General features: G+C 50.2%; 1 protein-coding gene across 2 annotated transcripts; it reads left to right on the top strand.

Moving 5' to 3' along the window:
- The first annotated feature begins 17,100 nt into the window (after positions 1 to 17,100).
- Positions 17,101 to 65,222, top strand: MALT1 (MALT1 paracaspase). Of its 2 annotated transcripts, XM_075532682.1 has the most exons (17): positions 17,101 to 17,531; positions 23,116 to 23,282; positions 33,389 to 33,510; positions 36,164 to 36,323; positions 38,867 to 39,045; positions 39,389 to 39,485; positions 40,403 to 40,435; positions 44,128 to 44,154; positions 46,433 to 46,465; positions 49,941 to 50,144; positions 52,225 to 52,402; positions 53,574 to 53,648; positions 54,629 to 54,756; positions 56,157 to 56,306; positions 58,645 to 58,802; positions 59,405 to 59,530; positions 61,829 to 65,220. In XM_075532682.1, the coding sequence occupies exons 1-17, from the start codon at positions 17,305 to 17,307 to the stop codon at positions 62,270 to 62,272; spliced, it is 2,508 nt and encodes an 835-aa protein (XP_075388797.1). In that variant the 5' UTR covers positions 17,101 to 17,304; the 3' UTR covers positions 62,273 to 65,220. The 2 variants fall into 2 exon arrangements, with proteins under 2 accessions (XP_075388797.1, XP_075388798.1); XM_075532683.1 differs by lacking the exon at positions 46,433 to 46,465 and having other exon boundaries at positions 61,829 to 65,222.
- Positions 65,223 to 131,699: the final 66,477 nt, after the last annotated feature.

Here is a 131,699-nt window from a genome sequence, read left to right as displayed (position 1 = left end):
GAGACCCCAAGAGACCCACAGAGGACTCTGCCACGGGTCCTATGCCTTCAGGTGGCCAGAGATGGTTCTTGTTGGCACAGTAGATTTTTACATGGGCCTCTCATTCATCAAATGTGTCCAAATCCAAGAAAGAAGATAGACATTCCAGAGCTGCCCTTCTGCCACTTCTGTACCTCCCCACAAACATAGAAAGAAACCTCTTTCCAGAATCCCGGCGGCTGCTGGGAGGAGCGGCTCCGAGGGGTGACTCTGCGGAGGACGTAACTGTCCATGCCCACGCTTGTTCCCCACACAGCACAGCGGATGCACCATGACCCTTGGTATGTGCTGGCCACCCCCCTAGTGATGGCAATGAAGCAGTTCGCATTTGTCGTCACCGTATAGAAGGAAAGGTGAGAACCGAGAGGCTCTGAGGTGATGACCGTTGAGGGGGGGGCGGGCGAGGAGGGGAAAGACACAGCGTGGAACACATCAGAAATCACCCACAGCGAGTCTTTGGCGGTGGGCATGAGTGGGTTCTCCTGAGCGCTGGGGGCCTCTTCCCAGGAAGGGGTCCCTTTCCAGGCAGGAGGGGAGGGCAGGCTGGGGATGCGGAGAGGACGGTGTGAGGATAAAGACCCCGCGGAGCCTTCACCCACAGGAGGGGCAGATAAATGCCAACGTGAGCCGGGGTCCCCATACAGCACCTGCATCAGCGCAGCAGGGCTATGAAACAGTTGCCTGGGGTTCTTGTGTGGAACCGTGGGCTCTCCTGTGGACGTGGGCTGAAAGATCAATTCCTCCCCTTCTTTTCCTAGGAAAATAAGTCCAAGGAACAGACATGTCTTTGTTTTCCTTGGAGAGATGTTGTTGTTGTTTGGGGTTTTGTGGGGATTTTCGTTCATTTATTTTCCATAACGCATCTACCATGTTCATTTATTACCCACCTCATTAGCCTGCAGCCATCGAGCTTCTGTTTCCATCTTGGGTTTTAAGGAACAAAGATGGAAGGAAAGCAGGAACCAGCACTTTGAAAGTAAACTCCCCTGGACAAGGAGGCTATTCTGAATTTGCCAAAGTTAGCCCAAGAGGGGGGAGAAACTGTGGGGGAAGGGAGACAGCAGGCAGTGTAAGATATGGAAATGATAATCATTTATCGTGTATCGAGGGGTCATGAGGGCGAGAGGGAGGGTAAAAAGAGGAGCTGATACCAAGGGCTCAACAGAATGTAAATGCTTATAAAATTATGATGGCAACATATGTACAAATATGCTTGATACAATTGATATATGGAAATTTATTAAATCTATAAGAGCCCCCAATAAAATGACCTTTAAAAAATAAAGAGAGAGAGAGAGAGAGAACTCCAAGAGAAGGATAGAGGGATCGAGTCGTTGCAGGGGGAAAGGAAAATACATCTTTGTGTCCCTCACGGTGACCCTATAGGACAGAACTAACTGAAGCTGTACATCTTCACAGGAGCAGCAGCGTCATCTCTCCCCCCCCCCCCCCCCCCCGAGTAAACAGCTCGTGGGTTCGAACCGGGGACCTTCTGGTTAGCAGCCAATGCAGAACCCAGTGGGTTACCAGGACACCTCCCCGGCTGCTGTGAGTTCAAAATCAGCTCGATGGCGGTGGGTTCAGGAGGCCTGGTGGCTCAGTGGTCAAGCAGTCAATGGCGAAGTGAAAGGTCGATGAGAGGCACCCACTGCTTCTGGAAAGATTCCCACCTAGGAAACCTGAGCTTGACTCTCGTGCGGAAGGCCACTGTATTCCAAATCACCTCCACAGTCCCCTACCACCGCAACAGGAGCATCCACGAACACGTGAGCTTGTGTCGCAAAGACACGCAGATGTTTAACACCACTCCAGGTAATGTACTATGGAAATCTAAGAAAGTGTATTCGATTCATCTTGAGTATTCTGAAGCTGTAGGCCCCCCAAAAGGGGGAGGGGGGTCTACTGCCATCAATTTGGACTCACATAATCCTCTGGAGGCGTTTCTGAGACGGCCCATCTTTACGGGAACAGGCAGCCTCAGCTTTCTCCCCCGCAGCTGCTGGTGGGTTGGAACCACCCACCTAACAGCAAGCAGCCCCACACTTACCCCACTTTAGGAAAAGGGGGGAGAACCTTTTGTGTCAGTGGGCATCAACCTCATTCTTAGGAGGAGCGTTCGAAAGGCCTTCTCTATCTGGTATTTGTTTCATTGCATCTCTGAAAAACCTCTTAGGCTTTCCAAAATCCCAGCCATGCCTTTCTGGCTTCGTGAATGAGCCTGTGCTGCTGGGTCCACCAGCGACCCTGGTCTGCTGGGCAGACGGATCTAGCCACTTTCTAACTCGTCAGCAACACCCAGAGCAAACTGCACCATGCTCCAAGCGGCCATCGGGTCCCATCCCTCCTCCTGACACGCATTGGTACAGGAGGGGCTCTCCCGTTCATTTTCACTTCCTGACACTGAGGGCGCTTAAACGCTCACGCAGCATGGTCACGCAGCATGGTACACGTGATGTAATGCCTTCACAGTCCAGCCTCAGGCTTAGTACCAATCACACGTCAGATCCAAAGTTCTGCCCTGGACCTCTGGTCAAGACTGAAGCAAGCAGGCCACTCCTGCTGCTGGGAGTTGTTCCTGGACACGATTCCCTGAGCATGTAGAGCTGACCCAGCTACCCAGCATCCCTGGGGGTACAAACCACGACCAGGTTCACCTGTGAACCAAAAGGTCGGTGTCTGAGACCAATCACCCAGAACTGCCTCGGAAAAAAGTAGGCCTGGCGATTTAGTTCCTATAAGCAGTCATTGAAACCTTTCTGAGGCTCAGTCCTGCACTGACGCACAGGGGTCACCGTGAGTCGATAGTTCAAAGGTAAAAGGTTAGGAGCCTGACCCAAGTCCTGCATTTTCAAGCTTCGATCAGTTCATAGGCTCTCCTGTTAGGCAATAGACAGCCATTTCCTTACTCAGGTGCAGAAGAGAAAGAAATGTAAACATCAGTAAGATTCTGCCCTCCCATGATGCTTTTCATGCCAGATAAACAAACTCTATACAATTCTTTCTGAAAAGATGGATTGTAAGATTATTTGCAAAATAACTATCAAAAACACCACCTCCTATAGATTGACATCACCCAGAGGGGTTTTATTTTTCAAGCATATGGATATAGTTTGGAATTTGGAATTCATTTGTCTCCCAGAGTATCAAAATTACCATTGATACTTAGGTTCATAGGTTACCTTATAGAAATAATGAATACATCATATCTCCAACATGCTATGTATTTCAGCTACTTCAAACCACAATTACTTAAATGCTGAGACCAGATTACAATTCAATCATGTAATCTCTAACTAACTATGAGAATCTGAGTAGAAAAGGAGTCTAGTGGGCAGTTACGGATGCTAGCCAGCACTTGACTGTCAGGTTGGCATACTGTGATGACCAGCCTGTTGGTGTGGTGCTGGAGGCATTGGTATTTCAAATACCAGCACGGTTTCCCATGGTGGGCAGCATTTATGGGAGCTTGTAAGACAGACTACGGAGGAGGACCTGAAGTTCTACTTCAGAGACAATGTTGCCAGTGAGAACCTTAACTGTAACAGTAAAGCACTCAAACTATGACTGAAGATGAGCTGCCTCCTCAAAGTAGAGATGGCCTTAGTGACATGGATGAAGTCATGCTTCCAGGACCTGTGCTTACTGTTGCAGCATGCCTCCACATGAAAAGAGATAGCTGCAAACATCCATGAAGCATCAGGATTGGAATGTATGAGATATGAATCTAGGAAAGCTGGAAGTCATCTAGAATGAATGCATGGACGTTTATACGTTAGGCATTTTTTAGCTGAAATGGAATGGCATTGGCTGTTTTGAGTCGACAGTCACGTGGCTTACTATGCCAGGAATGGCACACTGAAGCGGAATGGGATCACCTTCAAGAACCATCCTGAAGTACAATGCTGTTGGGGATAGGATAATATCCATACATACAATGAACATCAGTTAACATGACCGTTATTCCAATGTACACACCAACCACTAATGCCAAAGATGGAGAAATTTAATATTGTTGTCAATTTGATGCTGAAATTCATCAAGCATGCAATTAAGTTGCATTGATGCTTACTGGTGATTCCAGGGTGAAAGTTGGGTACAAAGAAGGGCCAGTGGCTGGGCAATATGGCCTTCAGAATAGAAATCATGCCTGCTGGAGATTCCATGATGGAATTCCAAAAGACCGACAACTTATTCATTGCAAATATCATTTTCCAACCACATAAGCGATAGCTATACATACAGATAGGATATGCAGGAATCAAATAGATTACCTCTGTTGAAAAGTTGATGAAGAAGCACGATATCATTAGTCAGAACTAGATCTGGAATGCAAAACAAATCATCAGTTGCTCACAGGCAACTGAGGCTGGAGAAAACAACGTTGATGGGAGCTAAACTGTAACATGGAGCACATCCCACCTGAATTTAGAGATCAACTCAAGGGGGGGGGGGGAAGAAATGATGTATTGAGCACGAATGACCAGACGAGCTGTGGGATGACGTCCAGGACATCATTCATGAAGAAAAGCACAAAAGCCATTAAAAAGACAAGAAAGAAAAGGCCAAAGTGGATGTCAGAGGAGACCCTGCTCTTGAACGTGGGCAGCTAAATTAAAAGGAAAAGCGTAGAATGCAAGATTTTGAAGGGCAGCTTGAGGAAAACAAAGACTTTTCATGAAGTGTGCCCAAACCTGGGGTACAGTGCCTGCCTAAGCCAGGGACACGGGCATTTCTCATCATCAAACCATGTGCATTATAGGTTCCATATGGACTCCACAGTGCAAGCACTTGGTCTACAAGAGACGGGAGGCACGCTGGCGTGCAGGAAGCTGTTGAGTTGACTCCGTCTGATGACATCTGGTACATCCCAGCATTTTTGAACGTTGCTAGAACTTGGTTAGACCACAGACACAGAGGAGGTGGGCCACTGCTCAAACGGAGGGAATTGCCCATAGGCTTTCCAACGCGATCACCTTTACAGCAGCAAGCTGTCATTTCTTTCTCCTGTCAGGTGGCTGGTGCATTCTAAGCCCCCCTACATCACCACTGGGCTCCAAGGACTCTGGGGGACCCTTGTTCAGACCTCTGTCCTTGAGTCACATTAAAAAGCACACGACCTGCTTGGTGACTCTGTGCCTTTGAACAATTATTTCTGATTTCATGAGCTTGGGCAGCGGATACCTAGTGCACAAATCCTCCTGAACATGATATCCCTCGTGACACTTGCCCAGCGCGCCAAACGCCTAAGACAAGATTTATCCCCAGCCATCTCATGTAACTCTTGCTCACAGACTGTGCTCCTCTGCTGCTCCCTTATGTAACCAGGCGGCACAGGAGCCTGCCCTCCAGCCAACGGGAAAGGCCCAGGGAGAAGAGTGCTCCCGGGATCTCTGTGCTCTGCAAGGATCAGGCGACAGAGTCCCTGAATTTCACTCTTTCACCGACAGTTGCCTGCTGTTGGGAAGTGGGGAAAATTGAGTGCCACGATTCTGTGGGACTAGCAGGGCACAGTGAAGCTTATTGAGGTTTTAAAAGCAGAAGTTTTTGCTAAACGTATTTCTGCTTGCTTGGACCATTTACTTTTATAGGTATGGAACCAAGTAAGAGATTCAACACTCCTGTCTGTTTGTTGAATCAGCCGTAAAAGGATGAGTTCCTGTCCTACAGCCAAATCCCACGACACACAGCTTTGAAAGCTGTAATCTAGACAGGTCCAGCTAGTCCCCCTCGTTTTCTTAGACTCTGAAGTCCTGTCCAAGCTCCATGTAGCTATATCCTTTTCCTTCCTCCCTCCCTTCCATTCCCCTTTCTTTTTTTTTTTTAAACACTTTATTAGGGGCTCATACAACTCTTATCACAGTCCATACATATACATACATCATTGTATAAAGCACACCCGCACATTCCCTGCCCCAATCATTCTCAAAGCATTTGCTCTCCACTTAAGCCCTTTGCATCAGGTCCTCTTTTTCCCCCCTCCCTCCCCGCTCCCCCCTCCCTCATGTGTCATTCCCCTTTCTTGCAGTATAATTTGTCTTTGTTTTGTTGTTGTGTTGAGAATACACACCTCAGAACATAAACCGATTCAGCCAGCTCCAATGTACAGTTAGTTCAGTGACTTTGGTCACCAACCATTCTCACCTCCTTTTCTGAATAGTTCCTTCCTCGTGGACATCAACTCGCTGTCCCTGAGGTTTCCTCGCTCCTCTCTTAGGTGCTGTTGTCAATTCGATCCTAGATCTGAAACGGAGCCTGTGAGTGTGCTCGGTAGGTGCCATCAAGTATTCTGATCCTCTTTTTTCGCAGCTCCTCCAATTAACCAGCACAATGTCCTTCTCCAGGGACTGGTCTCTCCTGACCACATGTCCAAAGTATTTCAGACAAAGTTTCGCCATCCTTGCCTCCAAGGAGCACTCTGGCCAGACTTCTCCCAAGACAGGTGAGTCTGTCCTTTCAGCTCTCAACACCCTTCGCCAGCACCATGATTCAAATGCATCGATTCTTCTTCAGCCTTCTTGATTCAATGTCAAGGCGCTTAAGGGCCCACGAACCAGATCTTGGAAGGGTACGATGCTCGTGGCAGATATTCTTTACTAATTAAGCTATTTTTAGTTTTATGAAGACTTCAGGGAATTTTTTTTTTATGGTGGGGCATATGGTTTAAAGAAGATGATCCCAGGGCAATTGTTCTCAGGGTTCATCCCATCTCAATGGCAACACAGACACACACACACACACACACACACACACAAAGCCTCGCGTGTCTATTCTGCATGTCCCTCCTTTTGATCAGAAATTTTCTATAGGATCTTTGATCAAAATGCCTGGGAACAGAACTCTTTCTTGGTGTAAGATATGCATGTGGCTGTATTCTGGGCTGCCTGCCCCTCCCCCCCTCCCCCAATAAACGAGCTATTGGCTACATCCTAAAGAACATGCCCTCCTCACTCTTTATCCTCCACCTCCCTCTATCCCATCAGCGATCCAAACCTGCCCTCATGAAAGCAGAAAGAGAACCAACCCCATTCCAGGGTCAGACTCTCATTCACACCTGAAAAGCTGCAACGGAGAGTGATATTCTCAACTACCAACTAACGTGCCTGTGGTCTACATAAGCATTTTTCACACCCATTTCACTTCTGAGTCTTCGTTTTTGAGTGTGCTTTTTGTTTGTTTGTCTAATCTAAGCCTTCCCAGCCCACTGGGATATGACTCCCCCAGCTATCACCTAGCTATCTACCTCAGAAAATTCAGCCACTGCTCAACTCTGACACACAGATTGCCATGAGTCAGAACTGGCTCGTTGATAAGGGACTTGTCTTATCTAGGTACATCTGCCGAGCCACATCCTAGATACGTCTTAGATTTCTGTTCTTGTTGTTGTTTTCATTACACTTCCATTCTAAAAAGAGAAGAGAGGATCTCTTCCTTTCTTAAAGATATAGAATTGCCAGGTCCTTCTCAGTTACCTTATTTAGTGGTGTCAGTTTAGCCTGGAGTACAGAGTCTGAGAAAGGCAGAGACCTGGTGGGTGGGGACCGGAGAATCATTTAGCTACCTGCTGAAAATGGCACCGTTGAAAGAGGTTCATTCCTGATCGCCAGAGAATCCTTCATATTGAGCATGAAATCACTGGTGGGACCCCAGGCTCTGACATCCTTGTTTCCCTGTTTCCCTTTCACTGCAAGCAAAATGTCCCCAACCCTACAAACACTGTGAATTTCCTCGTATTAACTTTTCCCCATATGGTAAAACTTAGAAAGGCCATGCTTGGTCTAATAGGATGCTCTTGCTGCCTCCGAATCCATGATACTTTCATCAAGAAGGGGCTCCGAATTCTTGCTCTGCACTGAGCCCTGCGTGTTAGGGAGTCAGTCCCTGATGTGGGACCGATAAATGCTTCATCTGAAAACAGGAAAGTGTGGGGTTATGGAGAGGGAGTCAAAGGAGTGAATTCATGTAAAAATTAACGTCAGTCCTGCAGGAAACCTGAAATCACTCTGCAACCTTAGAACTAACTCATCAAGTAATGGTTCTTGCCCCAGTTAGGCCTTTTAGCCATAAATAGAAGAATACATGTCGGGTATCAAATATGGGCTCTTGATGGAAAGTTTATTTTAGCTTGGCTAAGAAAGTATATGACTTTTTATTCTTCCCACGAAATTCCCCCTCTTATGTCATGCGGCCCCTCTCCTGCCGAAACAAATAACCGCTTCCATGCTGTTATCCCGGCATCTTTCCAGAGGAGCCTTCGTATTGCTCTGATATTTTCCCAGAAATGGAATTGCTAGGACAAACATTAAGTTGTTTTTTGTTTGTGTGCTTTTTTTGGTGTGTGTCGGGGTTAGGGGGAGGGGGGAAAGAGGGTGCAAAATAGCGCTACTCTAAAGAGCACTGGGAGTGTAGTGCATTACCTGCTGGCTGCTAACCGAAAAGCCGGAGGTTCAAAAGCACGAGCTGCTCTGCCGGAGAAAGAGGAGGCTTTCTACTCCCCTAAAGAGTTACAGTCCCAGCAACCCACAAGGGCAGTTCTACTGTGTCTTACAGGATTATGGGTAAGAATCAAGTTGGTGTCAGTGAGTTTGTTTGTTTGTTTTGTTTACTCCATCCTATAGGGTCACGGCCAGAGCCCTGGTGGTGCAGTTGGGTTCTGCTGCTAATCACCATGTCAGTAGTTCAAAACCACTCCTTGAAAGAACAATGAGGCTTTCCACTCCCAAGAAGAGCTGCCATCTCGAAAACTCACGGAAGCCCGTCTCCTCTGCCCCAGAGGGCTGCTATGAATCAGAAGGGACCCGAGGACAGTGATTTGGGGGGTTGGTTTTATCGGGTGACCAGGAGCCACAACCAGCTCGATGGCAGTGGGGTTTTATACACGTGGCTGTAATCCTGTCTGGAAATAGGGTTTTCTTAGTCATGCGACTGAGGCCATCCCCGTGTCAGATGTATCCTAAACTTAATCCCTGCTGATTTATAAGAAGCTGCCCAGAAACAGGCCACCAAGGAGTCAAGGAATATTGGGCAACTGAAAGAAGACAAGGATCTCCCCCTACCCAGTGAGAGAAAGCCTTCCCCAGAGCCAAGACTGGGAAGAAAGATAAGGAGAAAACAGCTCTCTCTCTAGTCTAACAAAACTCCGAACTCACCACCTTCCAGTCTGTTCTAACTCATAGTGACCCTCTTGGACAAAGCAGAACTGCCTCTTTGGGTTTCTGAGACGTTACATCTCTATAGGAGCAGACGGCCTCATCTTTCCCCCATGAGGGATGGATGAATTCTAACCATGATCCTTCTGGTTAGCAGCACGTTGCTGAGGCCACCACGCCCTTGACAGGAATGAAGGGACAGAATGAAGGAACTAAGGGGTTGTCCCAGAACTTGGGAGAAGGCCTGGGGCACTGCCGTGAAGAGATAGCGAGGATTCATCCAAGGTACCCACAGCTGGATTGCCTCCGCAACAATACCCTGCATCAGGAATACCAAACCAACTTCCAGAGCTTTCGACAGGCTGTGCGGACGTCTCCCTGACCTCCGAAGCCATGGCTCTAAACGACAATGGATTCTCAGAGACATTCTGTCGCATTGTGTTTTGTGCCTGGAGACCCAACATGTGATTAGGGAAGAGAAAAAGGTAAGAGTTTGAGAGCTTCCCTTTCTTATTAGAAAGTAGCTCCTGGTGGAAGCACAACTCCCTCACCACTGAGCCAAACTGTGATCATGTGACTGTGTTTACAAGGCAGGTTAGTGCTTTGAGACCAAAGTGTTAAGAGTGCAGGCAAGGCACCGAAAGAAAGAAAAAAACAAACCTACAAAATATTTTGGGAAACAAACTCTAGGGCCCGAATCTCCGGAAATCCCCTCCCAAGTGGCTCACCACAAAGGGAGGAAATGTGACAGGGTGAAACCAAAAGTCTGCAGTCAAAGCTTAGAGTCCACGTTCTTTCATCCTGCACTGCGATCGCAGGACCTGTGTGCATCAGAATGGGACGGGCTCAGCGTTTTTTGGCCTTCACCTGTACTCAATATTCTAGGGCAGGGGTCCTCAAACTTTTTAAACAGGGGGCCAGTTCACCGTCCCTCAGACCCGTTGGAGCCAGAATATAGTTTTAAAAAAAAAACAAACTATGAACAAATTCCTATGCACACTGAACATATCTTATTTTGAAGAAAACAAACGGGGCAAAAACACCTGGCGGGCCGGATAAATGTCCTCGGAGGGCCGCATGTGGCCCACGGGCCATCGTTTGATGACGCCTGGTCTAGGGGTAGTCTTTCTCCCAGATGTCTTCTGAAGCGTGTTAATGAATCGAAGCTCGACTGATGGTTCAACACAGACTCACCAGCGATTCCAAGCACACAAGAGACACGAAAACAGATGTGTATAGCTGTACTCTTCAGAGGACCAGGAAGTAGAAACCACCCAAGTAGCCTTTCACTCCTACACCGATCAAACAAAATGTGTTCCACGTAGTCCATGGAAGAGAATGCAGCTGACACCCACGATGCTGTGGAAGAACCAAGTGCACTGAGCCTGACACCAAGAGTCTCCCATCGCATGGCGCCATGTTTCTGAGAGGGCAGATCTAATAACGGTGGAAAGGAGACCAGTGGTTGCTTAGGGCTGGGGGTGGCATGGGAACGAGGGGAGGAGAAGGGGATAGCGAAAGGGGATGGAATGTCTTTAGGTGAGAGGGGCTAAGGAAACCCATCTAAAATTGGCTAGTGACAACTGCATGTGCTTTTGAATCATGAAATGGCTTTAACCTCTACCCTCTGGAGATTAGAGAGCTAATGTAATTTGGGTGTCTTGGGAGGGGAAAGGTGGCAATGCATGACTACGTCCCTGTTGATGACAGTTAGTCTTCCATGTCTAAAATTTTTTCTTCGCTGTGCCAAGCTATCTGTACCTTATAGGATTTTGTGTGTATGTGTGTTGTGTTCATCTTTCAATCTCAGTTTAAATTAACTAGCTGCCACGGCTTCTCAATTTTCTCTTCTTTTTAAAACATCTTTTTTATTTTAGGAAAAATAGCACATTTAGATGAAATGTCTTCAATTTCACCACTTATAGTGTAACTTTACAGTGTAAAACCCACCAGATGAGTACTGCGTTTGGGAATTCCTCAAAATGACTGTAGAGTTCAAATACTTGGTATCTTCTCTGGAGTTGTTTCGGAAGGCTAGTGTTTGTACACTGAGGCCCAGCTTACCTAGACACCTGAGATCAAAAACGAAACAAAGCAAAAACAAACAAAAATACGCCTGCCATCAAGTCAATTATGACACAGGGCGACTTCACTTGGTGCCTTGACTTTCCACTCCTGTGAAGAGTAATAGTCTTGGAAATGCACAGGGCCATGCTACTCTGTCGTTATGAGCGAGAACAAGGCTACCTAATTGCTAGCTCACCAAATGCTTGCTGCCCAGTTGCTATGGTGCAGATATAGTTTAAAATGCCAAAAAAAAAAAAGTCTAAGTTTAAGAAGAGAGAGTGAAAGAATTTTATCCTCTTCTTCCTGGTCCCATATTTCTATATATCTTGATGGGCTGAAAATACCCTGCTTCATTTGGTCAGCCTGCAAGCTCACGTAATCGTTGGAAATGGAACTTAAGGAAGGACTACTTTCCAAGAGTCATTGTTAAAAGTGATGTGGAGAATGTGTGAGCTTTCAGATCTACAAAGTTGTGGTGATCAATGAACTCGAGAAAAACGGCAAGGCGAGGAAGATAAATGTAACAACAAACCCCAAAAACCTTCCTGCCACTGAGTCAATTCTGACTCACAGCGACCCTAAGGGACAAGGGTAGAACTGCCCCTATGGGTTTCCAAGACTGGAACTTCTTATGAGAATACAAAAGCTTATCTTTCTCCCAAGTAGCAGGTGATGGTTTTGAATGACTGACTTTGCAGGTATCAGCCCCAAGGTACAACCCACTACACCCCGCTGGCTTCTTTCAAGGCATTTAACATTGAAATCTGTACTTTTAAAGCCATAGAAACCCAACCAACTGCAGGGTCGGCAAAGCAGGTCGCAGCAAAGTGATGATCTGACTTTTTAATCCTTCCTTGAAGGAATGAGAGGGCCAAGTGCTGGAGATCAGAAGAGAGTTTTTAAGAGAATGACACCAAAACATCAAACTCAGTGCATCGAATCAATTCCAACTCATAGTGACCCTGTGGGACAGAGTAGAACTGGCCCTGTGGGTCTTGAGACTTAGCTCTTGATGGGAGTAGAAACCTCCCCCCTTCCTCTTGCAGAGGCCACGGTGAGTCTGAACTGCGGTCCCTGCAGTTAGCAGCCCAGCGCCTGCGCAGTCGTTCTCCCACGAGAGCGCTGTGGGAGGACTGAATGCTGTCTCATTGGCGGCATTTCAAGAACAGACTGGGAACTCCATAAAGTGAAAGCCTTAGCCTCCCCTCTAGCCTCCAGCATAGCACTGTCCCACCCTTTCCTTCCCAAGAGACTGGACTCAGTCAATGCGGTGAGAAGAAAAGGGGGTGGGGGGAGAAAAAAGCAACGGTTGCAACGTAGTAGGCTTCTTCATTCGCTCATTCAACTGGACATCTCCAGTGATCTTTGAAGACACTATTTTACACCTCTGCAGAGATAGAGGCCGATCTATAGAAGACTGATAATACCACCAATGATCCCTGTTTGCACATTGATAACTTCTGGTTTAGCAGAAGTTTAATTACCTACCCTCCTCCACCTCGGAAGAAGCCAGTTTTGTAGCCAGTGAACAAATTCACTTTAAGTCTTTGATGGCTTTTAACTTCATCTGGTCTATGGATTCTTTGAACTGCTTGCAGTACCAGTCTGGTTCCCTCTGGAATGAAAGAGTTAAAGAAAAGCTTGGACACCTGCCCATGACATTGTGATTGGAAGCTACGCTCTTACTTTTTCTTTGAAAAGTTCTTCTTTCACGGTATTTGACACAAAGCCTGGCATACAATCAAAAAACAAACAAGCAAACCTGTTGCTATAGAGTGGATTCGGACTCATAGCAACCTAGGAAAGAGAACTGCCCCGCCATGTTTCCAAGGCTGTAAATGTCTACAAAAGCTGGCTGCCACACTGTTCACTTGTGACTGGGTGTTTGAACTGCTGACCTTCCGGTTAGCAGTTTTGTCCTTAACCAGAGTGCCACCCAATAAATAAATGATTGAATAAATAAGAATTTAAATGAGTAAATGTCGTTTCCACCATGGCCAGGGTCAAGTATTTATGTCGGGATCATCTTGAAGGAAGGATGTAGAATGTTGCTTAGCTGTCCCCAGGTTGAAATCAAAATGGGGAATCCCTCCCCCTAATTATTTGGGAGAGAACCCTGATGGCATAGTACCTTTCATATCGGGCTGCTGACTACAAGGTCAGCAGTTCAAAACCCCCAGCCACTCCAAGGGAGGAAGATGGGGCTTTCTACTTACATAAAGAGTTACAGCCTAGGAAACCCATAGGGCCTGTTCCTTTGTCCTATAGGGTCGCTATGAATTGGAACTAGCTCAATGGTAATGATTTTGGAGAGTCTTTCGGGAGACGGCTGCAAGTGGGTGTGGAGAGCTTTGTGTCTAGGGTGGGCTGAGGGAGCCCAGCCCAGGGACTGAGTCAGAGAGGTCACGAAGGGCTGGGCATGGGGTAAGAGATGGCCAGGGGTGGGGCAACGATGCCATTATGCCACGCAACTCCTTTCCCTCCCTTGGGCACAAATCCAAAGACCTGCAGGGTGGCTCGTGGGCTGAAACACTATGTTTGGGAATGTTCCATATGACTACTGTCTACAGTCCAATTGTATAAAGGACAAACGTAACCTGTGAGTCAGTTTCCAGAGCTGTGTTTCAGAGATTCGCTCAATGGATTTTTCAAAGAATGAAACCATGCACAAGGTTCCTACAAATCGCCTTTGTTCTCCAAATCCAATGTCACGTCTACGGAATGAGGAAGGATTCCAGAGAGTACTATCCCAGGAGAGCAGACACTTACAAAATAGCGTTTAAAAGTCACATATCCCCCTCATTTCTCCTCTTACCTTTATAGAAAGGTGATGGCTGAGCTCAGAAAGGAAACTAAACAAGTGCTTATCAGGCTGTCCCCTGCCCTTGACGAGTGGCCTCCCTGACCCAGTGGCCGCCAAGTGAGCTCAAGCTGACCAATCATGTGGAGGGCGCAGGGCCAGGCAGCGTTTCCCTCTGCTCTACGGCGAGTCAGAACCGACTGACAGTAGTGGGTTTTCCCAGGACTAATATGGAGACTTTGAGAGCAAACGTTCCACAGGTTTGGCTGGAGGTTGGAGGACCAACCCCACCCAGGGGCATCTCAGAAGCAATGCCTGGCAAGCTGCTTCTGAAAATCCACGGCTTAGAATCCCCTCTTCAGCACCCTCCTCCTCTGACACGCATGGAGGCACGCTGACGGGCAGCTAGGAACAGCAGGAAAAGAGTCCAGGAGCAGGACGGTCACTGAGCAAATGAGGAAGGCCACTCTGACACAGCTGCAAACGCCTCTTGAGCACACGCCAACTTCCCTCTAAAAGAACTGAGGCTGCACCCTGTCAGCGCAGGACAACTGCAGCTGCCCAGAAGAACAGGGCAGTCCTGCTGAGGCCCCTGTGTCTGTAAGTGCCATGAAGATTCCATGCAGAGATTTTCAAAGAGGCCACTAAATCAAAGAGGTCAGGAAGGGGGCTGGGCATGGGATAAGAGAGGTGGGGGAGGGGCAACTATTCCATTGAGGTCATACAACTCCTTTCCCTCCCTTGCGTATAAATCCTGCAGGATGTCTCTGGTGCTATTCTTTCACTGTTCATGGTACAATAACCCATGTGAACATAACTCTACGAGCAAGGAGTCCTGGTGGTGTAGTGGTTATACGTTGGGTTGGGATCCTCAAGGTCGGCGGTTCGAAACCACCAGCCCCTTCTGAGGGAGAAAGATGGAACTTTCTAGTCCTGTAAAGAGTTACAGTCTGGAAAATTCACAAGGGCAGCTCTTCCCTGACTTATAGGGTCATTTTGAGTAGGCACCGACTCAATGGTAGTGACATATATGAGAGGCTCCATCAGTAACATCTTGCACACCATAGACTTCAAAAAGAAAAATGTTTATTGAATCTGAAATTTGATGGGTAAGGTCCAAGAACCACCAGAAGATGAGACATTCATAACCAGCACGTGCGGCTAACAGAAGGCCAGAGATATTTGTTCAAAGATTGAGGGTAAAACCGAAAGACACTATAAGTCACGGGGGGAAATCTGCCAAGTCAAATGGAGTTTGAAACAAGGCTTGAGGTTGGTAATATAAATATGATAGCGAGCATCTATTGAGCACCTGCTATATGCCAAAGAGACCTGGGTGACACTTTGGGCTGCTAATCACATGGTCAGCAGTTCAAAATCATCAGCCATTCATCGGGAGAAAGATGAGGCTTTCTGCTCCTGTAAAGATCCAGAATCTCAGAAACCCACAGAGGCAGTTCTACCCTGTCCTGTACGGTCATTATGGGTCAGAATTGACTCACTGAGTTTTACTATGTGCCAGTTCCTGGGTTAAGCGCTTTGCACACATCGGTTACTTTCATTCTGGCAACAACTATCTCTTGGTGGCATAATGGCTTACACATTGGGCTGCTAACTGCAAGGCCAGCAGTTTGAAACCACTAGCCACTCCTTTGATGGAAGAAAAGGCTTTCCATCAAAATTTGCAGCCTCAGGAACTCAAAAGGACAGTTCTACTCTGTCTCACAGGGTCCTGAGTCTGAAGCGACTCAATGGCAGCAGTGAGTTTGGTTTGGTTTGGTTTGGGCCTAATGAAGTAACTTATTGAAGGTCCTGAAACTCAAATCCAACGCTGGAATCTTTGCAGATCCAAAGTCAGGCTCAGAGCCTCATTCGGTGTTCTGAACGTGCACTGGAGTAGAGATGTCACATATGTATGTGCTGTAGAGTTGTGGGGGCCCTCTGGGGCAAAAACAACAACGAAAACACCTGGGTGACAGGTAAAGAAAATTGACATCCAAATTTTGCTCAGGGCACCTGCTGCCCTGGGCGATTAAAAAAAAAAAAAGTTAACGGCACCACAAGTTGAGGCAGGAAGGTCTGTGGTTGGGGGCTGACCAGTCACTCTTAAATCACTTGCATGCTTTTGCCCCAAATTTCCCTCATTTTAAACGGGACGTTGGACTTGAATATTGCTAAGACTGGGAGAGACAGCTGAGGCAGGCTGGGTTTGTTACACCATGAATTCTGGGTCATCCTCTCTAAGTGGCATGCTTTGATTTTGAAGGCAGCTGAGTGGTAATCTGGTGGTCTCAGGCTGGCAGCAATCATTTCCTGGATCTGATTGGCATTACTTCCTAGCTTTACAAAAAAGTCTAGGGGCAATTTCGACCAATTCTCTCTAGTACTTCCCCTTACCCATGCCATACCACATCCAACCCTACTAAGAGGAAGCCTGTGCTGAGGCTGCCCGCTGCGGGCACTGGGGCGTCGCTGGGCACACGCAAGTTCGGAGTCTGCTGGAGACGCCTCTGAACAGCGGCCGGACCAGGGATGCAGATTCTCGGCGTGAAGCAATCCTCCTCCCACGGTCTCGGGAAGCCCCGACACCACAGGCTTCCTCGCAGCAGAAGAATCACCGGGGCGTAGATCCTTCACCGCTTCCTCCTCCAGCTGCGAACACCCGACCCTTCCGCTTCAACTAGGGCTCCACTTCCCAGGTTTGAAGCACGCGCCACTGCTCCAAACCTGCGGGCGGCGTGGGAGGGAGTGGGCCGGCCCCGCCCCTAAGGCCGGGCTCAGGCCCAGGCCCCGCCCCGCGGCCGGCTGGCTCGCAGGGCACCAGGCGAAACCTCTCGGAACGCGCCGGCCCCGCCCCTGCCCAATGCTCTGACCCCGCCCCCAATAGGCCCCGCCTCCCAGAGCGCCTGGCGTAGTGCGTGGGCTAGGCTTCCCTGGCAGGCAGCCTCTGGTGGGCGGGGCGTGGAGTTCCCTCACGAGAGCCCCGCCCCAGGGCCAGACGTAAGTGCTGGCTCCGCCTTGTGCCACGCCCCCACAGGGCCCGCCCCTCGGCCTGCCTGTTGCAGCAGGCCGGCTGGGCGCCCGGGCAAAACCTGTGGCGGCCGGCTGGGAGCAGAGCTTCCTCCGTCGAGCGCCGAGCAGCCGCCCGATTCGTCCTTCCGCCCTGCCTCTGCGACTCTGGGGCTGCTACTGGGAGGGCGGAAGGTGCGCTCAGGCCGCGGCCTGGCTGTCCCGGGGCCGCCGGCGCGGGTCATGTCGCTGTGGGGGGAGCCGCTGCAGGCCCCTCCGCCCGCGGCCTCGCAGCCACCCCTGGCCGCGCCCGCGGGGCCGCCGCCAGCGCCATTGGCCAGCGCGACCCTCAACCGCCTGCGGGAGCCGCTGCTGCGGAGGCTCAGCGAGAGCTTGGACCGGGCGCCCGAGGGCCGGGGCTGGAGGAGGCTGGCCGAGGTGGCGGGGACCCGAGGGCGCCTCCGGCTCAGGTGAGACGGCGCGGGCCGGGGGTGGGGGGTGCGGGCTGGGGAAACAGGTGGAGAGGAGCTGGGCGGGGTCCAAGGGGGGAGAGATGTTGGGGGCCTCCGTGGATGGGTAGACCACCGCGGCGGGGGCAGCCCCTAGAGGGCCTGGGGATACTGACGCGCAGGCGGCGGACCAAGGCAAGTTTGCCGAGGAAGAATGGATTTATTGATGGGGCGATTGGCCAGAGAGGCATCCACACACACACCTGCAGATCTAAGGAAGCTTGGGAGGGAGCAGTGCAGGCAGAGAGGTGACGAAATCAGCAATGTGGGGTGCAGGAATTGGGGTGGACGGTGCGAAAGACCACCACGGAGCTTGCCGCCTTCCCGCATCAAACCATGTTTCCACGTGAACATCAAAGGCTAGCCCTGCTTTCCTTGAACTTTCGGTGGCAGGCCACTCAGTTAAGCGCCTAAGAATGACTGCGGTTCCCCAAAAGGTTTTGTTTATGTGGATTCTCTATTGCATATATTCTGACAACGTAAGCATTAGAGATGAAAACAAAGTGACCATCATTAAAACCCTACCTACTAACAGAAGTCCTATCTGTGTGTGCAATACAAAAGTTTCTAAAGCAAAGGCAAAAAGAATTAGGAGAGTTTTGAAATCCTCATCCTGTATTGTCTTGGCATAATGGCAGGCTCTGGGTTCTTTCAGCTGCTCCTGCGGTCAGTTGGCTGCGGGCTCACAGGTCAGGTACCTCTGCAAGTTCCAGCGAGCTCTCCTGGGATCATCAGTGAATGACAGGGAATCAAGCACCCCAGTGAGCGCTTGCAGACCACACTGAGAACTACTCTCCCATTATTCTGAATGTGGTGTGCCTTCAGGACCTCTGGTGGCACTGCAGTGAAGCACTCAGCGGCTGCCAACCAAAAAAAGCCAGTGGTTGAAAACCACCAGCTGCCCCACAGGAATGAGATAGGGCACCCTACTTCCTTCAGTCTGAGTGACTGCCTTGGAAGCCCTCTGCCCTGTAAACAGTGACTGTGAGTCAGAATCAACTCAGTTGCTAACTCCGTAGCCTAGGTTTAACTCGGAAGACTAGTACTGAAATCATTTGTATGGGTCTTTGTAAACTTTAGAGCAGGCACCGTCTCTTAGTATTCTCATAGTTACACATAGTACCCAGCCGATCACTCAATAAGTAGCCGCTGAATTGAGAGGCGGGGGGGGGGTACTCTGCTTCAAAATTATCCTTGTTGGTTGTCTGTTATTTGGGAGGTGGCCCAGAAGATTAAAAACAAAAACCAAACTCACTGGCGGGGAGGCGATGCCCATCCACAGTGACCCTATGGTGACAGCTGTTTAGCTCCTGTTCACAAAGGGTTAACCAGTACTGTACAGTCATGGGGCAGTCACAGATAACGTCTGACAGTATAGAGGGATGATGTCTAACAGCCATACTGCTTTTGGATCGTTTCCTGAGTGCTCAGTTTACACCAGTGTGCTATTCACATGCCGTGTTTATTTGAATCTTTATAACACCCAAGTTTCAGGGATATTGAGGTTGAGGCCAAGAGAAATGATGATTTCGGACTATTTGTCTTTAAAGAAGCGAGAAGCAATGAGTGGGGAAGTGCAAACTTAAACAGGCAGCTCTTTTCTTTTTCTGTTCTAGGGAAAACATCGGTAAGCGTTTGGGCAAGTAGAGAAAATCCCAAATTGCCTTATTCTAGGTCCATATGTTACCAAATAGCTAACCTTTGAGGGTCTGGAGATGGCAGGATTTGGAAACGGTGACCTGTTGGAAGTGGGGGGATTCTCTGAAGTGAGCAGTGAGGCTTACACTGACATCAAATGTTGGCACTGGGAGGAGAGCAGCGAGCCCGCAGATGGTGCTGGCAGGGCACTTTTCCTTGGTATCGAGCATGGGTCATCCTGTGAGAATCCAGCCCAAATGGGCAGCAAGTCCCATGAGGCTGTAACTTGTTTTCATTGGGGGCCCTGGGTGTGCAGGCTGAGAATCTCTTCTCTTTCTCTTTTATGTTCTTTTTTCAAACCAAACCTACGACTCTCGGGTTGATTATGACTGGTTCCTCCAACTACCTAATTAATTCAGCTTTAAAATATGTATGCTCCCACATGTACACATATACATAGGAGCCCATTCAGAACTATTCACCAGGGAGTAGAAATAAGTTAAAGTATTTTCAGTTGGCTATTGATACCTCACAATAAATCCTTAGCTATACTTCCGTGTCTCACAACCACATGCATGGACACTGTCTGCCCCAGGTACAGCCCATCCCGGATGGCATTCCAGACTGGTCTGCTGGTATACACCCTTTCCTGGCAAGGTAGACACAACTTCTTGGAGTCTTGCTCAATCTATGGAAATCTGTCCTGGTGTGGCACGCCCGAGCCCCAAGGGCGGATGGTAGCACGTCCCAGAGGCCTCCAAAGCTGCCAAAGGTGCATTAAGCACTGACTTAGAAATGGGCTATGACCTGCCCAAAACCTTCCCCCATGAGGTGATCGCTGAAGATATGGGTGCTGTGCAAAGTGTGGTGAGGAAAGCAGATGGTGCCCAGCTAGCAGAAAGATGGTGTCCAGGGTCGTAAAGGCTCGTCTTAAAACAAGCAGCTATCTAAATAAGGTGTCCACGTGAAAGAAGCACACCAGCACATGTGACCCAGGGATGGTAAATAATAAAATCCAGACCTGGAGGAGGGAATGGTATCAGAGATGAAAATCTGACAGTGAAAGCCCAAAACCCACTGGCAGGGGCCCTTTGCAGAATAAGCCCTCGGGCTATGGACCAGAGATGGAAAGCCTTGTTACCAGAGTCTACGGTAGGTGGATGACTGCAGATGTAACGAGGGCAAAATGTGACACCTGGTCATTCTCTCCCTCTTGTCCCAACGTATAATTGCTCCAGTTATTAATATTTTCTGCTTCATTACCGATTGAGTTTTCCCTTAGTTTAACTGTGTCATTGTTGGACCATTTGTTTGTATTGTCTATTTTTTTGGTCTGATTTTAATGTACCTAAGACTTAGATTAAATAAACCTATAGGGACAACAACTGGACCAAGAGATTCAAAGGGACATGACGGGGAGGCTGGCAAGAAGTGGGGAGCTGATAACCGCGGGTGCGAGGCAGAAGAAATGCCCTGGACCTGATTGTAATGGTGGTTGCCCAGCTCCTATGAACATGATTCACCTCCAGAAATGTATGAGATGTGAGTTTTATGTCGGCAAAATCTTTAAAGAATAGACTAAGGAAAAAGCAACGGGCTATGGAACGTGGACCAAGAAAAAACCATTGTCGCCACATGCTGCTGTATCTCAGGGGCAGCCCCTCCAAGCCCGCCCGCAGCAGCTTGTCATGTGCCAGAGGAATGAGAACATGGGGCAGTGACCACCAGAGGTCTCCCCATCCCGACCATCTCTGAACGTTGGAGCGCACGGAGCTCGGTGGGTGTGCCCCTTCACCTCATCTTCTAGGCTGCACCCTTCAGTCTGTGGGCTGTCCACCTATTGGGGCCGATGACCCCCATTTACATCCCATCCCAGACCTCCACTATCAGCTCCCCGGATACAGACAGACGCCCATTGGCTGGCTCCTCTGAGTGACTGTCACTGCCTTCCGGAAGATTCCAGTCCAACGCAGACAGAAGAGAGCTGGTCCACAGGGTTTCCGAGCCTGACCATCTAAACGGTAGCAGACCACTGGCGTCGTTCTTCCAAGGAGTGGCCAGTGGGCTCAGGCTGTTGATTTTCAGTTAACAACCCAACACTTAAGCCACTGTGCCACCCTGGCTCCTGCATGACTGATAGGCTTGTCTTCCCCTAGGAGACTTACCTGTCGCTCTCTCGCCTGCTTTTCACATCACCTATGCTTGGTCAGGGACTCCTATGTGCTGCACCTTCAGTAGGTATTGAGAGCCCATACGAGGGGGCTACCGAAAGCTCATGGAAAAAGTGGAGTTAAAAGAGACCGGAATTTTCCTACAAACTTTGTGCAACCCCATCCCCTCATAAAAACCAGTCACCAATGAGTGGGTGCCAGCTCCTGGGGACCCCGGGGGGGGGGGTCAGAGTGGCACTCTGCTCCACAGGATGTTCAGGGGCTGGCTTTGTTGGAAGTAGGTCACCAGACTTTTCTGCCAGGCACCTCTGGACAGCTCCAAGCTTTTGGTTAGTGGTGAGCATGGTGGCTGGGGGACCCTGCCTTACCATAGAAAGCAGGTAGATGATTTTGTACTCTTCCACTGCTGTCCCACTGCCATCTCTCACCTCATTGATCCCAGTAACCGCTGGGCATCTCCCCTCTGTCAACCTCCTTCCCTGCGCCTGAGACTGGTCTTGATATAGCAGACAGAAGGATCATTTGAAGCCATGAAATTAGCTATTGTTCCTCCTGTGCTTAAAACCCTCCAACTGTATTTCTGCCGTGGTCTCAACACACCGCCTAGCCTCCTAGTTGTCCTCATCATCTTCATCATCCAGATTACATACTATACACGTGTCTGATTAATTGATGCCAGCAGCCGTAACAAATACCACCCCCCCACCCCCTTTTAAATGGCTTAAGGAGATAAGCCGCTACGCCCTGCTCACACAGCTCTGGGCAGGAGGGCTGGAACACAGATCTCTTTCCTCCATTGGGTATGTGGTTCTGCCTTTGGGGTGCCTCGACCTTGGACTGTGATTCTTGCCAAATGCATGTGCCACTTCCAGCCAAGTGCCCGGGACTAATGACCTCTAGCTGCAAGTGGGACGTGTAGTCTCCCTATGGACCAGGAAGAAGAGCCAGGCTCGGCAGATCTCTAGCCAGCCTCCACATCATTCAATCAAGATAAGCACCAAATGCATCAAAGGTTTTAATATTAAGGAAGAAAGGGAGGGAGAAATGAAGACTGTTCTAGAAACAATGTATAGGTTTTCCTCTAAAGACCTAAAGAAGGCCTGTCTGAGCTATAAAAGGAGATCAATCACATAAAAATTAAAATCTTCACAAAAATAGTTACACACACGCACCCCTCACTCTTAAGTGCGTTGAAAGGAAAGGAGGGTGGATTCATATGCGGACCGTGGTCTAAATGTATCAGAAATAACGGATAGAGCTCGGGGGAATGGTGAAAGGTCTAACAGGAATGGCCCAAAGGTATGGGAGGACACACGGTTCCGAGAAGAAAGAAAGGCACATGTGCACATTCCTCTCCTCCCCGAGTCTCATACGCACGCTCTTCTTTATACCTGTCTTCATCTGCATGCATCTGTGCACCTGTAACTGGTGTGGTTTTCCTCTAACATGGGAATTCCACCATAAACAAAAAGACTGCGAGGAACTAATGGAAGAAATTCCCTCGGGGGCTTGGAGGACAGTGACACAGGGTGTTGTGAGGGGAAGTAGGTGGTAGCTTGCCACCTGTCCCTCTCACTGTGTCCCCTGTAATGACAGAGAGGAGGAAAGCCCCATCGCATCCACAACGTAAAGATTTTTACCTTCAGCCCCCTGAGGGCTGTCCCCTGCAGCGCCTGCGCGGTGCCGAGATCGGGAGCAAGGGGCGGTACTGACTGGGGGTCCTTATGTCATTTCAGCTGCCTGGACCTGGAACAGTGCTCTCTCAAGGTCCTGGAGCCGGAGGGCAGCCCGAGCCTGTGCTTACTGCGGTTGCTGGGCGAGAAGGGCTGTACCGTCACAGAGCTGAGCGACTTCCTGCAGGCCATGGAGCGCCCCGACGTCCTCCAGCTGCTCAGCCCCCCAGGTAGATGCTCCCGACGCCCCTGCAAGGGGAGGGCAGCGTGGTGAGCCGGGCACGCGCCAAGTGCTTCTGGAACGGGGAAGTGTATAGAGAACCTCATTTCCCCACCGCTCCAAAGCCGCCAACCCACAACCTCTGCCCCCTCCCACCCCACCTCCCAGTTTGACCTAAATCACGTGACTGCCAATTATAAGAAAGGCCAGGAATAGCCCATGGAGTAAAAGGAGCATCCTGAAGGTGGAGGATCTTGTAGGAAGATTTTGAGACGCTATCAGGCTCAAAACAGGAAAAAAGTTTTAACAGTTGCCTGAAATCATTTAAACCATATTTTATATTTTTATTTTTTTGTTTCTTTGGACAAGCTGACAGAAGGGGAAAGCCAAAAAAAAAGGTGTCCATTCATAAACACAAGTGATCTTGCTTCAGGGCCTCCAGGGCAGAACCTTTAAGTACTTGCCTACCTAAGAGGTTGGCTGCCCACAGGGAGGCTCAGACAGGACCTAGCCAGCCACTCCCGTAAAGAGTACAACCAAGAAAACCCAATGGGGCGCCTCTCCCTGTCGCACAGAGCGGATGGGACAGAGCCGACAGCATCCTTGGAAATGTTCCTTTCTTTACCCACAAGGCTCCTGGGCAGATGGTTCTGAAGTTAGCCGCCCAGGTGCTCACATGTGTAATACGGAAGTTCTCTGTTTTTGTTTTTGGGAAACAGTTACATTCATGTAGTATGAATTGTGTATTCCTTTCTGGAGTCCAGCATGCCCCATCCCCAGCTGAAACAGACCCCTGCCACTGGGAGTCAGGCTCAGTGGTCCCTCTCTCTACGTCACAGCTAAGTGTCCACTCGCCCCAAAATTGTTGTCTGTGGGCTGAGGCACCGTTGCTTTGGGGCGGCCTTGCAGGATTGCTTCCTCTCTGACTGGGCTTCTCAGCAACCCCGTTTGCTCCCCGCCTATGTCTGAGAAAGATTATGGACAGCCCTTAGGTATGGGCCAGATCCACCCCTACCCTCCAGCGCTGGACTTATGGTCCCACTTTTGGCCCTTTGGTCCGTTCCATAAGCACTGGATGGGGAGAGCAGGAAAATGATGTGTTGAAATTACCTTGAGGCAGACCTCCACAGGGATCACCAGCCTTCGTTTTTAAGACCCGGATCCCAACACAACCAGGGTTGGCTTCAGTATCTTCAGCATGAGGATAAACTTAGATACCCAGTTCATGATGTTTCCATATACAACAAGGTGTCCGCACGTTCATGTGAAAATAAGGGAATTAACTGATGGTGGAACCTTTCCGAGAGCTTGCTGAAACCCCCTCGTATTTGTGTTGCTTTTAAGTGAAATCCTCTTAAGCGGAGATTCATCTGATCAATGCCCTTAACCCGGAATCACTTGACCACAAAAGCGCTTAGTTAACATTTGCTGTGCGGGTTTCATTACCTGTACCCCCAAAACTCTCCCAGCTCAGGTGCAGTGATGTTCTTCATTTCACTTCAGGTGTCATTTAGAAATACTGCCATGGTAAACAAGCAGTCATCTAGCTCAGAAGCAACAAAGCCCACATGGAAGAAGCACACCAGCCTGTGTGATCATGAGGTGTCAATGGGATCAGGTATCAGGCATCAAAGAACAAAAAATCTTATCATTGTGTGTTCACCTTCCCAATACAATTGCTAAAGACAAATGGTACATAAGCAAATGTGGTGATGAAAGCTGATGGTGCCTGGTTATCAAAAGATGCATTGTCTGGGGTCTTAAAGGCCTGAAGGTTAACAAGCGGCCATCTACCCCAGAAGAAACAAAGCCCACATGGAAGAAGCACACCAGCCTGTGTGACCACAAGGTGTCGAAGGGATCAGGTACAAAGAACAAAAAATCATATCATTGTGTGCTCACCTTCCCAATACAATTGCTGAACACAAATGGTGCATAAGCAAATGCGGTGATGAAAGCTAATGGTGCCCAGTTATCAAAAGATACAGTGTCTGGGGTGTTTTTTTGGTTAGTTTTTTTTTTATCTTCTGGTTTTGGTTTGGGGGGTTTTAATTGTTTTATTAGAGGCTTATACAACTCTTATCATAATCCAGTGTCTAGGGTCTTAAAGGCTTGAAAGTAAACAAGCAGCCATCTAGCCTAGAAGCAACAAAACCCACATGGAAGAAGCACACCAGCCAGTGTGATCACAAGATGTCTAAGGGATCAGGTATCAGGCTTCAAAGAACAAAAAATCATTTCATTATAAATAAGGGGGAGTGCAGATTGGGGACCCAAAGCCCATCTGCAGGCAACTGGACATCCTCTTACAGAAGGGTCGCGGGGAGAAGACAAGCCAGTCAGGGTGCAGTCTAGCAACAATGAAACATACAACTTCCCTCTAGTTCTTCAATGCTTCCTCCCCGCCCGCTATCCTGATCCCAATTCTGCTTTACAAATCTGGCTAGACCAGAGCATGCACACTGGTACAGATAGGCACTGGAAACACAGGGAATCCAGGACGATGATCCCTTAAGGCCAGTGGCGATACCAGGAGGGTGGAGGGAGGGTGTGGTGGAAAGGGGGAACCGATTACAGGGATATACACATAACCTCCTCCCTTGGGGGGGGGGGTGGGGACAGACAACAGAGAAGTGGGTGAAGGAAGACATCAGACAGTGTAAGACATGACAAAATAATACTAATGTATAAATGATCGAGGACTCATGAGGGAGGGGTGGCAGAGAGGGAGGGGAAAATGAGCTGATACCAAGAGCTCAAGTAGAAAGCAAATGTTTTGAGAATGATGATGGAAACAAAGGTACGAGTGTGCTTGGCACAATGGCTGGATGGATGGATTGTGATAAGAGGTGCACGAGCCCCGACACAATGATTAAAAAAAATACTGCCGTGCCGGCACCCAGTCAGATGACGGCACAGAGAGTCATGGGATGTTTCTCATCAATGGGGAAGCTTTTCCATTTCCCCTCCTACCCTATTTTCCTTTCACTTCACTTTTCTGCTTGTCATCGTGGCCTGCGACCTGCGCCTCAGATACCCGTCTTATTGTGCACTGCTACCAAGATCAGGACAAGGACCTTATTCACTACCTCACAGGCTGCCGTGAACACTGTAAATTTTGCCAGCAACATTCATGTGGGAAATTCGTTTTCCGGAAGTTGACGTTTAGCCAAAGTCATAGTCAGTTATCCCCAAAAAAGAGAGGATTAGAGCTCATGCTAGAAAAGCTTAATGGAGCCCCCGGAGGTATAATGAGTTAGGTGCTCGGCTGTTAACCACAAAGTCAGCAGTTCAATCTCCCCAGCCACTCCACAGGAGAAAGATGAGGCTTTCTGCTCCCACGCAGAAGGAAACTCACAGAGGCAATTCTGCTCTGCCCTGTAGGTTCGCCGTGGGTTGGAATCACCTCGACAAGATGGTCATGAGGTTTTCGGGGGGGGGGGTGTTTGAGAGAGGAGTTCTAGATCGTTTGGCCTCTTTGGTTATGGAATAGTGCCTCCATTGCCTCTTTGACCCACAGACTTTGATTTCTTTCTTCCTCTTGCAAGTTAAAATGAGCTCACTATCGGCTTTACCAAGGGCTCCCCTCGTCTTGTGACTGTGAGGAACTTGTAGTTGTGCCTGCAGAGGAACCAGCGAGCCCTAGAAAAGAGGCACAGATGGTCAGCACAGCCAGGTAGGCAATAGAGGTCAGGAAGCAGAAGGAAGTGGGGTCTGGAAGCTGTTTCCGGCTTGTGGCGTTCAGTGCAGCTGGGCGACGCAGAAGAGCCGAGGGTGTGAGGATGCAGGAGGCGGAATAGAGCTGACATGAGTTGCTACCAGGAGAGGAGCCGCCATGGTAGCAGAGGAAAACGAATGATATTCTGGGAGGCCGTGGGGTTGCATGAGCCCTTGCGTGTGCGTGTGTGTGAGAGAGAGAGAGAGCATAGAAGATTTCAGAGCAAGGCTTAGGTGGAGGCTAGCAATGTTGTGGTTCTGGGCTGGTGGAAGTAGAAGCACTTGAATATAGGTAGTAGTGTCCGCCCTGGGAAAGCTGTCTATAAATGACATCAGTGTCTGGAGGGTGTTGTGTCAGAGACCCACTTAAGGCCACCATGGGCCCTTTTGCCTAGAATCATCGTGCCTGTGTGTCTGTTTGGTCGTTGCAGCCGGGTTTTGGGCTGGCTGTGCACGCTGAAGGTTCAGTCCTCAGTTCCATCATACCTCGTCCATCATAGTCCCCCAGGCTCAGAGGAAATCAAGGGACCTCCCTGGCTTCCCCCGTCAATGTTATCGGAAAATAAGCCGGTCTGCCAGGAAGCCCTGCGTGCACAGCTCCAATGAGACTCTCCTTCGTGCGCACGGAGCCCGGTGCCATGTCCTCCACTCACCTTTGTTCAGCCCTCCTGCCGAGGGTGGCGCAGGTCTGCCCGCGGTTCCCGGCGCGCAGCACCGTGTGGGAGGAAGGAAGTGTGTGTGGTTAAACCCTGTGGGAGGTTGTGTGACTTCTCTGTACCGTGCTCACCCGGGGCAGTTTCCGAATCACATTCTGCCTTTCAGTTCTCACTCTCTGAAGCAAGAAGCCATAAACACCTATTTAGTTGCTTGTTAAAGACTGGACTGTGAGATTACCCCAACAACAACCAGCGCGTCTGAGAGTGCACCCAAAAAAGCATTCAGTCTCGTACAAAGGAAAGCTGCTTTCCCCGATGTCCTGGCCACCAGATGTCCATTCCTGCAGGACACGTCAGGGGACAAAGCCCTTTCAGTGGCCATCCGTCTCTTCGCTTTGCATAACGTTGTTGCTGCAGTTGGGTGCTGCCCAGTCAATTTTGACTCTTAGTGGTCCCAGGGGTGGGGTAGAACTGCCCCTCCCCCTCCGAGTTTCCTGGGAAACCTGTTCATGGGAGCGACCTCCAGGTCTTTTCCCTCCGCAGTACTGGGGGTGAGATGGGTCAGCCAACTCTTCAGGCGGCAGCAGAGCCCTTCACCGTGTGCCGTGAAGCCTGACACCCATCCCAGCACCCCCTTCCGCGCGCCCCTCACTGGGACAGAGGATGGCTTTAGTGTGGGCGGTGCATGAAGAACTGTCTCCAATGCGGAAGGGTCTTAAAGCCAAGAAAGCCCAGGCTTGCGTCCCACTTTTGCTATTTTAACTTGAGAGAGAGAGAATTTCCGAGAGGCTACGCGGCGTATGGAGGTAATTAGAATGGTCCTCTGCAAATGACTTGTCTCCTCTTTTCCATGGCGAAGTGCCCTAGGTAGCACCCATCCTCATAGGACTGTTCCGAAGGCTGTAGATGCAAAATGCCGGCACTTACAAACTCAAACCCGTGGCCTTGGAGTCAGTCGGTTCCAGCTGCCAGCAGCCCTCGCTATAGGACACAGTAGAACCAGCTGCCCCATCAGGTTTCCAAGGTTGTAATCCTGGTGGAGGTAGACTGCCAGTCTGTCTCCCCGCAGTGGCTGGCAGTTCAGACCGCCCAACCTTTCCTTCAGCAGCCGAGCATTTGCCACCACATCCCCAGCGCTTCGTGGTGTGTGGAGCCACCTTTCAATGACAGGCCCAGGCGTATTGTGATGACTGCACCCATTCCTCCCTTCACGTTAAACACCCAGTCCTGTCTGTCACCAGGTTCTGTGGCTGGCAGTGGACCCAAGGGTCAGTAAGACCAACAAGGCCCCCCCTGCTCTCCTAGAGCTCCGATGGTAGTCGGTGAGACGGGTCAGGAAAAGAGAAGGATGTCAAAGGATGACAAATCCCGGGAAAACACAAAGTGCAATGAGTGTCACTGAGCATGAGGCCTTGGTGCCAAGTTGGGCATCCATCCATACGGTCGGCAGTTCAAAACCACCAGCAGCTCTTTGGGAGAAAGACCGGATTTTCTACTCCCGTAAACAGTTACAGTCTCAGAAACCCACAGGGGTCGCCACGAGTCAGCATTGTCCCAGTGGCAGTGAGTTTGGTTTGGAGCCGAAAGGAGGCAGCGACATCCTATTAGAGACAGAGACGATGAGAACGAGCTGGACACTTCGTAATCTGGGGACGAGCTCCCGCGAGCGAGTAAGAGGTGAGGGTGAGAAGCGCGGCTTTGAAAGGCATCTGCTTTCAGGCTGGCCAGCAGGAGGAGAATGGTGGGGATGCGCGTGTGCAGCAGGGTCCCCGTAGAACCTTGTAGAGCATGGGGAATACAGTGGCCGACAACTCGGCGGTTCCCGCTGGGGCGTGATATGAATTCATGTACTTCAGACTGCTGGTTGGGAGCTGGGAGACTATTTGGCAGCCTGTGGCCACGATTCGGTCAAGAGTTGGTAGTGGCCCCCCACGACGCTGGCCTTTACCCTTCAACTTGGAACTGAAGGCACCTCCTCATTAGAATGATCAGCCACTAAGATCGAAAGGGCAGCATTGACCCAGGGACTGAGTTCAGAGGGGGAGCACAGGAGGAGGAACGGAAACAGCAGACTCGGAGAGGAAGTGGGATACCGACAGACTTTGCATTGAGGGGATTGCAGTGGGGGAGCTGAACCAGAATGAGGCTAGCTCGCTGAATGTAAACCTGTCCTCTCTGTCAACCTCCACCTAATTCACAATGAAAAGTTGTTTAGAAATAGAAGGGGGCGGAGCTAATGTGGGCTTGGATTAAGATCATGGCGTTCGATTGGTGAGAAATAGAGATGCTTGTTTGCACGAACTTGTGGGTCAGTTACCTGTGGGGAGAGAGAAAGCTGGAAGGAAGCATTCCAGGGTGACTGCTGGGTTTCTGCCCCAGTAACTGGATGGAGGAGGGGCAGCTAAGAGACTGGGTATCTCTTCCGAGCTGAGGGCTCAGGGGCATGTTAACTTGGAGATACCCGTTAACCCCACTGCCTCTGGGTCACTGTGGCCCTATAGGACAGGGTGGAACTGCTCCGTAGGGTTTCTAAGACTAACTCTTTGGGGGAGCAGATAGCCTCCTATCCCCGATGGGTTTGAACTGCTGACCTTTGGTTTGGCAGCCCAGCGCTTGACCCTCCGTACCACCAGAGCGCAGCCCAGTGCTGGACCCTCCATACCACCATTAGATGTCTGCATTTTAAAGCCAGTTTAGCCAGAATGCCTATATTTCTCAGGTTTATGTTTGCTTCTGTCTCGTTTCCATGAAGGGGTCCTGATGTCCTAGGGGTTAGTCTTTGCTAACTCCAAGGTCAGCAGTTCAAAACCACCAGCCACTCCTCTCAAGAAGGTGTTATACTCCTGTAAATAGTTACAGTGTCAGACTCACAGGGCTACTTCTACCCTGTCCTATGGGGTCGCTGTGAGTCAGCACTGACTTGATTGCTGCAAGTATAGCATCGTCTGGTTTTGTTTGGTTGTTGATACAGTTTGTTTGTTTTTTCTCCCCCCTTACCACCTGTAGACACAACTTCTGTTTATCGAAGTTTGGGTTAGTCTAGGTTGACTAGAGAAATTCATAGACACTGGTGTATAAGAGAGAACTTTATATCAAAGAGAAATTGTACATTAAGAAAACATCCCAGTCCAGATCAAGTCCATAAGTCTGATATTAGCCCATACGTCCAATATCTATCTATAAAGTCCTCTTCAGACTCATGCAACACATGCAATGACGCTGAATGCAGGAAGATCACGGGCCAGTGGGTGGGAAGTCTTGTGGATCCAGTGGCGGTGGAAGCATCTCAGCGCTGGTGTGTGGGTCTCCATATGTCTCCTTCAGCTCCATGGCTCTAACGTAGCTCCATGTGTCTTCTCATCAGGAATGTCTCACAGTGAGTGAGTGTGTGTCCCGCCTCCAGCAAGCTATGTATCTCCTTAGTACCTCCAAATGAGGTCGTCAAGCTTCGACTTGATTGACAGGCTAGACTCTACCCCTTCACAAATTGACCCCCAGGTTATATAACTACCACAAAGCTGTAGAATCGAACTGCCCTGGCAGTGAATGCTGAGTTATGGGGTATGGAACTAGAGCATCGCGCGTTTACTGGCAGAAGGAAGCGTGCCCAGCTCATGTGAAACATCAGTCTTTCTGACCAGCATTCTAGCACCATGCACGCAAGTCCTGGGCCTCATCTGTCTGGGGCTGCATGGCATCAGAATAAAGGGTTCACGAGTAGGAAAGCTCTCCCATGACAAGAGTGCTACATGATTTTCTGAAGGCCCCTGTTCCATTTTTAACTATCTCCCAGGGTTCCCCAGACTCCTACATGTGAACAATCTCTGGTTAATATGTGCTCACATTTAATTTGGCCTTTGTTCAGAATCTTCCTTAAGGAACTCACATACACCCCTCACCTGAAAACAAACAAACAAAAACACCGGCTCCCTGCCATCTAGTCAGTCCCCACTCTTAACAACTCAGTGGGCAGAGGAGACCTGCCCCCTGTGGGTTTCTGAGGCTGTAAGCAGTGAGCCTCCTCTTTCTCCCATGGAGTGGCGAGTAGGTTTGAACTGCTGACATTGTGGTTCCAGCCCCACACGTTCTACCAATACACTATTTTTATTCTGGAAAGTTTAGAGCCTCTGTTATATTAAGATTTCTGTTATTTAGCCTAAATCATCTGGTTTGGATCTTTGGATTGGCAGACACAGAGGGTAACGGAGGCTGCGCAAAGGTCCCATTCAGGAAAAAGAAAACAGAAGGGCAGGAAGTTAGCTTTCAGCTGTCTTTCCTCTGCTAGCACCCCAAAAGGTTCTAGAACAAACCTGGTAGTGTGTGCTAGAACCCCGACAAATGCAGGCTCTCCTGGGGGCTCTCTTTGTTGTTATCTCTTGCTACATGCCAGATGACCCCAAACTGACAGGTTAAAGCACGTATCATCTCAGAGGCCTTCTAGGACAGGAATCAGGGAGGCTGGGCTGACGGTTTGGGCTCAGGGCCTCCTGACTCACCTGTCAAGCAGTCAGCGGGTGGGGGTGGGGGGAGGACTGGTGTCATCTGAAGACTTGACTGGGGCTGGAAGGGACCACGGTTCCCCCTGGGCTGTGGGCGGGAGGCCTCAGGTCCTTTCCTGACCAGCCAAGCCTCACCAGAGAGCTACCTGAGCACCCTCCCGGCCAGGCAGAGGACTCTCCAAGGATGATGAGCTGAGAAGAGGATGGCAGGTGGGGTGGGGGTAGGGGTGGGAGTGGGGATCTGGGGGAAGATTTCCTGGCAATCTCCAAGTTTTGTCAGGTCTCCTGTGCGAAGCGTTCACATCACAGGTGTCCAGTGGACGCTCCTCTGTGCTCACCAAGAGTCACTCTCCTCCTGATGCTAACCCACAGTGGGATGCTTGAAACACGATTTATAAGGTGCTGAAATGCCACACCAATAGTAGTGCCATGAACTCAGCCAGAGTGCCACCCACTTGTGCACTGAGGACCAGGTGCTCACCCAGCGACAGTGTGAGAACTGGCTGCCACCCGTACCCCCTCCCTGCCCTCAAACTGATGCCGACTCCTAGAGCCCCGATAGGACAAAGGAGAACAGCCCCTTGTGGGTTTCTGAGACTAAACCGTTGTGGGACTAGATCGCTTCATCTTTGGCTGGTGGTTTCAAACTGCTGGCATTGCAGGTAACCTGTGATGCCACAAGGGTGCCCACCAATGCTGAAGTGCATCCTCATCTCGGGGGTTACATTGTGTGACAGGAGCCCTGGGGCACGCTGGTTAGAGCACCTGGCTGCCGATGGGATGGCTGGTGCTCCCATCATGTGCTCTGTGGGCGAAAGCTGCAGCCCTGTCCTTCTGGGAAGCAGACAGCCTGGGAAACCCTGCCGAGCAGTTGAACTCTGAACTCTGTCCTCCGGGGTAGCTGTGAGTCCAGACAGACTCAGCAGCCACAAGTTTGGGGTTTAGAGAATGGAAAAGGAGTTTCTAAGAATTGCAGAAATGAGGCAAACATCCCCCACCCCAGGACGGGGGCGGGGGTGGGTGGGTCAGTAGGCCAGTTCCTCCTGCAGGCAAGTTCTCCCCCGAGTTTTGGGAGGGAGATGTGAGTGCTTGCTTCATGACACAGATAATCATGCAGGTGGTGACCAAAATGTTTGATTTGGGTTGTTTTTGTTACTGTTTTGTTTGGTCGCAGAAATATAAGGAAGGGAAGTCCCTCCCCTGTGACTTCCTCTAACTTGTTTCTTTCTTCTTTTTCTTCTAAGGAATCAAGATCACTGTAAACCCAGAATCAAAGGCAGTCTTGGCAGGACAGTTTGTGAAACTCTGTTGCCGGGCAACCGGCCATCCTTTTGTCCAGTACCAGTGGTTCAAAATGAATAAGGAGGTAAGTTTTCCCAATGATAGAAAGTTGGTGAGCATGACTGTGATGGTCTTCAATGTGCTTTGGGAACCCCCTAAAGGATCTGTTAGGCACAGATACATTTTTACTCCACAGTAAAACCGTTCCAGAGTGCTTATGCGGAACCTTCTGCACGAGAATGAAATCCCTTCTCAACTCTAAACCCTGTGGAGACGAAGGCTTGCTTGGAGCGGCAGTGTCAGTGGATAGGAGACATCACCTCTACATTCTAATACGTTGATACAGTTCTCTCTCTTTTCTTTTCTTTTTTTTTTTGCAATAGATTATGTTCCAAAGCTGTCCAAGCAGAATGCGATTGCACTGTTGTTACGTATTTTAAGCAGTCCACATAACTGTCTTATCAAAAGACATCATTCTGGTTAGCAGAGCAGTAATTCCTTTCTCTTGTGGAAGGGCTGTATTCCTACGCCATTTTTTTCCTACGCCATTTTAAATCACGTTTTAGAATTCTCTCTCTCTCTCTCTCTCTCTCTCTCTCTCTCTCTCAATTTCCTTGAGATTCTATAGAAGAACACTAATTAATCTCCAAAGAGAGGAAATACAGACAGAATTTTGGATTCCTATGGATTCCAGACACTCCGTAGTCAGGGAGGCTGGATGAGCCCCCGAAACCAAGGATAACCCCTCAAATCTTCTTACCACCAAACAGCAGTTCAGCTTCACAGGTCAGGACCGTCCGCCTTGAACGGTGCGTTCTCCAAAGGCCTGTGGATCGGCTTGACCCCAGGGAGAATCCAACGGGAACTAAGAGGCAGTGAGTTGATGCTAACGGGGAGCAACAACTTAGGGGAAGAGGGCGAAATGGCCACCCCACCGAAGCGCAGGATCAGCGTTGCAGGACTGCACACGTAAAGCGGCTTGGATTGGTGCATGCTCCCCGCAGCAGCAAAAACAATATTCCCCGAGATACCCCCATTCCAGTGTCCACTCTCCAAGCCTCTCCCACCTTATCCATCCCCATACTCCCTGAGACTGAGCTCTTCAGTCTCTGGCGGTTCCCCTTTCTCCCAAAGGACACCAGCAAATCAGAACCTTCAGAAAGGGCCGTTCTTAGAGCAAGATCGTCCTGTTTGGGAGGGTCCCTCAGAAGATAGTGTTCCTCCCTTCCCACCCACCAGAGTGGGGTCAGTAGTAAGAGTTTGGGGGACGTGGTGCTGGCGAGGCCCACCGGGCCCTGTCATGACTCACCGTGTGGGTTCCTGCCTTCAGGGGTCATGGTGAGCCTCAGCCAGGGGTCACAGTGGGCCTCAGCCAGGGGTCACGGTGGGCCTCAGCCAGGGGTCACGGTGAGCCCCAGCCAGGGATCACGGTGAGCCTCAGCCAGGGGTCACGGTGAGCCTCAGTCAGGGGTCACGGTGAGCCTCAGCCAGGGGTCACGGTGGGCCTCAGCCAGGGGTCACAGTGGGCCTCAGCCCATGCTGTCTCTAATGCCCGGCCTCGCAGGAGTCCAAAGTGAACGGTATTTTTACCAGGTTTTCCCACTTTCAAAATTACATTTGTTTAAATAAATGCCTTCTGGTGGCGAGACATAGGGGAAATCCATACTACTTTCATCACTTGTGAAATGCATCCTAATTTGAAAAAGAGAGAAATGGTTGGGGGTGGGGGCAGATGGAGCGTCCAAGTGGCCTCTCTTCAGAAGATGCGGCGTGCATCTTCACCAGAAGGAGAGTCCCGCTGTAAGGAAGCCCACAAGTGGGCAGGTGTGTGACGGTCTGCCACAGAGGACAGAGTTTCCAGCCAAAGGCACGGCCTCCAAGAGGGAGCCCGGGGGTCTGCCATGCCCTCCCCACTCCTCTCCGCCCACACCTCGGGAGAAGCTCCATGCTGGGGTAGCAAAGGGCCCGCCCTCAGAATTTCCCAGCCGAGAAGCCAGGGCTCCCAGGTGAAATGACTCGCTAGGCCGATTAGATCAGAACGGAAATGCATTGTGATTCGGTGCCGCGGAGTCAGTCCTGGCACCCTGCGCCATGCTCCCAGTGGTTCTTGGGGCTGAGCCCGTCTAGGCAGCCCCTGTACCATTCCCTCCTGTCCTGAGTCTTCCTTTCCACCGCCCTTCCACTGGACCAAGGCTGATGTCCTTCCCCAGGGTCTGACAGCATGTCCAAACTGCCTGCAACAAAGCCTCACCACCCTTGCCTCTGAGGCGCATCCGGCCCGCACTTCTTCCAGGGCAGATTTGTTTGCTCTTTTGGCATGCCGTGAGACTCTCCATAGGCTTCGCCAGCACCACGGTTCAGCTGCATGGACAGCCAGCTGTTACTTTCCGTGGTCCCCCCACTCCACCGCAGTGTGTGTCTCGTTGACTAGTTACTGCCCGCCAAGAGTGGATTTCCATCGTAGATGGTCCAAGATGAGCGACTTAACTGGTTTGAAACAAGAGAACAGATCCCTGCAGGCTCGTGTGGGCCGTGCGGGTGGCAGCTTACCTCTCTCTGGTTAAACCTCACAGTTCTCAGTGACAGAAAGCGGCATTCTGGAACCGGGTGGGCTTTCAGAATGCTGCAGGCTTTCCAGAGTGCCAGCCAGGAGGCGTAGCCGGGCTCCGCGCATCGTTCTGGGGTGCGGTTTCTCAGGCCACCGCTCCTTTGTCCTCCGCTTGTTGGTTCTGTCACAGATCCCGCACGGAAACGCTCCAGAACTCACCTTCAACAACGCGCACGTCAAAGATTCCGGCTTTTACGTCTGCCGAGTTAATAACAACTGCACCTTTGAATTCAGCCAGTGGTCCCAGCTGGATGTGTGCGACGTTGCAGAAGTTACAGGAAACTCCCGGAGTAAGTAAAACAAACCCGCTGCGGGCTCCTTTGGAGATTTGCTGTATTTTACACAATTCCTACTTTGTTCACAACAGTCCAAAACCCAGCACCTCAAGCGCACGAATGTGCTTCATCCTGTGTACCGCCACCAAGTAGGACATTTTTATCCTATTCTTGTGGACACGTATGTTCTCATAACAGATGCCTTAGCATGACGTATGAGGAAGCTGCCAATGGAATTGAAAGTTCATGGACACTTCCCACACCCAGGCTTGTGAAGCCCCCTTGTAGAGCCTTTCTCAGCCTGGTACCTGCTGGTGGCTTCAGATTTACGTTCCCTGGCCTTCCCTCACGCCCACCTAGTCTACCTCCCAGTGTGATCTCGCCCCGTTAATTTGGCTCCATGTCTTGGCATCAGTTACTCGAGGTCATCTCTTGGTCTTCTCCTAGTAACTGTTTCCCCGCTTGAAGCCGGAGAAGCCCATTGACCTTATCTCTTCATCCACCTCATCCTCGTTTTATTGTAGGACAGACATCGTGTATATGGAGGAAGGACAAAGGCCGGGGGAAAGAGATTTGTGACCAGCAATAAGCAGGTCCTCGTCTTCTCTCGGGCTGTTAGAGACACGTGTGGGCCTGGCGGTAGTGTTGTTCTGCTTACCAGTGATGGATTTGATGGGAGGATGGGGATCTGGTGTAGGATGTAGGACTTGATTGCTGGAGACACGGCAGAGGGCTCTGTGTTTCCCAGCCCTGGTGCCAGGTTTCCCAACACAAATCACACTCTTCCTTGCAGCCTGGCTGCCAGTGTTTGGGGTTGCTGAGGACATAACTGTCCAGGCCGATAATCACAAGGTCAGCTGTTCAAACCCACCAACTGCTCGGAGGGAACAACTTTATACTCTTGTGAAAAGTCTCGGAAACCCGCAGGGGCAGTTCTGACCTATCTTGTCGACTCACGGGCAGTGAGAAGGATATCTGTTCTTCCCGTGCCAGAGGGGCCCTCCTGCCTGCTGCCCTGCCCACAGGCATCCTGGAGGCCACTAGCACTCCCTTCCCTGAGGCCCTCCCGTGGGCCTGCACGGCATGGGTGGCCCTTGTCAGCGTGCTCCTATCACCGTGACCTCCTTCACGGGAGCTGCACGAGGGCCCACGGGGAGGGCTTGGTGAGCAGGCGCAGCATCTCTTCGTGACTAAGGCCCATGCCGGCTTTGCTGTGTGCCTGGAGCTTTCCCTGGTGTAACCCCGAAACTTGTGCCCCAGGAAACCAGCAGCCCCAGATACACCGGGAGAGTCGGGCACCCACCTGCCAGCTCACGCTCTAGCAAAATGTGCGAAGCCTTCAGCCGCCTCCCGCTCACTCTCTCCTCAGTTCTAGAGGCATCAGGTGGGCCAACCCAGGCAGGTCCTGTGGGGGTAGAAGTTGTGACGGCCCAGAGCAGGATGTTGAAGCACCGCCAACCCTCCGTGAGGGGACTCAGGCACGGTCGTGACGAGGCTTCCCGATGAGTGGTGTGCTCCCTTCATACCAGACTACTTCCACACGCATGAGCCACTTTTACAGATCTGCGGATGGAATCAAGTGCACGTTCTCCACTTTCCTGTAGCACTGGATCCCCTGGGGCAGTGGTTCTCAACCTTCCTCATGCCACGACCCTCTCATATAGTTCCTCATGTTGTGGTGACCCCCAACCGTGAAATTTCATTACTATATAACGGTCATTTTGCTACTGTTATGAATCAGGTGACCCCTGTGAAAGGGTCATTCGACCTCCAAAGGGGATGCGACCCACAAGTTGAGAACCACTGCTCTAGAACAATGCATAGGAATCTCCCCAATCCTTTATACCAGCTCCGGGGACCCCCCTCCCAATGACGCCTCCATTGATCCACCTGCTCTGTCTCTGATGAGCAGTCCTGTGCTTCTGTGCAGCCAGCAAGCATTACTGACCCCCTGGCTTGTTAGACACCGAGCCTCTTGCCGGAAGCCCAAGGCCCAGGAACCCATCACATCCGCGTGGCAGACGGGTGTTGAATGCATGAACTCCGATACCCTGCCTTGAGCCGCCATGTGAGAGAGAACCCACCCCTTACTGCTCCTTCAGTCCGTTTCACGAAGCCAAGTGATGTCAGAGGGCCGGGTGACAGCTCTTAGCATGGAAGGCGAATATTACTCAAGATGTCAATGTCGTTGACAAGAAGCCAAAAGACGGAACGCCTCTGGGAGGCGCTCAGACTGGTCTCCCTCTTAGATTCATGCCTCGCGTTGCACTCTGAAAACCCCACAGCGTGTCCACCCCGAGCAGAGCCAGAATTGACTCAGCGCATCTGTCCACAGAGCACCTCTCTCCAGGGGGCCCCCTCTGCCCCGAGGAGGAGCACTGTCACCCGGGACCTCATGCGAGACATGCAATTCTAGATGGTCCAAAAAAAACCCCACAAAACAATGAAAGATGAACCTTGAGGACAGGGGCCCTGTTTTTACCTGCGCCTGAAAGGGGGAGATTTCTCCTTCCCTTGGAGATTTCATTTTTGCGGTCCTGTGTCCCTCTCCACTTAAGGAAGTCTGGACGGCGTCTCGGAGGCCAAGCTGCAGATCTGTGTGGAGCCTGCGTCGCAACGGCTGAGGCCAGGCAGGACGTTGGTGCTGGAGTGTGTCGCCGTGGGCAGCCCGATCCCTCGCTACCAGTGGTTCAGGAACGAGCTGCCACTGGCCCACGAGACCAAAAAGCTACACGTGGTAGGGCGGTCTTTTTCTGAGTATTTCTGGTGTCGATAAATGGGTCCCATTGAAGTTTCTGATGACCGTTAAAACAATGTTCTTGGGGAGGGGGTTTCTTAATGTTTTTTATTTCTAGTCCCTCGAGACTTAATATTTACCGGTTCTCAACAGCTGACATGTATTTAGAACTGGGTACCAGCCTGTCTCAGAGTTTATACTTTAAAATCCCATGCGGAACCATCACGTTGTGGGTTTGCGCATACTCGTCTGCGAATGGCTCAAACCTTCCCAGGTGCTCTGCTCTGTTTGATGCGAGTTAAAGATGCAACGGAATCCTGTTTGTGTTCTCATGTTGCCTTAGGTGCCGTGCGTGGGCCTGGAGCACCAGGGCACCTACTGGTGCCGAGTGTACAATGACCGAGAAACGCTGGAGAGCAGGAGGGCAGACATCGTCGTAGGTGAGCCTGGCCTAGTAGCCCCCCGGAGGGCAGCATTGCAGCAGTGAGCACATTGCTTTCTGTCTGGACCGCGTAGCTGTGCTTTTATGCATCAAGTTTCAGGGGTCCAGTGCTCATCCAGAAATGGGAGGGGACGGATACTAAATTCATCTAGCTTCCCCCACAAGAAGCAGAAGGAAGCTATTTTAATCATCAATCTGTCTCCTAACAATTTTATAAATGTGTGGTAAAAAGTCATCCACTAAACCTTTAGCTATTGGAAGGAAGGAAGAGAGAAAGAAAGAAAGACAAGTAGGAAACGATTTTTAAGCACACAGAGCTCATAGTGACCCTACAGGACAGAGTAGAACTGTCCCTGTGGGTTTTCGAGAGAGAGCCTCATCTCTCTCCAGAGGAACGGCTGGTGGTTTCAAACTGCTGACCTCTAGGTTAACTGCTCAGTGTGCAACCCACTCTCTGCCACCAGAGCAGGGGAAAACAATCTTTATTAAACATTTTTCACAACCAGAAACGCTATTTAGGGTCTCAAACTTATTTGGCCTACCACCCCTTTCCAGGGGGGCAAAAAACGATTCCGCGTACTGCCGTGGCAATTGAAGACCCTGTGCAATAGCCCATTATCTGGGATAAAGTCTAGAGTGTGGCTTTTGCAGCTCCCCTCCCCCGGGATCATTCCAGCACCCCAATTTCAGGAAGCACTGATCTAAAGGAATGACTGGTTTCCTAGGAACTCTGTGACATGGGTATTTGTTCTCATTAAGTGTAATAAAGGCATGTGAGGTCAGTACTAATCGGTGTCAATGCAGATGCTGGCTTGCCGGCATGTTTCTGTGATAGCTGTCTCTCTGTGTGCTGAGTGGCGGCCCTCTGTAAGACCGTGAATTACAATCTATTCCACTTTGTTTCCCTGGAACAAGGAAGAACAGAGGAGGCCGTGGAATGCACTGAAGGTAGTACCGCCCTTTGGTCCGGAAGCCAAATACCTGCATGCTGGTGTAGCCCGTTGCTTGATTGGTGACACACGCTAACTTACCGGGGGCAGTGGTGGAAAAAATACTATCCGTCGGAAATGAGCTGGATGGAAGGATGTTGTAGCTTAATTTTTGAAGTCTTAAACTTGCCACTGATGCTGCCAAACCGAGATCCTGTTAAAAATCACCGTTTTAAGTTGATTTTTCTATTGGCATATCATTGTAAAGTTCCTGCGTGACATCTTGCAGATGCTGACCCTTTGCAATGTATCGTTCTGGTTCGTTTTCATCTTCATGGAAGATGCATGGCTGTGTGGCCATACAAGGTGGGAGCAGCTGCACAAAGTTCATGGGAGATTCCCAATACCACTTCATTCCACTTTACCCGGAACTTTCTGGGACCCTCTCTTTGTTTACATGGTTTCATCTGTCCTCTTGCCATGAGAGAAGTACAATTGGCCCCTTTAGATTTTGGAGACCTTAAGACTTTACAGGAGTAGACAGCCTCATCGCTCTCCCTTAGAACAGCTTGTGGGTTTGAACTGCTAACCTTGTGCTTAGCAGTTCAGCGTGTAGACCACTAAACCACTAGTTAGGTTTTAAGTTGGGTTGCTAACAGCAAGATCAGCAATCTAAAACTTGCAGGGGCTCCGAGGGAGAAAGATGTGGCTTTCTACTCCCGTAAAGAGTTTCAGTCTCAGAAACCCACAGGGTCACTATGAGTCAGAATCAACTCGATGGCAGTGAATTGGGGCTTGGGATTTTAGCCACAATGTGATTCTTTTCAAATACAAATGAGATTTCTGCAAAGGCCAAGGCAGGAATTTTTATTGTTTGACATGCGTTCTTATCAGCTATTAAGTGCACTATTTTGATATAAATTTGATAAAAATCTATTGTCACTGTTGAAATTACAAGGTTGTAGGTTAATCTATGACCCCTTTGACTCCTTTACCTGATATATAAGGAGCAGTGAAAATTTGATTTCAATATGACCTTTCTAATCGGTTAGAATCAGCCGAAGCAGTAAGTGGCAATGAGTACATTTTACAGCTTGAATGACCTTCCTGCCCTCAGTGTGATGGCCCACTGTGTTACAAAATTAGGATCGCGGATAGCAAAGTATTTTTATCCATCTCTGCCTCCTTACGCTGTAATATCATCTTCGGACCTACTTGGGTAAATTCAGAAAATCATATTAACTCTTGTATTTCCTAGTTTTCCTGCCCTTCCTATTTCTCGGGTATCACTTTGAAATGGAATACTTACTGTTTTGCATCTAATCCATTGTGGCTGACCGGAATTAGTCATTAAGAAAGGCGGGGTTTCCCAGTCCTGTGACCTCAGCCGTATGCATGCAGGGACATTCGTGAGGGGGACCTAGCAAATTCTTCCTCCTCCTCATCCTCCTTGTGTCTGATTGCACGGTTTCTACAACCCTCTCACACGGAAGACTTCTGAGCATAAATAGAAACTCTGCTCACAGCTTGGCTTCTAGGTGAGGCAGGTTAAAAACCATAAAAAACCACCCACCACCAGCACCACCACGCAGAGGTCCTTCTGTACCTGCAAGGGGCTCCCGGCATTTTTCACAGCAGGGGGTCACACGACTAAACAGGACTTTTCAAAGAATAAACTTCTCCAGAATGCTCGGAGATGAAAATCAAACTATGAAGTCCCCCCCACCCACACCCCAAATTGTAGATGGAAAAGCTAGCTCCAACTCTCTACAGACAGACTACAGATTTCAGTGATGTTTTATCATTGGTGGTATAATATTTCCAACTTACCATTAATATTCTTACCTTCGTGAAATTTGGTGGGGGTGGGGGGCGGCTATATGGTCACTGATCTTTCTTTTGATTATTTTATCTACACTTTGACCAATATAACAGCATATCTCTAGATGCAAGTGTGGTTTCTAAAGCTGTGTCCTTGTTCAGCGTCCTTCAAATACTAACAATTTTAGCGTGTAAAATTGATAAGCTCCACATGTCTGTTTGTTTCGAAACTACAAGGCTGTGCGGAGTCACCTGCCTCTGCCACGGGTGGCTGTTACGGGCCTGCAGTCACTGTGTTGTTGTTGTTGTTGTTAGCTGCCATTAAGTCAGTTCCAGCTTACAGCGGCCCCACGTCCAGCCGCACGAAGCACTGCCCGGTCCTGCTCCATCCTCACAATCGCTGTTAGATTTGGGGCCCATTTTGGCAGCCGCTGTGTCTGTAGCTCGCCCAAACGCATCATCCCTGTCAAGGCATGATAGGCAGAAGAAAGATGCGGCGGTCTGCTCCCATAAGGCTTTCAGCCTTCGAAGCATGGCGGAGGGCGGGGGTGGGGTGGAGGGGGTGGTGGAGGAGGACACTCCGAGTCAGCGTCAGCAGATTGGGCTTTTTGTTGTGGAGACACAAATCAAACCCCGAGGGAGAGAGGCTCCACCCACACCTGACCAGCACTGACCAGACAGCCTGAGACAGGCACTGTTAGAACTAGCGGACACCCAAGGACAGGTCCGGACTGCAGTCACAGGACAGAGGCGCGGCACTAGGGGAAACCAAGGCATGCAGCGTAGGCTAAGAATATACCAGTACTGGTCCAATCACGGTGGCCAGGATTCCATACCCGCCTAACACGGGAAACCAGCTTGGCAGGGGTACGGGAGAAGTCGGCACTATCTTCACCATGGTGCCATGCATCTTAACCTGCTCTAAAACCACAGTCGACCTGAAGTAAAGATCATCTGGGGTCCTGAACTCGTTTCAAGAAACCCTGGAGGTGCGGTGGTCATGCACTGACCCTGGTGGTGTGGTGGTCATGTACCGACCCTGCAGGTGCGGTGGTCATGCACTGACCCTGGTGGTGCGGTGGTCATGCACTGAGCGCTGAATGAAAAGCTGTGGTTCGAGCCCACCGGCCCCTCAGCAGTCGGCTCCCCCCACCCCCCACCCCTGGCACGCTCCTCCTCCTCTTGCTAGGAGCCAGATTCAGATTCAGCTGGACAGCCCAGCACGCTGGCTCCAACGAGGCTACAGACCAACCTGCGCCCTGACTCTCTGCCCCATAATTGGCCAGGATATCAGGAACATAGAATGAGCCTCTTGCCATTGAGAGGAGACAACCACTTAGAAGTCTTTTTTTTAAATCTTTTTCTTTTTTAATTTTATTTTTTATCGTTTTATTGGGGGCTCATACAACTCTTACCACAATCCATACATACACCCATTGTGTCAAGCACATTTGTACATTTGTTGCCATCATCATTCTCAAAACATTTGCTCTCCACCTAAGCCCTTGGCATCATCTCGTCATTTTTCCTCCTCCCTCCCTGCTCCCCACTCCCTCATGAACCCATTATTTTGTCATATCTTACACTGTCCAACATCTTCCTTCACCCACTTTTCTGTTGTCCATTCCCCAGGGAGGAGGTTACATGTAGGTCCTTACAATCGGTTCCCCCTTTCCACCCCCGCTTAGAAGCCTTAAATGATAACTCACACTCCCTCTTCTTCACAATCATTGCATGGCTTCTCATTTTTAGGCTTTGAAAAATCCTGAACTAAAAAGACATGGCATGTGACATAATCGCTCAACAACTAATTCTTTGAGTACCTGATATTGGGTTAAAGTTGGAAGGAAGTTCCATTGTTTAATATTAGTCTGTTTTCTTTTGTTTCAGATGAATTAAATCATTTCGAGCATCCTGGTAAGTAACACGTTGTGAGATCTTTCCATTACTGAGTGCCATAGAAACACCCCAGCCTCTCTTTTGCTCTTAGTCAGGATCCCTGGTGGTGCAGTGGGTTGAGCACAGCCACCAGCCCCTGTGCCGGAGAGAGATGGCCTTGGGGACCTTATGGGGCCTTCTACGCTGTCCAGTAGGGGCCCTGTGGGTCAGTGGACTCACTGACAGTGGGGTTCAGGCGTAGTGGGACCTGTTTATTGAAATCATCAACATCCAGTGTCGAACCTATTAAGTGGATGAAGCACAATTCCATGCACACCAGAAGAAGAAAACTAGCCTAGGTTTTTAAACCTGTGAGGCAGAAAGGGACATTGAGGCCACATGAAGTCCGCAGTAGGTTTTCATCCATGAAGGGGTTAGTCAGGGACTCCTGACGGCCTCAGAAGGCAGGCAGTGGGAAAACGTGACCTTTATCTGGATGATGAGGCACCACTTCTGCTAGCAGTCGGCCAAGGACCCCACCTGGGTTGGGCTGGCCTGACCCCGGATCCTGGTTCTCAGGTGCTCTGTCCTAGTGCAGATCCGCACATGTGGGCAAGGCATCTGTGTGCAGGGAAGTGCGTGAGTGTGAGGACAGCCCGCCCCGTGCAGGGCAAGCCCCTGAGTGCCCAGACTGACTGTCGGAGGCAGAGCAAGCAACCAGCAGCACTCTGAGCCCATCGAAATCAGAAACCTCTGGAGGCGTTAAGCCGAAGGAAAACCTTTAACTGGGGCACGAGGCTACTGCTCTGGGGAAGGAGAGGGCGTTCTGAAAGCTAGCCATGGGAGCTGAAAGGGTCCTCAGAAGGTCCCCCCCCCCACAGCCCCCGGGGGCCGAGTCAACGGGTGGAGTTGCTCCTGCGTCAGGCTGGCCGAGGTGCCGTTATCACCCGGCCTGCCCATCCTCGTTCTTCTTGCCCCAAGACCAGTTTGCCAAGCTTCACGCCTGGATTTCCGCCAGCACAGACGTATGATGACTATGAATGGTGCTTCCACCAGATGATGACATACTAGCCAGGGACTCACACTGAGAAGACCCCCATCACCAGTGTACCTTCTCCTAGCCAAGAGTTCTGGGGGAGCCCTAGGGAGGCTGGCTCCCCACACCACCACTTGATCTAGTTGGAGCCTTCTTGTCCTAAATGCCCCCGTTGTTTCTGGCCCTGCTTCCAAGGACACTGTGGGACACGGCTTCAGAAAGACCTGCACATTTGCACTCCCATTGGTGGTTGGGTGTGCAGCTCTTGGCGACTCTCGGACAGCATAGAACTACCCCATAGGGTTCCCTGGACCGCAGCCCTTAGTGGAGCAGACCACCGGGTCTCTCTGCCTGTGGAGCCGCTAGTGGGTTCGAACCAACATCCATTCTTTGGGTTAGCCGCCCCCCAGATGACCTACAATCACCAGGAGGCTTCTAGAATATCCCCAGCCCCCTCCTCGGTGATCTCCACACCCCCGGGAGCTCTGCGCAGTTTGAGTTTCTGCTGGAATGGTATGTGAGGCAAGCCCTGGCAGTGTTTGCGTCCCTGCAGATGCCAGGGGTGCGGGTGCTCTGCGTCATGCCCAGCAGGTGCTGAAGAGCATGGTGGGGAACGGGGTCAGCAGGAGGAATCATCTGGGAGGAAGCAGCCTTGGCTCTTTGGCTTCAAGTTGGAATCCAGGCCTGCTCCTTCCCACCTTTCAGCAAAGCGGAGGTGACCACACGGTACCTAACTCACAGGGGAGAGTGAGATGAGCGGACTCAGTTATACACAAAGCATGGAGTTTAGAGCCAGGCAAACAGCCGGTGTTGCTGCTGGGCCGCTGCTGCTGCTGCTGCTGCTGCTGCTGGTGTCCGTAGTGGCGGTCGTGACTGGTGGTGGTGGTGGAGATGATGGTGACCGTGGTGGTGGTCATGACAGGCATGGTGGTGATCGTGATGGTGAAAACGGTGGTGGTGGTGACGGTTGATGATCCACCACCACTGTCAGACTGCCATTTCCACCTGTCCTGTTACGGATTAGCATCCCCAGCTGTGTCAGTCAGCTACCAAAGGACTTCCCTTACCTTGGCTCCAACTCGTCCTCCACGTATACGCCTTCGTCTGGGGTCTACAACCTCAGACTTGTCTGCACATGCTCCATTAGCCCCCTGCCCCGCATTTCAGCAGTGCACCAGTGGAGCGGCATTGTCTGTTGTTTAGCATGGAGGCTTAACCCTGAAGAGACTCGTAGCGTGGATGATAACATCTCATCTGTCTAACGTTCTTGTCATTTTGTAGATAACAAAGAGCAGGTCCCTGACCAGCCATTGGGTGAGTAGAGCTCTAAGTCCCATAACCACCTGCTCCCTTCTCTCAGCCCACACCCAGGGTATCCATAAGAACACCCCCACGTACACACACACACACACACACACCATTTCCATTGGAATCCATTCCAACCTATGGCAACCCCACACGCGTCAGAACGTGACAGCTGTGCCCTACGGGGACTTCAGTGCCTGGTGTCAGGAGTGGGGCATCAGTCATTCTTCCAAGACACCTGTGGGTGAGCTTCAGAGGCTCCTCCGGGTAGATTTGAACTTCCAGCCTTACAGCAAGCACCCAGATGCTGTCATCTATCACACTCACCAGGAGTCCAGGAAATAAAAGGGGGCTTCCAGAAGTTCACAGAAGTATTTTATTACCTTTTAATTCCATTTTCCCATGAGCCTCTGAAGCCTCTTTTACATCTATAGCACCTAGAAAGGGGTCCACGCTGTCGTACGTTGTCCTTGTGTTACTGCTCTGGGTGCTTATACATAGTTGGTTACTTGGGATGAGAGGGGCGGGGCGGGGAGGCAGGACTAGAATGGGCGCACAGCACTGCACCACCGTCCCCAGGGCCCGGCGTGAACAGGGAGGACGCTGAGGCTCCTGTACTTAGACTCTGTCTGAAATGGTTTCAGTATGATACTGCTCGATCAAATGGCGACTTCTCCCCCTTTTTCCAGTCAAAGGGGTGTGCGTTCAAGAAGTTGTAGGTGGCTCTTCCAGTAACTGCTTTTCTACAGAAACGATCTTGCATTTATTTTAGCACTCGAGAAATGTCGTGAGAGGCCTACACAGTTCGCCAAGTTTCGAAGACCCCCTTTGACTCCTCACTCTTGCCTCCCCCATTCCTATTCAACCGCTTCTTCCTCTGCAGCCTGGCGTCTCCTCTCCGACTCTTCAGCTGCTTTCCTTGAGTAGGTCTTGGTCACCGCTTCCCTCAGCCACTGTCGCCTGCCGCTTCTCTGTGTCCTAAGCCCGCCCTCGCTGGCCTGTCATCCAGGGGCCGCATCCAGGTAGGCGGGGCAAGGTCGGATCTGCTCCCCATCCCCTTGCTTAGGAAATGAAGACTGGGTTCCCAGGAAGGAGCTACTGCTCAAAGTGATCCTTGGGGAACCTTTCTAATTGTCAGGGTGGTCTTTTTTTTTAAGTTACTAAGTCAGGTAGTTCTCAAATGGTTAACCTGCCGCAATCGATAAACCAGATGGTGCTCTCTTTCCCACATACATGGCAAACCAAAGAGAAGCGATCTTAGCAGGAACATCTCACTGTTCTTAGCGGCACAGCAAGGTGGGCTGGGGGGGTGGTTCTTGTTTCACCCAAACACACCCAGTGATTTTGGAATCCTCGTACGGTTCTTGTATGCTTGCAATGTCTTCTAGCTGATAAAACTCGGTCTGGAGGTGTACTCGGCTCCTGATGGTAAGGTTCATTGGGGTGGGGTGGGACGGGGGCACACCAATTTGCAGGGACTTCACGGCTACCTGAGGGAGCCCTGGTGGTACAGTGGTCACAGCCCTCGGCCACGCATGCACCGAAAGGCCGGCAGTTGTAACTCCCTGGCATCTCCTTGGGGGAAAGCTGTGGCAGTCGGTTGGCTTTTGGCAACACGGCAGCCTTGGAGGCCCCGTGGGGCCCTGTGCCTCAGCATTTGGGGGCAGGTTTGGGGCTGCTGCCAGGACACCTTGGAGGGTTCTCGCTGGAAAGCTGCCCTCAGCACTCAGAGCCCTGCCAGTTCTGACTTCCTCTGCCATGGCAGCACTTCTGTCGAGTGCACCCGGGGTCAGGGCTGGCACTGGCTTCGGGGAGAGCTGAGGGGCTCACCGCACAGGGCTTTCACTTCCCCTTCTCTGCACCATCTGCCGACTGCGAGACGGCGGCGGCTGGTGCTCTGCTGTGAGCCCGTGCCTATTTTATCAAAGGAGAGACTTCACAGAAGAAGGAACAGAAGACCCAGCCGTGTTAAATGTGTACGGGCATCCTTCCCTTGGGAGGGACCTTCAGAGCAGCTGAATGCACCCGTCGTCCCAGGGAGTGGCCAGGGGTGGGTTCATAGACGCGTTGTGCCGAGCACCCTTATATGTTGTACGTGGCTGTCGGGGGCCATTGAGTCCACTCCGACTCAGAGATCCCTGCTGGACAGAAGAGAACTGCCCATCAACTTTTCCCTACAGTCTCTGGATGGGTTAGAGCCACCAACCTTGTGGCTAGCATCCAAGCAGGTGCCCAGTGTGTTCAGTTATCTTGATAACCTGCCTTTTCTCTGGGGTGAAAGGAGCGAGCCCTGTGCATAAGCCTCAGGGCGCCTTTCCTTGGGCTATGACGCGGCTTTAAGGGTCTTCGTTTTTTACCTGCACTGCGTGTGCCCATGAGAACAGATGGAGCTGAGCATTGCTCCTGTCCCAAAGAGTTGCGGGCATTATACGCCCCCCCGTGAGCCACTAGCGGCACTTGTGGCAGGGTCGCACACCACAGCCCTGTCCCAGATGGCCCTCCAGCCACTTGGCTGCTACCAGCACTGTCCCCACTGCTCCCAGCATCGTCCTCAGTGGTTGACGCCGCCCCTGGCTCCCGCTGCCCACTGCTGAGCCTCAAGCATAAAATGAGAACGGTGGTGGTGGTGGTGGGCGGAGCACTGTAGCTAGTGGGTTACGTGTTGGGCTGCTAACCAAAAGGTTCACAGTTCAAAACCCCCAGAGGCTCCAAGGTAGAAAGATGGGACTTTCCACTGCTGTAAAGACTCATAGACCCGGAAACCCACAGTGACGGTTCTACCCTGTCTTTTAGAGCCACTTTGAGTCAGAATCGACTCGATGGCCGTGAGGAGGTGATGGGATGGTCTGTAGCCTTTGACCTCTGACCCCACCTCAGACTAGCAAAGGCACAACCTTGCTGATCTCTTCAGCACAGAGGAGAGTCCAGCGTCAGTGCCTTGGGCCGGCTGATTGAGCTCACTGGCACCTTGGGAGGTGGGGCTCTGTTTGCCCTTTACAGGGGTCAGCACCCACATCCTTAAGCAGTCTCAGATGGTGCACTCTGGCAAAAGTGGACCCATAAGTCCTCAGACAGCCCGAGGAATGCGGCTTTCCACAGAGCTCCCAGCTGTCTTTTCTTCCTGCTGCCTGCCCTGCCTGCCCTGCCGGGAATCCTCCCTGTCCCTCTGTCTGGTGTTGCTGTGCATGTCACCTCTTGCATCCCCAGCCGTCCACTCCTCGTCTTGGTTTGCTCCAAGGGCCTCCTTGCCTCCTCTGTCCTGTTTGCCACATCCACACACACCCTGCGGCACTGTTAGGCTGCATTCTGCTTCATCCTGGGTCTGGTGCTCCAAAGCTCCGCTCAGTGTGATTTCAGCAGCCTGAGTTCCTCGCTCCTCAGCATCCGGGCTTGCTACCTGAAGTCATAAGGAAGTGTCGCCTGTAGGAGGCTCCTCCCTGGGTCCCTAGTGTGATCCCAAGGTCTCGTCTCTGTTTACTTACAGCAAAGGACAAGGTGGCCCTTTTGATAGGAAACATGAACTACTGGGAGCACCCCAAGCTCAAAGCCCCCTTGGTGGACGTGTACGAACTGACCAACCTGCTGCGGCAGCTGGATTTCAAGGTCGTCTCGCTGCTGGACCTCACTGAGTCCGAGATGCGCAGTGCTGTGGACGAGTTCTTGCTCCTCCTGGACAAAGGCGTGTACGGTAGGTGAGATGCATGTTTCAGAGAGCGCCTCTGGGACTGCCTTGGTGCTTCTCGGTACCTCGCCACGGCAGGGTCCAGCTCGCCTTTGTCACACGTTTGTGGTCATGACCCACTCGTCTCTGATTGAAGGAGCTTGGGTGGCATGGTGGTCAAGTGCCCTGCCGAGAACCAGCCGGTCAGCAGGTCACACACACTAGCCACTCCAAGGGAGACGTAGCCGGCTGCCTCCAAAGGTGTGGTAGCCTCCAAGATGCCACGGAGCGGGTCTGCTCTGTCCCCGGGGCTCCCAAATGAGAACAGGCTGCAGGGCAATGTGTGCGGTTCTCTCCACGGCACGAGAGTCAGAGAGCTGGTAAAGTAAGATAGACACACACCGGGCTGCATTGACCCGGTGAGTTTACTTTTCCTTCCAAAACACAGATCTGGTCTCACTCGTCACCCCAAGTGAGTTGTGAATCAGCCTCCAGGATTTATTTGGGTGCCTTGTTTTGTCAAAGCGTTGCTCTGAGTAGCATCCTTACCTGACTCTTTTGGGGTAGGGCAGGGGGTGTGGTCTTTTTTGTTTTGTTTTCTGTTGCCTGCCAGAGCAGAAGGATACTGTACACCGTGAAGCTTGGCTAAGAATCAACATATCCGTTCACTGACAGATGGGGAAACGCCCTGTGTGTGCAAGTGTGGTGCATGCATGCAGGGAGAGCTGTGCCCGCAGGTGGGGCTTCTGGTGCACACAGTGTCTTCAGGCTCATCCATTCTGCAGCTTTGATTTTTCTCCCGAGTGTCCCCTGGCGCTTTCTAGTCTTCACTGAGAACGGGCGTGTCAGTGAAGCAGGCTTATGAGGCACTTCCCAAACCAGAGGGACACCTACGCCCGTGTGGCGGGACGCCCTGCACAGAAGCTGTGAGGGTGCATTTGGGGTGGTTGTGGGGTCCCAACGTGCATCCACTCACAGGCGCAGCAACATCACCACTGTCAGTAGTCCTGTCTGGGTAGGTTCTTGTTTCCAGCTGCGGAGCCCTGGGGTCTGAGCAATGCCACCTGGCGGCCAGGCGGGGAAGTGCCGTTCCCAGGCCTGCAGTTAGGCAGAAAATGAGCAAAAGGCATCCAGCAGGCTCCTTTTGAAGTCCTTGGCTCGTCATTCCTCAGCCTAGCCTTGTGATTTATAACAGACACAAGGCTGGTACATTTGGTAGAATTGTTAATGGTTCTCAAACTGGAAATGTTCAGGAGGAAAAATTGTTTTTTAACATCAGGCTTTAACACTCCGTAATACGCGGAGAACGGCGAAGCTTTCTAAAGACACACAGTCTCTGAAACCCACAGGGGCAGCCCTACCCTGCCCTCTGAAGGCACCGTGAGCAAGAATCGACTTGATGGCATCCTGTTTGAGTTTGGGTTGGGTGATACTTGGGGCGGGAAAACGCTTAGATCTTTGTCCAAAGGGGTCAATACTCACAGGTTGAGAGCCATTGCTCTGGAATGTTCTGTGCGTTCTGGAAGCAGACAAATGCAGTCTGCAGGGGCCCTTGATCCAGGCTGTGGGGGTGGGCATGGGGTGCCTGGGGAAGGTTTTCCAGGGTACTCCTTCCTGGACAGCCTCTGCCGCACTGTCGCCCTGGGAACAGCGCTACATCTCACTTTATTAGCTGCTCTCTGACACCCAGCACGCCTCACTCTTCATATCGTTTCTTTGTGATAAGCTTCATGACTGTCCCATGTCCTTTGAGGAAATCTCTCAGGATCGACGTCTTTGATGTCTCAACAAAAGTCACATAACTTTCAGAGCTGACTTCTGCCTTCCTGGACCTTAAGTGTCCCAAGCTGCCCCTCAGAAACCACTGTTTTGATGGGAGCTTTTGCGGGGCGCGTGTGTGGGTGCAACCTGCCGAGCCGGGGACAAGTGTGTGACAGAGAATTTGCCTGCAGCCATCCTCTGATCACAGAGACAGACGTGCTCAGACGTGTTTTGTGTGGAATAAATTCCTGCGGGTATGAACGGGGACCTTCATTTTTGTTACTTTCTGAGCGATCGATGTTCAAAGTTTCATTTAAAGTTGCTGTCTGTCCTTCCTTCCCTACAGGATTACTGTATTATGCAGGTCATGGTTATGAAAACTTTGGAAACAGCTTCATGGTGCCCGTGGATGCTCCCAATCCCTACCGATCGGAAAACTGCCTCTGTGTGCAGAATATCCTGAAACTGATGCAGGAGAAAGAGACCGGCCTCAACGTGTTCCTGCTGGACATGTGCAGGAAGAGGTACGGCCCCTAACCCAGACCCCGGGGTTGTCCCTGGGCGTGGGGGTAGGGTGTGTTGGCCTTGGAGAATGAACTCTGAGATGCACCTGTGAAACACCGAGACCCCCTTGGGTTTGTGGAGTTTTAAGTTCGAGGTGAAAGCTGACTGAGAAGACAACTAGAGGGAACCCTGGTTTCCCTCTCTGTCTGTTTCACTGAACTTCCTACCTGTCTGCTGAAGAGCAGACGTAGAAAACTCAAGGCGAGGGGTGGACTCACGCTGGACAAGTCCTGGCTCTTTGCCAGCCCTTCTGATGTCCGAGAACTCCTTCCCTGAATCCCCAGGGGATACGCAAGACCATGGCCCCGAGCCTCTGGTCACTCTGCCCAGATCTCGTCCCCCAGGTGGAGAGAGAGAGTGCAGGGGCAGCACGTGCCCATCTAGCTGATGCCCGAGTTCACAGACGAGTTGTAAGGGAAAGAGAAGGTCGTGGCTGCCATCTGGGGCACCTCAGGTCAAGAGGTCGGCAGTTCAAACACACCAGCCGCTCCGCAGGAAAAAGCCAAGGCCGCCTGCTTGGAGGCCCGCTCTCCATCCTGCAGGGTCCCTGAGTGGCAGGATGAACTCCATGGCAGCGGCTCATGGGTGTCTACTGCCGCCGTAGTGTTTGCTGGGTTCAGAGTGTCTACTGTGGTTTTAAAGTAGCCATTCGGATAGGGTCCAGTTGTGGTTTTCATTACAGACCACCCCCAGCTCCTACTGGCCTCTTAACGTTCCATGATCCATCCTCGCTTTAAAATGATTGGACGAGCTGCTACTCACAACAAATTCTTCCGTCACCATCGCCCTCGCTTGCTGTGGCTTTTAGATGGTTGAAGGGACATTGGAGGGCTCTTTTGCACTAAACCCACCGCCAAACTCACTGCCATCGAGCACCCTGATAGGGCAGGGTAGGATGCCCCTGGGGGTGTCCAAGACTGACTTCACGGGAGCACAGAAATAAGACGAAGTACGAACCGTGTGCACCTGCGCCAGCTTGCCCACAAATCCCCCTCGCAGGCTTACAGGAGAGTTAGGAACAGATGCCGTTCCTAACTCGGGGACTGCCTGTGCACCGTCATGTATGCGCACGTCAGCGTTCTCATGACCTGTTGGTGTTTGTGTCTTTTCCCCCTCTCTGCTCCCCAACAGAAACGACTACGACGATACCATTCCGATCTTGGACGCACTCAAGGTCACTGCCAACATCGTGTTTGGATACGCCACGTAAGAAGCATTACCTCTCCCCTCACAGAAGGGTCGTGAGGAAGAGATGAGCCCGTCAGGGTGCAGTATAGCACCGACGAAATATACTACTTTCCTCTGGTTCTTTAATGCTTCCTCCCCCACTATCATGACCCCATTCTACCTCACAAATACAGCTAGACCACAACAAGTACACGGATACAGATAGGAGCTTGAAGCACAGGGAATCCAGGACAGATAAACCCCTCAGGACCAATAAGGGGAGTAGTGATACCAGGAGGGCAAAGTAAGGGGGAACAGATCACAGTGATCTACATATAATGCCCCCCCAAGGGGACGGACAACAGAAAAGTGAGTGAAGGGAGACATAGATTAGTGTAAGACATGGGGGGGGATTATAAATTATCAAGGGTTCATGAAGGAGGAAGAGGGAGCGATGGGGAAATGAGCTGATAACAAGGGCTCAAGTAGAAAGAAAATGTTTTGAAAGTGATGATGGCAACAAATGGACAAATGTGCTTGACACAGTGGATGGATGGATGGATTGTGATAAGAGCTGTACAAGCCCCCAGATAAAATGATTTTTTTTAAAAGGAAGAAAAGGTTCCACTCATGCTGAGGACTCTTGCTCCGAACTCTTCCTCTGCGTGAGAATAGAGACATCCCTGGGTGCGGGGGTGCCTTTGTCCGAGTGGGCTTGCTGGCAGCAACCAATCACGGTGGTGTGCATGTGTCCCCTCGGCGTTCTTGGTAGAAAGCGCTTAAGTGCCCGACTTTATTCCTCACCACCGTAGCTCCGGCTTAGAGTACCTCTTCCACGAGGGCCGCCGTGGCTCCGGCTTAGAGAGTACCTCTTCCATGAGGGCCGCCGTGGCTCCGGCTTAGAGAGTGCCTCTTCCATGAGGGCCGCCGTGGCTGAGGGAAGGTGTCTGGGGAAGTGCCGGTCTGGCCACAAGGTAACTGATTGCTCTTTTAAAAAATCTCATTTGCTGTTTTCTCAGGTGCCAAGGAGCAGAAGCTTTTGAAATCCAGCATTCTGGGCTGGCGAATGGGATCTTCATGAAATTTCTAAAAGACAGATTGTTAGAAGATAAGAAAATCACTGTGCTACTGGATGAAGTTGCAGAAGGTAAGCAAACCAGGGGTGAGGGAAACCCACAGATTGGGAAGCCACTCAAACAGAGGAGTAGCGATTGCAGCCGGTTGTGAGGTTAGAGAGCCCCGTCTTAGTTTCTCCCCTGGAGCTGCTGGTGGTTTTGAAGGGCCGACAGCCGTGCAGAGCACAGCCCAAACCGGCACCCACCAGGCTGCTCCGAGCAAAATACAACCAGGGCTTCCAGGCGCTGGGGGCGGCCGTGGCTGATGAGGTGGAGTAGGACAGACGGGGGTTTACCCCTCGCTGGTAGCACAGTGGGGAGCGTTACAAGTCAAAGCCCTGGGATGGCAGACTTGGAAGAGGTGTGGTGGGCCACAGGAGGCCCGCAGGGGGAGGCTGCGGTGTTGCCAGGGCTGTGGAGAGCGGCACACAGGCTGGGCATTGTTGTTTCCACTCGTAAGGGCAAGAGGAGCTGTGGCTCCCTGGTGGACGCCCGCCTGTCCATGCGTCCGGCGGGTCTGTCTCAGCTCTCTGAGGAGAAGGCTTTGCTGTATAGACAATACCCCCAGACCCCATCTGCCCTCATCAACTGATACCCACGGAGTTCCACAGGCTCTGGCGACGTGTATTCTGATTTCTTAAGCTGTACTTTTAAACGTTTTAAAACTTAACAGAAGGCTCCCTCCTTCCCTAGACAAGATACGTGCTGAGTTGTGGCAGCAGACACCCTCCCAGCATGCACTGCGAGTTGAATGCTCTGTGCGCTGGAACATCTTCTAAGCGTTTCAGGAAGGCCCTGCTTGCAGTGGGCTCTTTCAGACCTACCTTGTCCACTCCACAAACTGCCCAGGCTGGAAATGCCACGGGACACACATCACCCACCCGGCCCCAGGCCAGGCACACACAGTCCCAGTCGCCTTCTGAGCGGTGACCAGCGAATGGTCAACCCACCCGGCCCCAGGCCAGGCACACACAGTCCCAGTCGCCTTCTGAGCGGTGACCAGCGAATGGTCAACCCACCCGGCCCCAGGCCAGACACACACAGTCCCAGTCCCCTCCTGAGCGGTGACCAGCTAATGGTCAACCCACCCAGCCCCAGGCCAGACACACACAGTCCCAGTCCCCTCCTGAGCGGTGGCCAGCTAATGGCACAGAATTGCACAGTGCGGGTAGGCTGCTTTGTGGGGGTCTCATGCACGCACGCTCACGGATGCACGCTCTGTGTTTTGTAAGAGGGTGTGTTACCGTTCATCCGGCCCTGAAACAGTACCCTGCTCTGGTGTGGTCTCCTGGGATCTGTTCATGAGAAGTGGGTGAGATCATCGGCAGACACACGGGGAAAACCACACTGCCCGCTTTGACTTGGTGCGGAGTCAATCCGGCTGTTGTCCCAGACCATGACCTTGAGAACAGTGTCTGTCCCTTCTCCCTAGACATGGGCAAGTGTCACCTCACCAAAGGCAAGCAGGCCCTCGAGATCCGCAGCAGCCTGTCTGAGAAGAGGGCCCTCACTGACCCCATACAGGGGACCCCACACTCGGCCGAGTCGCTGGTGCGGAACCTACAGTGGGCCAAGGCACACGGTACGGTAATGTCAGGTGTTTTTTAATTTTCTGTTTTTAGTTTGTAAAAATACCAAAAAAAACTCTGCCATGAGTCAATGTCGACTCATAGCAACCCTGGGGAACCATGGTTCCCAAACGGTGACTCTTGGTGCCAATAGAAAATCTCATTTCTCTGACGAGGAGCCGCTGGTGGTTCCAAAGTGCCGACCTTGCCGTTGGCAGCCCAACTCAAAGCCACCTCGCCATCAAGCCTCCTCTCTCCACAACTCGCTCTGTACTGAGATGCTAAATCAGAGAGACTCTTGCCTCTGGACCAGGGCAGGCCAGAAAGCATTGCCACTGGGTTACAGTTCATGCGTGCGTTGATTGATCCCGAGCTAAACGTGTGTGAACGTGGTGCAGACACGTTCTGTCAGTCCTGCTTGCTTTGTAGTCTCATGAGGCCACCTTCAAAATACAGGTCAATCAAAGCAGGGCCTTCCAAGGGGATCTGCTGGGCCGGTTCTGTTCCAGAGAGACAGGTCAGCTCAGATGGTTCTGGTGGCTATTGTTGGAGATCCCACGGGAGTAGGAGTAATCTTGATAGCTTTCCTTAAAGGGCACAGGGCAATCACAGGCATATGTTACGGAGAAGCTTCAGACTGCTTTAAAACACCGTCAGTGGGACTGGCCCCAATCCCAGCTACGTCAACCCCCTCCCCAGAAGAATGCACTTAAAGAGGACAGCACTGAAGGTACAGCCCAGGGAGAGTGGCAGGTCTGCCCAGAACACACGGGAGCAAACTAAGAGGGAGAGAAAGTGGACTGTATCCTGGCCCCACAAGGACGATACTCCTGCTCATAGTAGCCAAGGTACAAAGAGGACCGTCAGGCCGGCCCCACCAGTAGACACGAGGTGCCCTCACTGACCCACAGCACTGCAGAGGACAGCACTGGAGACACAGTGCTGGAATTGTTTTCGGTCTGACCACACACACACACACAAACACAAACACACCAGGACAAAACACAAAAGTAGCAAAGCATCAAAATCCCCATGGATTACCGAAAATAGACCTCAGACTGGGAGGGCAGGGCTTGGCACCTTATCACAAGCAACCAGAAAACATATATAAGGAGCAGCAGACAGACCTGGAATTATTTATAGGCCTCCCCCCACCTATGTCTATCTATATAAGATAGGCAAGATAAACAATCCTGAGAACACAATGGAATGGACAAGGAGGGGGGAGCCAACAAACCCAGGGACAAAGGAACAACAAGAGATCTGAAATCATGGCAAGGAGGATGTAGGAGGCCTGGTGGGATTTGATCAAGTACAATGTAGCCGAGAGGAATTACTGCTAGCTGAATGAAGGTCGAACATGATAGTGGCACAGGAGGAAAGTGAAAGAAAAGAGAAGAAAGAACAGGAGGCAAAATACATTTATAGAAGTAATATAGGCATGTGTATATGTAAGTATATTAATATATAATGATAGGGATATAGGTCTATGTAACTATGTTAAGCATTTATATGTTAAGCACCGAGGTAGCAGACGGACATTGGGCCTCTACTCGAGTCGTCCCTCAATGCAAGAACATTTTCTTCTAATAACCTGGCATTTGGTGATGCTCACCTTCCCAACATGATCGCTAAAGTTAAAATGGGTACTTGAGCTAATGTGAAGAAAGCTGATGGTGCCGAGCTATTAGAAGACATAGCCTCTGGGGTCTTCAAGACTTGAAGGTAAACAAGCACCCATCTAGCAGGGAAAAAACAAAGCCTCCCTTCCCCAATGGAAGAAGCACCCCAGCCTGTGTAATCATGAGGTGTTGATGGCAGTAGGTAAGAGGCAGGAGGAGACCCAAAACAAACAGTCATATTGATGCTAATGAGCGGGATCAGAGCAGAGACCCAAAGCCCATCTGTAGGCAATGGGACATTCCCCTACCCCCCACACACACAGGCTTACAAGGAGGGGACAAACCAGTCAGGGTGCAGTACCGATGGAAGACACAACATTCTTTTGGATTTTGAGGCTCCTCACCCCCCACTGTCATGACCCCAGCCCTGCCTTTCACTTTGGGCCAGAGCAGAGCTGTGCAGGGAAGAGCTCTCCACGTGGAATCCAGGACAGAGAGACACCCCAGGACAGTGATGGAGTAGCAACACCAGGAGGTTAGGGGGGAGGTGAGGAGAGAATGAGGAGGGGAAAAAAAGCAAAAACTGTGAGTAAGAAAAGGATCAGGAAAGTCACAACAGGGAATGGTGTCCCGTCCTTGAGGATCTCGGGGGCTGCACTGTGAGAATTAACAGCCGTCAGAAAACACACCCAATGCTCTTTGAATGATGCCGCTGTTCTCATTCCTCCAGAGCTCCCAGAAAGTATGTGTCTGCAGTTCCAGTGTGGGGTGCAGATCCAGTTGGGGTTTGCGGCTGAGTTTTCCAACGTCATGATCATCTACACGAGCATAGTCCACAGACCGCCGGAAATTGTCATGTGTGATGCCTACGCGACCGATTTTCCCCTGGTGAGGTTCCCCTTGATTCCTGCGTGTAAGCTGCACCGCTCAGCCTTACTTCTGCCAAATGGCTTCTGTTAAATGCCTAAGGCCGGTGCCGGCCCATAGAGCGACCCTGCAGGACAGGGTAGAACTACCCCTGCGGGGTTTTCCGAGACGGTAACTCTCCAGGAGTAGAAGGCCTCCGCTTCTCCCGGTGAGCAGCTGGTGGTTTGGAACTGCTGACCTCCGGGCTAGCAGCCCAGGGCGTAACCCCAAAGGAGCAAACCTACTCGAGGCAGCATTCACGAGCCAGTGGTGCTGACTACAAGGCTTTGAGCCACAAACTAGACCAGGGGTCCTCAAACTTTTTAAACAGGAGACCAGTTCACTGTCCCTCAGACCTGTTGGAGGGCCGGACTATAGTTTTTTAAAAAGCTATGAATAAATTCCTATGCACACTGCACATATTTTATTTTGAAGTAAAAACCAAACAGGGCAAAAACACCCAGCGGGCCGGATAAATATCCTCAGCGGGCCACATGTGGCCAGCGGGGCATACTTTGAGGATGCCTGAACTAGATGGTAGGCCTTCACTGGTGTCCCAAACTAACTGCCACCGGTTCTCCCAGGACCTGGACATTGACCCCAAAGATGCAAATAAGGGCACTCCGGAAGAAACCGGCAGCTACTTCGTGTCCAAGGACCTGCCCAAGCACTGCCTCTACACCAGGCTCGGCTCGCTGCAGAAGCTACAGGTGAGGCCTCTCCCTGCAGCTCCACAGGGAGCGCATTCTGGCACGTGGCCCTTGCATTTGTTCATAAAGGGCTGCTTTCGGGCTGGGGTGCGGTGTGGGGAGGGGGGTCTCTTGAGGGAGAGAGGAGACATTAAGTCTCACCAGGGCCCTTTCCCATCTCGTAGCCTGCCCTTGGGGGTGGCTGTCCATGTGAAAGTTGATGTAATTACCCTCCGCGTGGCTGAGGGACGTAGAGGAATTTATGTTGCTGTTGAAGTCTTTTTTTCCCCTTAATTTTAAATGTCTCGTTGTTTTATGCTGAAAAACTACCTCAACTACCCCAGATGAGCCTTCTAATAAAAATGTGCCTTCGCCAAGCTGGAACGCGCCATTGGTTCCAAGCTGCGTGACTGTATGATTAACTTATCAGGAAGTTGGGGCGGGGGGGCTACTACTGACACTCGGGCAAGGACAGCGAGCACAGACCGACTGGCCCGCCACAGCTAGTCACTGAAACTCCCCTTCGGCCGTACAAGTTGAGGCCACCTTCGGCTTCAGTTCTTTTCCTCCGCCTGTGATTGCAGGTTCTTCGTAGTCGTCGTATTCATGGAGAGCTCCGGCTTTGGGCCTTGGTACCCCGCAGGTTACTTTGTCTTTAAAGGGTCCCATCCCACCTCCGTACAAGGGGACGGGCCGCCGCCCGGAGCCACACTGCTCCCAAAGGGCCTTTGGCCATTGACTCAGGAATCTGAGTGCAGGCTGCCTAGAGTTTTGTTTTTGTTTCTTTCCAAGAGTTTTATTGGCATATAATTCTCATATCACGCAATTCAATAGTCCAGTCACATCAAGAACAGTAGCAATCATCACCATAGTCAGCTTTAGAAGACTGTCTTCATTCTCGTACTCAAGTATTAGCCCCCCAACTCCCTTCAATATCCCCTGCCACACCCCCAAGGAACCATCAGCCCAGTTACTGTCTCTATGAATTTATCTATCCTGGACTTCATACACAGAAAAACATTTTTTTAAACTAACAAGAATAACAGAGTAAGACAGAAATCTCAATCGAAAAGAAAAGAGAAAATATTAAAAACTAGAACAAATTTAAATGGTTCATGAGGTTCAAATGATAGGGTGCTGATTTTTTTCTTGACTCTCTTCTTTTAGTACTATTATTATTTTTAAATCATTTTACTGGGAGTTCTTACAGATAGCATGACATCCCATAGATGTATTTAGGGCAAAATATAATATTTGCGCTCCCTTTCCCCTATTCCAAAGCTGTTTCAGTTTTGTTTTTAAATAAAGGGGAAATTTCCATGGATGAAGAAGACCCTGGTGAGTCCTCTCTGACGATGGACCAGGGGTGAGAGTAGCCTTGTTATCATGCAGAACTCACTGGAAAGTGGATTGTTGCAGATGCAGTTAGGGAAAAATTTAGCACCCAAATGACCTAATACCAAGGGGCCAAGTAGAAAGAAAATGTTTTGAAAATGATGATAGAAACATATGTACAACTGTGCTTGACACAATAGGTGGATGTATGGAGTGTGATAAGAGCCCCCAATAAAATGATTTTTTTTTAAAAACAGTCTGTTGTTTGAACAACAGAATTGTTTGAGAATAGATATATTGGATATATAAGAGATGGCAAAAAATAAATAAAAATAAGTGTTCCTGGTGGAGTATGGTGGTGGGGAGGGGACAAAGGAGACCAGATATGAAGGAGTTCAAGAAGAAAGAAAATGTTTTCAAACTGATTGTCGCCTAGAGTTTTATAGTGAACGAACGAACGTGGCAGTGCCGAGCTCCTGGAATTGGCGCTGGGGCCGCAAGAGGGAGAGAAGGAGCGCTGCCTGTCCCCCCTCTAGGAAGCCGAGGGGGTTCCCTGAGGATTTGAAAGGGGGGGGACAGGCAGGGGCGTGGTTTCTGTTTCATTTATTTTGGTAAAGTGGTATCTTAAGGTGGATCTACTAGTGCGGCAGCAGGTAAACACTCCGCAGGATCAACACCTGCTGGCCTGCTCCCACCAAGACTCCAGGGGGCACAAAATAAAAGACGCTGCCCTCTAGTTGATTCCGACTTGCCGTCTCGCCCTCCAGCACAGAGCAGGGCTGCCCCTGTGGGTTTCCGGAGCTGTGCATCTTTACAGAGGCAAAGAGCCCCGTCTTTTTCCCATCCGCAAAGACCCAGGAAACCAGTCTGCTCTGCCACAGGGTCCCCGTGAGTCGGGATTAATTCAACAGGCCCCCAACATCAGCAGACGTGCGCTGTGGATCGAGTTAAGCAGACTCATTCTCTCTGTTTGTCCTCTCTCAGGAACATCTGGTCTTCACCGTGTGTTTGTCGTACCAGTATTCCGGGCTGGAAGAGACGGTGGAGGAAAAGCAGGAGGTGAATGTCGGGAAGCCTCTCATTGCCAAACTGGACATCCACCGCGGCCTCGGGAGGAAGACGTCCTTTCAGACTTGCGTCATGTCCAGTGGCCCCTACCCGAGCCCCGCGGCCAGCTCGGGGGCCGCCGGACACTATCACTGTTCTCACCAGTCACTCCACCACGACTTCTGCCACTCCAACGCTGGCTGCCCAGGCCCCTTGGGGCCGGCCGACGGGTGTCGCTGCAGCCGGACACCAGACCCCTTCGTCTCCAGCTACCACACCCGCCACTACTCCTCGCAGTTTGTGAGAAGTAACGTCCCGGTGGAGACCACCGACGAAATGCCGTTCAGCTTCTCGGACAGGCTCCGGATTGCTGAGAAGTGACCGCCCTCTACTAGACGGCGCTTCCACCCCCCGTGGGCGCCCCAGAGGGGCGTGTGGGCAGGGCGCGTGTCCACTCAGCACAGCACTTTCAGGACCACTACTCCGGGACAGACTCCCTCCTGCTCCAGTCACTTTGAGTCTGCTGCGGCGTTCCGGAAAAGCGGAGTGTGGGCGTGTGCATGTTTGTGTGTGATTCGCCGGCAATGCCGGGCCTGTTCTGTGGCCGCTCTTGACGGGAGCGCCGGGAATGCCCTTGCAGCCGAACCAGAGTGAGACGTGGTGCTCATCAGGATTGTGTTGGCACGATTGGAAGCTTCAGGTCCGGATTGGTTCAGCACCAAGCCGAGGCTCCGGGACCCCTCCCTAGCGTTTCTCCTACACACCGCTCCCTCACAGGCGTGGGCTCGGGCTTCATGAGGGTCAAGCCACTCACCTGGAGGTCGGTGGTTCAAACCCAACAACTACTCACGGGAGGAAGTCGCCTTCCCTAAAGATTCCAGCCTTGGAAACCCACAAGGCCAGTTTTACCCTGTCCCACAGGGTCGCTGTGAGTCAGCATCGACTCAACTGCACAATGTGCCTCCCCGCCCCCGCCCCACCCAACCAACATTATGTTTGTAGATAATATTTTAATATATGCATCTTTATGATTGCTGTGAGTATCTGTATGTTATCTCATAGAATGTATAGACTTTAGTTTGCAATACTCGGGGGTTGGAATCAATCGTCAACTCAGAGGTTTACATACAAATCCTGTATAGACGAGGCAGAAGTGCCTGGTGTGTCCGGTCCCCTTACTGCGTGGAAACCCTTGTCTACGTGCGAGCCGGGCAGCAAGCGGCTGCCACAGCTGTAGGGTACCCTTGGGGCAGTCTCCCGCCAGCCAGAGCGGGCCACTGAGGTACAAGCGGGCAGTCTTGGTAGCTGCTCACGCGAATCTTCCCAGCACCAGAAGTGTCTTCCTCAGTGCTGTGTTTCCCTTCATGAACTTTACTGGCCTCGGGAGACAATATTCCTATCGCCTTTGGTACCATTTTTTGTGGGGTTTTTTTATCATTTTATTGGGGGCTCTTACAACTCTTGTTACAATCTATGTATCAATTGTATCCGACGGATTCATGCAAATATCGCCATCGTTCTTTTCTAGACATTTACTTTCTATTGAACCCTTGGGATCAGCTCCTCCTTTTACCTTTTCCTCCTCCCTCCCCTCCCCCCAAGCCTCATGGCCCCTTGATAGATTATAGATTGTTAGTATTTTCAAATCTCACACACCGCTGTCTCCCTTCCCCTCTGGTTTCTGCTGTTCTTCCCCTGGATGGGGGTGTGGTTATCTGCCATTCATTGATCGGTCTGGTCTTTCTTAAAATCGTCCACTACGAGGAGAGGGGTTTAATCAGAGACCAGGCTAGATGCCCTCACTGCTGAAGCCTCTGCCACCTGCTCCAGGAAAGGACCCGGTCCTTCACAACTTCTTCCCCCAAAGAGGACACTCAGCTCATCTCAGTCCACAACGCTAGCACTGCCCCACGGCCCAAGTCGGACACACACAGCCCCAGAGCAGAACGCTGCAGACTAACACCCTGCAGGGCGGAGGAGAGCTCCGAATGGAATCCACTCCATCTTGTTCACGAGCATTTTCTGACAAGATATGAATTGTTTCTCAGGTGTTTTTGTTCTGTTTTACTTCATGATAGTGTTTTACAAAGAGGAAAAACACAAAAACAAATTCACAATGGATTAAGGACCTAACGGTGCAAACTTGGAACCATAAAAGTTCTAGAAGAACCAGCAAGGGCAACACTGTCAGGCCGAGCTTTCGACAGCAGATTATCGACTGTAATGATTAAAAGCACATACCAACAACAGCAAAGTAGTTAAAGGGGACATCATAAGAATCAAACACCTTTGTTCGCCCGAAAAGGAAACCACGCATCTGACAGGAATCTGAGAAACAAGCCGCAGCAACCAAAGGACAGCCCGGTCGCAAAACAGGTGAAAACTTGAATAGGTAGGCGGCCTTCAAATAACATGAAAACTGGTCACTATCAGTTGCCATCAGAGAGATGGGACTCAGAACCACAAGGAGATACCATTTCAGTCCTGCTGCAGAAGCGTGGAAAAGCAACTGAAAATGACTGGTGTCGCCAGGGCATGCAAAGGGCGCAGGGTCGTGGAAAACTGGCAAATTCCTCAAGAAAGTACAAAGAACTGCAGCAGCCCCGCTCCTACACATCCAGCAGACTGGGAACCAGTTTCCAAAAGGGCCTTGTTCACCAATGTTCTTAGCAGAGCGCCGAGCAAAATAAACCAAGCACAACAAGACAAATCAAGTATGACCTTTTATTAAAAAAAGGTGGGGGGCGCACTGTGTGCAGACCTTACAGTTGAGATCATGGCCGTGCAGGAGGAGCTATAAATTCCTCTTTGCAAGGAAACCATGCCAAGTGCCAAAGTGATTGGAGAGCCAGCTTTCTCGGTGTGTGTACCCAGTTTAACAAATACCACATGAGACCTTGAAGCCAAGACTCTGTGACATTTGAATACACCACAGATGTGTCTTCTGCCTGAGACTCCTTGCACCTCTTCAGCTCAAAGCAAGGGCCAACCTGACTTAAGCTCTCCAAGACGAGCAAGCAGCTTGACTATGACCTGGAGACCACAGAGAACAAAGCAGCATCCTCCCTCGCCACCTTGACCGCGTACTCTCAGCCCTGCAAGGTTTCAGGAAGGTCCTGCGCCCGGCCGTGCAGGAGGGAGAGCAGGCCAGCAGACCAATCAGCATATAGCCCCAGCGATGACTGCAAATGCATTTGAAAATTATGGAAGTCTCCCACAAACTTTTTGAAGCCCCCTTGTATATCTATCACACACTTTTGCCTGTTCACTTATTTACAGGTTTCAGCCTTATTGGCAGCAATTACAAGCATATGTTTTGCAAGCGTACTATTCCATGATCCACATAGTTTTTCCATCCCCGCTACCCTCCACCCCCACTTTCTGATGACTGACCCTAGTGACCACTAAAAAACTTTTGATAGCTCTTTTAAAAAGAAAAGGCAAGTGTATAGAGACCAGAGTTTGCTAGAGGTTGCCAGGGGCCAGAGGGAGGGTTGTGTGCTCCATAGAGTTACAGCCTCACAGGGACAATTCTACCCTATGGAACCTCATAGGTTCACTGAGTCAGCATTGACTCAGGGGCAGTGAGTTTGGGGCGTTTGGGGTTGTTTGCACCTCCGGGGGTTACATTTACTATTCATTGTGCCTGTGAGTCCCTTCCCCAGGTGTGTGTTCACCCTCCAGCTCGTAGCATTAGTGTGCTCAGTTGCTAACCAAAAGGTTGGAAGATTGAGTCCATCCAGAGGCATCTTGGGAGAAAGACTTGGCAATGAGCTTCCTTCCAACGTCTCCATCATTGAAAGCCTGTGGGGCACAGTTCTTCTCCAGCACCTGCGTCAGAGCTTGATTCTGAGCAGCTGCTCACGCAGGGCTAAGCTGGCAGGGTGGATTAGGTGTTGGCTGCTTGCTCACTACAAGGTCAGTAGTTCACAACTCCCAGCAGCTCTAGGAAGAGAGCTGAGACCTGCTGCTGCAATAAAGAGGTACAGCCTCAGAAACCCACAGGGGCAGTTCCACCCTGTCTTACAGGGGCACCATGAGCCGGAAGGGGCTTCACTGGCAGTCCTGTTTGAAGGTTTGCCGTGGGAGCCTTTTGAGTCCCCTCAGAGATCCAGCCCCCAATGTGTCCTTTCTGACCACTCGTGGACAATGTGAAAGCTTTGCCCTCAGGCAGGTGAGCTCCAAAGTAGATTACTACCACTCCCCTGGACAGCCCAGGGACTGACCCTAAATGGAACTTGGGGTCCCAGGGTTGAATGTGTGAGCCACGTCCCCACCAAGAGGGCCCCCGAACTAAGCCTGTAAATGTCTGTCTGCTATCGTGTGCGTAGCCAATCACAGTCTCTACCCCACGGCCCTAGTCCCGCCTTCGACTGTGATGGATTGACCTGCCGCCAATCACGGTTTGTGACTCTCCTTTGCTACCAGGTTCTATGTGACTAACCTGGTGGTTCAGGCCTTCAGATACCATTGTGGCTTCGTGCTGATGGTCTCCCAAGTCCAAGCATCCCAAGATGCTTCATTTTGGTCTTTGTCCTGCTTAAGTCTTAATAAAGGGGTCTCGATAAAATATATTTAAATTTGCAGCCTCCCCCACCTCCCCGCCCCTCCCGCTAGGAACAGGACGTAGAGTCTCGTGAGCCTCACACCAGCTGGCTGCTTTGTTTTCTGTTTAATTACGTCTCGTTATATTTGCTCTAAAGATGAGCCCTGGTGTCAGTGGTTACGTGTGGGGCTGCTAGCAGCAAGGTTAGGAGTTCGAAGCCACCAGCCATTCCTTGGGAGGAAGACAAGACTTTCTGCTCCTGGAAAGAGTTGCAGTCTCAGAAACCCACAGGAGCAGTTCTGCACTGCCCTAGGGGGTCACTATGAGACGGCATTGACGCCAAGGCAGTGGATGTAAGTGTCTGATTCAAAGTCACCCCCTCAGAGGCTTCCCTTCCGAGCCACACTCCCATGTGACCTTCCCCTTTAGAAAATGGACCTGTCTTCTTGGGTCTCTCAGTTCCATCTGCCCATCATGGTCTAGCCATTGGTCACGCACGCTCTCTCGGAGTCCTGGGGGGTGGACTGGGGTGGCTGTGGCTGGGAGCGACATGAAGACGTCCTCCTCCCTCAGCGTCTGGGAGCAGGGACACTTGAATCCAGGCCTCCAGAGTGAGGGTCCCACGAGACAGCCCAATGGTGTGTCCATCATCGTCCCTATGTTAACAGCCCTTGAGGCATGTTATCACCATGATGCCCATTTTAAAAGATGTTGCTGGTATTGTTAGGTGCTGCGGAGTCGGTTCTGACTCGTAGCGAGCCATGTACAGCAGAATAAAACGCTGCCCGGCCCTGTGCCCACCCTCACAACTGTGGCTCTATTTGAGCCCGTTGTTACAGCCACTACATCAACCTGTCAGGTTTCTCGGGTGGGTCATGCCTCGGTTCGTGGCTTCACACGAGAAAGCCAGAGCCTGGCTTGTAATCCAGGTGGCTTTTTATAAAGGACAGGAGAAGTTTCAGGTTTTCCAGCCTCAGAAGACTACACGCGACTTCAGGGGAGCATGCCAAATTGCGCGGAAGCCTCGCTGGGACTCACAACTGAATTCGGGCCACCTCGTGGGAATGTGCACCCACACGTAGTGCCGAGGCCAGAGAGTGAGTGGCATAGCCGATCGGGCACAGAGCAGGGTAAAAGGAGAGAATCCTCTCCGAACTGCCACTGACCCGGAGCGGCAGTCCACGAGACCGGCCCTCCCGCTGCCGGGCTGTTTTAAACTCTGCCTGGGGAGGCATGGGGGAAGGCAATGAGCCAGATGTGCCCACCCAGGGCAGGGTCCCTGGCAAAGGGGACAATCTGGGATCCTGCACGCAGGGGGTGTCTGGCTGCATACACATTCTTTTTCACTGCCCCTCGACGTCACAAAGCATGATGCCTGGTATCTCCTGTCAATATGTCCAAAGGACGCGTTTTTGAGAAGTCAAGCCATCCCTGCTTCTAAGGAGCATGCCGGCTGTCCTTGCAAAACGGGCTTGGGGCTTCCTGCGTGGGGGAGCTCGGGCTGCACCGCGGCCGCCAGCAGAGGGCAAGCGCGGGCCGGCGTTTGTCCAGTCCGCAGAGCCTCGCTTCCAACCCTCGGTTCCGAGCGCGCGCGGAGGCAGGGGGTGCTTCTGCACATCTCAGGGGGCTCAGGGAAACCACCGGGGACGCGAAGAGCACGGAGCGCAGTCGGAGTCGGGGTCCCAGGGAATGCGCAAGGACAGGCTGGCTACAGCAGCAGTCGCAGAAAGGGACTTGGCCGTGAGGTGATCTAGCAGCAGAAGGTATTATTACCTCGCTCCTGCATCCTTCCCCAAACCCCTGCGACACACACACCCCCACCAACCTCCCGATCCACGGGCACCCCGAGATGCACCAAGCATGGCAGACCGGAGTCCAGCGAGGCAGTGCAGGTAAACAAAGTTCACGCCTCGCTGGAGGAGGGGGATTGACTGTGAAGACCCCTGGTGGGGAAGCATAGCTTGAGCCTCACATAAATGGATGTCAAGTGAATTTATGAAGGACGCTAGGCCCCAACCCACCACCACCACCCCCACACACATTTTTACTGTGATTTTTCCCTATAAAACCCAAGGCCCTAGAAATGCACCTTTAGAATAATAAGAATTTGGAAAAGGCCTGGTGAAGGGTTTACCAGAGGAAAATCTGGAAAGAATTCCAAGATGGATATCAGTGATGAACTTTCCCAAACACTTCCGAGCCTCAGGTTCACACCCTGCACAACCAGGGCATAGCCCACCCATCTGCTCCAGGGGAGACCGCTGATGGCTCACCTGCCAGCAGCTGCGACCTCTTCACAGGACCCACCACCTGTGTCCAGCACCAGATCCAAAGGCAACTCAAGAGCCACTTTGAAAATCTGTGCTTTGTAAAACGACAAAACCAAAGCCAAACTCACTGCCATCAAGTCAATTCCAACCAATCGGGACCCTGTAGGTCAGGGTAGAAGTGCCCTGTGAGTTTTTGAGACCGTACATCTTTACGGGAGTAGAAAGCCTCCTCTTTCTCCTATAGCGCAGTTAGCAGTTTCAAACCACTGAACTTGCGGTTAGCAACCCAACTCATAACCCACTGTGCCGCCAGGGCTCCCTGAGCAAATGGAAAGACTCATAAATTATGACCAAAGCACCATCCTATGCAGTAACACGTGTTCCAAATTCCCTACGTGTAATGCAAAAGAGCCCTGGTGGTGCAGTGCTGAGGCATGCAGCTGCTTAATGGAAAGGTCTGAGGTTCAAACCCACCGGGAAGCGCTTTGCAAGAAAGGCCTGGCGACTGCTTTCAGAAACAGTAGAGCATGAAATAACTATGGAACGGGTTTCCACTGGTCTTGAAACCTGCATCTCGTTTCTTGTATTTCACGCTAGTGGGTGGGTAGGAAAGAAAACAGCTACTCAAAAGCCAACCTCAGTGCGAGCAAGGATCGATGAGGACTCATCGCGACCCCACTGTGAGTTTCTGAGACTGTCACCCCGGCAGGAGTAGAAAGCCCCGTCTTTCTCCCTTGGAGCAGCTGGTGGTTTCAAACTGCTGGCCTTGCAGATGGCAGCCTGACTCATAACCACTAGGCCACTAAGGCTCCCTAGGGAAGAACAGGATTTGAAATATTCTTTCCAGTGTGCCTGTCCCCATATTAATAAGCCTCTTCTTTCTCTCTTTGGCTCTGATATTATTAATTAACTTCTCGCTTCCCTCCCCCGGCCCCTCAACCTGTGCTCAGTATATTGTCGTGCGGCAGGGTGGGGGTGGAGGGAGAACCAGTAGTGACTTGAACCAGTGAGAGCCCACATCACCAAGCTGTGCTGATCCTGCCACAAACACACAGGCTGCAGTGCCCGCAGCGGCTGATTCAAGCTCATTCCACACACTCCTCTCCTCCCTGTGTGCTTGGCCCATCGCGTCTCATAACTGAAGCTAGGTTTCATTTGTATTTACAAGTGGATAATGTCTTAATGTACTCTGAGAGAGGGATGTTTCAACAGTTGTCAGGTACTAGTTTACAAAATCCAAAACATAGAATCTGGAGTCTTAAGGCTTGAAGATAAATAAGTGGCCATCAAGCTGAGAAGCAACAAAGCCCATGTGGAAGAAGCACGCCTGTGTGATCCAGGGGTTGTCGACAGGATCAGGTATCAGGCATCAAAGACCCAGAACAAAAAACCATGTCGAGGTGAATGTGGGGAGGGGGAAACGGAGTAAAGGCCCAAAGCCCATCTGTAGAGGCCCAAAACCCATCCCCTTACAGAAAGGTCACAGGGAGTAGACGGGCCAGTCAGGGTGCAATATAGCCCTGATGAAACATACAGCTTTCCTCTGGTTCTTTAATGCTTCCTCTCCCTTCCCCCCTCCCCCCACTATCATGATCCTAATTCTACCTTACAAATCTGGCTAGACCAGAGCATGTCCATGGGTACAACTAAGAGCTGGAAACACAGGGAATCCAGGATAGATAAACTCCTCAGGACCAATATTGAGAGTAGCCATACCAGGAGGGCAAGGGGAAGGTGGGGGGAGATAGGGGGAACCGATCACATTGACCTATCTATAACCCCCTCCCAGGGGGATGGACAACAGATAAGGGGGTAAAGGGAGACATCAGAGAGTGTAAGACATGGAAAAATAATCATTTATAAATTATCAAGGGTTCATGAGGGAGGGAAGCAGGGAGGGAGGGGAAAATTGAGCTGATATCAAGGGCTCAGTAGTAAGAAAATATTTTGAGAATGAAGATGGCAACAAATGTATAAATGTGCTTGATACAATGGATGGATGGATTGTGATAAGAGTTGTATGAGCCCCCAGTAAAATGATTTATTAAAAAAAATTCAAAACAGTACAAAATCCTGGGCTTAGAGACAGTGCTAACCACAGACAGGGCTGGGTGGGGCTTATACCAGCTCGTCCGGCAGTTGGCTTTCTACTGCGTTGCTGTGTGAGTTCAGTCTATGGACAGAGCCCAGCCAGGCTGTAGGCAGTGCCTTTTGGTGCATCTCCTGGCCCTTTCCCTGTAAGTAGCACATACTTCTGTTAACTCTGTCCTGTGATCCTCAGCCATTCTCAGAAGCCTTTTTGCCACCCCAACCGGGGAGGGGCTCCCCAAGTACCTTGTCAAAAAGCGGCCCCTGTGAGACAGTACATCCCAGGACCCCTCAGTTTAAACCCATTGTTTTGTCTCACTCCGCAGGGATCCGGGTTTTGCAGAGAGAATGGGAAGGACAGTCCTTCCCAGGTGGGGGTGGCATCGTTGTCTCCTCTCAGCCTACTGGGTCAGTTCAAGGGTCCAGTTCCCTTGCTTTACACCAGGGGTTCCCAATCATCTTAGCATTCTCACCACTTTGAACCTGGTCATTCTTTGGTCCGGGGGCTGCCCCGGGCATTGGGGACTACTTGGCAATGTCTGAGCCGGGGACACTGGTGGTGTAGTGGTTCCAAGTTGTGCTGCTAACCTCAAGGTCGGCAGTTCAAAACCACCAGCTGGTCATCGGGAGAAAGAGGGGGCTTTCTGCTTCTGGAAACAGTTAATAGCCTCAGAAACACACAGGGGTGGTTCTGCCCTGTCCTAGAGGGTCACCGGGAGTCGGAATTGATTCGAAGGCAGTGAGTTTGGTTTGGGGTTTTGGAGAGCCAGTGACCCTCCTGCCATCCTGTCCCTGCACTCCCTGCCTGTACCCCTCCTTGGTGACAACCAAAAATGTCCCCAGACATTGCCAAATGTTCTGCGGGGGCCAAAATGATTCCCAGCTAAGAACCACTGATGCAGTGACTAGAGGTCAGAAAAGGCACAAAGCACCCTATAATCACACAACAGCCCCCACAACAAAGAACTAACTGCCTGGCATCGAGTGTCAACATAGTGGAGGAGTGCCCTGCCCACCATTAGTTGCAGATTGGCTTGCTGTTGGTTTGGGTTTGCTTTGCCTTGCTTGGCTTGGGCTTTGCAAGCTAACACGTTCTGGATGTACTCCTGATTCCAGCTTTGCGCTCAGAGGGCGTCAGAGAGCTGTGTGAAACAGGAAAATGCTTGGAAGAGGGAAATTAGACTCATCTTAAAACGTGTCTTCCCTCAAGATTGTAGAGATTCAGTTACACCTTCGAAGGGGAAGAATGGGGTCGCGCCGGGTATGGTGACTACATTTTATGCCAACTTGACCCTGTGTGAAAGTGGAGGGTGGCGTCCAACCTGTCAATCAGGTCACAGCCTGATGCTGCCTCCTTGTGGGTGTGGCCTTTTAATAAGAGAGACACCAGGAAGCCTCTCTTTATGCCTCTTGTCCTTTGCCTCCCTGATTGCTTGGATTTGGTGTCTACCTCCAGGGGTGACCTCATGTAGCACCCTGCCAGTGTCCCCGCCAACCGTGCATCCACACAGCTCTGCACCCACTGGCCTGCTTCAACTCTCTGCATCATCGGCCTGCCACTCTGTCAGTCTGAAGAGGACCCCAGGTAACACCAGGCCCATGGGCCTGAGCTGGACTAGGCAGGGCTGCCTTCTTGATATAAAAGTACTTCTTGATCGAGAGCGCTCTCTGATACATTGATGAGGGTCGCTGGGTTTGTTTCTCTGGACAGCCCAGCCTAACCCACGGAGGCACGTGGGTAGTTGACAGCAGAAGGCTGCATCCAAAACTCCATCGTGTTTGCCGCGGTAGGTGCACGGTTTCGGTGGAGAGTGCCCCTGGAGGACCAATAGGAACCCTCCCTGCGCTCACCGTGGTTCTGATGGCCCTGGCGAGGTCCCCTTGAAAGGACAGTTGGCTGGCAGAAAACCCAACAAATCCGTTCTGGAAGAAGCGCAGCCAGCATGTTCCTTTGACACAAGGATGGCAAGACTTCATCTCGTGTATTCCGGACCTGTCATCAGGAAGACCCTCTACAAGTTGGATTGCCACTGTGGGCTCAGACCTCACAACAGCGGGGAGGACGGGGCAGTGTGTCCGTCTGCTGTCTGTATGTTGACAGCACCCAACGAGAATAACCTAAGTGGAAGGTGACTGCAAGGTCCCCAGCCACACCTACACCACAGCTCCTTCCTGAGGGGCGTCTTCCTCCTCCGCCTATTGCACCTGCTTCTGGGGAGGACAGGCCCAGGGTCTCCAGCCGGCCAGCCCCTCTCCACTGACCTCCTTCCGGACTGATCCAGAAGTATGTCCACAAAGAGTTAGTCCTCGCCTGCCTTGGAGCAAAAAAGAAGTCCTCTTGTGGAAGATAACATAATCTGTTGTCAATTTGAGCCTATTGAGAGTGAAGGGGTGGAGTCTAGCCTGTCAATCAGGTCGCAGCTCGATGACCTCACTTGGAGGCGCCACGGACATAAAGAACTCACACTCACGCCCTGCGAGACATTCCTGCTGACAAGACACATAGTGCTAAGCTGATGGAGCCAGAGCTCTGGAGCCAGAGCTTCCACATGGAGACCCACTGAGATGCTTCCACCGCCACTGGATCCATAAGACTTTCCGCCCACTGGCCTGTGATCTTCCAGCAGTCGACGTCATTGCATGTGTTGCGTGAGTCTGAAGAGGAATTTATAGACTGGTATCAGACAGATAGGCTAACATCAGACTTAATGGACTTGAAATGGAGTGGGCTGGGATGTTTTCTTAATATACAATTACTCTTTATATACAGTTCTCTTGGGCTCATATGAGTGTCTATGACTTTCTCTAGTCAGTCAGGACTAACACACCTCCTTTTCCTAGAACTCACAGCTCAATGCCAGGCGGTTCACATCATGGTTTTATCATTTCCCAACTTTTCGGGGTGCTTTGAAGAGCCGCTGCCGAGTGGACTTGGCCTAACTTCACTGCTGGGTTACTCAGGTTAGTGGCCCACCATGTTCCCATGCTGGAGAGCCATTTCCATGGTAGCTGGAAAAGACTCAGGTGTTGGCATTTGGAGGTAATTCTTTGTAGCTACATCCAAAAAAATTTTTTTTTTCTTTTTAATTTTCCTGTAAAACCTTCTCGTGCCTCGTAATGAGTCCTTAGGAAATCCAACACATTTAAAACTACGCGTTGCTCCCTGGTCATGGTTACTAGACCGACAGCGAGCTGCTGTTATTGAAGCCGCCGTAGCGATGAACCAGGCAGTGAGTTGAGACTGTTGCGGACATGATGACTTTCAGCTGAGCCCTGCCGTTGTGGATTTAAGGAGATCAAGGTCGCCGGGGCCCTGGGTGGCTGGGTTTTGCTTAAACAGAAATAGGACAAGGACGGTGTGCCTTCATTTTCAGGGCGGCCTCCCTGCCATCAGTCCGTTGCCAGAACTCTGTGCGCAGCGCCTGAGTAAATGCGATCCGTGGCACCGAGTCACAACTGGGTCAGAGAAGCAACGCCTGGCAATTACCCGGGGTTCTTGGTGATTTGGCTCGTGCCCAACTTAAAAAGAGAAAAGGCACAGTCTGGCCATGTCTGGGGCCAATCCTGACATCTGGACTTCTCGTCTGCGTCTCTCAGTTTCTTCAAGCCTGCTCCAAGCCCGAGTGGGCAGGGCGCCGTGGGTGTGAAGACCTAGGGACTCCAAGCTCCAGGTGGAAGCCGTTTTCTGCGTGCACCTGCTGTCCGCTTACCGGCAGTCTTGTTATCTGACTTCTCCATTTACTGCAATAGTGAAGGGTTTAGGGCAGCAGTTCTCAACCTTCCTAATGCCGCGACCCTTAATACAGGTCCTCGGCTTAAGATGACCCCCCCTCACCATAAAATTATTTTCATTGCAAATTCATAACTGGAATTTTGCTACTGTTATGAATTGGGTGACCCCTATGAAAGGGTCGTTCGACACCCTCCCCCATAGGGGTCACGACCCACAGGTTGAGAACCGCTGGTCTAGGGCCTGGTGTTTCATACATTAACCATGTATGGATGAGTGACAAACCCCAAAGGGGGAGATGAGAGTAACGCTGGCGTCCCCCTTAAGTCTGTGTGTCTGCTTGGCTGGGCCATGATTCGCGGTGCTTTGGCAATTGGGTCATGCTATATCTTGGCAGTTCTGTCAATGTAGTCATCTGATGTGGTCATCCCCCACTGTACGGCATGCTGATTCTCACCTAATGGCCTGCTGTTGGAAACAGGGCCGTCTGGAAAAGTGAGGAGCGGGTACCTTGTTTATTTCTCAGCCAGCGTACTGCAGGGAATACACGTTATGAATCATCGCTCGGAAGCACGTTTGGGGGCTGACTCAGATGCTGAGAAAAGGACAGAGGAGAGAGGGACTGTCGGGCGAAGGAACCACAAGTACAGAGGGACGCCATTTGCATCATTCCGTTATTCTGTACCCCTTCCTGAGCTCTGTTCTAGAGAACATCGAACCCTGGGGGCATTTTGGGGTGAGCATTGGATGGCTACCCACCAGGTTGGCAGTTCAAACCCAGCAGCCACTCCTCCGGAGAAATATGAGGCTGTCTGCTTCTAAACAGGTTGACCGACTTGGAAACACTACGTAGGGGGTGCTGGGAATCAATTCGATGGCCGTGGATTTGTCTTTTAGGTAGGGGCATGACAAGAACCACCAGGGGGCACTGTTATTCTCTAAAAGTGCTAAAGATGGAAGGTCGGGGGCGGGTTGGAGAGGGAAAGACAGAGCCCCCTCATCCAGGGCCCCTCTCATCCCCACCACACAGCTGGGCCACCCACAAAGGCTTCTTGATCCTTCCACACTCATCCACAGGCCCTCCTCCTTCCTCATTCCTGGTCAGAGACCCAGGAGACATCATGAAACCAAGAGCAAGCCAGACACATTTCCCAGAGTTCTGTGGGCATCTGTGTTTGGAAAAAAAACAAAACTGTGTGGACAGAATGAAGAGCCATTCCCAGGATTGGCCTTTCAGACCCATTTCATACCCGACCGTGTGGAGCTGGAGCTCAGAGAAGCTGCCCGCTCCCCTAAAATCACACGGTATGGGCAAAGCTGGGCAGAGGACTTGCGGGAGGGCACACAGGCCAGGAGTTGGGGGGCAGGCATCATGCCATCATTGATCGACTTCTCTCTCCACAAGCTTTAAAAGCCATCCGCTGGACCCCCGTCTCCAGCCGTTTCCTGGCCGTGCATTGACTTAATGGACTGGTCTGCACAGAGCAGCCCTCTGGGGACTCTGATTAGGCCAAACTCCCCCCCCCCCCCTTACAGCCTGGAGGGGGAAAGCAGGCCTTTCAGGGAGCACCTTTGAGTTTACATCCAGACTGTACTGGATAACTAGCTGGGTGCCCTTGGGCAAGTTAATGAACCTCCCTGAGCTTCCACCTCCCTGCCTGCAAAGCGATGTTAATATCCTTGATCTCTAGTGGACCCTGAGTTCTGGGGACAAGATAGGTTCGTTCACTCGCTGAAAAAGGTCCAGATGAAGTGTCTGTTGCTTACTGTGCATGAGGCACTGTGCAGACGCCCCAACAAGTGAATCATCCATTCTCGAGGCAACCTTATGATGTAGGTGCATTTTTAAACTGAGATTTAAATATATATATAATATATATATATTATATATATATAATTCAAATGCATCCATTCTACTTAGGCCTTCCTTATTCATGGTCCAGTTTTTGCATTGAGTAAGGCCATTGAAAAGAGCTATGGCCACACTGGGCATCCCCTTACAGGAGGGTCTCTGGGAGGAGATGAGCCAGCCAGGGTGCGATGTAGCAACAATGAAACACACAACTTTCCTCTAGTTCCTAAATGCTTCCGCCTCATCCACTATCATGATCCCAATTCTACCTGACATATCTGGATAGACTAGAGGATGGACACTGGTACAGATGGGAACTGGAAACACCGGGAATCCAGGGAGGATGATTCCTTCAGGACTAGTGGTGAGAGAAGCGATACTGGGAGGGAGAGGGAGAGTTGGAAAGAGGGAACCAATTACAAGGATCTACATATAACCTCCTCCCTGGGGGACGGACAACAGAAAAGCAGGTGAAGGGAGACGTCGGACAGTACAAGATATGACAAAATAGTTTGTAAATTATCAAGGGTTCATAAGGGAGGGGAAAAAATTAGGGGCTGATGCCAGGGGCTTGGGTGGAGAGCGGATGTTTTGAGAATGATGAGGGCAATGAATGTACAAATGTGCTTTACACAATTGATGGATGGGTGTATTGTAATACGAGTTATATGAGCTCCTAATAAAACGATTTAAAAGAAAAGATCTATGGCCACAGCACCGACAGAACGCACAACACTACTCCAGTTCTTTAATGCTTCCTCCCACACACACACACACTAGCATGTCCCCAGTTCATCTGACAAATCTGGCTAGACCAGAGCATGTGCACTGGTACAGATCAGAGTGCTCAACACACAGAGTCCAGGACAGACAAACCCCTGACAGGACCAATCATAGGAGTAGCAATACCTTGAGGGTGGGGAGAAGGGGGAGAAACTGGGAACCAAACAATGACCAACATCTACACCCCACCACCCCGCCCCCAGGAGGACAAACAACAGAAACATGGGTGAAGGGAGACAGCAGATGGTATAAGATATGAAAATAATATTTTTTAATTCACCGCCGTCTACGAGGGTGGGACACTGGGGGAGGGAGGAGGAAAAAAGCGCTGATACCAAGGGCTCAAGCAGAGGAAATGTTTTGAAAACATATATGTACAAATGTGTTTGATGTGTGGATTGTTACAAGAGCTGTAAGAACGCCCGATAAAACAATGTGTTAATCTAAAGAAAGCAAGCAAAGAAATTAACCCTGGCGTGCATCAGGTGAACCCTTGTCCTCTACGGGACATCTCTGCTCTTCAACGCGTCCAGAGAGGTCGTTGGCAGCGGACTTGCCCAGTGCGATACATCACGCGACTTTCTGACCGCTGTTTCCGTGGGCATTGGAAAGACCAGTGACTGTCGTCTCAGAGAAACAAACAGATGGGTCTTGGAAGAAGCACACCAGAGTGGACCTTAGGAGCAAGGATGGTGAGACTTCGTCTCACTTTCTTGGGATGTGTTGTCGGGAGAGATCAGTCCCTGGAGAAGGGCATCCTGCTCAGTGAAGCACAGGGGTGGGGCAGGGGGGCGGGTCAGAAGAAGAAGTCCTCCAACAAGATGGACTGACACGGGCTGCAACCACGGGTCCAAACGTCACCGTTTCGAAGATGGTGTCAGACGGGGAAGCCTTTCATTCTGTTACGCAGTGACCCCCCACTGTGAGTCTGAGATGACCCCTTGGCACATACACACAGGTACACGGGGGCTTGAAAATGCATGGAAACATCCCATTATTGTTTCGTTCCATATTTGCTTGAATTTTTTGAAGCCTCCTCATATAAGGACTGTTTTAACCACTTTCCAGTATGACCCTTGGGGACAGTCATTGTATCCACCTCCAGGCTGCACAACTGTTACCACCATGCATTTCCATGCAGTTTGTAATCCCGCAAACAGCAGTTCTGTCCCCATGACCAGGCAGGCCCTTTCCAGGGCGCCCAGCCTTCCCGGAGTGCCTGGTTACCACTAGTCTCCTGCCTTCCGTCTCCAGCGCCCTCTCCCCGGTGTCTCAGAGCAATGCAATGGCACCTTCATTGCCCTGTTGTACCGGGCGGATTTCCTTAGGGTAAGGGTCTCAAGGTTCATCCACCTTATGACAAGCGTCAGAGCTGGCTTCTGATTCACAGCCCAGCCTGCCACTGTGTATCTGCAGGACATCGTACTGACACATCCAGTGGTGGGATTCAGCAGGTTCACACCAATTGGGCAAAGCCGATACCTAATTCTTGGCACAGTTTGGCAAACCGGTTGTTAAAACGCCGCTTGTCACCAGGTTCTCTCTCTGGCAGAGAGCCGGGCAGCTTCCCCGGCTATGACATACCTTACTTTCTCTCTTTTTTTTTTTTTTAGTGTGTATCTCTCTGTTCTTCCTTAAGTATTAGGGTGAAATCATAAACCACCTTGCAGTATATTGTGTTTTAGACAGGCCGTAGGCCCTCAAACCATTGTTCACTCATTTGAATCCCACCGCCGGATACATCCATCTGTTGATGGACATTTGGGGTGGTTCTGCCTTTGGGACACTGTGAATGACACTGCTATAAATACTAGTGTACATGTATCGGTCTGAGTCCCTACTTTCAGTTCTCTGGAGTCTGCCCCTAAGAATGGAATTCTGGGTGAATTCTCTGTTGACCGTTTTGAGGAAATACCTAGTAACCATTTCCCACAGCGTTGCAGGTACTTTCCCCCCGCCCCCATCTCTATTTTACAGAAGCAGTAAGTGAGCCTTCATGAAATTAGGCAATCTATGGGTTATCCACAGTGCCTGCAGAAAACTGTCAGTCCAGTTCCTTCCTGTGAGAAATTGGCTCTGACCTTTTGATTTGTGTGTGAAAGGGAGCCAGAGAACATAACATCTGAGTTTACATACTTGGTCCTACTTGACCCTGGGTATTGTTTGTCTGTAGGGAGCCCAGGTGGTGTTGTCCTTAGGTGATGGGCTGTGATCGGAAGGACCGGCAGTTGGAAACCACCAGCAGCTCTTGGGGAGAAAGGCCGGGCTTCCTCCTCCCATCAACAGCGACAGTATCAGTTGGTGGCCTCCTCGTGAGGCGGGTGACTGGGACACATCAGTTCCATTTAATCCCAAGGTGTCAACCTTCCAAGCTGACCCCATAGTCATGAGGCTTTGTGGGCATGTCTGAAAAGACCAGCTGGTGTTTCCAGAGGACCTGCACTTTATTCTGAAGGGGCTGCATGCAGTCATGCTGGTAGCAACACACGCACATCTTGCTCCTGGGGTTTAGTCGGGGAAGAGATAGTCGCTAGAGATGAGCTTTGACCCCACTGCAAGCTTGTGTTTTTCTATTCCGAGACGCTCACACCCGACAACCTTCTTTATCAAGTGGGTCCTCTATTGGGTTAACAGTTTGCTAGGATCTTGTGACCCAGACAGCAGGGGGTGGACCCAGTGAGGCGCTGGGAATGCTTCCTCTCCTGGGAGAAAAGGGAAACTGGCAGGAGGGTGGGAGATTCCCCTGTGTTTGTCTTTGGTCGGGGACTGAGGCTGTAAAAGTTAATGTTTGGAAGGAATGTGAGGAGAGTTGGACAAGAAGTGGCAGGGGGGCCAGGGGACAGAGCAATGTAGGGATAGAAGGGACAGGACAGCTGGGGTGAGGTGGGGGAGGTACAGATTAAATTTTGCCCGCCCCCCCAAAGTATACATTGAAATCCAAAGGGCAGTGCTGATGAATGTGCCCCTGTTCGAAATGGGCTGATGGAGTCTGTGTTGGTCTGGCTACTTTAAAGAAACAAATCCACAGAAACGCATGTGTAAGAGAGAGTTTTATATAAAGGCTAAGGGCGCATCAAGAAAGCATCCTAACCCAGTGCTGCCCAAACCCACAAGCCCAACATTAACCCATATGTCCAACACCAATCCACAAATTCTCCATCTCACAAAACAGATGCAATGATGCCGACTGCAGGAGGAAAGCCGAGTCAGTGAATGTGTGAGCATCTCAGTGCTGGCAGGGGTCTCCACAGTAGTGCTCCAGCACCCAGGACTGCATCGGGGTAGGTTCATGTGGCTTCTCCTCAGGGATGTCCTACAGGAAGTGAGCCTTGCCAGCTAAAGCAGGGAACTGGCTAAGGCAGCTGCACCCTGGTCTGACCATCAGAGAGCAAGAGACCCGAGAACTAGAAAGGCGAGGCTCACCGAACCATTTATCCCTCCGTCCTTCAATTAACCCCACATGTGTTTATCAGCCAGGTTGGCACAATAAACTAACTACCTCAGGGTCATACTAGCGTAACCAAGTGCCCACTGCCATCAGCCCCTGCAGACCAGAACTGCACCACGGGGCTCCCAAGGCTGTACGTCTTTCCAAAAGCAGGCAGCCTCGTCTTTTCTCCCTCAGAGCGGTTAGTGGATTCAAAGTGCCCACCTATGGTGCCACCCGGACTCCATCCATTCAGGGAGGAAGGTCGGCGCTAACCTTGACCCCCTGAGAGCCGCCTTCTGGCCACAGGAGGGATTTCACAGGGCTGAGTCTCCGGTTGGGACTCCCGCCTCCCAGAGCTGTGAGAACTAAAGTTCTGTCCTTTCCATCGGCCATGACTTCCATCCGGCCGCCCTGTGAAGCTAAGAGAGGGTGCCTCGCTGCATGGAGAGCACTTTGGAGGAACCCCACCCCCACCCCCACCCATAGAGGGAGGCCAGGACGAATATGTGGTCTTTTTATATGAGAGCAGGTCAGAAAACCCCCAGCCTGAGGCCACAGGGCTGGGGCTGAAGGCCAGGACCAGCCACTCAGCCGGTCATCATCAAAGCACCCTCCTAGCTCTCTAACACCTCCTCCCCAGGATGCCACCAAGGCCTCCCTCCTGATTCCAGCCCACTGAGCAACGCCCTCCATCACGCCTTCTCCTGCAGGCAACCAATGGAAGCCCTGAAAGGTCTCCCTCCCCTGCTGCACACCCAGAGCTCATGGGTGTCTGCAGTCCCACAACCCCAGAGATGAGAAAGATCTGGAAGGCCTGTCTCCTCCCTTCCTTCCCCTCACTGGCTTTCCCAGCTGGGGCCTCCTCAGAATGGAGGCCAGCCAGACCCTGTTGCTGAGGGAACCAGCAGACAGCCCAGCCCCCTTGTTCACAGAAATAGCCCAGGGAGAGGCTAGAGGATTCAATTGCCCTAATCTCCCAGCTTCCTCTTGGGCCAGAAGCCTGAAGGTGGCACCGCCCATGGGCCCAGAGGGAGCAGCCACAGGCCTAATCCCACAGCTCCCCTTCTGCCTCACCTCCATTTTCCTCGCCTCAACCACAACCTGCCTAAAAAAGGCCACGTCTTTGCTTCCCTAATACAGAGAGGGCCCCCTTGCATGCCCGTCCAAGCCCTTGGCTGCCCAAGTTTACCCTTCTGGCTCGGTAAAGAAAAGCGCCTTTCTCTCCATCTGCTCAGAAACGGACTTCCCATGCGACAAACGCGATCTTGTTCTCGCTGGTGAGGGATAGAGGTCAGACCTCCTTGTCCCTACTGCCAAGGGACTGCAGTACACTCACGGAGGAGCGCCTGCCACGCTCTCCCAGCTCAGAACAAGGCCCGGGGTCCACTGCAGAGCAGACAATTGCTCGTATTCGAGTTCAAATGAAAGCCGGGAACATTAAAACAAGTCCACGAGAGCCAGAGTATAACCCCGACTTCCTCCCACCTGAATTTAGAGACCCTTCACATGAAGAGCTGTGATACAGTTTATTTTTAAAGGAATCAATGTGTTGCATTAAATACTAAAGATCAAAGACCTGACGCATTGTGGTATGGCATCTACCACATTATTTAAGAAGAAAGCAAGATGTCATTACAAAGACAAGAAAAGGCCAAAGTGGATGTCGGAAGAGACTCCGTACAGAAGATTTGAAAGGTTTCCTGGAGAAGACAAAGCATTATGATGAAATGTGCAAAGACCTGGAGTTGGCAAACAAAAAGGGAAGAGAATTTCTCAGGCTACAAGAATTAAAGGGAAAAATGCAAGCCTTGGGTTGCAATAATGAAAGATCCTTATGTGCAAACTACTGGATGATGATACAGGAAACATCAAAAGAAGAGAGAAGCCATGCACAGAGTTACTGTATGAAAAATATTTGCTCAGTGTCCACACCTTTCCAGAGCTGGCATATGATTTAGAATTATTGATATTGAAGGAAGAAGGTTAAGTGCCACTAAAGGAGATCGTGAATAACAAGTCTCCAGAAATGGACAGAATGCCAGTGCCCCAACAAACGGAGACGTCGCTGGAAGAATTCCATCAGTGTGTTAGTCTGGAGGGACGAGAGAAACAAATCCAGGGAGACTCACAGATGTATAGGAAAGAGCTTTATAGACAAGAGCAATTGAGTATTGAGAACACAGCCCAGCCCAGTCCAGATCAAGTCCAGAAGTCCGATATTAGCCCCTATGCCCGATACCAATCTATAAATTCCTCTTTAGACTCATGATACGCATGCAATGATGCCTAATGCAGGAAGATCTTGTGGATCCAATGGCAGTAGAGGCATTTCAGCGCTGGCAGGGGTCTCCATGTGGCTCCTTCAGCTCCCGAGCTCTAGCGTAGCTCCATGTATCTTGTCAGCAAGCATGTCTCGTAGGGAGGGACTGTGTTCTGTCTCCAGCAAGTTATTTATCTCCTTAGCACCTCCAGATGAGGTCATCAAGCTGTGACCTGATTGACAGGCTAAACTCCACCCCTTCTTTTCTTTTTCTTTTTTTGGTAGTTAGTTCAAAGATTGTGTGTTGGCCTTTAGGGGTGTTTTCCAGTTCAGTCTGTTGGGGCACCACGCCCTGGCCCCAAAGTCCACCTTCATCATTCCCTGGGGACCTCGCCACTCCATTCCCTTGCTGTTCTGTTGTGCCCCTTTAGTGTTTTGCCTCGGTGTGGTGGGATCAGGTCGGACGCAATTCCCACGCTGTGTCTCTGGTGTTGTCCCCTGTACAGCTATGGGTCAGTGAGGGGCGTCGTGTCTCATATTGGGGCTGGCCTTGTGGTCCTCTCTGTCGACTGGCTGCTCTGAGCAGGAACATCGTCCTCAAGGCTTTGTGAGCCAGGATGTGCTCCACTCTCTCCTCCTTCCCCTTCATCTGCTCCTGTGTGCTCCAATAAGATATGTCCCTCTCCAGGAGCTGCAGATTCAATTCTGTCCTTTGAAATAAATTCTTCTGGGGGGAGTGGCAGGTATCCACTTAGTAGGTGGGATTGGGGCCGTCCCCCCAGACCTCTCCACTGGTTCCCTACTCCACACCCGCATGTTGCATTCACATCTTAGAGTCCTGGGTTGAAGTCTGGTCCCTCTTTCCCTGTGGAGATATAAACAATACCCTCCCCTTAGGTGGGTTAGTGCCCTGTGCGCCCACTACCCATTTCTTTTTAATTTTTTTCCCCTTTCCCCACCTCCTTTTTAGTTGTCTACCATGCGTATCCCTGTATTTGGTCTGGTCCCTACCATACTACTTGGTCCTCACCTCAGGAATGTTTGTGTACAGTAGTTTTTTCCCTTTGCCCCTTGTGCATTTTATTTTAAAGCTTACGTCAGTGGATTCATGTTGTACTTGTCCTTTTGTGCTTGGCTTACTTCGCTTAGCATGATTTGCTCCAGTTCTTCCCATGCAGCGATGTGCTTCATACGTTCATCACTGCTTTTTAGCAATGCGTAGTACTCCATTGTATGTATGTACCACAGTTTTTTTAATCTAATCGTCAGTTGATGGAAATTTGAGTTGTTTCCAACTCCTTGCAATTGTGAACTGTGCCGTGATGAACATTGGAGCACAGATGTCTGGCCTTGGTTTGTTTCTTGCCTCTTCTGGGTATATGCCCAGTAGGGGGATTGCGGGGTCATATGGTAGCTCAATTTCCATCTGTTTTAGATATCGCCAGATCGATTTCCATAGTGGCTGTACATACTTACAGGCCCACCAGCGGTAGATGAGAGTTCCTGTCTCCCCACAGCCCCTCCAACACTTGTTGCTTTCTGATTTTTTGGATTGGACTATGTTTGAGGGAGTTAGGTGGTACCTCATTGTGGTTTTAATTTGCATTTCTCTTATGGTTAAAGATCAGGAACATTTTCTCATATGTTTGTTGGCCATTTGGATTTCTGCCCCCTGTGAAACTTCTGTTCAGGTCCTTTGTCTACCTCATCAGAGGGCAATTAGTTTTTTCTTTTCTTTTTGGAAGCTAGCAGAGTATTGTAGATTTTAGTAATAAGGCCTTTGTCTGATATGTCATTGCTAAAGATGTTTTCCCAGTTGTGGACTCTCTTACTCTCTTGGTGAATTCTTTCGATGTACATAAGTGTTTTATCTTCAGTATATCCCATCTGTCAGTTTGTGCCTCCTCTGTGTTTGTGTCCTTCCCTGTTTCTGATAGCCTACGTATTCCCTGTGCCAAAGTTCTCAAGTTGGTCCCAATTCCCTCATTGATGGCCCTAATAGTTTGGGGTTTAACTTCAAGGTCTGTGATCCACATTTAGTTTATTCTTGTGCATGGATCCTCCACTCTTAATAGTCTCAAATTGACAACAGTTTATGTAACTACCACAGTCATCGAGGCCAAGACATTTAGAAGGCAGCCACTTGGCCAGTTCACGGAAAGTGATCCTTATCTGTGCCTACTCCAAAGAAAAGCAACCCTAGACGTGAAGATGGCAAGACTTTGTCTCACGTACTTTGGACATGTATGTGAGACATCATTTTTGGTAAAAGGGTATCAAATAAACACAAGTTTCTCAATGAGATGGATAGACAGTGGCTACTACCATGGGCTCAAACACAGGGGTGATTGTACGGATGGTATCCAACCGGGCAGTGTCTCGTTCTGTTGTACACAGGGTAGCTAAGAATTGGCGATGACTGGACAACCCTAACAATAACATTTTCAACCCCCAAAGATAAATAAAGATCCCATTTATAAAGTTGCTGATAATAAAAGGCAATGGTCACGAAAACTTGTAAAGATGAAAGAATTATTCGATGTATGTCAGAATCTACTTAGGGTCCTGGAACAGAACCCCATCCATCCTAAGTCAGGGGCTACCTGTCCTTGGAAAATGGCTCGCTCACAGGACTATCAGCTGGGACTCTGTGACCCCTGGAGCTCTTCAGGTGGCCTTTGGGATTTCCAAATGTCAGCTGGTTTTTAAGTGGGGGGAAGCAAAAACTACCTGTCTCCTCACAGACTGGGCCCGGAATGAGTTGGCAGTACATAACATCCAGTGCTACAGATCTTCCTCTTTGCCGCATCTTTCTCCCAAGTTTTGTTTGTTTTATTTGTCAAAATAGTCACAGGCCGGTCCAGATCCAAATAGGCAGGACTCTGACTCCATCTCTGGGGTAAGCTTCCAAGGAAGGAAATCATTGGAGCAAGTCATACCTCAGTGTTCTCATGATCCCCCACCTTGCCTAGCTCCTGGGCAATGCAGTGGGGTCAGTGATGGACCACTCGCCTCAAGGTTGCTGGTTCAAACCCACCAGCAGCTCCTGGTGAGAAAGATGAGACTATCCTCCCCAAAGAGGTTTACAGTCTTGGGTACAAAGAATAGTTCTACCCTGTCCTGTAAGGTTGCTCTGAGCCAGAATCAACTTGGTGGCAGTGGGTTATCTTGTCTCGGTTGGCGTCCTGGCGGTACTGTGATTAGAATGTTCAGCTGCTCACCAGAAGGCCAGCAGGCAGGACCCAGCAGCCATGACTCGGGAGAAAGATGTGGCAGTCTGCTGCCGTGAAGATTTGTAGCATTGGAAGGAAGCCCTTTGGGCCAGCTCTGCTCTGTCCTATAGGATGGCTATAGTCAGAGTTGACTCAACGACCATGGGTGAGGTTGGTTTGGTTTCTACATGCCAATGGCCATGGATGAGGTTGGTTTGGTTTTTACATGATCTAGACAAGGAGCCCTGGTGGTGCAGCAGTTAAGTGCTTGGCTGCTATCCCAAAGGATGCCAGTTCAAGTCCACCAGCCGCTGCAAGGGAGAAAGGCCAGGCTGTCTGCCGTCTGCTGGTGAAGGTAACAGCCAGCACCAAGGGGTAGTTCGACTGTCCCGCAGGAGGGGCTGTGAAATGGACTTGACTGGACAACAACTTGATCGGTTCAACGTTTAAGATCTCGCTAGGAGTTCCTTGGTGGCGCAGACAGTTAAGCAACAGAGAGGTTGGCTGTACAGACCCAACTGGCGGCCCCTCGGGAGAAAGGGCTGACGCACTGCTTCTGAGAAGGCTCAGCTCAGAGAATCCAATGGAGCTCAGTTCTGCCCCACAACACACAGGCCCAGGGGTCAAAGTCAAGGACTGCCAGCGCCGGGGGAGGAGAAGCTCCTCCGAGGTGTCCAGTTCTCCGCTTGCCCGCCTCTCCCATTCGACCATGCCCTCCTGGTGCGGCTCTCTGCCATGGGGACTGGCCGCTTCCCTTCCCTTGTGATTATTTCTGGCCTTTCAAGGCAATATTAACCTCTTCCAGGGCAAAGTTCTTAGCCACAACAGGCACGAGGGGGGGGGGAGTGTTTTTGTTTTGCTGCCCGCTCCTACCACCCCCCACCCCCGAGGTTTACACATTGTCAACGCTCCATCAATATGCTGCCATGGTCCCTTTGCTGCCTGGCAGTCCCTCCTAGCGTGGGGATGGGGACACAAGGGCGGCTTTGACTGGATTTGTGTGTGGTGGGCTCCCTGGGTTCCGGGGAGGCCGGGAGAAACGGCTCCTTTGTTCTCCGGAGGCGCTGCCCAGAGCTGGCGGGAGCCGGAGCCTTCCAGAAGGGGAAGTGCCAGCCTGTGAGGAGGCTGCAGGCAGAGGGGGCGGGGCATGCGGGGACATTCCATTCAGGACCCTCATTTCCGAGACCCGCTCTGTGATTAGCTGGACTGGGGTGGGTGGGGGGACAACCAGGCAGCCCAGAAGGACCAACTCTCTGGTCATAAAAAGCACCCTTCAGGCACAATCACAGGCCCCTCAGCCCCCACCCCCATGCCCCAGTCTGAAAGACTTGCTTGTTGGACTCTCAGGCTGAAGCCAACCACCCCAATTACTTAAAATAAAAAGTGTGTTTGTTTGTTGAAGTTCACTGGCGATTCTAGTTGAACCTCATTTCTCCTCACAAAGCAGGGCCCTACAGCACATTTTCTTTGGATCCAAGGACCCACCCAGCACCACTGAGGCCCGGTAGGCCGCCCTGGAGGTCACACGTCAGAGGGCAGAAGGGCAGGGGCCACTGGATTGCTTCCAAATGCAGCTCCACGCAGCCATAGATTTGAACTTTGCGTTGTTCTGGGGATCTGGGGCCTATGGGACCAGCAGGACCTGAGGCACGGTTGGAGTTGGGGGGGTGGGTGTAGCTGGGGTGGGGCCTGGGACAGGGCTTTCCACTGCTGGAAGGCAAGCTTTTGGTGGCACTGGGCTGAGGGGATTCAGGCCACCACATCCTCAATGTGTATTAGAGATGAAATTCTAAGGTCCTTGGTTTGTGCAGGGCTGCCATTAACAGTGGGCACCCCCAGCTCCCTCTTTGATCTTGACATACATGCAGCCTCCCGTTTTGTCCCTTATGGCCAGGAACCAGCAGGGTGGCTGCGTGGCCCTTGGTCAGAGAGCACTAGGCATGCTCTGCCAGCCAGAGGAGAGGTAGCCTGGCCCTCAGGGAACTTGAGTTGTTCCATCACAATGACCTACAGGTTCACGTCGTCGAAAGGTCTCATTGGGGCTTGGCCAAAACTACTCTGGACCAAATGGCCAGGAGTCATACCATGGCCACCAAGCAGCCAGGGCTCAGAGGGTCCCGGCCCAATGGCAACCATGTAGGTCTCCAGACATGATCCTTGCGGTGGTCCCAGCTACCTGAGACAGAAATGAATGGCTTCCTTTGTTTCCATAGTCTAGAATCAGCCTCACAACTGCGAATCTTTGGACACCTCGAACTGACAGGTGGTTTGTCTTTATCAGTGGAGACGGCACTGGGTCTGTCTCTGGAGGGCGAGCGGCAGGGGTAGTGGGCAAGGTGGAGGATGGGGAGGGGATGCCTGGTGAGCCGTGTCCTTAGGTCGTTATGCACTGTGGAGTCAATCCAGACTCATAGCGACCCTGCACACAAGAGCATCAAATGCGGCCAGGTCCCTACCCGCTCACAATCGTTGTTATATTTGAGGCCCTGGTTGCAGGCACAGGGTCGATTCCCTCTCCTCTTCTTCACGGACCCTCCACTTTACCAAGCCCAAGGACCGGGCTCACCTTACAGCATGTCCACGTTCATGAGACAGTCTTGCCATCCTCTCCTTTAAAGCACATTCTGGCTGTACTTGCTCTGAGACAGATTTGTTTCATCATTGATTCTTCTCCAGTCTTCCCGATTCATTGTCCAGTTGTCACCTGCAAATGCACACGAAAGCTGTCTTGTGACAAAAAAATCATATCAGTGGGAATGAGGGGGAGTGTGGGGTGGGGACCCAAAGTCCAACTGTAGGCAACTGGACATCCCCTTGCAGAAGGGTCTCAGGGAAGAGACAGGCCAGTCAGGGTGCAGTGTAGCAACAGTGAAACTACAAATTTCCTCTAGTTCTTCAATTTTTCTTCCTCACCCACTATCATGATCACCGTTCTACCTTACAAATCGGGCTAGACCAGAGGATGAACACTGGTACAGATAAGAGCTGGAAACAGGGGATCCAGGACAGGTAAACCCCTCATGACCAATAATGAGAGTAGAGATACCATTAGGGTAAGGGAAAGGTGGGAAAGAAAGGGGGGGACCAATCACAATGATTTACATATAACCCCCTCCCTGGGGGACAGACAACAGAAAAGTAGGTGAAGGGAGACATTGGATAGTGTAAAACAGGACAAAATAATAATTTATCAATTACCCAGGGCTCGTGAGGTGGGGTGCTGGGAGGGAGGGGAAAAATGAAGAGGGCTCAAGCAGAAGGCAAATGTTTTGGGAATGATGGTGACAACAAATGTACAAATGTGCTTGACACACTGGATGGATGGATGGATGGATGGATGGATGGATGGATGGATGGATGGGTTGTGAGAAGAGTTGGAAGAACCCCCAGTAAAATGATTTTTTAAAAACAAACAAAAAATAAAAAGGTACACAAATTTTTTTTAAAAAAGAAGAAGCTGTCCTGTGGAAGGCTTAATAAAAGGCATCCCTTGATGATGCGTTTAAATCTGGGATCATTTCCCCCCTAGAACAATCCAGTCCCGAAGACGCAGGAGCCGAGGAGACTCTGTCCTGTGTCAGGAAGGGCCACCAAGAAGTGTCCCCCCCAGCGAAGGAGCCTGTCATGTGTACTTATCCCGAGACTCAAAACCAAACTCATACAAGCCTTCAACCAATTCTCAATAAAAAGTTTTATTAAAAAACCCAAGTTCCATTTCCAAGGCAGCGCCTTCAGAAGGCTCCACAAGTACCATGCCTCCAATACAAAGGAAACTTCTGCTTCTTTACGCACAACTCACTTGCTGCCATCACATTGATTTAGACTGATAGTTACCCTATAGAACAGGGTAGAACTTCCCTATACCTCCTTATGGGAGTAGAAATCCTCGACTTTCTCCCACAGAGTGGCTGATGGTTTTGAACTGCTGACCTGGAGGTTAGCAGCCCAAATGTAGCCACTACACCCCCTGGGCTCCACAAGAGGTCATATTGAAAGCGTAGGATGGGAGCCAAATGTGGAACAACACTCAAATTCCTTAAAAGTGAAGACATAGTGGAGGGCTCCCCGAGACCATCAGTCACCCCAGGAGTGTTCATACCTTCATGATTGAACTAACACCAGGCCCATCCTGTTTCTGTCCCATCTTCAAAGGCTAATGCAAGACCCATGGTACTCAAGAAAGGACCCCAAACAAAACCAAGTTCCCTGCTGTCTAGTGACTGCTGGCTCATGGGGGTCCTATAGGACCCCTGTGAGTTTCTGAGACTCTTAACTCTTTACAGGGGCAGAAAGCCTCATTTTTCTCCCTCAGAGGGGCCCGTGGGTTTTAACTGCTGACCTTGTAGTTAGAATCTCAACATAGCACCACTATACCACCAGGGTTCCTCATCAAGAGAGGTCCCACCGAATGGGAACAAAAAAGTTGATGTGGGCAATTGTGACTATCTTCTGTGTCTGGATTATTTTTCGTGGGCTTCAATCTCCATTCCTTTGCAATAATATTTGGGGTTGGGATGGAGACACGCAGCTGTGCTATGACTCTAAGGCACACTCAGTCATGGCAAAGCCCACTGTTAATGTGGCAAACCCATGTGCCAAATACAAAGGGAGGCTTTTGCTGCTCTTTCTCCAAGGTCTTTGGGAATGCTCATTGAGAGAAAACTCCATTCCAGCAGCAAATGTCCTCTTCTGGGAGTAATTTTCTGGGGACTTCTCAGGAATGATAATTCAGCAAAGATACCACTTTGAAGAATAAAGTATGCCTGCCCCAAACCTTGGTATTTCCCAGTCCCTCAAATGCATATGAAAGTTGAAAATTAAGGAAGACTGATAATAAATCGGTGCCTTTGAATTATAGTATGGGCAAAAAACATTAAATACACCACAGACCACCAGAAGAATGGACCAACTGGTGCTGGAAGAAGTCCAGCCAGAAGGCTCCTTCTCAGACTTGAGGATGGCAAAACAGCACTCGCCATGGGCTTTGGACATGTCCTCCAGGGACATGACCGGTCCCTGGAGGAGGCCATCGGGCTTGGTAAAGTAGATAGTTGGGAAAAGAGGAAGACTCTCAGGAGATGGATCCCCTCAGTGGCTGCAACAACGGTCTCAAGCCCAGGAACCACGGTGAGGACAGCGCAGGGCCGGCCAGCGTCTCCTTCTTGTACCTGGGGTCGCTGCAGTCAAAGCTGACACTCCATAGCACCTGGCAGCCACAACAGCTCGGCAAGCCTGCTCTCTCCCCGTCCACGCCGGTCTGCCTCCACCTCGGCTCACCGTCCCCGCCTCTCAACCCTTGACAGAAGGGAGAAGTGCCGTTTCCACCATCGTCCTCATCCCGGAGGGGAACGAGTCTAGAAATAAAGAGAGAAGGGATTAATCTGTTCCCAGGAGAGGGCCTGCCTCAGCCGGCTGACAGTTTCCTGTCCCCTGGGCTCCAAAGCCATCTTTTATCCTGATGGGCTGGCTTTTGAACAAGCCCTGTTGAAAAGAAACCAAATTTTGGATAATTGGGCAGTAGCTGCATCTATTACAGCAAAAGGCGTACAGTCTGAGAATGGTAAGCGGCCTCTGGGTGGAACGCCGACGGGCGCAGCACATTGTTTTCAGCATTTTGGCTCCATATCCTCTCCATAACTAAATTCGCAGTGGATGCCCCCACCCTCACCAGTCTGAGGTCTCAAAGGAGGGGGGAATTGACCCCACGCCACACTGGTGTCCCATTCTGCTGTGCACAGGGCTCCTGTGGGCCAGAACTGACTTGACTGCTACCAACAGCACCAATATAAATATACCTAGCCCTCAAAAGGGTGTCCATCCAGGGGTCCCCCCCACACACACTGCCCCTGAGTCTATTCTGACTCACAGTAACCCCACAAGACCCGGGGAAGCTACCCCTGTGAGTTTCTCAGACTCTAACTCTTGACTGGGGGAGAATGCCTCATCTCTCTCCCTCAGAGTGGCAAGTGGTTTCCAACTGCGGACCTTGCGGTTGGCAGCCCAAAGCATAACCACTCTGTCATCAGGGCTCAGGGTCCCCTGAATGTCAGATTTGAATTATGACAGGAGCTACGCAGCGGGTCCCTCATACTGTGCCCGGTCACTGCAGCTCATGCCATCCTCCCCACCCCATCTTCCCAGATATGCCAGGCGTGACTTTTCCCCTTCTACTCACCTGGCCCTAACCCCACACTGCTCTGCCCTAGCCCACATTACTCAACCCCACGAGATCAAGGCTCCCCAAGGGCTGAAGCTAACATTCCCCCCAAGACCTGGCACTTAGAGGGGTGCATTCATTTTCCATTGCTGGGTGACAGATTACCAGAAATTTAGCAGCTTGAAATGACGTGCTGATGAGTGCATAGGCCTGTCTACCAGGAGTCCGTTACATTCCACCGTGCCCTCTGCTCAGATACCACAAGCTGGCATCAAGGTGGCAGCAGGGCGGGCCGGGCTCTGCAGGGAAATTCCCTGTTGCGGTAGGGGTGCCCCTCCCAGCTTGCAGAAGCTACTCTTAGGTCTTGGCATATGGCCTTGCCCGTGACCCCTTTGGGTTTCGAGTCATCATACCCTTCTCATGTGTGCATGCCCCTTTTGCCATCTGAGAGAGAAAACGCTTTGCTGTTCTCACGCGATGAGATGAGGCGCACCCCGGTGAAGGCCCTCAGGTCATCTCTCCAGCAGCTGATTATAGCACACGGACTTACATGTGTGAGTCCCTTCTGCCGTGCGTGGTAACATGACCACAATCCTGCTGCTGCACCATAGCCACAGGCCCTGGGATCGGCGCAGGAAATCTTAGGGCCCCTTTTAGGATCCTGCCTGCCACCAGGTGCTCAGAATACACCCCAGAGGAAGCTCTGCAGAGGCTCTCCAGCTCCACTGTGCAGCTTCTATCCATCCCACGTTGCGTGTCCACCTGACCTGGCATCTGGGCCTGTTGACCACCACGCAGATCTAACTGGGCAACATAATGCTAATCACGGCACCTCACGGCACATATGCCCAGGAGGCAGCTGGTGTCCGCAGCTTGAATCCAGCCTTTAACTAACCAACAAGCTGAGACATCTCTACCCGACGGGCTAAACCCAACACTTGGTTCTCCGACAGTGGGACTCAGATGTTTCTTGGTCTTTGGACCTGAAAAGATTTCCTCTCCCCAACCTCATTCCCTACAAAGGGATGCTTGACCCAATCCATGGTATTTTCAACTGTCTCACAGGCATATGCAAGTTAAACATCCAATAAGAAAGACCGAAGGAGACTCAGTTCATTTGAATTGTGATGCCCTCCGACCCTAGCTCCATCACCCCCACCCCTGATCTTCCCTGGCTTCAGCAAGTCTTTCTTCTTCCCAGTGGTAGTTACATAACCTGTTGTCAACTTGAGCCTATTAAGGGTGAAGGGGTGGAGTCTAGCCTGTCAATCAGGTCACAGCCTGATGACCTTATTTGGAGGTGTGAAGGAGATAAATAGCTCAGTGGAGGCCATATACTCTCTCTGCTTCACTCCCTGTGAGACATTCCTGTTGACAAGCCACATGGAGCTACGCTGATGGCAGCCAGAGCCTTGGAGCTGGAGGAGCCACGTGGAGACCCACACCAGCGCTGAGATGCTTCCACCACCACTGGATCCACAAGGCTTTTCCACCCACTGGCCTGTGATCTTCCTGCATTCAGCATCATTGCATGGCTGTGTGAATCTAAAGAGGATTTTATGGACTAGTATCGACATATGGAGCATATCGGACTAATGGACTTGATCTGGACTGGACTGGGATGTTTTCTTAATGTACAATTGCTCTTTGACATAAAGTTCTCTCTCATACACATAAGAGCGTCTCTAGATTTGTTTCTCTAGTCTACCCGGACTAACACACTCCCCACCAGCAAGTACTAGACTCTCCCACCCTCCATCCCTAATGTCAGTATTTCTCATCACAGGTCCTTCTTGCTAACTCTGTACCCCAGATACGTAGCACACGGTGTTACTCTTGTTGTCAGTTCAGACTCATAGCAGCCCTGCGTACAACAGAGCGAATTCTTTCCAGCTCCTACACCATCCTCCCGCATCTGTGTGAGCCCACTGTTGCAGCCAATGTCAATCCATCTCTCAGAGGGTCTTCCTCTTTTCATGGATCCTCTACCAAATAAGTATGATGTCCTCCAGGGACTGGTCCCTCCTGATAACATGTCCAAAGCACGTGAAACCCAGTCTCGCCGTCCTGGATTCCAAGGAGCTTTCTGATTGTACTTCTTCCCTCGTAGTTGGTATTTCTCTGTTCTTTCAATGAATGCGGGAATGAATGAGTGAGAGAATGAATGAGTGCGCTGAAATCGCCCATGCTTTTCTACATAGCAGCAGGCCCCTGAGGGTGTTTCTTTGGTTGTAGGATCATTTGTTGATGCGTTTGCCTGAGTGTAGACCTCACTCCTTGAGGATACAAAAGGAGCTGTCCAGAGGATCAAGGTTTCTCCTGAGACGTTGAAGAGTTTGGGGGCTTTTCCCTTGGGAGGATGGCTTACCAGCCCAAAAGCGTCTCTGGAATTCCATGGCAAGGAATATTTGCTACTGTCAAATTTAACTGTCAGCTCCCCAAATCAGCCCAGGGACCAGTGATCAGATTGCTTTATCTTGTGACATAGGAAAAGATACGCTTACATTTGCTTCCCACCAGGTCTGAAGCTGGTGCCGAATGTGGCTAAAAACGTTACTGAGCCCGGAGTGGAATTCCAATGGCCGGCCGGCGGGCTGAGCGCAGCCTGTTCCAGCAGGCACCCTTGCTTGCTCCAATGACATGTTGGGACACAAAGCCGCTTAGGTAGAAATGACTATGTTTGCAGGCGTTCCTGACGCAGAGCCAGGTTGATGACTTCAAAGCCCTCCCTCTTTGTACAACCACTAGATTTCAGTGACGTTTCAGGGCGGTGGGGGAGCCTTCATTTGAAGGTGGGTTTTGTTGGGGGTGTTACTGTTTGTTTCAACGTTCGTTTTCACTTTTAAAGGGAACCATCTTCCACTGAGAGTCCCCAGTCAGGACATCCCCCCCGGCCTTCAAGGTAATTTCCTTCACCTCTCCCAGATCTTTGGCAAGCTGAATCTAAAACCTTTCTTGCTCAAGAGCTGAGAGCAGACGGCGGAGAAGCGGAGGAAAGGCAGGCTCCTTGGAGAGTCTGCAGGAATGGCAGGCCCTTTTCCTGATGGCGATGGTTCTAGGGCCGTTAGATGAAGCAGCCCCTTAGCCATCAGGGCAGCTTTGGGCCCTGCGTTCCAGGAGCGTAGGAGGAGAGATGTCTGCATTTGAGAGTCAGTTTACACCCCTACTCCCCCACTAGGCTCTCCTGCAAACTCCCAGGAAGTCAGAAAGTTGAGGTGCTATTGAGTCAGTTCCCACTCAGAGTGATTCCATGTACAACCAGGTGAAACTGTGCCTGGTGCTGCACCACCCTCACGGTCGCTCTTCCGGGGAGCCCCTGGTGCCAGGCACGGTGCCCATCCATCTTGCCGAAGGCCTTCCTCTTTCACACGGCCCCTCTGCTTTACCAACCGTGATGTCCTTTTCCAAGAACTGGTCCAGAGGGCATGCGTGGAGGTCTTGCCATCCTTGCCTCTAAGGAGCATTCTGGTTGAACTTCTTCCAAGTCGGAATTGATTGTTCTTTTGGCAGCCCACGGCTCGTTCTATATCCTTCCCCAGCACCACGATTCAAATACACCCATTCTCTTCCGTCTTCCTGATGCAAGAAAGAAGGACAAGGAAGAAAAGGCCCGTGGCTACGAAATCCACTCAGGAGGGAGAGTGGGAGGAGAACCTGGGCAGGAGAGGATGGACAACGAATGCCCTCACTGAGGGCAACTGCAGATTTTCAAAGCTTACAGGATGGGTTGGGGAGGTGGGCAGGAGGCTACGGCCAGCTGGCTAGGTGATGGCTCACATGGCCCGACTTTTAGAAGACATGCAGCTATCGTCAGAAGGTCTTTACGGGAACTCCCAGAGAAGTTCCCTGATTCTCCATGAAGCTTGAGAGCAAGACTGGCCCTCCCTGGGTGGGCCCCAGAGTGAACCATCAACTTCCGAACACCCTCTGACTGAGATCCGTGCTGCCACACTGCTGGTCAATAGTCAGAATGCAAATGGAGTCTGGACTGAAGTCAGACTCAGAATGGAGCTAGGACTCGTCTCCCACATACCCGGTGCTTTAGAGTTTAAGTTCTAATAGGGGTGGGACCACGTTACCAAGGCTTTGAAGCATGAAGCGTTGAGAACAAGGCCCCAGGAGAGAGGTGGCTTGTTGAGAATTCCACCAGATGCCTGTGAACCTGGCTCTGATTCACCAGCAGGAGCCCCGGAAGGGGAGGGATTGAAGCAAAGGCTAGCCGGCCAGCAGGGAGGGATCCTGCAGGAGGTGGCAGTGGCCTGGAGAATTGGGAGGGGCTGAGCCTGCAAGAGAAATGGGCAGTTCTTCCTACTGAGGTTAAACAGACTCAGAGCCAGTTCTGATTCTGATGGTCTTCTGGCTCCAGACCATGGGTCTCAGTATAATAAAGCTTTCTCCTTTCTCCCTCCTCTCTCTCTCTCTCTCTCTCTCTCTCTCTCTCTCTCTCTCTCTCTCTCACACACACGTATACACACACACATACACACACACACACACACACACACACACACACAGCAACTCTTTCATTAGGTATTCTTGGTCCTAATGCCACAACCCTTTCATACAGCTCCTCAGGTTGTGGTGACCCCCCCAACCATAACATTATTTTCATTGCTACTTCATCACTGTCATTTTGCTACTGTGATGAATCCAGCGACTCCTGTGAAAGGGTCATTCAACCCCCAAAGGGGTCACGACCCACAGATTGAGAACCACTGGTCTAAAGACAGGAGGTAGGAGAGAATGAACACGGAGCATTCCTGAGGGTGCTGGAAGAGATCTCAAAGAGAAAGAGTGAGAAAAATGGAGCCTCTCAAAGGCCAAGAAATATTTAAAGCGCTTCCAGAGGGACATCCTCTTGGGGTAGGGGGCAAATAACTGCAAGCAATGGAAAGCTATTGAAATTGGAGTCTTAAAAAATATCCTAGTGCAATTATTTGCATATACTATTTATTGAGCTGGCAGAGTACTGGTGACTTCTCATTGCAAGGTCAGTGGTTCAATCCCACCGGCAGGTCTGAGAGAGAGAGAGATAAGACTATCTGCTCCCAGGCTGGGCCTGGGCTGGGGCTGAAGTTGGGGTTGGGCCTGGGCTGGGGCTGAAGTTGGGGTTAGGCTTGGTCTGGGCTGGGGCTGGGGCTGAGCTGGGCCTGGGCCTGAGCTGGACCTGGGCTGGGCTGGAGCTGCTGGGGCTAGGGCTGGGGCTGGGAATGTGCTGGGCTGGGCTGGAGCTGCTGGGCCTGGGGCTGGGGCTGGGCCTGGGGAAAAAAGAAAAAAAAAGAAAAGACTATCTGCTCCCATAAAGATTGACAGCCCTACATAGGGTCATGATGACCCCGAATTGACTCCATGGCAGGCAGGTATAGCTTTGATGGCAGTGGGGTTTGGGTCCTATTATGCTTAAGTCTACCTTTTTATGACCATAGCTCCGTCTCAACACCTATTGCCTAGATCATGAAAACCCACCCATTAGCCAAAACCCACTTCACAAAATTCTTACAAAACAGGTATTGCCTCCTCACAGGTTAGCTCCGTTCGGGCGATCATCTCTGCATCCCGTCCCATTCCCACAGCTCGAGTGAGGCCCTTCTCCTTGTTTGTCTAGACACTGGCAATTGCTCCATAACCAGTTGCCCGACCTTTCACCTCACCTCTTCGCACCTCACAGCTATGAATGACAAGCCTTCTTTGTTACTGATACCAGACTGAGCCTGGCACTAGATGAAGATGTCACTTGTGTCTCTGTTTACAGAGCATCGATTACTCCTCATTTCTATTGGATCAAGTCCAAATTCCACACAGAATTTGGCCCCAAGCTACTTTACAGGGTTATCTCATCTCCTGCCATTCTCTATTCACCAAATTGCAGCATTCACGATAGATCACTTCCAATGACTCCAACATCCCATGTGATGTCTCACTTCCAAATTCTCGCTGATAGTTATTTTTTCTAGACTGTCTCCCCAAGTCCAGGCTCAGATGGCACCTTGGTAGAGCCCACACGACCCTCTACTCCAAGCTCTCTCCTGCTCCCCCAAGATAATTTTTCTCACCATATCCAACATGTGAGCTCATACCTTGAGTTACCTTGGGAGAAAGAACTGGCTCTGAAGGTGGCTGTGGCCAGAATGGGCACCAAGAGGGTCAGGTTCAATGCACTGAGTCTTCATTCCTTGTCTGCTCGCCCTCCTGCTGGAAGATCCTATCTCCTCTATTTTTACACCCCTTGTGCCTAGCACAGAGCTTTGAATAAGGGCACCCTCAGTAAATATTTGCTAAATTGAAATGCGTTGGTGAGAATGCAATGGAGATTAAGCAGCTGGATTTGGGATTGCCAAGAAAAGACAAAAGGCGAACTTGGATGGGAGCCAATAATCAGCTGCAGCTAATTCATATTTATGCATGTCGAGAGCCTGTCAGCATGTGCGAGTCTAATTGATGAGTTCCAGAGATATTTTTAGGCAGAAGTAACATCCTGTGCCCTTGCCTATTTTTGGCATCTCCCTTCCCACAGGCACCCACCCCCGGGAACCTGCCTTCTAAAGAAAATGCCTGGTATCAGCATGCTGAAATTCCCCCTCCATGAAATTTGCACGTTTGCATTTTCATGAGATGCAGGGAATCCCAAGAAATTAAGAAGCAAAATATCATTACACATCTCTGTTGTTAGGTGCCATCGAGTACAGCGGAATGAAACACTGCCCCGTCCTGGGGCCCCGTCCTCCTAAGGGGTCTTCTGTTCCCAGCCTGCTGCTGTAGCACTGTCAACTGTCTGGCTGAGGGTCTGCCCTTCTGTGTACCCAGCATGGCATCCTTTCCCAGAGGCTGGTCTCTCCTGATAACCTGCCCAAAGGATGTGAGCCAAAGTCTCCCACCCTCGCCTCCAAGGAGCATTCTGGCTGTACGTCTTCTAAGGCAGATTTGTCTGTTCTCTTGGCCGTCCATGGTACTGACAATATTCTTTGCCAGCACCATCATTCAAGCACATCGATTCTTCTTCATTCTTCATAACTGAAAACGCCATGGCTTGGCTCGGGCACACCTTCGTCCTCAAAGTAACACTTTAAAGAGGCTTGTGTAGGAGATTTACTCAACAGATGGACTTTCAACCGTTGATCTGATCTCTTGACTCCCTTGCCTCTCCCAGTCAGAATGACGTAACTCCATTTCGAAGCTAAGCAAAACAGGATGAGCTTGTCTCAAAGCAAACTGTACAGCCCCTTTCCCCGGTGCCCCCATCATGCATCCTCCTCCAGGACTCCAGCACCCACCTCTGAGGGTGGACCAACGGAAGAAGGCAGATCCTCTGTTCAGTGGTTTTCCACTGGTTCCTTCCCCCCCCCCCCACAACCACTGGTTCCTTTTAAAGGAGAATTGCATTTGTATATATTATGAAAAGGCCATGTGTCCATGAGATCAAAATTCAAACGGCTCCAAAGGGCTACAGAAATTCTTTCTAGTTTCCCACGTAAGTTATTTGCTTGGTTGTCCTTCTAAGGAAAATCTCTGCTTATAAAAGGAAAGACATATGCTTTCCTTTCTTATTTTTCTTTTAAGGCAAAGGAAAGCAGACTATATCCCAGCTTTCCTCAATTCTGACTGCAAATTAAAATCATCTGGGAGAACTTTCCAGAAAATGAAATGTCTTTTTTTTTTTTCTGGAACTGAATCCAAACATCAGGATATATATATTTTTTAATGTTCCAGATGATTCTAATGTGCATTTGAAGTAGAGAATCACTTCCTACACATGACTGGGTTGTTTGTTTAAAAACAAAACACTATGATGTCTGAGAGACCATTCCAAATCAATCTGAAAGAATGCCCTCTTGTTTTTTGACAGCTGCATGGTGTACCATTGGATAGAGAGAATACAGTGATGTTTCTGGACACCACGTAGTTTCCGATATTTTTCTCTTATAAGCAAAACTTAACCAATAACGCTTTACATCTGGCTCTTGTACATTGACATGTACGCATGTGGGATGGTGTCCTTCAAGTGTCTTTGTTGAGTTAAAGAACAAACCAACGCACAACTACTGTGGAAAGTGCTCTGGCACCGCCTCAAACAACTGGGAATAGAAATCCCACACCATCCAGCAATACCCTCTGCTGGGCTTACAGCCTAAAGAGGTAAGAGAGGCAGCACCAACAACAGGAGCACTCTCCTGTGCATTGCAGCACTGTTCACAAAAGCGAGAAGTTGGAAAGAGCCCAGGGGCGCATCCGCAGAAGAAGAGATAGAGAAGCTTCCATTGAATGTGACAATACGCACAACGGAATACTCTGCATCACTGAAAAACAATGAGGAGACCACGAAGCATGTCTTCACACGGGTGGACGTGGAAATCCCAATACTGAGTGGTTAGTCAATAAGGCTACTATAAGAATAAAAACCCAGACAAAGACTTACAGAGCAAAGGGAGCCAGCTTTGGAGGTGACCAAATGGGGACAGGAAGGTAAGGTTCACAGGCAAGAGGGGTGACAGGTAGGGGTGAGTTGCTGAGTGATTTGAACTGTAGAATGCCGGGTTGCTGGTCTGAAATATAACCCCCTCACTCAATTTGAAATTTTTTTTAAAAGAAGAACAAACTGAACAAGCCAGTCAAGATGCGATGTAGCACAGATGAAAAATGCAACTTTCCTCTAGTTCCTAAATGCTTCCTCCCCCACTATCATAATCCGAATTCTACCTTGCAAGTCTGGCTGGACCAGGGGATGTACACTGGTGCAGATAGGAACTGGAAACACAGGGAATCCAGGGCGGATCCCTTCAGGACCAGTGGTGTGAGTGGCGATACTGGGAGGGTGGAGGGAGAGTGGGTTGGAAAGAGGGAACCGATTACAAGGATCTACATGTGACCTCCTCCCTGGGGGACAGACAACAGAAAAGCAGGTGAAGGGAGATGTCAGACAGGAAAAGATATGACAACATAATAATTTATAAATTATCAAGGACTAATAAGGGAGTGGGAGTGGGGAGGGAGGGGAAAAAATGAAGACCTGATGCCAAGGGCTTTAGTGGAGAGCAAATGTTTGAGAATGATGAGGGCAATGAACGTACAGCTGTGCTTTACACAATTGACGGATGGATTGTGATAAGAATTGTATGAGCCCCTAATAAAACAATTTTTTTTTAAAAGAAATGAAGAACAGACTCACTGCCATCTAGGGTTTCTGAAGCTGCAAAGCTTTACTGGACCAGACAACCTCACCTTTCTCCTTTATGAAGCAGAAAGGTCAAAGTATGAAGTTCTTGTTTCGCAACATATCCTCCATCTGGTCTGTGCATTTCTGAAGGTGGTGTTTCCGTCTCTCTGACCCTTCCCTAACAAATTCTACAATCCTGGATTTGCACAAAGCAGAATGGACGTTTGGGCATCCTCTGCAAACTGGGATACTCCTAGCGTTCCTTTGAAAGGGCTTTTGAGCCATGTGAGTTCTGGAAACAGAAAAGAAGCCTGAAGGGACCAGGTCAGGGCTGGAGGGTGGACGGGGTAAGAATTCCCAACAAAACTCCGCAAGGATAGCTCTTGCTACCCTCGAAGGATGAACAGGTGCATCGGCATGATGGGAAAACTTCCTTGGTGTAAATTTCCTGCCCTGTTTTCTCACCCAAGCTGTTTTCCATTTTCTTAGAAAATTCTTCCTAAAAAAAGAAAAAGAAAATTCTTCCTAAAAAACCACTGGACCTTGAATAAGGAAGACCGAAGAATGGATGCATGTGAATTATGGCTCGGGCGAACAATATAAAAGAACCACAGACTGCCAAGAGGTCACACAAAGCTGTCTCAGAAGAAGTATGGCCAGATTGCTGCTGAGAGGCAAGAATGACGAGCCTGCATCCCGTCTACTTTGGACGTGTTGTCAGGAGAGACCAGTCCCTGGAGAAGGACAGCATGCTCAGTGAAGCAGAGGGGCAGCGGAAAGAGGAAGACCCTTGACAAGATGGATGGACACAGTGGCGGCACAATGGGCTCGAACCTAGGACGATTGTGAGGCAGGCACAGGACTGGGGGGCTTCCTTCTGTTGTCCATAGGGGTTGCTAGGAGTCTGCAGAGACTCAATGGCACCCAGCAACAACAAACCTCTGGTATCCGCCTGTGTCTTTCAAGAAATCCTATCAAGAGGACCCATTTGGGTTCTGTGATAGTTACATAATCTCGTGTCAACTTGAGGGCATTCAGAGTGAAGGGGTGGAGTCTAGCCTGTCAATCAGGTCACAGCCTGATGATGCCTCCTTGTGGGTGTGGCCTTCCCATTAGGATTCTGGGAACGTCCTCTCTTTCTCCCTGGAAGTGGGCCCCGCACTCTTTGCTTTCTCCTTCCTGTTGACAAGCTATGTGGAGCCACACAGAGACCCGCGAGAGCCCTGGAGAGGCTCCTACTGCCACTGGATCCACAGGCATTTACACCCACTGGCCTGTCGTCTTCCTGCATTTCATATTATCACCTGTGACTGCGTGGGTCTGAAGAGGAATTTATGGAGCAGTATGGGACCTAGGGGCTCATATGCTAATGGACTTGATCTAGACTGGGCTGGGGTGTTTTCTCAACATGCAATTACTCTTCCATATCAAGCTCTTTCCTACACATAGATGAATAGCCCTGGATTTGTTTCTCTAGTTAACCCAGCCCAACATGGGTCCCCTCAAAATAATTGGCCATAACCTTCTGAATGAACCATTCTGCCTTTAACTGACTGACAGCAGACCCTCTTGGGAGTCACTGTCTTGTACGGACCACTTCATAGGAGACCAGGCCAAGGCCTGACTGAGATCAGAGCTTGTCTGCAGTCGCTCACTGACTGCAGAGACCTGGTGAACGATGCGGTGTTTGGAATAGGCCCATATGCCTATGACTGGAATGGTAGTAGCCACACTTCTTGAACCAACCTCATCGCTGCTGGGACATGACACCTGCGCTGGGGTCGACCCTTCAACTCTCTGGAGATTGGAGAAGTGGATCACTGCCAGTCCTTAAGGTTCTGGTGTCTTTCCTGATCGGGATCTATGGTTGGCTCCCCCAGCCATAGAGCATGTTCTTGTCATTAAAGAGCTCTGTTCTCAGAAAGGAAGCAAAATGTGCCCTTAGATGTGGTGTCTCGGAAAGGAGACCCAGGCCACAGTCTTAAACGCGTGGTGTGAGTCTTCAGATGTCAGGCTTCAGAAGAGCCCGCAGGGCTGTGCCGGGAGAGAGAAGCCATCATAAGAGAGATCAGTTTTGGGGGGAATGAGTTTCATGATGCTGCTAAATTCACGAAGACCTTCAACCATCAGTCTATGGATAGTTTTTCAGTCAATGTTCTTTGATAGAAAGCAATAGAAATAGACCGAGCCCATGCCCAACTCTTCTCCAAGGACGTTATTTGAATGCGACTTGGAAGCTCTCTGAATTGGAAGCAGCAGCCAGGCCAGGTGGAGGGACCTCAGGGACAGAGGCTTCTAATGGAGGTCTCATCATCAGATGATTTTTTTCCAAATTCCCAGGAGAAACAAAATCATCGGACCGAGCTGTCTTCGTCACCTGTCAACCTCCTGGGGCATGAGCTGGGTCTGCTAGGAAGACCACGAGAACAACTGCCCCAAAGACACACGTACAACGTGGAGGTTTGATTTAGGGCAAATTAAAATCCCGTGTGGAGCCACCGACCACAAGCTCATTGCTCGTGGTGAAAATGGGCAGAAGTCCGAATGAGAATTTGTTGGTTGCTATCGTGGCCGTTGCTAGGTGCCAATGAGTGGATATCAACTCAGAGTGACCTCACACGACAGTGTGGCACGGCTCCCACAGATTACTAGGTGGTCATCCTTAGAGGCCTGGAGATGGGACTTCATCTCACTGACTTCGGGCATGTGATCAGGAGAGACCAGTCCCTGGGGAAGGACCTCGTGCTTGGGAAAGTGGGGGGCAGCGAATGAGAGGAAGACCCAGCAGGAGACGCATTGACATCCACCGTGGCTGCAACAGTGGACTCAAGCATGGGAGCAATTGGGAGGATGGCGCAGGACCCGGCAGTGTTTTCGTCTGTTGTATGTAAGGTTGTGGTGGGTCAGAATCAACTCAGGGGATCCTAACAACAACCCTTATGTAAGCAGATGGGCAAGTCTCGTCTCCTGGGGGAGCCGCTGGTGGCTTAGAACTGCAAACCTTCCCTTCCGCAGCCAAGCGCTTAGCTAGGACAGCGTCACCTGGGCTCCTGGGTCAGAATTGGACAAGAACGCTCTCCAAGGCCCCCTGTGAGACGGAGGAGTATTTGGATGGGCACCTGTCTCTTGGACGAGGCCCGCCATCTTTGTAAACCAGGCATTTTAAAAAGCATACAGACCTCACGGCAGCCAGCCGCACCGAGAGGAGAGGGGCAATCAAAGCCTTGTTTTCAAACTCAGTTCGCTCGGCCACTTCCAAGTGCAACATTTGGAGCATTCTTTAAATCACTGACTCAAAATTAAAAATTCATGAATTCTACAGAACCAACCAGGAAAAGACTTGCTTTGCTATAGGTCACCAACCCCGCTGGAAACCTGAGCCTGCCACCCCTACCCCTGTACCGTGGGCTGTCCCGCCCCCCACCCCAGGCAGTGCAGCAGCCCCCCCCCCACACCCCGCAGTAAACTAAAACCTCTGGGACCTAGCTTTCCTTTCTAAAGTCAGCCTCTGCCTGACCACCCAGGAAGAGCCAAGCAAGAATGAACTGGAAACGAAATAGCCCCACCTCTGGATTTCCTCCAGGCTGAAAAAGCCCCACAGCAAACAAAACCAAATCTCAAAGCATTCACAGCAGCAGGCTTATGATTTGAACCTTGGCACCTGATGAGGTTCGGAGGTTATCCACCATCCTTCATGTGGCTGCTTGCAAACTAAGATGTGTAGTGTGCTTTCTGGTTTTCTCAACTGTCTCCCCCACTTCTCTGCAGGCATGACATGCACCACAGCCCACAGAAGTCTCGCCCCCCACCCAGTTGAACCAGCCCCACCCACCAAGATCATTCCTAGGAGGTTTTTCTTTCTTTCCTATTTTTTAATTGTTTTATTAGGGGCTCATACAACTCTTATCACAACCCATATATACATCAATTGTGTAAAGCATATCTGTACATTTATTGCCCTCATCATTCTCAAAATATTTGCTCTCCACCTAAGCCCCTGGCATCAGCTCCTCATTTTCCCCTCCCTCCCCACTCCCCTCTTCCTCATGAACCCTTGATAATTTATAAATTATTATTTTGTCATATTTTGCCCTGTCCAATGTCTCCCTTCACCCATTTCTCTGTTGTACATCCCCCAGGGAGGAGGTCTCATGTAGATCCTTGTAATCAGTTGCCCCTTTCCAACCCACCGTCCCTCCAGCCTCCCAGTATCGCCACCCTCACCACAGGTCCTGAAGGGATCATCCACCCTGGATTCCCTGTGTCTCCAGTTCCTATCTGTACCAGTGTACACAATCTGGTGCAGCCATATTTGTAAGATAGAATTGGGATCATGATAGTGGGGAAGGAGAAAGCATTTAGGCACTAGAGGAAAGGTGTATGTTTCATCGTTGCTACATCGCACCCTGACTGGCTCGTCTCCTCCCCGACACCCTTCTGTAAGGGGATGTCCAGTGACCTACAAATGGGCTTGGGTCTCCACTGCACATTCCCTACCTCATTCACTATGATATGATTTTTTGTTCTGATGATGTCTGATACCTGATCCCTTCAACACCTCTTGATTGAACAGGCTGGTGTGCTTCTTCCATGTGAGCTTTGTTGCTTCTGAGCTAGACAGCCGCTTGTTCACCTTCAAACCTTTAAGACCCCAGACGCTGTCTCTTTTGATAGCCGGACACCATCAGCTTTCTTCGCCACATTTGCTTATGCACCCATTTGTCTTCAGTGATCGTATCAGGGAGGTGAGCGCACAATGATATGAATTTTTGTTCTTTGATGCCTGATAACTGATCCCCTAGGAGGCTTTTCTATATTGTCTTCTCTATACCATCTTTATGGTCTCTTTCCCCAAGTTCTGCCCCCTCCCCAACTGGGCCTAGGACCTTGAGTTACCAAAGTAACATTTTCCAAAAAGCTAAAGGCCCGATTGTCATACAACTATACAACGAACAGACCAGGGTAAGTCAGAAAGTATTTCCCTCAAATCATAGAACCCTTTAGGACAAAAAATATCCACCTGTGAAGTGACTGCTTCCTAACATATCCTCCAACCAGGTCTATGCACTCTGAAGGCAGTGTGTCCATCTCTTCCCTCTTTCTGTGAATTATTCTGTGGCCTCGGATTGATAGCCCATCAGGGTAGTCATGTGTGTGTCTGGCATCCTCAAGGGATTCAAACCATTCTCCTTTGAAATGTTCGTTGATGCACAACCGCTGTGGAAAGCAATATGGTGCCACCTCAAACAAGTGGGACTAGAAATTCCACACACCCCGACAGTCCTCCGGCTGGGATTGTTGTAGAGGCAAGCGTCGGGACACGAACAGACACAGGCACCCCCGAGTGTGTCTCAGCACTGTTCACAGTGGCAACAAGTTGGAAACCACCTGCATGCCCATCAGTAGAAGCATGGGTAAGGAAACTCTGGTACGTACACACCATGGAATACTGCGCTTCGGTAAACTTGAAAAATATCCTTTTAATGATGAAACCACAGAGCAAAACACCTCATGACATGGATGGACCTGGAAAGAACATCATGCTGAGTGAAATTATTCAATCACAAAAGGAGAACTATCATATGAGACCACTATTCTCAGTGGCCCAGATAGTTTTTTTAAAAAACACAAGAGAAAGACATTCGTACCGAAGGAACAGACCCTGGAGACTGCCAGGGGCAGGAGGGCAGGGAAGGGAAGAGAAAGTAGGGGCCTGGGACTTGGGTGCAAGAAACGAAAGACACCCACAAGAGGGAGAAGAGCGCTCAAAGAGCCAGTGAAGGATCCACGTTGGCAGGTGCTGATTGGCCTTTCAGAGGGTTGGTCACAAAGTGGATGTTCCAAAATGTAACCCTGTGCCTAATTTACAATTTAAAAATAAAATAAATATCTGTTGACTTTGGGGGACAAAGAGGCAGTTGGAGAAGGAAAGATCAGAGTCGGACAGTGGAGACATGCCTGACCTCTGCCCGGTGGCACCAGGCCTTGGGCTGGTGAGCAGCTGGATTCTTCTCCTTACCTCATAGTTGAATATTTAACTTCACGGAATCTCCACCCTAATAATTATTAAATGGCCAAATGAACAAAAGCACTTATCCTAGACAATGAAATGATCCTTGGATTCCATCAGCGGTTCTCAACCTGTGGGTCACAACCCCTTTGGGGGTTGAATGACCCTTTCACAGGGATCACCAGATTCATAACAGTAGCAAAATAACAGTGATGAAGAAGCAACAAAAATAATGTTATGGTTGGGGGTCCCCACAACATGAGGAACTGCACAAAAGCATCATGGCATGAAGAAAGTTGAGAACCACTGGCTTAGAGAATGGTCCCACAGGGTGCTAAAAGATGGGCAGTCATTCTCTGTTTTCTTTTGGCCAAATATTTGGATGCCTTTTCTCTGTAGGGTCAATTTCCCCATTTTATAACAACGAACAGGAGTTTGGCCTGATTCCACCCTCTCCTCGCTGATCAGCTAGCTTGTTATCCAATATTTCACAGTGATAACAATGGTGGAAAATTTTCTCATCAACCGTTTTCCACCTTAACAATGTATGCCTTAAAGTAACAAACACCGAGGTGTGGGGCAAGGTTAGTGCTGGCTGTGGTGGTGAGAGCCGTGGGTCAAGTCTCCTGGGCCATGATTCTCAGCTGATTGGCAGCTGCATAATGATGTCACACGGAGCTGCGTTGTGATGCCATCGCCCTCCACGTTGTGATCTGACGCGCTCATGCTCCACATTCGCATTGCGCTGACTTTTGTTGACCGGTCTGCTCTTTAGGGAGCGGCCACGTGGAGTGCCGAGGAGAGGAGGTGGTTGACTTGTACAAGACCACATAACTGGCCAGGTGCTCCGTTGGGACTTGAAACCAAATCTATTTGGCTTCTGTGACAAACTACATCCCCAAATGCATCTGCAGGGCCATAGACCGATGAGCCACAGCAGTGAGAGTTAGCAAAGGTATATCTCCCTGGGTGGACACATCCTTGGCCGTCTGGGCTCCTGCTGGATACCATTGTTTTTGTTTTGTTTTGTTGTAATCATTTTATTGGGGGCTCATACAACTCATCATAATCCACACATACATCAATTGTATAAAGCACATTTGTACATCCGTTGCCCTCATCATTCTCAAACCATTGTTAACATGCGAACAGCAACCATGATGCACTTGAGTAGTTGGTCTTATGTGTCGTCCAAGAGTTCCATGATTCTGTGTTTGATTCCTTTCCCCTAGATTTTAACTTCTTCAAGGACGGATATTAAGGATTCCGATTTAACATGATGACCTGTACTCAAAAAGTATTTGTTGCATAGCATCTGTGGCAACTCAAAGTTCACAGAGACCGCCACGGCCCTACACGTGCTTCATCTCACAGGCACTTCCTGCAATAGACTTGACATTGCTTCCTCTTAGATGAGACACCATTCCCTGACCCTCGGATCAGAGTGGGAGTGTGTGAGCACACCAATAGTGATACTATGTGGCTTCTCAGGTGAAGTGGACAACAGTCTACAGCTTCCACCTGCCTGTCTCTGTCTCTCTCTCAGGATGATGATCCTTCAGACCCAACCTCCCTGTTGTGAGGAAGCCCAGGCTCCATGGAGACCTAGCCGAGATGTTCTAACTAGCATCGCTGGACCCCTGCCAGCAGTCAGCATCGCTTGAGTGAACTCCCAGCCGGGTGAATGAACAAGCTGCCAGGTGACTCAGCCTTCAAGTCTCCCAGTTGAAGCCCCACACACCGTCTGTTGGGGGGATAAATTATCCCCACTGTGCTCTGCCTGAATTCCTAACCCACAGAAGCTGAGAAAGAGAAAAAGTGAGTGTTGTTGTTTTAAGCTACTAGGTTTTGGCGTCATTTCTGACACGGTAGGAGATAATTCGTATACCGACTGTGCTCTGGGCACTTGTGGCATGTGTTTCAACCTGCCATCAGCAGCTCACTTGGACATGCCGAGTAGTTACATGTCTCTGACTCTTGCTTCTTGAGGAGAGCAGGTATTGCTTTCCTTCCTCGGCTGCGGAAGGAGCCAAGCTGGCCTCCCAGGATCACAGGTTCCTTCATGGAATTTGATATGGCACAGCCCTCATAAAGAGACAAAAACTAGTGCAAAAAAATAATAACACAGACTCACACAGGAGCCATTGAAGAATGTGCAAGCTCAACTCCAGAGTGAGTCCTGAAATGCAGTGGCAGATCAGATCCGTTCTGACAGAACTCACCCAGCGTTGTTGTGCTACACTGGGATCCCCAGAGGAGCAAAAGCGACGACCCTTGTTGTAGAAGCAAGAAGGCCTCAGACTGGTGGATGCCAAGCTGAATGGATCCAAGATGGGCCAACTAAAGCCAAGGGCAGCATCTGATGATGGCTCCTGGGATCCGCAGGAGTTTAACAGGAGGCTGACAAACCAGATGCAGGATCCAACTAGCCTCTACACTCTGTCAATTTATACAAAGAGTCCCCCACACCCTGAATAAAGCCTCCCTTAATTGTACCCAGGCTGTGACCTGCTGAAGGCACTCTGGGGGTGTCGCCGTTACAAGTTGGGCAGCTAACAGCGAGGTCAGCCGTTCAAAACCACCAAAGTCTCCTCCGGGGAAAGATGAATGGGCTCAATGGCCATGCGTGTATTCTCCCCACAGCTGGCTGGCTGCTTCACAGGAGATCCCAGGAGGACGGTCTGTCTTTATCTGGAGCTGCCTTAACAAAATCCCACAAGGAGAGTGGCTTTCCAGAACAAGTTCTGGTGGGTCAAAGTGCAAATCAGGGTACTTGTTGGCCATGCTGTTTCCTTCTGAGGGCTTGAGAGCTGTGACATGACCACACCCCCTCCCCCGGCTTCTGGCAACTCCCAGCAATCCTTGGCATTCCCTGACCTTTGCCTCCGTGGTTACATGAGCCCTTTCTCTATCTCTGTCTCTCTGTGAGGACGCCTCTCTCTACAGGACGCCACTCAAATAAGAGGAGCACCCACCTAACGCCAATATGACTCACAGTCACCTCACTGCGGACATCTTCAAAGACTGTTTCCAAACAAACAGGGTGGCAGCCCCAGTTGCAGAGGTCAGCATTTCAACACCTTATCTGTGGTTGTTTTGTCGATTGTATGTCTTTTGCGACTGCTGGCAGTGACAGACACAATTCAGAGAGAGCGGCGACTGCATTCTTCACGGGGAGCAGCCTCAGCACCCTCCTTCCTGGCGCACGTCCCGCCCCCATTCAGACAAACTCGCTTGAAAAATGAAATCCAGGTCACGAGTGTCTGTGTGGAAGCTGGTAGTTCAGTGTGTGAGTCTGGGTACTTTAGAGAAACAAATCCACAGAAACTCGTGTATAAGAGAGAGTTTTATATAAAGGTTAAGTGCACATCATGAAAACATCCCAACCTAATGCTGCCCAAGCCCCAAAGTCCAACATGGACCCATATGGCCAACACCAATCCACAAAATCCTCCTCCATCTCACAAAAGACAATCTATGATGCCGACTGCAGGAGGAAAGCCGAGTCAGTGAACGTGTAAGTGTTGGCAGAATTCTCCACACGGCTGCTCCAGCACCCAGGGCTGCATCGGGATAGATCCATGTGGCTTCTCCTCGGGATGTCTTGCAAGGAGTGAGCCTTGCCAGCTGAAGTAGGGAACTGGCTAAGGCAGCTGCACCCTGATCTGACCATCACAAAGCAAAAGACCCGAGAACTAGAAAGGCAAGACTCACCGAGCCATTTATCCCTCCGCCCTTCAATTTACCCACATGTGTTTATCGGCCAGGTTGGCACAATAAACTCACTACCTCACTGAGAAAAGGGAAGAAAGAAAGAGAGAGAGAGAAAGAGAAAGAAAGAAAGAAACTGTTAGGGTCGTAGGTTCTTCTGTGTCTACTATCCACACAAAAATAAAATAAAATGTAGGGGAGTCAAACAAAAAGGCACAACTAAGCTCGTCTTCCCCTGAGCTTCGAATCGTTCTCAGCGTCCTTCCATGAGGGACACAATTCAATCCATGGGCATGGAGCGCACTTACTGGGGATGGTCTGCTGGAGCCGAGCTGGGTGCATCTGCAGCACTGAGGACGTCTTTGGACACATCCCTCTGGACTCAGGAAGTCCAGGCCTCCTTTTCCGTTTCCAAGGCTCCTGCCTCTGAAGTGTTCATACCCTGTGAGATACGAGATGTCTCGGGTCTTCTGCCAAAGAGCCTCATTCAGGGGAACAGTAAACAGATGAAAGCAGGCATTTCTCAGTCTGGCAGGGAGCTTTTGGCACCAAGGGCACTGCAAAGCTGATGAAGTCGCTTTTCCCAAGACAAGGCTTTTCAGAATGCTCGATGGTCAAGAGCACACGAAACAATGCATTATTAGAAAGGACTGCAGGTTTTTTCACATGTAAAAAGTTTTATTAAAACAACGGGACCGAGAGTTCTGGGGGGACATGGAAGAGGGGGAGTGTGGGGGCGAAGGAAGTGGTGTGAACAAACCCAGGACAAGGAAACAATAAGTGATCCAAATTGGTGGTGAGGTGGGTGTGGGAGGCCTGGTAGGGTATGATCAAGGATAATGTAACAAAGAGGTATTGCTGAAACCCAGGTGGGGACTGAGCATGATAGTGGGACAGGAGGAAAGTCAAGGAAAATAGACGAAAGAGCTGGGAAGCAAAGGGCATTTATAGAGGTCTAGATAAAGATATGTACATATGCATAAATATTTATATATGAGGATGGGGAAATAGATCTATGTGCCTATATTTATAGGTTTAGTATTAAGGTAGCAGAAGGACATTGGGTCTCTACTCAAGTACTCCCTCAATGCAAGAATATTTTTTCTTTTAAATTGGCATTCCATGATGCTCACCTTCCCGACACAACCACTGAAGACAAAGCGGGTGAATAAGCAAATGTGGTGAAGAAAGTTGATGGTGCCCGGCAAGCAAAAGGTATAGTGTCTGGGGTCTTAAAAGTTTGAAGGTAGACAAGCAGCCATCTAGCTCAGAAGCAACAAAGCCCACATGGAAGAAGCACACCAGCCTGTGCGATCATGAGGTGTCAAAGGGATCAGGTATAAGCATCATCAGAAAAAAAATTACCATAGTGAATGAGGGGAGCAGTGCAGAGTGGAAACCCAAAGTCCATTTGTTGGCCACTGGAGATCCTCTTGCAGAGGGGTCTAGGGGAGGAGATGAGTCAGTCAGGGTGCGATGTAGCACTGAAAGAATACAGCTTTCCTCTAGTTCTTAAATGCTTCCTCCCCTCCTCCCCCCCACTATCATGATCCGAATTCTACCTTGCAAGTCTGGACAGAGCAGAGGTTGTACACTGGTACAGATAGGAGCTGGAGGCACAGGAAATCCAGGGCAGATGATACCTTCAGGACCAGGGGTGTGAGTGGAGATATTGGGGAGTAGAGGAAGAGTGGGTTGGAAAGAGGGAACTGATTACAAGGATCTACATGTGACCTCCTCCCTGGGGGACAGACAACAGAAAAATGGGTGAAGGGAGACATTGGACAGGGCAAGATATGACAAAATAATAATTTATAAATTATCAAGGGCTCATGAGGGAGTGGGAGTGGGGAGGGAGGGGGAAAATGAGGAGCTGATGCCAGGGGCTTAAGTGGAGAGCAAATGTTTTGAGAATGATGAGGGCAATGAATGTACAGATGTGCTTTACACAATTGATGTATGCGTGGATTGTGATAAGGGTTGTATGAGCCCCTAAGAAAAGGATTTAAAAAAATAAAAACAAATGAACCTTTATCTACAAAAAAAGTTGGGTTTTTTTCTTTCTTTTTTTTTTTTTGTAATGTAGCTTGCAAATGGAGGTGTTCCTTGGTCTGATGATCAAGGAATGAGAGAGAGAGAGTAAAAAAAGTTTTATCTATTTATTTAAAAACGTATGTGTATGTGCACATGTACATGTATATGACATTTATTTTATATATAAGATATTTATGTTATATATAAAATATAAGGAGCCCTGGTGATTTCGCAGTTACCCATTTGGCTGCTAACTGCAAGGTCAGCAGTTCAAAACCACCCACTGCTCCTCAGGGCTTTCTACTCCCTCCCATCAAGAAACACAGTCTCGGAAACTCACAGGGACAGTCCGACCCTGTCCTATAGGATCACTATGAGTCGGTCGCAACTCAAAGGCAGGGAGTTTGGTTTTTTGTTTTATAGAAATATGAGGGGGGGGTTAAGAGGTTCATGGAGAATGGAATTAAAAAAATAATGGAGTGTTTCCATGAACTCTTTGAAGCCCCCTCATATAAAACATACACATAAGGAAGCAATCAGGGGCTGCTGCGTATGCTGAAACTTCACAGACATAACCAATCTGCTCCCAGGGTACCTTTCCTTCGCTTGAAGACTAATTAGCATGTGTAGTCCATGAAACGTGTGTTCTACAGCCTCGCATGGTGAGCAGCCTCTGGAGTCTTAAACACGTGTTACAACTGCCAGTCTTGACTTGTCTGGAACAGAGGAGAAGAGAAAATCCAAGAAGCAGAGAAGGAATCGACAAGAGGATTCGCTGTCTCCCGGCCTCCTCTGCAATCCCACCAAATGATTGGGTGAGGCGATGCAAATAGGGGTGTGTGACCTTGACAGCAGGGATGGATCAGTTTTCCTTACAGGTCTCCTGGCTTAAAGAATGAGGCATATTTGAAGCAGGAGAGAACAAACCCAGGAGACCTTGGAAGAGCTCATGCAAGATTTCTGTCTAAAGGACAGGGTAGAACTGTTCTCTTGAGTTTCTGGGCCCAGTTTCATCTTTCTCCAGCAGAGCAGCTGGTGGAGCTGAACCTCCAACCTTGTAGTTAGCAGTCCAATGCCTAATCCACTACATCCCTGGGGCTCCTTGGCCAAAAGAACCAACCCAAACTAAACTCACTGCCATCACAGGAAAGAACTGCCCCGGTGGATTTCCAAGACTGTAACTCTCTATGGGAGTAGAACGCTACATCTTTCTAGGAGCGGCTGGTGGATGATGGCAACAAATGTACAAATGTGCTTGACACGATGGATGGATGGATGGATGGATGGATGGATGGATGGATGGATGGATGGATGGATGGATTGTGATAAGAGTTGCATGAGGCTCCAAGAAAGCGGTTTTTAAAAAAGAAATACCATCTTCGGGCAGAGGATACATTGAGAAACAACAGCTTCACATTTTGATATTTTTGTTTCATAAAGGTTTCAATGGCCTTGTAAAAATAAAAATTTTAAAAGCTGTATGAGCCCCCAATAAAATGATTTTTTTAAAAAGAAAAAGAAAGACGCTTAGAAACAGGGTCGAACTACCGCGCTCCCTAGGGTTCCCATCGGCTGTTGTTCCGGAGTAGCTCGCCAGCCCTCTCTTCCTAGTCTGCCGTCTCCTAGAAGCTCGGCCGAAGCCTGTTTGACAACAGAACATGTGAAGCTCCCAGGCCAGATGTGTGGAGGCTGAACCAGAGGTGCATTGGCCAGGAATCGAACCCTGTCTCCCTGCTTGGAATGTGAGACTTCCACCACTGAACCACCCTCGCCCGGGAGGTGGGCCCAGGGTCTGTCGGTACCGCAATGTGAACTAAGGAGAAGGATGGAGAAGAGTTCTGCGGTGGCCAGGATGTGGTCTCGGGAGGAGGGGTTGACTACAAAGGCGCACGGACGTCTTGAGGGCCTCAGCTATGTTATCTATCTTGACTGTGGTTGTGGTTACATGAATCTACTTGTCAGAAGCCCTAGCAATATAATCATGGAAAGGACAGGCATTCACAGTGTGTAAACAATACCCTAATAAAAATAAGAAAGACGCACAGTGGCCGGGGTCTCAAAGTTCCCTCTGATGCCCCAAGTCCTCCCTGGCCACCGATGGCAACATGCGGCCCATCAGGATGGGCTGTCATTTCCGATGCTTGACCTTGTCTTCAGGGTGGCTCGCTGTTGGTGGGGTGGGGTAGGGCGCAGACTTGTCAGTGAGCCGGGCTCCTGGGACGCAGCTCCTGGACCTGGTGGAGGTAAGACTTCACAAAAGCAGCTTCTCGCTGGAGCTGCCGGAGCTGCACCCTGGGCTAGCCACTGTCCCGGGCACCCTTCCCAATTCTGCCCAACTGTGTGGGTGAGGATGCGGCAAAAGTAGCTCTGACTGGCACAAGTCAGCCTGCGGCACGATAGCTCCGGGAGCAGTTCTTGCCAGCGAGAGACCCAGAGAAGGGGGTTCGGGGAAATAAAGACAGTACCTCTGCGTTTCACTGGTGCCCCAGTGGTGTGCGTGGGCTGGGTGCCAGTCTCTTCAGCACAGAATTTCCCTGATGCTGTGGGTCACTGTGAGTCAGAATCAAGTGGCCAGCAGTGGGTTGACTCGGTCAGAGCTCACATCAGGGTATCTGTAGGCTATCAGCAAGCTGCTTTAAGGTTGAATCTCTACATGTTAGGAGCACTGGTGGCATAGGGGTTATGTACTGGCCTGCAAAATACAAGGTCAGCCGTTCGAAACCGCCAGCAGCTCCCCTGGGGAAAGATCAAGTTTCTGCTTCTGTAAAGAGTTCCAGTCTCAGTAATCCACCAGGGCCAGTTCACTATGAGTCCATATCCATGTGACAGCAGTGAGCTTGGTTGTTGGTTTGTTCAGCGCGTTTAGAAAAGCAGAGGCCCCAACCTTGGCCAGCAGAGCTCCAGGACGCACATTTTTTCAACTAGCCCCTGTTCCCCCCACTGCCCTTCCAGCTGTTGCCACCTCTAAGCCTGAAGGCCGTCTTTTCCCTTAGAACTCATGGGAGAAATGCAGGCAGCCCCCGCATTCTAGCACCCCCGTTAGTAGCCCCTGTCTTGTGGTTGTTGGGTGCTGTCCAGCTGACCCTGGTTCATAGAGACCCTCCTACACAATAGAATGAAACACTGTCTGGTCCTGCACCATTCTCACAGGGTGTTTGTAATGTTTGAGTCCATTGTTGCAGCCACTATGCCAAGCCACCTTGGTGATGACCTTCCCCTTCTGTGCGACCCCTCCGCTTTACCAAGCCAATGTCCTTTCCCAGGGACTAGCCTCTCCTGATCAGCATGTCCAAAGCATGTGGATGAAGTCTCACCATCCTTTCATGTAAGGAACGTGCTGGCTTACTCTCCTGCAGAAACCAGACCAAGCACATTGCCACTGAATCCATGCCAGCTGCTAACCACAAGGTCACCAGTTGGAATCCCCCAGACATTCCTGCGGAGAAAGAAGAGGCTTGCACCTCTCTGAAGGAGTTACATTCTCGGCAGCCCACAGGGGAAGTTCTCCTCTGGCCTATCACATCGCTATGACTCTTAGTCCGCTAGAGCTGCTGTCACAGAAAGACTACAAGTGTGGGATTTCAGGAACAGACATTGGTTTCTCAAAGTTTAGGAGGCTCAGAATCAAATTCAGGGCTGGGTCTTGGGAAAGGCTTTCTCTCTGTGGGCTCTCTGCGGGGAGAGCCTTGTTGTCTCTTGTCAGCTTCTTTCTGTTCCTCATCTCCTTGATGATTTCCAAGTGGCGGATTATCCGTCTCCCCCTCTGTGCTTCCTTGTGCCTGTCACCCTGGGAACGTGTCATCGAGTTGGTTGCGACCCATAGCGACCCTACCCATGTGCAACAGAACATAGGAGCTCCTGGTCCAGGGCCCTCCTCACAACTGATGCTATGTCTGAGCCCAAGGTTGCAGTTGCCCTATCCATCCCTCTTGTCGAAAGCCTTCCTCTTTTTCACTGCCCCTCTGCTTTCTCCAATCAGGATGCCCTATTCCTAATCTCTCCAGGCAACGTGTTCAGAGTACCTGAGACCAAGTCTTGCCGTCCTTGCTCCTAAGGAGCATTCTGACTGTGCTTCCTCCATGACAGATCTGTAGGGCACGTTGGCGGTCCATGCTACTTTCAATATTCCGGGCGCTTCCTCTGCTTCTTCTCTGTGGTGAAAGGGACTGGCTTCCCACACACCTGAACATCACAAAGGAGCTCCTCTTCCCAACGGAAATCATATCCACAAGGACAGGGGTTGGGACTCCAACACTTAAGTGCATTCTGCTATCCAAGAGTCCACCACAGAAACATCCTGGGGCAGTTACATAATCTCCTGTCAACTTCCGAAGAGGTGAAGTCTAGCCTGTCAATCAGGTGATAGCTAATGAGTCCTCTGTGTGGGCATGGCCTTCTCCTGAGGATTCTGGGAACTCCTGTCTTCCTCCCTGGAGGTGAGAGACACTCTGCTTTGTCTTCCTATTGACAAGCCACATGAAGCTACTATGATGGAGTCAGAGCCCTGGAGCTGGAGGAGCCACATGGAGATTCACGCCAGCACTGAGATGCTTCCACTGCCACTGGATCCACAAGACTTTCTACCCACTGGCCTGTGATCTTCCTGCATTCTACATCATTGCATGTGTTGAGCGAGTCTGAAGAGGAATTTATAGATTGTTATCGGATATATGGGCTAACATCAGACTTATGGACTTAATCTGGACTGGGCTGGGATGTTTTCTTAATTACTCTTTGATATAAAGCTCTTTCTTGTACACGTATGCGTGTCGATGAATTTGTTTCTCGAGTCCACCCAGACTATAACACACATCCAGAGAGCAACTTATTCTTACAAGTCATTTGAAAATGAGCATCCATTGAGGGGACATACCAAACACTGTTCTAAGGACCCTTGCAGATGGGTCTTGGGTGGTGCCTGGCTGCTCCCACGAATTGCTCCGAGAAGGATCACATTAGAAGGCCCCGGAGAGAGTGGGAGAAAAGTGAGGCCCGGAGCTCAGAGTCATCCACGAGGCCAGGCATCAGAGCTGTCAGTGTCATCCAGATGGCACCACCAAGACTATGGCCCTCCGTTGGAAACGGAAGCCCCCGCAGCCACCCTTCTCCCCCGACACGTAGAATAATCAACGCTTTGAGATCCCAAGGGCCGCGTTTACCCAAGGACAAAGTTCAGAGAGTTAGGGAAGAAGTAGGAACAGGCACAGCAAAGAGAGGGAGAATGAGAATAAGTCAATGACGGTGCTTTGAGGGTGGAGACACAGGCGTTGAATTGTACAAACAAAGGGTGTGTGAGTTATGAAATGTCTAACTGATCGTCTGCTCCGTACACCTCCACCTAGTTTATAATGAAGAGCTAAAAATATGTGTAACCCTCCTGCCCCCCAAAAAGGAAAGGATAAGCAGGGAGAGGGAGGCTCAGCCTTCCCAGCCATTCCGGAAGGGCACCCATCGGAGTCCCACGGGCCATCATAGAGGGTAGACCCGTTTCCCTGGAGCCCACACTGACTTCAGGGATGTCTGGTGAGTCAGAGGAGACCTGGGCTCAGTCTATGATGTTTTCAATAGCTGGTTTGGATGGGGGGTGGGGGTGGGGGTGGGGAGTAGATTGCCTGGCTGTGTTCTAGGCTCCTCTGGGTGGGTTCTCACCACCCACCTTGAGGCGCGTAGTCAGGGGCTTTTCCAGCTGCCCCATCCAAGGACTTGCTGAGAGTCTTTTGCTTTGGGGTGCCCTTGTGCTGATTCAGACCCACAGCAACCCACGTGACCGAGTAGAACTGCCCAGGGGCTTTCTTAGCCCGCAGCCTGCACAGGAACAGATGGCCCTGCTTTCTCCCACGGAGCCGCCACGTGGGTTCAAGCCACACCCTTTCAGTTAGCCACCCTAGGCTGCGCCACAACCATGCAATGAAATTCCGTGATTAAAGGCAATCACTGGGCAAGCGAGGGTCTAGGAGACACCTGGCGCTCTCCTTCGCTTTCCCCTCCACTTCCCTTCCTCCAAAAAACACGCCCAACTCGCTGCCTTTGAGTCAATGCTGCCTTATCTCATGCCCCTGTGGGTTTCCGATATGCTCGCTGATGACTGGAGTAGAAAGCCCATCTTCCCTTCCTCCAGCATTCCTGATCTCCGTGATGACCGCACCTCCTGGGTCACTCCAAAGTCTAACTACAGAAGTATAGCACCATGCTTTGAAAATGATGAGGGCAAAGAATGTACAGATGTGCTTTATACAATTGATGTATGTATGGATTGTGATAAGAGTAGTATGAGTCCCTAATAAAATGTTTTAAAAATAAAAAGAAGTATAGCACCTACGAAACACAATATTCCTCTGGTTCCTTGAGGTTTCCTCACCCCCAGCTATCATGATCCCAGTCCTGCCTTCCACTGCAGGCTAGGCCGGAGCATGCACACAGGTACAGATAAGAGCTCAAGACACAAGGAATCCAGATCACATAAACCCCTCAGGAACAGAAATGGGAGTGGCGATACCAGGAGGGTAGGGGAAGCTGGGGAAAGGAGGGGAGAAGAAACTGTGGGGGAAGGGAGAAAGCGGTGGGTATAAGATATGAAAATAACCATTTATAATTGATCAAGGGGTCACGAGGTGGGGAGAGAGGGAGGGAGGGTAAAAAGAGGAGCTGATACCAAGGGCTCAAATAGAATGTGAATGTTTAGAAAATAATGATGGCAACATATGTACAAACAAATATACTTGATAAAATTGATGTATGGATTATGAGTCCCCCCAAAATAAATAAATTAATAAAAATTTAAAAATAATTTTAAAAAGAGTCCCCAATAAAATTATCATAGATATAATATAACAATAATAAAGGTTCAAGGGGGGAGGGGATAAAGAGGGGCGGCTATCAAGAAGTATCAGGAAGAGGAGAATGTGAAACTGATTGTGGTAACCAGTGTACAAGACTGCTGGATGTGATTTAGCTATGGGACGTTACGATATCCGTAAGAGCAGCTCCCAATAAAATGATCGAGTAAATAAATGAATAAAATCTAGCACCGCCAGCCACTCCTGGGGAGAAAGACAGGTCTTTCTACTCCTGTCAAGAATTACAGCCTCAGAAACCCACAGGGGCAGCTCTGGTTCTCCCTTGTCTTCCTTACTCGTTGTCCAGCTTTGCCTGCGTAGGAAACAATTGACAATTCCATAACTCAGTGCCCCCCCCACCCCATGCAACAATAACAGTTCTCAAAGGGCCAGCTTGGCTTTTCAGCACTTTAAAATGCTTGTTCATTTTCGTTAAGGGGGAGGGATACTGGTTAGCAAAGCTTCAAGAAGTGTTTATGGTCATCGTAAAAATAACTAAGTAGGCAAAACTTCAAGGATGGAAATGGATGCATTAACTATGCCACATCCAAACTAGGGCCGCTCTCTCCTCTTGGGGTGATAACACAAAAACATGTCACGGATAAGGTTGAGAAGTAAAAGCACATTGGGGATCCGTTTGTGTCGTATTGCTCTCTGTAGGCGTGCGTGCGTGTGTGCATGTGTGCATGCGTGCGTGCGCGTGTTTGAGTGTGCGTGTGTGTGTTGTGCTCTTTAATCGCACATCTGGAACCACATTTAGGGACTGTCTGGAAGGCTGCTCGAGAAACAGTGGTCATCGGGGAATAGAATTACCTTAGGGGAAGGAAGTGCATATCCTTCCACAACATTGGAATGTTTGACTTTGTAATGACTTGATCAAGGACTGCGCAGTGACATTTTAGGCACCCAGAGGGGAGACTGTCTTTCTTTGGGGGAGACTGTGTCTCTGCCTGGGAAAAAGGGCCTGTTTGCTGACTCCAAGGAACGAACTTCACTGGCCAGAGTCTCAGAGGATCTAATTCCAAGGCTGTTAACTGTGCCGCATCAACATGGAAGGAACACGGGGGTCCAAGTCTGTTGTTTAGTTGAGGATACCAGGGCGAGACCAGTCATTGTGTCCTTTCATTATAAGAAAGTCGGCATGAAAATGATCCTGGATTTGTTCACTCCAAGAGCAAGCACGGTCTTGACTGGAGCATTCCGCCTTTAGCAGATGGCAGGATTGACCCCGGGAACCAGCTTTGGAGTTTTAAATGTTTCTAACAAATTAAGCCAGGGAATTAGGTCTCAACATCCCGGTCATGTCAATATATAATCTAATACACACTTATTGAAAGCCAGAGTCCCTGTTACACTTTATAAACCACATGGGAAAAGCAAGGCTCATTTGGATCAACATGGAAAGGCTGGAGGTAGCCCAGCACACCATGAATCAGGCACCCTCACTGAAGAGCTGGGTGACCCTGTCGATCTAAATTGCTTTATCTGCAGACTGGAAGTATCTTTGGTTTTATGTCAACTTGACTGGGCCAAGATTCTCAGCGAGTTGGTAGCTAGGACCTGGTGAGCCCCGATGACATGACCTGACATCATGCAAGAGGATTAGGGGGACACATAACACTCTTACTCGGGCCACAGCCTTAGTATGATGGAAAGGAAACTTTCCCAGGCAGGGGTGTGATCTGCTTCCAATGTAAGTGGGCACTATGGGAAAGCTTGTTTGCTTTTGGCTGGGCCTGGAGCATGCATCTGGCTTGTCAACCTGCCGTGTTGCCTGCCCATTCTGGGAGTTGTCAGCAGCCTGCCACCTGACCTGTTGTCCTTGGATTCATTCACCACAAGCCTGACCACTGACCTTAGATTCATTTGTTCCCCAGTTACCAGCCTATCTCTCTGCCCACCTTGCATTTATTACCCTTACAGCCAATATCACCTAATATCACACCTAATATCAGACATGGAACCTGCCCAGACATGGACTGGTCCACTTCTATAACTGTGTGAGCCATTTTCTAGATATGAATGTCTTTCTCTCTCTTTCTCACATTCTCTCTCATATATATATATATATATATATATATATATATATATATATATATATATATATATATAACCAAAACTTTTTTAAAATTCAAAACAATGTATTTAAATTTTTTAATTTTTTACAAAACAACCTTATCACCCTCATAGTACTCTCCATTTCTCCATTACACTTAATACATTTGTCAAATCTGCGATGCCATTCTTGGAAACATGTTTCAAACTCATCTGTTTGGATGGCTGACAGCACCTCCCTGGTTTGTTTTTTTTCTTCACCTCTTCTATGTCATCAAATCGCTGTCCTTTCAAGTCCCTCTTCATTCGAGGAAACAAAATGAAGTTGCAGGGAGCGAGGTCAGGTGAATGGGGCAAGGGATGCATACTGTTTTTGCCAAAAATTGGCATGCTGAGATGGCTGTGTGAGCAGGTGCATTGTTATGGTGGCAAAACCAGTTCCCCGTCTGCCACAAACCAGGCCTTTTTTGTGACACACTGTTACACTATTTTTTCAGAACCTCTAAATAGAATGCTTGATTAACTGTCTGATCAGGTGGAACAAACTCCAAATGCACAACAAGTTGATATTTTTGTGAGGTTCAGGAAATGATGGACATCCAGAATGAGGTTTGTCATAAATTGACCTCTCACCTTCTTTGAAACGAGAAAACCACTCACACACTTGAGTTTTTCACACTGCGCTGTGCTTGTAAGCTGTGTTCAACATCACAACAGTTTTTGCTGCATTTTTCCTGAGCCAAAAACAAAATTTCATAATGGCACGCTGTTCTCTTAAATTGACCATCACAAAAAAATCAAGGTTTGAGTCAAACCGCTTTTAGGAAAAACTTCACTGTGACCAGAGAGAACCTTCCCAGGTGAAGCCACTGTGTGCACTGACTCAGAATGAATTGAGTATACTCAATGTATACTGTAAAAGCCCCACTCCACCCAGCGTGGCCTGGGGATGTTCATGCCGTTGTACAGATCTGATTGCTGCAGGAAGGAACAGGCTTGACGATGCTCAACAACTAGCAAGTATGGTTGTTGTTAGCTTAGTTCCCATCAAGTCAGCTCCTGTCTCCTGACTACCCCAGATACAATGGAGCAAAACACTGCCATCCTGTGATATCGCCAACGTCCTGTGGGTCCTGGACTCGTGCTCCGTTGGCTGGGTGATAGCACTCAGTGGCTCACTCAAGCACCAAACCATTCGATGCTAAGGTGTTGCTGTGGGAATGTTTTGCAGATGTGACTAACATCCAAAACTTGTGACTTTATGTAAAGGAGATTATCCTGAAGAATTGGGGTGAGCCGATCCAACAATGTAAAGGCCTCCATGACAGAACCCGGCTTTTCCCAAGGAAGAAGAAATTCCACCTGTTGTGGGCTGCAGGATATGAGTTCCTGCCCAAAGCTTCCTGCCTACACTTCATGATGGTTGGCCCCGTGGACTTCACATGCCTACACTATCCATCCAACTGGCCCGTTTTCTAACAGGTCCTATTGCATACGAACTTTCTGCTATTGGAAGTGGGCACTTGCTCCTCTCTTCCCAGTACATTTTTTAAATGAATGGTTTCTAATTTAATAAAGGTAGTGATTTTTATAAACTTGCTTTATAACCGGCCAACCTTGAGGATCCCTTTGTGAGCTAGAGCTTTTCCATGGACACAGCTCCTGAGACACACTGCACCCTTGGTCCTGGTTTTCAAGGTAACATCCAGAAAGCTCGTCAAAGGCATGGAAACTCTCTTCTCATCTTCCAGAGCCCAGATGGCATGCCAGAAATAGGGCTGAAGATAATCTCTTGCCATTTAGAGAGTAACATCTTGTTTTTCAGCTCAAATAAATCCCAAGGAATATTGGCTGAACTGAGAAAAGGGCGGGGGGGGGCGGGACTGCTTCTTGTAAATATGCTCATTAAAGAACCCAACCATCTCATTCCTAGGAATTTACCCAAGAATGAAAAAGACACAAAGATTGGTCCAGACACGTCGACAGCAGTATTATTTATAACCGTCCCAAACTGGAAAAAAACAAAACCGAAATGACCCAGCAGAGAATGGCTACAGAAGCCACGCGGCATGGCCCGACAGAATGGATCACAAAAGCATCGTGCTACGGGGAAGATGCCAGACGGAGATGACAATGAGAAAGCAAACCTGGGAATGGAAATCAGGCAAAGAGCTGCAGGTGGAGGCAGGCTGACTAACAGGAGGGGGCTTTTGAGGGCGGGGGAGTTGTTGCAGGTTTTCATTGTAAGGGTGGTTAGATGACCTTGCATGTGTGCCAAAACTCAGAATGGCCCACCGAAAACGGGCGAACGTTCACTGTCTTTGTACAAGCTAGACCTCAGTCAACTGAATTTCTCTTTTTTAAGTAAAAGGATTGATTCGTGGAGGTGGCTTCTGTAAAGAGTGCCTGGTGGCCATGTCACCTGACTTCTCCTAATGTCAAAGAGGGGAAGAAGAATCGTTATCCGCACCAGTCATCTAAGGCTGATTCCCATGAAGCAGAGATCAACTGATCCTTCCTCAGACACCAGCCGTCCCTCCCAAGATGCCCTCTGCTTTTCCTCTGACGTCAAGAATGTGTGTCAGTGGCCTCACGGAACTCACAGACCATACACAGTATTAAGGAAGTAATTGGGATACAACTCAGGATCAAGGAGCAAAGTAGAAGTAACAGGAACAACTCGGAATAAAGTTCTTCAGGACACCTCCTCGCCCAGTTCGGTCAACGTGAGCAAGTGTTACAGTGCTCAGCTCTATGGGTCCAAGAGTCTAGCACCGGCACTGCAAGAAGCCCATCATGCTGGGTCCTACCAGTCTCCTGGTTCTGCTGCCAAGCTTGTCGACATCATCTCTTGCTGTCTTTTGTGTTTTTACTCTGGCTCCTGGGTCTAGGAGGTTCTCAGGGCAGCGACTCCTCGGATCCAAAGGATGCGCATCCCACTCCTGTCTCTGCTTGACAACCTTGAGATACCAGGATCTTGCTTCTGGGACGTCTAACAGAGTGGCAAAACTGACCAATCCCCTTGTTAGGATTCCATATACCTTATTTGCATAGCCCCACCCATACAAGGATTCCAAGCATCTTATTTGTATTCTTACCAAGTTCTCAGATCCTCTTGGAGGACCCTTAGCACCTCATTTGCATAGCCTCACCCAGTCATTTGGCGAGCATTACTAAGACTGTAGCTAGATTTCGTCATTCACCGCACCCAAGTTTCATTGACTTGTACATAGGATAGGCGTTGAATTGGCAAATGTTGCATCAACTATTTTTGTTTAACCACACTAAAGTCTGTAAGTAAATGAAGAGAAGGAGTGGGACCAGAGGGCTAGATCTCATGAAGACCAGAGCCCGAAGTGATCCTAAGCTGACCCTGGACCCCCGGCTTGAAGTCCAAGAGGGCTTGGGGCCCTGCTGTTTTGTGTTGAGTTTTTTTGTCCTCTACCAACTAAATTGTGCATCTTTCTAGAATGAGTGCCACTGACATTTTCAAGTTTGAAAGAAGTTAAATGAGAGGCATTCAGATGGCCTGGAACCACCCACTACTGCCAACGTGCCAGACCCTACTGTCAAGCTGGGACACAGAGCCTGCGCTTCAACATCCCCAGCGATGGTCAGTGTTGCCAGGAGCTGCTGGGTCAGGGCTGCCCAGGAACTCAGCTCAGGTTCCCGGGGATGGCATTGCACCCAGGCAGTAAACCCACTCCTCGCCCAAGCCTTCACCCACTCTTTCTCAGCCCTATTTTTTTTTCTAAGCGCTATTTAAAGAACTTGTGATCCAAAGAGGCGAAGAACCAGCAAATACACAGCACTGAAAATTAAAAAAAAACAAAAACAGTTTCCTCAGGCGAGTTCTGGGGTTCAGATGTGTGTGTTAGCAGGGCCCACCTACTCTTCTTTTAAAGACATAAAACACATTTTGGTCTCACCATGAAACACGACCTCACACCTGCACTGCCACTCTCCCGCATTCTGCCCCACCCCCACCATACACACACACAGATACACACACACAAATGAAATTAAAATTAAATTAAATGAAAAACAAAAACCACCCCTATCATTGAAAAGGCTCTTTTCAGACTGGAGAAACAATTCTTCAAGCACAGCCAGTATTAGAACCCTGCCGTTTCCATGGTTAAATCAAATCGGGGTGTCCTCTCCTTTATGACAATTCCTGGAAGGAGCTGATGTAAGAAATAAGGTTGCCAGTCTTCGGTAGGAGACCTCTGGGTGTCTCTGAAGCCACTAAGGACTCCACCATGGGACTGGAGGGTGGCTTGGGTCAGCCCGGCGTCCTTTCCCCACTGTGGCGAGATCGCTGGGTGTCACAGGCAAGGGGACAGATGGCTCTCTGTGATGAGCTCGTGGGTTTCCATTCCTTTCCAAACGACTGAAAATATTAGTATGAAAACAAGTTTACAGTTCATGTCCATTCTGCTCATTTGCAGTACTTAGGGGCAATTTGCTTCTCTTTCAGAGACAAAACTGATTCTTCTTCGCACCATAAGCACCAGTGGGTTTCCGTGACACCCGGAAAAGCTTGCCAAGGCAAATGGCTGCTGGGTAAGATTAAAGCACAGTGGTGGGTGAGAGTTTCGGCCACCTCAGAGAGTAGCATATAATTTAGAATCCTTGCACATGTTCTGGGCCGAGACCTTGTGTCAATGTTAGTATCTTCCTTTCCCTTTTATCTGGTTATTTTGACTCCCATTCTAGGGCTCCCCCAGTCCATAATCTGTTTCCTTTTCTGAAGTGGCAAGGTTACGTGACAGATACAGTTCGAGTACCCGGTGTTGGGATTCAGTCAGTTCACACCAATTGGGCAGAGGGATCCCTAATTTGTGGCTGCGTTGGGAGAACCGGTTGTTAAAATGGCACTTTGTAATCGGGGTTCTCTCTAAGATGGGCAGCTGAGCAGCCACCCGATGGAGGAAATCACAAATCACATTCCTCACTCTTTCAAAGCGCTGATCTGCACAACAGTGCACTCCAAGCGCCCGAAGTCATCATGTTCATTCCGTCCATAGGTATGAAAAATCAGACTCAACTCTGTTTGTAATGGTTATTCATTTAATAAAACTCGCTATACCTTCGACGCAAAACTACATTTTTATCCCCTAGCGTGTGTTACCTCAGTAAACAAACATAACTCCAAGAGCAAGTGGCAAACAGAGAGCGGCACACTGTCGTTGGTTACGGCCTTGTGTTACACCCCAGGTCCCACGGCATATTATGAGGGAATTATGCGATGCCTGGAAGTATTCAAAAAGTTAAAAGTATTGCCAGCGCAATTACTGTAAGTTCATCAGAAGTGGGAAAGGGTTTTTCAAAGATGAACGTAATATGTTCAGTGAAGAGAAGTCACCTGTTTCTGATCTATCAAACATAACGATTATCACATGATTGGCCTACGGCTAACGGAATGGGATCCTACGCCAACAGAGAAAAGATAGCTAAGGATAGATCGCAGCGTCGTGATGCTCAGGTAGAAGAGAAGAATGTTACCAGAAGGATGCTCAGATAAAAGCGAAGGCTACCAATCAAACTCTTTCTTACAACAGAATCTAGTTTTGTGTACCTCTTTTATTGTTCTTATTTAAATATTAACTGTCTGAAATAATAAACTGCCTCTTGGTAAATTGGTTTTGTATACTTAACGTGGTCATTAGGGCAGCAAACCGGTTGTTAAATGATTTGAAGTCCACCACTGTCCACAGTGACACACACGTTTATGTACAACCAGACACGTCATGAGACGTGTGGGATCAAGGTTTCATGGAATGTCAGTTACTGGGCCTGAGAACGTGTTCAGTGCGTGGGTTCTACCTCCTCATTGGCTGTGTAGTTCCTGAGGTGTCAGAAGAATACAGGAGCTTCTGAGGCACATCACCGAGTGGTCTTTGTTCCATAGACCAGCAGAGGAAGAAGGGGAGAGAGGAGGAGGAGGGGGCCGAGACGGAATGGGCACCCGATTGCTTCCGTGAGCAAGTGCCACCCTGCCCAGGAGACCAGAAGAAATGGATGGTGTCCAACTTTCACGACTGAGCACTGAGGTCAAAGATTCCATACAAGAATCCTGATCAAAAAAGGGAAATGCAGAACAGAATGACAAATTCTCAAGAATTCTAGACTTCTGGAAGGGAGTGAATCCCTGAAACTATTGCTCTGGGATAATCTTTGAACCTGGAAGCAACAAAAAAAAAAATCCCCCGGCATCTTCATAAAACCAAACAATATTTTCGCAGGAGGTGAGAGGAATCTGCCTTGAGCATGATGATCTTTTAAGAGCTAGATCTATATATATAAATGACTTTTAAGCTATCTATCTGGGATCACACTGAGACCAGCAACTTGAAAGATTAGACAAGCCCTCCTAAGGAGCCCTGGTGTCACAGTGGTTACACATTGGGCTGTGATCTGGAAGGTCAGCAGTTCAAGACCAGCAGCTGCTCCTTGGGAGAAAGACAGGACTTTCTACTCCTGGAATCAGTTACAGTCTGAAGCTTACAGGGCAGTTCTACCCCTGGCCTATGGGGCCACTATGAGTCTGGACTGACTCAGTGGGGGTGAACTGAGGGGGCAGTGAGCTAACGTTAATGAGGGACGAGCCACCCGGAAGAAGAGGTGGAGCAAGGCTGCAACCACTGCCACCAGAGTGACTCAGTCAGTTCCTCTGCAGAAACTGTTGGCGCAGTATCTATTTTGCTGTGCGCATGCATATTCTCAACAACCACAACGCGTTCCTTAAAGAAGAGAAAAACCTTCCTCTTCCTTTAGATTATATCTGTCAAAGAATGGAAATGGTTCACACACCTCCAGACCATCAGCCACACATAGACTACCACTCCCTGGGATGCCAGGTTCTGTGGCCCAAGGGAGCCCAGACACGGCTAAGCCAACCACCAGATGGAGCAGCTCTGGAGGAGTGGAGCGAGGGTCCAGCCGGAATCTTTGGCTCTGATCTCAGGTGTCCGCCCCTTTCCTACCTTGTCCATCTGCCATTGACGTCAAGAGCCTTGCAATCATCAGGGACTCTGGAAGTTCTCCGATGGGAATAGCTACCGTGAAATAAAAGACAAAGAGGGACTGGCAGTTAATGCAGTTAAGTTGAGGCCCAGATAACCAGCCGGAAGGATTATATAAAGTGTGCTCTTTATAAAGGAGAGGAGACAGGGCCTACAAATGGATAGCGCACACGGCTGCCAACCAGTGGCCTGCAGGTTCAAGTTCGCCCTGGGACACTTGGGAAGAGGAGGTGGCCATCCACTGTCTATCAAATCAGCACTGAGCGCCCTACAGAGCCCAGCTCTCATTGACATGGGGTCACCTGACAGCGACTTGAGCTGACGCCAGCTGGTGGTGGCGGTGGTCTTTACCGTTGACAAGAATGATTTCACGTCTCTGGCTTTTCCACGATGTGCCCCCGGGGTCTGCCTTGAACCTCTCGGGTGGGGTGTCCACCCCTGTGTCATGGCAAAGAAGGGTTGGGCTCTTGGTCTTTATCCTGCACCAGACTGGCAGGCCCTGAGCTAGTCTCCGGGGTGGTCCCCTGGGACCCCGCACACACCCTGCTCCTCTGCCCGAAGCCCACAGAGTGAGCAGTTTAGATTGCTACCCCTAGGCGACGATGATGCCTGGAGACCAGGGCTGTTGGACCAAGGTCAGACAGGTTGCACCGGAAGAAGCCCAGCTCTGGTAGAACAATCCTCAGCTAGAGGTAAATAAAGCAAGCTTTCGATCAGGAGCAGAAATATCTCTACCCTGAGCGAGCTCGTGAAGACCTCGGGAGACCTTGGGAGCCTTAGAAGCAGGAAAAAAGAAAGGAATCAGACAAAGGTGGGGTGGGGGTGGGGGGTGAAAGGGCAACCGGGAAGAGGATTACAGAGGCACCCCCTCTGGTGAGATTGCCTAGTGATTAGCCAAGTGAGATGAATATTTATGAAGACTGCTCTGATTATATTACAGGAGGTCATTTGAATAATCATGAATACGTTTCCATGCATTTGGACCTAATGTCACATTTTTAGTCTTTAATGAGGCCCTGGCTTGTTTGTGAAGGGCTAAGGGTGGGGGAGCTGGAAGCAGAGCGAAGGCCAAGAACAACGGTGGCTGGTTTCCACGCTGACGCCGGTGTCCCTCTGACTGCGCTGCGTGCTTACTCTCGTCTCTGTGGTCCTTCCTCTACAGAACTACAGAGGAAAAACATGTCTACGACCTTCCCCTGGATGCACATGCGTGTACAGGCTAACATGGTCAGTTGTCTCCAATTTGTACTTGGGAGTGTGGGGGGGCGACAATCTCGATGATTATGACATTGAGCTGTCTCAAAGGTTAGGTGTCTGTTCCAAGGTCACAAAGCCACATAAGGGCAGAATCAAGGCTTCAGATGAATCTTCGGTATCTATTCCAAACAGAAGGTGAATGAATAGTCATCCTCTTTGTTGAGGTGGCGGGTGGAGGGAGTTAGTTCTGGGTTAGGCCTATTGCCCTAGTGTAATTACTGATGAATTAAAACATCAGTGCTCGTGACATCCCGATAACTAGCACACACAAGAAACCATGCTTATGACCACTAGCCAACACAATGAGACACTGTCTGCCACCAACAGTGGCAGCCACAAGTGCTAGAGGAAATGTGGAGAGATTGGAACACTCATACGCTGCTGGTGGTCTGTAAATCTGCACAACGCTGTGGAAAGCTGTATGGAGCTACCTCAAACAACTGGGAATATAAATTCCACTCCATCCAACAATACCTCTGTCAGGTATATATGTCCTAAGGGAATAAGTGACATAGCACTGACATATGCACTCTCATGTTCACAGTAGCAAGACATTGGAAACAGCGCAAATACCCATCAATAGAAAAATGGATAAAGAAACTTTGGTGCATACACACGATAGAATACTATACCTTGATAAAAAATAAAAAAAAGAATGATGACAAAACCAGGAAGCCCCTCATGACATGGATGGAACCAGAGAACATTCTGCTGAGTGAAGTGAGTCAATCACAAAAAGGCAGCTATTGCTGAGGCCACTACCGTATGGATAAAAGCCAAGACAGAGAGATGCTTTCAAACCCCCAAACAGACGCTGGGGTTTACTAAGGGTGGGAAGTGCAAGGGAAGGAAGATGAATCAACAGACTGGAGGCTTCACAGGTGTGGATGTGGATGAAAGGAAGGCAGGAGGACCACAGAGAGAGAAGAGAAATGGGGGAGAGGTGGGGAAGGAGACCAGGAACTGGAGGGAAAGTTTTGCTGAGTGGTTTCAATGGTTGAATGCAGAGTTGATGGTCTGAAATGTGAAACCCCCTTATCCCACCGCCCCAATTGAAAACTAAAGACTTTTTTTAATTTAAAAAAAATCAAGGTTCAAGTTGCAGTATTGAAGGATCCTAAGGGCAAAAAGCTGAACAATGCAGGAAGCAACAAAGGAAGTTAGAAAGAATGCCCAGAGTCACTGTACCAAAAAAGAATTCTCAATATCAGACCATTTCGGGAGGTAGTGTATGATCAAGAACCAGTGATACTGAAGAAAGAAATCCAAGTCGAATTAAAGGCATTGCAGAAAAATAAGACCACAGGAGCTGAAGGAACACCAATCGAGATGTTTCTACAAACAGACACGGTGCAGGCAGTGTTGGTTTGTCTAGGCCAAGGTATGTAGAAGACTGTT

Source organism: Tenrec ecaudatus, chromosome 15 (assembly GCF_050624435.1).
Source record: "Tenrec ecaudatus isolate mTenEca1 chromosome 15, mTenEca1.hap1, whole genome shotgun sequence".
Taxonomy (NCBI): Eukaryota; Metazoa; Chordata; class Mammalia; order Afrosoricida; family Tenrecidae; genus Tenrec; species Tenrec ecaudatus.
This window is presented reverse-complemented; position numbering and strand designations above follow the sequence as displayed.

Bases quoted from the DNA above. Each gene is read 5' to 3' on its own strand.
- MALT1 (XM_075532682.1), top strand. From the start codon at position 17,305: ATGTCGCTGTGGGGGGAGCCGCTGCAGGCCCCTCCGCCCGCGGCCTCG. The intron at 36,324-38,866 runs GTAAGTAAAACA...TCTCCACTTAAG, and splicing joins AGTTACAGGAAACTCCCGGA to GAAGTCTGGACGGCGTCTCG. The intron at 53,649-54,628 runs GTAAGAAGCATT...CTGTTTTCTCAG, and splicing joins ATCGTGTTTGGATACGCCAC to GTGCCAAGGAGCAGAAGCTT.